Raw genomic sequence first — 115,665 nt, forward strand, 5'->3', positions numbered from 1 at the left:
TCATGTGTTTTCAAACTGTTTATGCTTTTAGGGTGGCTGTCTTTGGAGTGAAAGGACCCCTTTATCATTATGTAATGTCCATCTTTGTCCTTGGTAAATTTCATTGTTCTGAAGTCTACTTTATCTGATACTTATAGAGCCGCTCAAGACTTCTTTCATTAACATCAGAATGATATGCTTTTTTTATCCTTTTACTTTTAACCTATCTACAGCGTTATATCCAAAGTGACTTCCTTGTACACCACATAATAGTTGGGTCATTAAAAAAAAAATCCAGGGATGCCTGGGTGGCTCAGTTGGTTAAGCGGCTGCATTTGGCTCAGGTCATGATCCCAGCGTCCTGGGATCGAGTCCCACATTGGACTCCTTGCTCGGTAGGGAGCCTGCTTCTCCCTCTGCCTCTGCCTACCACTCTGTCTGCCTGTGCTCACTCACTCTCTCTCTCTCTCTCACAAATAAATAAAATCTTTAAAAAATATATTTGTTAAAAAAATAAATAAAAATAAAAATAAAAATCCATTCAGACAATCTTTGTTTAATCTCTGTTTAGGCCATTTACATGTAATTATTACATATAATGTATATTGTCAGGATTTAGGACTGCTATTTTATTATTTTTTTCTTTTTGTTCCTTCTGCTTTTTGTTCCCATTTTCCATTTCCTAGTTTCCTGTGGGTCACTTGAATGTTTTGTAATGTCCTACTTTTGCTTTATTTATAGTATTTTTCACTATATATATTTGTGTAGTTTTTATTAGTGGTTGCTGTAGGGATTACACTATGCATATTTCTCACAGTATACAAGGATCCATATTTTGTCATTTCAGGAGGAATGCAGAAACCTTATGACCATATGCCTTTGTTCTCCCCACCCTTTATAATAGAGTTGTCTTAAATATAATCTCTACAAGCTTCAAGAACCACATCAGACAATATTATATGTACTGTTTGCTTTCAACTGTCAGATAATTTTAAGAATTAAGAATGCTCTGCTGTTTTTCTAGTTACTCTATTATTTTTTCTTTGTTCCTGATGTTCCAAAGTTCCTTATCCTTTGCTTTGAAGTTCTTTGAATAACTTCTTTAAACAACTATTTTAAAGCAGGTGTTCGGTGAAAAATTCCCTTGGTTTTCCTTGACCTAAGAATATTTTGCCTTCATTCTGAAGGCTACTTTTCGTGGATATAGTGTTGTTTGACAATTCTGTCAACTTATGCCTCTTCCCTCTGGCCTCCATGTTTCTGATGAGAAATATGCAGTCGTTCAAACTGTGGTTTCCCTAACAGTGATGCATGGTCTCTCTCCATGTTCCATTTATATATTTTTGTCCTTAAGAATGGAGTGTGGGGGCGCCTGGGTGGCTCAGTGGATTAAGCCGCTGCCTTCGGCTCAGGTCATGATCTCAGGGTCCTGGGATCGAGCCCCGCATCGGGCTCTCTGCTCTGCAGGGAGACTGCTTCCTCCTCTCTCTCTGCCTGCCTCTCTGCCTACTTGTGATCTCTCTCTCTGTCAAATAAATAAATAAAATCTAAAAAAAAAAAAAAAAAGAATGGAGTGTGGAGGTGGGCAGGGGGAGCTCCCACCCTACACTCCCAGTCAGCCGTGACTATGGGACCTGTGACTGTGGGGCCAGCGACTGTGGGGCCTGTGACTGTGGGGCCAGCGACTGTGGGGCCGGCGACTGTGGGGCCTGCGACTGTGGGGCCAGCGACTGTGGGGCCAGAGACTGTGGGGCCTGCGACTGTGGGGCCTGTGACTGTGGGGCTGGCGACTGTGGGGCCTGCGACTGTGGGGCCGGCGACTGTGGGGCCAGAGACTGTGGGGCCTGCGACTGTGGGGCTGGCGACTGTGGGGCCTGTGACTGTGGGGCCTGTGACTGTGGGGCCAGCTACTGTGAGACCTGCAACTGTGGGGCCGGCGACTGTGGGGCCTGCGATTGTGGTGACTGTGGGGCTGGAGAACGTGGGGCCGGTGTCTGTCTGTCATCTTGATCCCGAGGGTCTCACTCTGCAGGGACTGCTCCTCTGGTCTGTGCCCAAGCCACATTCCCCTCTCAGACCTGTCAGGGACCAGTGTGGCCTGTCAGGGACCAGTGTCCTCACCTCCAGGGAGGCCCTAGACCTGGACCTGTGGCTCTGGGCTCTGCACTCAGACTAGGCAGATGGAGCTCAGCCTCTGCAGCTCATGAGCTATGTGACCTAATCCTGGAGTCAGTTTGTAACCTGTGAGATCAGGGCAGCAACACACAATCCCACAATTTCCACAACCTCCGCCACTCGCACGTGCTATGTTCTCGATCCTTTGCTCTTCTCCCCACACAGCCAACATGGCAGAAGGAAAGCCCCAGCGTTCCACTCCAGCCAGCCGCTTCCCCAGACCCTCCCTGACCTGGACCTGCCACACTCCCACCACATCACCTACCATGCTCTCCCTGCTCCCCTCACTCCAGCCACTCTGCGGTTACCTCGGCTACCCCGGCATGCTCCTGCCCCAGGACCTCTGCATGCACTTCCACACGAAACCATCCTGCCCCAGGAGCCACTGGCATGATGTGCTAGAAAGGGGAAAGGTACTACACTGCTTGGGTTTGAATCCTGACTCTGCCACTTGCTAGGTGTGGGACCTTACACAAATTACTTTTTTTGTGTGTTTTTGCTTCATCATGTGTAAAATTGTCATTAAACTAGTATCACTGGGGCGTCTCAGTGGTGCCGTTGCTTGGACATTGGACTCTTGGTTTAGGCTCAGGCATGATCTTGGGGTTGTGGGATTGAGCCCCACATGGGGCTCTGTGCTCAGAGCAGAGTCTGCTTGGGCTTCTCTCTCCCTCTGCCCCTGCCTCCCCCAAAATAAATAAACAAATTTTTAAGAATATCTATAGTATCACTTACATAGTGTTGTCATGAAAATTCAGACTATGAATTAGAATACTCTTAGAGAATAGTCTTAGAATGCTTGGCAAATCATTAGCACTAAATGTGATGTACAGACATAACTTAAACATAGTATAAAGTAAGTACATATTTCCCCCCCATTCCTTTGGGTCTTTGCTCAAACTTCAGAGAAGCTTTCCCGACTTCCCCATATAATACTCAAAGTCCCCTATCCCTTTTACTTGCTTTTTCTCACGGCATTCGTAACATCTCCCACATCATATACTTATTTTCTTACTCTCTGTCCTCAGGTCCTAGAACAGTGCTATCTCCATGCGAGGAGCTCACACTTAAAACGGACTAGGTGAAGGAGTAAAAATACCTCCTTGGAGCACATCTGAAGAATCACTGGGTGGCATGTTGGGTGCCTGGCATGGTGCCTGGTGTGCATAAGGCACACTGGCTATTTTTCAACAGCTTTCAATAAACATGAACTCTGTTTTCATTACCATTGTACCTTGCAAGGGCTCAAGGGGAAAGTTAAGCTGTATGATGCTTTCATATACGAAAAGGAGGAAGTGAGAGGCTCTTTCTGTGCTGCAAACTTTAGGAGGAGCCTCAGAAGGCGGGCACAGAAAGGACTTGACAGGACACACCTATGCCTTAGGAGGGAATCGTGTTGGGTGAGTTAGAGAAGAAAGAGACCAAAGACAGAACTACTGGGGTCACTGGGAAAGTCCTGACCCACACGAAGTTTACATTCTAGATAGAAAGCTTTCACGGGCTTTTTATTTTTTCAGTAGTCCTTGCAACTCTGAAGACTTGGGAGGGATACATATTATCCCCATTTTCAGAGGGAGGGAAGGCCAGAGGGGTGCAGTCACTGGTGGGGGATGGAGGGTGGCAAGAATGAGGGTTGGACCAGGAGCCCCCACCTCCCCCTTTAGCCATGGTCGTCCCACTCAGCTACATGACCTCATCACCACACTCACAGTGTTTTGTGATTTATCAGTAATAATGTGCAAGTATTTCCTACACTTATTTTATAATAAATGTCTTATGTTTTTGAAACAGGTACTTTCAAGATACAGCAGTGGGACATACACAGACAAGATTTCCTTGAATCTGCTCCTGGCTTGGGAATGTTTGTGACTGTTACAACTTACAATGATGAGGTAAAACATTCTTTTATGTTTTGTTATTAAAATTTTTCACTTGCCGAACATTCATGCCATGTACCCCAACAGACTTTAAAAAAAAAAATCTTTTTTTTTTTTTTAAAGATTTTATTTATTTATTTGACAGACAGAGATCACAAGTAGGCAGAGGGGCAGGCAGAGAGAGAGAGAGGAGGAAGCAGGCTCCCCGCAGAGCAGAGAGCCCGATGTGGGGCTCGATCCCAGGACCCCGGGATCATGACCTGAGCCGAAGGCAGAGGCTTTAACCCACTGAGCCACCCAGGCGCCCTGCATAATCACTCGCTAACCAGAATGGACAATTTTTAATGTGTCTAGTCCTGAATAAAGGGGCTCATAGAGATGTGGGAAAGTGCTAGTCTCCAGTGAGCCAGTCGTCTAGTTCAAGAAAGGAGACCTTAACATAAAGTATTTTAGAACAATGTAAATGAGAAGCCTCATCACCCTGAGATTCACTGGCCTGGCTGGGCCACAGTCTCCCCTCTCCTCCCTGGCAAGCCTCTGGGTCTGTTTGGCCTCCCAGGCCTCCTCCTCTCTAGGGGGTTAGCAGGAATGGAAGAGGCACCAGGGTCCAGTGGTGAGAATGTGAATGTTGGAGTCAGAGCCAAATTGAAGTGTAGACTGTCAAGTTCAATCTTCAGCAGGTTGTTGACGGCTCCAGTGCTCAGTTTTCTCATCCGTACAATGGATGTAGCAGTCCCCTGCCATGACAGCTCAAGATATTGGCTTGCTCAGTCCCATCACTCAAACACTGTTGCAAGAACTACATCCCTTTGGTGTTAGAGCTGCCCTGGGGACGTGCCTGTGGGACAGCAGGATGGGTGGCAAAGCCTCATAGAGCAGAACAGGCATCTCCTCTGGGGAGGAGATGATGCAAATTTCCTGTTCTTGTTAAACTGGGTGATTGCCTGGTCGGAGCTCAGGAGACATTCTGACACCTCCACTCCTGTGGAGACAGGGAATGGGGTCACAGGAGACTCCACTTCAGCTGGGTTGTTGGGACCCTTGACCCTGGCTGGGACAGCACCTTCTCTTGGTGCACTTGGCACCTGCTTGACAGTAGTTCTGCTGGGGCTGGTCCACATAGCTACCTCTCCTCCCTAGAGCCCGCCTCCTGAGTTTTTGCCCAGTTATAGCAAAACCCAGTTCTCCTCTGTTCTTTCATGAGCAATCTGGAAATGTCTCCATGATTTATTAAGCGCTGAATACAAATTTTAGTTGAGCTAAAAACCATCACAGAACATCCCAGTCATTATTTTTAAGACAGAGAAGTTTCATTCTTCAAAAATAAAATTGTCTGAAACAATACCCCCTTCTACAAGGGAGGAAAGATATTTTCATTCATTCTGCATTCAACAAATATTTATCACAAGCCTAATACATACCCAACCCTCTTCTTGACCTAAGAGACAAAATTCTCACCCCATAGGCCTGATTTTTCAGAGAGCTCTCCCCATTTTGAAGAACAAGAAACAGTCCTGGTTTCCAATTTTCTTATGAGATTCCCCCATTTAATGTCCTTATCAGCACCTCCGCAAGGCCTCTGACTGTTTTCACCTGGGTCAGTGTGTCTGGGAGCATGGGGTATTTTAAGTTGCTCACCTTGATCGTCTGTCCATTCCTATGGTGTGTGATTGACAGCCCCAGGGAATGACATGGCTGGTAGGGTAAGCAGGGCAGACAGTAACAACCTATATGTACCATACAAACACATGCAGTTTGCATTCCATTAACTCCCTAATGCTTAGTGATGTTGAGCATCTTTTCATGTGCTTTCCAGCCTTTTTTTCTTTTAGCAATTTGAGTGTATCAACCCACTGCCTTTGGTATCCAGAGTTTTTGACCAGAAGTCTGCTGTTAATCTCAGTGTTGTTTTGAGTAGGCTCCACGCCCAGGATGGAGCCCAACACAGGGTTTGAATTCATGATGGTGACATCAAGCCCTGTGCTGAGATCAAGTGTCAAATGCTTAACTGACTAAGACGCCCAGGTGCCCCAAAGTCTGTTGATATTCTTATTGAGGATCCCTTAGATGTGACAGTTATGAAGATCCTTGATATTTGGAGGACAGGGTCCGTTTCGCCCACTCTGCTTCCATGCTGTGGGCAGACTGTCCAGCAATTCATAGCCACATAGCTGGGGGTGAGGCTGGGTAGCTGCTACAGTGCTAAGAGCTGACACTGACCAAAATTAACCACAGTTTCCCACACGGGGCTTCCCCTGGAAGTTGCAAGCCTTCACTAGACTCCATAGTTCCAGAACAGGTACATCAGATGGATTCTCACAGTATGATCGTGGTCTAGATGGGAAAACAGACTCCTGGTGCTGCATACCTCACCATCTTCCCAGGATTCTCTCCTAGTTCAAAATGCTCTTAAATTTCTCTTAGGATTTCTTCCTCAACACATGGGTTCTTTAAAAATGTGCTTCATCGGGCTCCTGGGAGGCTCAGTGGGTTAAGTTTCTGCCTTCGGCTCGGGTCATGATCTCAGGGTCCCAGGATCGAGCCCTGCATCAGGCTTTCTGCTCAGTGGGGAGCCTGCTTCCCCCTCTCTCTCTGCCTGCCTCTCCCTGCTTGTGATCTCTGTCAAATAAATAAATAAAATCTTAAAAAAAAAATGTGCTTCATCTCTACATATTTTAGAATCTTTGTTATTGACAAGCTATCTTTGTTGTTGTATTGATTTCTACTTTAACTCCATCGTGTTCTAAGAGCAGACTTTGTGTGGTTTCTGTTACCATTATTCTTTATTGAAGTACAGTTGATAGTTTCTACTATTTTAAATGTGCTGAGGAGTGTTTTGGGGCCAGAACTGGTGTGGTTTGGTCAGCGCTCCAGGTGAGCTGGAGGAATGTGTGTACTCTGCTGTCACTGCATGAGGCAGGCTGCCCTCGGACGTCAAGTGCAGGTGATTGACAGCGCTGCTGAGTCCGAGATGTCCTTCCAGACTGGCTGGATCTGCCTGCTCTGGGCACAGGGTTGTCGGCATCTCCAGCTTCCAAGGCAGACTCTCCCCCTCCTGCATTCCTGTCCTCTTTTGTCGCACAGAGTTTTGTGCTGTGTCAGTCGGTGCTCACTAATTAAGGATTGTTTTATCTTCTTGGATAATTGACCTCATTGTCTTTATGTAATGCTCCATTATGTAATTATCCCCATAATCTTCCTTGATCCGAAGTCTACTGTGTCTGAAGTTAATATCAGCACTCTGGCTTCTTTGGTAAGGTTAACGGTAACATATACATCTTTCTCCATCCTTTAATTTTTAATCTACATGTGTCTTTATATTTAAAGTGGGTTTCTTGTAGACAACATATGGTTTTGGTTTCTGATCCACTCTGACGATCTCTTTTACTTGGTACATGTAGACCACTGACATTCAAAGTTGATAACTGGTCTCCCATCCAAGTTACTAACCAGGCCCGACCCTGCTTAGCTTCCGATATCAGACAAAATAGGGCATGTTCAGGGTGGTATGGCCGTAGACATTCAAAGTGATTATTGAAAGCACTTGAATATCCACCATGTTTGTTCTCATTTCCTATTCACTGCCCTTGTTCTTTGTTCCTATTTTTGTCTTCCACTTTTTCTATCTTGTGTGATTCTAATTGGCATATTTTATGTGCATTTTATCTCCTTCCTATCCTTTAACTTTTTAAGAAATGGTTGCCCTAGAGTTTGCAGTGCATATTTGCAACTAACACAAGTCCACTTTCAAGTAGCGCCACACATCTTCACAGGGAGTGCAAGCATTCCGAATTCCTCCCTCCTGTCCTTTGTCATGCTGTCACCTGTGTCACTTACACACCCACTACAACCAAATACATTGTTATTCTGTGAACAAACGATTATCTATTACATCAATTAAGAAGAGTTTTCCTTGGGGCGCCTGGGTGGCTCAGTGGGTTAAGCCGCTGCCTTCGGCTCAGGTCATGATCTCAGGGTCCTGGGATCGAGTCCCGCATCGGGCTCTCTGCTCAGCAGGGAGCCTGCTTCCTCCTCTCTCTCTGCCTGCCTCTCTGCCTGATTGTGATTTCTCTCTGTCAAATACATAAATAAAATCTTTAAAAAAAAAAAAAAGAAGAGTTTTCCTTTACCTTCACTTATTCCTTCTCTGATGCTTTTCCTTTCTCTATGCAGATCTGGCTTTCTGATCTGTATCATTTTCCTTCTCCCTGAACAACATAACAGTTCTTGCAAGGTAGGTCTATCAGGGACAGATTCCCTCCGTTTTTCTTTGTCTGAGAAAATTTTTATTTCTCCTCCACTTTTGAAGGAGAGTTTTGCAGGATACAGAATTCTAGGTCTGTGGGTTTATTCTCTCCGCTCTTCTTGCCTGCACAGTTTCTGAAGGGAAGTCAGGTATAATTTTTACCTCTGTCTCTCTATAGCTAAGGTGTTTTTCTCTGACAGATCTAGAAAGAATTGGTTTTCATTGTGTTCATCTTTTTACTTATTGGGAGAGAATGGCAACTTCCAAAGACAGAAGTCCTATACCTGTTTTTAAAATGGCAAACAATACAGAAATTAGCTAAACATAAAATCAAAGTTGCCCAACAAAGATAACCGACTAAAAGCTTGGTGTGTATTCTTCAGAATCTTCTTCTACGCTTATAGAAACACACACACACACATGTACTTTTACAAATGATATTTTAACAAAAAATAGGATCCCATATACACTGCTTTAGCACTGGATATCGTGGACATCTTTAGTACAGAATGGTTATGGGTTAATATTCTCTTTTTTTTGGTCCCATAACATTCCTTTATTTGGATTTGCCTGAATTTAATCAATGCCTTACTGAAAGGTACTAAAATAATTTCAAGACAACTTTGCCATTACAAAAAACACCACACTGAGTATTACTTTACAAATAATTTTGTCTACTTGTGCACTTCCATAGAATAAATTCCTGTAAGTAGAACCACTGAGTCTACAGTTACATACATTTTAATTTTTAATACATATCACTGAACTGCTTTCCAAATGATTATTCAACTTACGTATCCAAGTCATTGTTTAGAGATAGTATTTCTCAATACTATCCATGGACACTTTCATTTAAATCTTTGCTAATCTGATAGTAAATAAGGGATGTCTTACACTGTCTGTGTGTGTGTGGTTTTTACAAACACAAATAAATATTTTTCATTTTATTGACCATTTCTTCTTTAGGAACTACACAGTTTTTACTAAACCAACAGGACAGATTTGTTTTTAAGAAGGGAAAGTAGAAAACAATAAACTATGGAAATCTTCAATCCTAGGTATTATTGTCCAAGTTATATGGCCCACAAGGAAGGTTCTACTTTACTTCACATTCACCTGGCGAACACATCATTTGCTTGGAATCTAATTCTACAAGACTTGTGTCATTTGGTGGGAGTAAGCTGGTGAGTGTACGCCTCCCATGTCCTAGTTGATGAACACAGCACCAGCATTATTCAGGCATGACGTTGGTATGCAGAACCATTATATCGAGACTGGCTAGAAACTTATTAAAGTCCTGTGCCCAGATCTCAGTGCAGCAACCAAAGAGGGAGCTGGAGAGCTTGGAAGGGGTTCAAAGGAGAGCCATAGCATTGATTAAAGGCCTTGAAAAACAAGAACCGCGAGGGAAGGTTGAAAGAACTGTGATTACTCAGGCCTGAAAACAAGCAAAGGCTGGAGGGTAAATTAACAATGGAATTCCAATAAATAAAACTCTTATATGGCAGATGGTGATTGGTTATTTTCTAAATGAGCTGAGAGCAGAGGAACCGAATCTGTATTTTAGGATCAGAAATTTAAGAAAAGAAAAATTTCCTTAATCAAATATTTTAGTGCTTAAAGCATTTACCTCGTAGTAAATTTGATGCGCAGGGTCATGAGAATATTAATGAGTATTACAGAGGAAGACTACTGAGTATGGCCGGAGGAGACAGGCAGTGAGTGATGGAGAATGAAGCAGGGCCTGCTCTTGAAGAGGGGGCGTGGGGAGAGGCAGGAGTCGGGGGACAGAACAAGGGAAACAGAGTAGAGCTGTTTTAAGAATGCTTCTTCCTTTTTACTTTTTGTACAGCGGATCCACTTAGAGATTCGAGTTGGACAACATGACCTTGATGCAGCCATTGCTCAAGCAAAGGACAAAGTTAATGAAGTTAGCTTTAAGTTGGAACACCTAATTGAGCAAATTGAGCAAATAGTCAAAGAACAAAACTATCAAAGGGTCAGTTTGCCTGTCCAGCTTATTTTATCTCTTCCTGCCAGGAACGCAATTCTGGAGACAAAGCCCCCAAACCATGGAAAAAATAAACTCCTGTTCCTTGGTCTTTCTCTCTGAGCTAGCTCTGTAAGGACACTTGGGGTAAAGCAAAGGAACAATCTTTCATTGTCTTTTCACTCTCTGCCAGACTGCGAGCTCCTCTAGGAAAGGGGACTGTAGCTCATTTGCCTCTGGGGTGTGGGCTTCACAGAATGAATAAATAAATGTTCCCAAACACACCCAACATGTATGAAGAGGCTCAGAATGCCCATTTTCTAGATCACAGTTTTATTCTTGTGACACTGTGTGTCTCCCAGGTCCCTGTGCTCAGTGGACTCTGGTCAGAGATGGGATCAAATCCAGACTCCAGTTCCCTTACCTGGAAAATAAGAGGAGGACCGGTGTGCTTGGCAAAGTACCCAGCCTGAAGTAAAGTTAAGGACAGCAATTTTGAAAATCTATCACTATGGGCTAACATTCACTTGCTCAATGGTGAGAAATAAAATATACAAGATAATAGATCAAACAGCAGATATTTTACATCAAAATACAAATACATGTTTTATTTAAGGTTGATTCTTAATCCTTGTCTTTAGCTACCAACATACCCCAACTTAGAAAATCATATACTGCACTTTGATATATAAACAGGGAAATACTAAATATCTTCAAAGCATACAGCATGTTCCCCTCAAATTCATAGTTAAATACTTTAAGAAACTAAACCTGCCTATTTCTCTTCTGCATAGGACCGTGAAGAAAATTTTCGAATGATCAGTGAAGATACAAATGGCAATGTTTTATGGTGGGCTTTTGCACAAACATTAATCTTTATCTCAATTGGAATTTTCCAAATGAAATACCTTAAAGACTTCTTTATAGCTAAGAAACTCGTTTAAAATGTTAATAAAGGCAACTAACTGCTAATCTGCATAATATTTGAGTTAATCAATCAAAATACATCATAACCATGTACTTTTATGATTTCAAAGATGTTCAGAGATTGAAATTAATATTATACTGACAAAATATTACTTTAACTATGTGGCCTTTGAGCTTGATAGAATAAGCTCATCATCTGGTTATTTTAACTTTGTATATAGATCAGCACTGTCCCATACAAATAAAATGTAAGCTACACATGTAAGTTTTAAGTTTTCTGCTTGCCACATTAAAAAAAAAAAAAAAAACCCTTCTCTCAGAAGGGTAAAATTAACCCTAGTGATATATATATAACCCAAAACACCAAAAATGTTACGATTTTAATATGTAAACAGTACAAGATTATTGAGATAGTTCACGGTGCTTTTTTGATATGAACAAGCGTGTGCTGCACTCAAAGCACAGGTCAGTTTGGCCCAGTCACATTTCAAGGGCCCAGTGGTCATGTGACATTCACAGCTAGACACTGGACAAAGGGAGTACACCCTTTCCCACCACTGCATTCCCCTCCGTAAAAGCCATTCTGAACCTCTGCTTTCTCTACTTCCCTGCACAAGGGCACCCTTGCCCACACAAGAAAACAGCCCGGGGTTTCTCTGTATCACGTTTTCTCACTTGGCCCCAGCGGGCCACCTACATGTGGATGGAGATTCTGCTCCCCAAGCCACAGAGGGCACCATCCGTGGAGCGCCACTGTGAAACATTAGGGCCATCAGTTTTCTCTAGCCGTCCACTCTGCAATAAGAATAAGCTGACTGGAAGTGGCAAAAGCAGCACCAGGAGTCCCTTTCCTCAACACCACCTGGCCAATGTCTCCGACAGGGAACGCTGCCCCCCCCCCCCCCACACACACCCAGGGTCCAGCTTTTCATGCACAGGGCAGGTCCTCAACCTCCACCCGGCCAGTGCCCCCAGACAGGGAGCCCCCAACCCCACCCCGCGTTCAGCCCTTCTCACGTGCGGCCCTGACCCGGCTCGCCTCCACCAAAAGCTGCAAACTGCAAACCGTCCTGCCCAGTCCAGTCCCCCCGCCTACCCCGCCGGGTCTGCTCTGTCCTCCCGGCTCCCTTACCTCGGTCTGCCCAGGTCCCCTGGCTTCTGGGGTCAGCCCAGCGTCTGGGCCCTGCTCCCCACCCCCATTACGGAGTGTGCCTAGGGCACACACTGTCCCTCAGCAGTCACGTCCGTGCTCCCAAGCCCTCCGCCTCATCTGACCCCTGCGCAGCCCACCGCGGCTTCTCGAGGCAAAGAGGGCGCCACCCCGCTCTGCGCCTGTGCCTTCCCGGTGTGCCCATGTCAGCCAGGACGACAACACGCTGCCCGTGGACGAGTCCCGGAGGGTTGCAATGATGGAATGAGGGAGACCCGGCCCTGGAGTGCGTGTCGCTCCTCAGCACATGCAGCAGGAACAGCCTGAACAGCCTGAGGCGAGAAAAATCTTATTCACAGCACACAAACCCTGCCCCATCCGGTTGGTACCTTCCAACACAGGTTTTGGCGGGAGTGGCGGTGCTCTCCTGTGCGCAGGCGCGGGCGATCAGCTCCAGTCTGCGCAGGTGCAGAGGCTCCGGAGGCTGCTTCCGGGCTGCGCGTGCGCTGCGCCCGGGCGTGGGCGGCGGCTTGTGGACGCCGCGTCGGGTATGGCCAGCTGGGTGTTCTGTAATCGCTGCTTCCAGTCACCGCACCGCACGTCGTGCTTCAGCCTGACCAACTGCGGCCACGTGTACTGCGACGTCTGCCTGGGTGAAGGTGAGGGCTGGCTGGGCTGGGCAGGGGCGCCCGGCGGGGCCTGCGTCCACCCACCTCCGGTGCGGGGACGGAGCCATAGCTGGTGAGGGGCCGCGGGGGCTGGCAGAGCGCAGTGGTCATCTTAGCGCCGGGGATGCGGCACGCGCTGACCTTTCGGAAGGCAGCGTGAACCTAGACCCTGGGACGAGGATGCTCTGAAGGACCAGGGCAGGGCCCAGGGGTCGCGTCCTCACCTGGCCTCACGTGAGGGTGCAGCGGGGTGGCAGGGGCCCTAGGGTAGAAGGAAGTGTGGACGGGCCTGTGGAGCTCGGGGGGCTGCAGGAGTGTTGGGAGCCAGGTAGGCCAAAGCATGCCTGCAGGGAGCCCTGTCCAGGATGGGACCATTGTTTGAAGCAGGAGACATGATCGCAGGTGTATTTTTCTTTTTATGAGATGTTCTTCTTGAAGTATAAAAAAGAAAAAGTGCGTGAATGCAAAGCAAAGCACAGTGAGTTTTCCCAGAGTGAATTTACCTGTGAAACCAGCTCCCAGAGTACAGCAGTAGCCTCCTCAGAGGTCACCACTGTCCTGATGTCCATCAGTGCAGCTCACCTGACTGATCTGAACACTCAGCAGGAGGACCTCTGTGCTGCAGGAGCTCCTTCTGTGTCCAGGGGTGAGGCTCCCGGGCCCACCCTGGACACTGAGGGTCTTTGAGAGCGTCCAAGGGGAGAGACTGTGGAAGCAACTGAATATACAGGTCTGGGAGTCAAGACAGGAATAGGTTAGGGAATTGGCATATAGATAATAATCGAAGGTGCTGGGTGAGGAGAGGGTGAAAGTTAGGACATGGCTTCACCTGGGAAGAGCATTTCTTAAGCTAGGCCAAGGTAGGAGGAGGCTGCAGGGAAAAGAAAGCAGAGCTTGTGGACTTGGCATCCCAGGGCAGAGTCAGAATTGGAACCTCCCACAGGAGTTAGTGGCATGGGTTAGCTTGGGTGAGAACAATGTAGACAGGCCTGTGTTCACAGTTTTGGGGACTTGGTTCCTGTCCTTGGGCAGGCGATTCCCATGTACCTCTGGCTCTTGAAGCACATTCCAGTAGCCCAAGTTCGTTCCTCCAAAAAGCCACTGATGCTGGGACACACAAAAAGCAGTGGAAGGGCTTGAGGGCTCTGGGTGGAGCACTGACCACAGCTCGTTAGGTGTTTAATGATCATTACTCAGGGATAAGCCCTCCCTACGCTTTGGTATACACTCTTGCAGATTTTCTCCTACAAATATAGATCTCTACAACAAAAATGGGACTGTGTATATACCAGTTAGTTACCTGAGTTTAATAGGCATGGACCTCCTTTCACGTTAAAGTAAGTCTGTGTCATCAGTTTTAAGGCTGCATTTAGTTACCATACCATGATGTATTTAATGGATCCACTCCTAAGAGCTCTGCATGTTTTCTAGTATTTTGCTATGAAGCACCACTCATTCACTTGTGTGTTGTTTTCCTTTGGGATATCCAGAAGGGCGGAGGTGCTGCTGTGGGGCGTGTGTGATAGAACCAGCACTTAGGACCAGGCACCCCAGAAAGCTGGCTGTTGTCCCCAGCATGGATGACTGGTATTTTTGTCTCATACATTAGTGGCAGTCTGCGCTTTTGCCAACTACTCATTTGGGCCCCTTTACACCTTTTACTGGAGTGCTTATGTTTGATAGGTTTGTAAGCACTGTTTGTGTCAGTTTGCCTGCCCATCAGCTGCAGACGGATCCTCTCTTTGTCAAGTCTCTTACTTTCCCCCCCTCAGTGCAACCCGTGGATTTTTAGGAGTCATCTTTCATCTCTTACTCCATGGCTTCTGGCGGTAGCAGTGCTCCAAGGGATCTCCTGGCTCTGTAATCCCCGGAGAGACGCAGATGGCAGGAACATACTGCTGAGGGTGGGTGCTTTCAGAAGAGGGCCACTTGAACGTGTTTGTAGGGATGGAGACAAGGGGACAACTCCAGAGACTGTTGGGAGGGAACACAAGGACCCCATTGTGCATGCTATGGGGATGAGATGATGAGACAGAGGAAGAAAGCAGAGGGAGTTGAGTTGTTCTGTGGTGAGTGGAGGAGAGGCAGGGAAATTGAGGAAGTTCATGAGTCTTTGCTTGGTAAAGAGCAAAGGGGGGCCTGTTTGAACACCCACCATAGGGAACTGGCAGGGGAACACCCAAGAAAAATGGAGGGTTGCTCGGCAATGTTGCAGGTTCGTCAGTGCTGGAATCAAGTCTGTGAATCCACTTCCCAGTTAAGTGACCTTTTCCCCCTGGTTCTTAGCTGTACTGGACCAGAAGAGGGGGAGACAGAGAGACCGGGGTTCAGGCTGGGTGGCTGCTTGGAAGGACAAGGATTCAGTATTGACTGGCCAGCTCTGGGGTCCAGGCTGGCTTGTGAGAAAGGGAAGCTCAGATGTGTGGTGATGGGGCAGAGCCCAGGATGAGGGGCCCTGGTGCCCCCACTGAAGTTTTCCAGTGACACTGTGTGCTCTGGTGCCACGTGGGGGCAGGTGAGGCAATGCAGGGTTGCCCTTAGCAGCCAGCCACACGGAGGAGCAGGTTCTCCAGGGGATGACAGGAGTGTCATGGAAATGAAGGTGGTGCAGTAGGTGGGTCTGGGTCAGAGACCCTGGGGAAGAGCAGGTGGGGAGTTAGCCTGTGCTTTCAGGCCAGGCGCCGCCTTATGGGCCCAGCAGCCCAACAGATACCATAGAGTGCGCTCCTGGGAACTGACTCAGGTGCTGCCAAGGTGAGGCTGGAGGGGGCGGGCGGGGCGGGGGGGGGGGTGGCTGAACAGAGCTTTTACTTATCTCTTGGATGGCATGGAAGGAGCTATTTTCATTTTGAATAACTGAACATTTTAAGGTATCACTACAGAGTCTCACTGTAAGAAAATCTGAGATGGAGTTAAGTTTGAATATTGTTGATCTTCATAGTTACTATTTGGGGGCATATTGGCAGAATAGGAAAAATGGATTATTGAATAAATCTTTTCAACTCTGTCCACATGCAGTCTTTTCATTGTCTGAGCGTGGAAAATGTAAGTATTCTAATCCTGTATGTTTTTTAAGAAATACTGTAATTTGAAGTGTGCACTTATATTCAGAAGCACTACTCACTATAATATACTAAAGTTTGTGTTTCTCTTACAGGTGGCAAAAACAAGTGCTTGATTTGCAAAGTCCCTTGTCGCACAGTTTTCCTTTCAAAACATGTAAGTTGAAACATGTATTATCTAAATATTAATCAGTGTTTTGTTTTTAATTTGAGATTCAGTTTTCAGTCATTTGGGGGGGTCTGAAATTTTCTTTCATTTTGCTTTATTAATTAGAAGATCTTACAAGATTTCTGAGTAAAGCGCAATTAGAATTTGGTTTTGAATACCTCACACAACTTTCTTAACCATACATTTTTTCCTCTGTGAGTTTGCTGTGCTGTGTTCTGGGAAGTGAAGATGAGTTGAATAGTTTTCTTCAGCACAAGACAAGCTCTTTAAGAAGGTGATCGAGTTTCCCTGGGGATCATAGCTGATTAAGAGGGTTGGAGGAAAGTAAGTTTAGGGGTGCTTACTGTTGCAGTAGGCTTAAAACAAAGTCTGCCGTCCTCTCTATGAAATACTTCTGTTTCATCTGTTTGCTTTAAACTTAGTTACAAATAATTATTCTCTTTATACTTAGGTTCTAAGATACTTATTTGATCTGATGTTTTCATCTGTAACAATCATTTTTTGCTGATTACAAATACAATACAATGTCACACAAGACTTAAAAGATACAGAAAATCATAATGGAGAAAAATCCTGTCTCCCACAGATGTCCACAAGCAGGAGTATAGTTCCTGCACTGTGTGTTACTGTGACTTCTTTCTACAAAATGGTGTTTTCTCAGTTGACTTGGTATTTTTGGCACACCCGCACTTTGGAAAGACTGCACAGTATTTCACTGTTTTCCAGGGGAAGAGGTAGTTTTTCTCTGTTTCAATCTTACTGTGAATATTTTTTTTACCGTATTTCTGTAGCATAAATTCCTAGGAGTGGAAAAATAAGGGCACAGATTTAAGTGTTTAAACTTAATAGAAAGCACCTTATTTCCCTTAAGAAATGTACCATTTAAACCCTCAGCCACAGAGTACTGCTGGTCGGGCTTGACTCTGAGGAAGGGGCACCCTGGCCTTCCCCTGTCCTCCTGGGCCCTACGCTCTGTTCATTTATTTCTTTTCTTTTCTAGTAAGTGTATTCAGGGCAGTCTGTTTCCTTCTGTTGTACATCACCTCGTGCATCGCTTTTATCATTTCTAGATAGTCTTTTTTTTTTTTTAAGATTTTATTTATTTGACACAGAGAGAGAGATCACAAGTAGGCAGAGAGGCAGGCAAAGAGAGAGGAGGAAGCAGGCTTCCCGCTGAGCAGAGAGCCCAATGCTAGGCTTGATCCCAGGACCCTGAGATCCCGACCTGAGCCAAAGGCAGAGGATTAACCAACTGAGCCACCCAGGCACCCCTCTAGATAGTCTTTAATCTCTCTTTTAACTTCTTTTTCGACTCGAGAATTATTCAGGAGAGGGGTGCCTAAATGGCTCAGATGGTTGGGCATCTGAGGTGATGATCCTGGGGTCCTGGGATGGAGCCCCATGTCGGGCTCCCTGCCCAGTGGGGAGCCTGCTTCTCTCTCTGCCACTCCCCCCTGCTTGTTCTCTCTCTCTCTCCCTCTCAAATGAATAAAAATCTTTAAAAAAATTATTCAGGAGAATGTTCCTTAATTTCTAAGAGGTTAGATTTTATCTTCTCTATCATTTTTGTGGAAAATTTTTAATTTTATGTCTTTATGACCAGAGAACATGGCCATATAGTTAGTTTTTTTCGTTGTCAGGATTTCCATTGTGGCTTACTACATGGTAATTGTTAATGTTCTACATGTACTTGAAAAAGTATGTCTTCTTTGTTCTCTGTGCGTGTGAGAGAGAGAAGTCATTCACGATTTTGACGCTACCCCACACACCTGCTTTCTGTGGGCACTTCCAGCAGTCTCTCCAGGATGCCACTTCTCTGTTTTCCACGGGCCACGTGAGCACCTTCTGCCATGACACCTAACAGCCATTCTTCCTGCGTTCCCTCCTGCTTCCTGGAGCCAGAGGGATCTGCAAGCACGGGTCATGTGCCCCAACTTCCCAGGAGTAAAACCCTTGTTCCCTCATGCCCATGGCTCTGTGGCCTGGCTTCTGGTGGACACCTGGTCCCCTGGCCAGCGACTAACCTTCCACTGCTCCTGGGGCTGGGCCGCTTCCACCTTCTCCCTTCTCCACTGCCTTTAGGTCCCTGTGTATGGCTCTGTGTGACCATGACTTCCTTGACCTATAGCAGGAAGGACACCTGGTATCATGGCACAGTGTGTGTGCGCATATGGGAGATAAGTTCCACCAAACAACACATCCTTGATAACACATGCCGTGCCCTGATGGCTCCAGCTCTGACTGGGTTTTTTGTTTTTACAACCAAACACACTGTAACAGGCGAAGATGATTTCCTGGGGTCTGCTCCTTCTGCTCCACACATGGGGCACCATGCGTATTTGCTAGTTTGTCATGGAAAAGGACCATCACTGTCACACACACAGAATAGTACACCACCTTCTCTGTCAGCTGGATCGTCACGATGGAACAGTGCAGATGGAAGCTGGGGGGCCTGTGGGGACCTGGGAGGCAGGCAGGTTTATGGGATGGAGCCTCTGGGGAAAGCAGAGTGCAGAGCAGAAGGATGTGTGGACAAGAAGGGGGTTGCCATTCGACTGCAGTTCACTGGTTCTCCAGCAGAGATGGAGAAGGATGGCTGCCACAGGGAGGCCCGCGCCCCAGAGAAGCCAGTGGTGTCCGAGCAGCAGAGGCGGGGTGTTGCTGCAGGAAGGCCTGGGCCCTGGAGAAACCAGTGGTGTCTGGGACCTGGAAACCACGAGTGCTCAGGGCATTCATCCTCATGCCCGCTTCACTTACAGCCCTGGGGAACCAGGGGATGAGGAAGAACCCCCAGTGGGCAGAACTGGGAACTGGAGCTGGCTAGACCAGAGGTTCCCCTAGGCAGCAGAGGCCTGTCTGATGAAGATGAAGATGGCCCCAGGGCAGGAGGCCCAGGACACCCACCCACAGGATCTCCATGACTGCTATGTCCCTTGTCTTCCACTGACCTTTAAGAGGTAGATTCCGTTGTCATGCCCTAGGTCCCAGGCCCAAGGTTGCTTACGGTGGGGATGGGCCTACTCCCTAGGCTGCAGCCCAGATCAGAACCTGCAGGACAGGACCACTTGCCAGCGAGGACCTGGGTTTGTTACGCACTGAGAGATGGGGCTTTTGGGGGATGGTGACTTTTCTGTGTAAGGGAAGAGAGAAATTAGAACAGCAGACTGGCGTGGCTGGGAGCTGTCCTTGGCCCTGCTGCCCTTCTTTCTGGGCACCTAGCTATACTCTGTCTCCCCACCTGCTTCCTGTGAGCAATGCCACTCCAGGCCTGGCCCACAAGAAAATGTCCCGGAAAGCCCCCCAACTCAGCCAAGTGGATGCTGGTGACCCAACAAGGCAGAGCTGCTGGGCCCCAAGTAGAAGGCCATTCACCAAGCCCAGCCTTCTGCTAATGTACAGGTGGGAATTGTCCCCCTTAAGCCACTGAGGTTGGGAGCTGTCTGTGGTACAGTTAGCCTAAGTTAGTCTTTGCATGCCATGTAACTTTGGGAATCAATTTTTTTTTGTCAGTTTCCATATACACAAGGTCTGTTGGGTTTGCCCCTCATCAGTAATGTCAATAAAATGACGTCTCTACAATGTGGACTCCCTAGTCCACAAGGCTGACACACGTCCATTTTCTTCGATGTGCTCTCATCTCGGTGGTTTTCTGCACAGAAGCTGAGTGCCTCACTGTTAGCTTCGCCCTCCGGTATGATGAGTTGGGTTGCTGCTGTACTCATTTCTTAAAATGTTGTCTCTTTATTGCTGGTGTATACATACCAGTTGATCTTGTTTAATAGCTTTTATCTGGTGACCATGCTAAATGTAGTTACTGCTGTTGGCTGACTTGGAGCTTTTTCTGGACTCTCCCTGTGCACAACTGTGGCATCTCTAAATGTTTAATCTCCATGTCATTCCTCCCTTTCTTTCTCTCTGCCTTCTGTTCCTCATCGCACAGACTATGAGGAGACACAGTAGTGAGAGCAGGCGTCCTTTGTCTCTTCCTCGTTTCAGGATTGAGCTTCCAGCAGTTCGAGTAGTCATGTGAACCTGGGTTTATTGCTGAGCATTTTTATCATGAGCAGTGTTGGATTCTACCAAGTGGTTTTTCTATAAATGTCAAGGTTATCATTTGATTTTTCTATTTTATTTTGTGATATAAATTGTGTTTATTTTTAGAATTTTAAACCCACAGGAGAATTTGTTTAAAGATTTTATTTATCACTTTATAGAGTCAGAGCGTGTGTGCACATCTGAGTGAGGGGAAGGACAGAGGAAGAGAGAGAGGGTCTCAGGCAGACTCCGTGCAGAGCGTGGGGCCTGATGTGGAGCTCAAGCTCGTGACCTGAACAAAACCAGGACTTGGACATTCAACCAACTGAGCTGCCAGGTGCCCCTACACCCACAGTAGGATTTTGAACCTGTAACTTGGTTGTGAAGCAGTGTACGCAGAGGGATCTGGGGGCTGTGTACCTCCATTTGTGTGAGAAGCGCCCTGTAAGTCTCCTTTCTTTCAAGCCCTTTTCACGTTTTGGTGAATCAGGGTTTTGCTGACTTAATAAAAAGAGTTAGAAATTCTTTGATTTTTCTTTTCTCTGGCAAAAAAAAAAAAATTTAAGACTGGAGTCATTCAGAGCATGTATGCCAGAATTCATACCTGACACTGTCTGATCCTAGAAGGCTTTTTGTGGGGAGGTTTTTAACTAGAGTTTTAATTTTTCAATTAGGTATGGGATTCTTCAGAGTTCCTAATTCTTGGGTCAGCTTGAGTGGCTTTCTCTAGGGGTGTGTGCACTTCATGTGAATTTTCAAGTTTCTCATCAGTGTGTCTGCGGTCACCTGTATTTTCAATGTCTGTGAGATCTGTGGTGATGCTCCTTTATCATTGTGATAATAGTTGTTGTGCCCTCTCTTTATTCTTCAAAAGTCTTACCTGGTTTTATTGACTTTTTGTCAGTGTTCTCAGAGAACTAGTGTGTATCTGCACTTTACATTTGTTCTTAGCTGCGTTCTTATTAATTTCCTTTTTTTTTCCCCCTTTGGATTTAGTCTGTTCTATAAGATGGGTGCTTCTGTCCACTTCCCTTTTGGCATTTATGCTACATGGTTAAGGCGCCCCTCTGTTTGCCCTTGCCTGCATTGTATGTGTTGGCTATTTTATATTTTTATTGTCTTTCACTTCGAAATAATTTGAAATTTCTGCTTGGTTATTCCCATGATCTGTGTGTTTTCTGAAAGTATATTGACATAGAAATATTCGGGGATTTTTAGTTACTTTTCACTGACTTTTATTGAAGTCTAATACAGAAAAGCACACAGATACAAGTGGCTCCAGGAATTGTTTGTGACCTGAACATATCCACCACTCGGACCGAGACAGGGTTCATTTCTGTGACCCCAGAGACTGCGGCGTGGCTTTGACGTTCTGAAGTCTAAGGTGCAGTATATCTTCCTGCTGACACAAGGATGTCAGACACTTCTGCCCCTGGCCCACTGTTTCGTATCTTCCACAGTGTTGGTGCATGGTTTCATTGTGTCTGCATGGAGCCCAGCAGGGTGGCTAATGTGCAGTCACAATTCTGGCCTGGGGTTACCCCACATTCCCCTTCTCTCATGCTCCTTACTGGCTCCTGAACCCCCTGCTCCCACCAAGAAACCATTTCCTACCTGAAGGCAGTGCCTTCTGTTGGTGACAGATTCTCTGGTTTTTGTTTGTCTGAAAAGGACCTCCTTTTTTGTCTCCATTTTGAAGTATATTTTCACTGATCTTAGAATTCTTTAATGGACATTCACGTTTTTTCGGTGCTTTGATCCTATTTCTTCTTTGTCTGTCTTCTTTCACAGCGTAGCTATCCTGTGTGTGATGACAGGCGTCTGCAGAGTTGTCCTGCTTGGCTTCACAGAGATCCCTCACCCTGGGCAGTGGGGGCCTTTGTGAGACTGGAGAACCACTGGCTCCTCTGTCCCCACAGCCTCCTGGGCCATTTAGGGACTCTGCCACGTGCAGAGTGATTGACTCTTCTCACAGAAGGCAGTGGGCCCTAACAGATCAGTGATGGCATTCCCAGGTGCTTGCATTTCTGGTCCATGGAGCTGTTTGTTTAGTCCGGGGTCGTCTGTGTATGTGCAGTGTGTCTTTCTAGATGGGCGTGGTCCCCACTTCCTGAGCACCAGGCTTGGCCATGCTGTTTTGGGGACACTCCGCATGGCCCTTTGGGAAGGCACCCTTCCCGCTGGCCTCGCTCAGAGGGTCCAGCCACGTGCAGGGCTGTCAGGTCTAGCCACTGCAGGGCAGGGCTCCCATGAACCTAGAGGCCCTGGGTCCTGTCTGTGGGCCATGCACTCCCCATGGCTGGCCCCCACGCAGTATTGTGCGGGGCCCCCGGCTGTCCCGACGCCATACCAGACCCTCATCTCCCAAAGCCAGACCTGGTCCTGGCCCCTCCGCATTCCCACCAGAAGGCCCTGGCCCTTCAAGGTACAATCCCCAGTTTCTAACACTGACCTAATTTAGTTCCACTGTTGTTTTAGTGGAGCTTGGGGGCACAGATGGCCCCCAAACTGCCATCTGCCATCCTTACATTCATGACTTGCTTACAGTCTAGACCAAAGACCAGACAGGGAGGTCGAGCAAGGCTCTTCTGCACGTTTTCAGTCAGGCGTGTGTCCGTACTGTTCCGTGTGGTTGATAGCCATTCCTCACAGATTCCTGCGGCAGGATGGCTGCCGCCCGGGCTTTATGCCATTGTGTTCCAGGCAGGAGGCAGGTCTGCATTCGGGACCAGAAGCAGGCAGACACCGTTTCTTCAGCCCTTATGTTTTTAAGTAACTTGCAAGTACTTGTGATTGGTTGAAAGCTGTGGTCCTCTGCTTTTTTCCTTCTGAGTTCCATGTGCCTCCTCCATGAAAGCCTGGCTTTGGGGGTGTCCTTCCAAGGAGGGGTATGTCTAACGTCACAGATGATGTGACTGAGGCTACTCTGCACCCCAGGCGGGCCCCAGGGCCCTGTAGCACTGCCTTTCGGCTCTTGGACTGACAGACAGCCGCGGGTAGCCGGGACATGGGCGCCCCTGCAGGTTCCCTGGAGATGGTTTGTGTCTTCTGTGGCTAGTTCTGGGTGTAGAGGTGCAGTTTTGTCCCCGAGCTCTCTATGGCCGTGTTGGAAGCAGTAACACAGGCCCTGGCTTTCCTTCCCTTTCAGACTGATGCAGACATCCAGGCGCTCTTCATGGGCATAGACGGCCTGTGTAAGAAGTACTCAAGAGAGACCTGCCAGGTGAGCTCTGTGTGTGGTGCCACATCCTCAGCCTGATCCGGCCACAGTGGAGACTGTAGGCTGTGATGACCATGGAAGACATGGGTGTTACATGCTCTGGAGAGCAGCCCCTCCGGGGGTTTTCTGCCTTCACTGTGACGAAGCCGTCAGTCAGCTGTGTTCTGTTGTTTGTGATATGCCTTTGCTGTGTGCGGGGATATCCCTGTCCTTTTAGCCTCATGATCTGGGGCAGACCTGAGAGTTCGGGCCTGAAAGGGCCCCAGATCAAGGCTGAGGGTCCTTTCCAAGGGTCATGGTCCACACGGACATCTCCCCTGGCTCGCAGGGTGCCTGTCTTCCTCCCAGTCCTGCTCTGCTGTCCCCACCTGCCTCAGCCCCCATGTCTCCCCTGCCTCTCATCCTCCCTCTACTGTTGTGACCCCATGCTCACCCCATGTCCCACCCCAGAAGCCTGGCCTCCCACAGTCACTGGACAATGTGCGGGCCACCGTTCTGTCCAGGAAGCTGCTTAGGAGAGAAGGGAGCCCTCCAGCCCCAGCCATCCTGCTTCTCCCCGTTCTGTTAACATGAAGCCCCTATGGGCTGCCTCCTACCTACCCTCTGGGGCAGGAGGCCGAGTGGGGCACCAGCCGGGAGCCGCCTCCAGCCACGACCTTCCCTGGGGCAGCTTGCATGCTTGGTCCCGCCAAGAGGACCTGGAGCTGGTGAGACCTCCCCACCCCCTACTTCCCATGGCCGCTTTCTAGCTGCGACACGGCCAGAAGTCCCACAGTGTCACAGCCATCCCATCTACACATAGCCCCGTAGCCACACACAGATGTCCCAGAAGCCACCTGCGTTCCAGAGCTTGGGCGGTCTCCAGCCCATGGTACTCAGAACCACGGGCAGTCCTGTGCTTGGAAGAGTCTTGCCAAGGATGTGGCATCTCCAGAGCATTCACCTGTGCAGAGCTGGGCAGCGGGAGGCTGCAGAGGCAGATGCCAAGGGGCCTCCCTCACTCCTCTGGGCCACATGTCCCATGGCCACGTGCCTGTCTGTCCGGGTATAAAGTGGAGTTTCCAGAGGCTACACAACAGAATGTGGCATCATTATGCACATTGATACACTGGACTTGCTATTCTTGAAGGAATGGATATGTGTCATAAATTTCTCTTGACATTAATTTCTAGTGGGGTTAGCACTGACAGGGCAAAGCCGCATCCACAGTAACTTTAAGAGCGTGAGGCCATCCTCAAGCTGTGGCACAGGCCCCGACGATGGCAGACCCATGGCAGGTGGGTCCACAGAAGTGGCCAAGAGGTCACCCTTCCTGATCCAGCCGCAAAGAAGCAGAAACTTTTCCTTTCCCTGAGCCAGGGCTGGCCTGCGTCGGCTACTCAGAATGTGGACATGTGGCTGCCTCTCCAGGGGGACGGACCCACTGGGTAACAGGTATCTCGAGCCATCCTGCAGCCTCCCCAGCCTGTCACAGGGACCAGTACAGAGGACATGGACAAGCTCAGCTCCTGGTCTTGGCTTCCTCAGCCTCTGCACTTCATAAAAATCTCATGAGACAGGTGCCCCCCTCTGTCGAGGAGGGCACTCCTACCAGAGGAGGGCCATGGCCCTTTTACATTTTGTTTTGCTGGTTTCCATATTCTCCGCCTGGGTCAAGGCCACAGCCGCTCAGCCTGAGAGGCCGGACACCCCGGAGTCCCAGAGGCTGGCCCCTGCCTGGTACAGGTGGACAGCCTACGGCCCTGTGGATCCATGCTGCCCTTGGACTTGCTCCAGGCCCCTAGGGGCTTGGTGTCTGGTCCACAGGCCGCTCTCCCCAGCTCAGCTTAGCCCATGGTCTCGCTTGTGGCCTCACTGCCTTGTCTGTCTATGCCAGCCATGGAGGCCGGCATGCTTGCTCTCTGCCTGTACTCATTTATGAATAGCCACAGGCCCGCCTGCAGGCCCTGTGGAACCCCAGGGCTTCTGAGGTCAAGGCCCCACATACCAGTGTGGGCACAGCCCTGCTCCCAGACGCTCCAGGTAGGCCGTCCTGCGGTCACTTCCAGATGCTCCTGCTTTCTGTTTCTCAGAGTGGACCCTGCACCAGGACACGAGGTTGAGGGATCAGTGTGCGACACCCTCTTCCTGCCACGGGCACGGAACCAGTCGAGGAGTGAGACTAAGCAAACAGGCAGGGGGTGGGTCGAGCTCTGCCAGAGCTCCTACATAGCGTGCACAGTCCCCACCTCTGGTCCAGAACCTGCCAGCCCTTCCTTTCTGCCCCATACCATCTTGCCTCCTCCAGGGAGCCACAGGGCCTGAGAGGTGTGGCCGAGCATTGGGGACATTTCTGGGACATGGCCTCGTGAAGAAGATGTCCATGGGGGTGACACTGCTGGCCCCTTGTGGCACCCCCGCCACAGACTAACACTCCAGGCTGAGTCTGTGTCCATCAGCCCTTGTCCTGTGGAGCAGGAGCCCCATGCAGCATGTCCCCAGACCCCGAGGGCATGGAATCCCTGGGAAGATGAGAACAGGAAGAGGGTGTTGGTCACTCCTGACCGTGGCCCCATCTTGTGGAGGTGGCCTGGCTGGTAGAGGAGGCACTAAACACCTGCTGTGGGCTGGCCATCCTGTCCACCATGGTTTCTCCCTCGGTCTATCTAGCCCTGCAAGCCTGGGGACAGCGCCAGCTGTCCCTTCGTGTCCACCCACTAAGCACAGTCCTAGGGTGCACTGATGGGGTGTTGGCCCTAGAGGATGCTGACCTCACATCCCAGGCCCGCAGGAACACTACCTGGGACAGCGGCATCAGGCTTCAGCAGTCATGGTGTAGTGCTCCCAGAGGGGAGGCATAATTGTCTGGAAACTTCCCTTAGGGGTGCCTAGGGGGTTCCGTCAGTGAAGGCTCTGCCTCAGGTCGTGATCCCGGAGGCCTGAGCTCCACCACCCACATTGGGCTCCCTGCTCAGCAGGGATCCTTCTTCTCCCTCTCCCCCTCACCCTGCTGGTCCTCTTGCTCCCCACCCCGACAGAAAAATACAACAAATAACAAGAACTTTCCTAATGTGGGATGGCTCTTTCCGCCCTGAGTCAATCACAGATCGTGGTTTCTGACTCAGTGTTCTTGGGAGCCCCCTGCGGATGTGGAAGTTGGGCCTTCTCTAAGCGGAAGAGCAGAGGTGGCACTGGTCCCGGGTGCAGCAGGTCCTGGGGGTCTGGACAAGGTCCCTGGGCTCTGTTTCACGCTGTGCCCTCCCCGGCCAGCCTTGTCCAGAGAGTCCCCGTGGGTGCTGTTTGGTCAGGAGGCCATCCCATGATCCCGTTGCTATGCCCACTGGGTTGTGTCCTGTGCCATGGCAATACCCTGAGTGCCACACAGTGCACAGGCACCGCTACACGCACCACATGACTGCACCAAGCTCTGCCCTGGGCACAGGGTGGCAGGGGCCAGGTGGTGGGCAGGGCCGTGGGGGAACGGAGCGTGCTTGTACCTGCACCAACGGCCCCTGCTGGCTCCCGGGACAGTGTGCGTGGTCGCGGCCCCGTGCCAGTGCCGGCAGCTGACATGCGTTCTCTGCTCAGATTTCAGAATTTCAAGAAAAGCACAGAAAGAGACTCTTGGCCTTCTATCGAGAAAAGGTAACTCCCCTGACTTGCTGCCTCGTGAGCCCAGGTTGGGGGGCCCAGGGCCAGCCCCTGTCCTCCTGGCCCACGCCCCGGCACAGGTTCCCATCCGTGGTTGGCCCTTGGCCTCTTGGGGGACCCGGCTGCGGTCACAGGTTAGTTTCCCTGTGGAACACCAACACTGACCCGTGAATGTCCCTGGAATGCCTCAGGCTCTGTCCACACAGTGCTGCTAGGAGGTCGCGCTGGGGGACGCTGATAAAAGGACGTTTGAGACGCCTGTTTGCCCTATAAATGCCCTCCTCCACACAGAGGGAGAGCAAAGCCTTGGTGAAAGCGGGTCTGAAGTGTAGATGGAGGGCTCGAAGCAGCGCCGGGGCGAGACCACTTGCTGAGGCTGGGCCACCCTCCACGACTGCCCGGACCACTTCTCAGCGCTGGCTCCTGGGGGTCCTAACAGTCTGCACATGGGGCTCATGTGCCGTGTCCACCACGTTCTGACTCGTGGCTTATGACACCCAGAGGGTCAGCATGTCCTGATAACTGGAGTCTGATTGTGTTTAGATCACAAAGCTGGAGGAGTCCCTTCGGAGGTCAGCGTTGCGGATGGAACAGCTACAGGGGTGAGTCCTCCCCACCAGCGCACCCAGGGCAGCTGATGGCTGTCCACTCAGCTGAGACCAAGTAAGACCTTGTAACCGAGGAGGGAAGAAAGAGCCCTTGCGTTTGCTAGCAGCGTCTGTCAGAGTGGAGCTGCAGTGGAAAGGGAAAGGAGACATGAAAACACCTAGGGGGCTCCCGGTGTGTCCTGGGGCAGAGGGGTTCTGCAACCAGGCCCTGTTGGACCCCACAGCCCACTGGCCTCCCCCTGCCAGGAACCATGGCACCTGTGACGGTGAATGTGGCAGCCCGTGTCCCCATCAGTGTGGAGCCCACAGTCCTCCTAGGGCAGCATCCACACGGCCCCTGCATGGGCCACAGCTCCTTCTGTTCTGTGAGATGGACTAGGGTTCTGTTCGGTGTGTTAACATGGGGATTCTTCAGAAGTCCCAATTTGCGGGTCACTCGTTCAGTTAAAGTCAGTGGCTCTGGGGAGCTGCTGTCTACCCAGCTGGTCGCGTGTGCAGAGGTGACCCACGCACTGGCTGATGGATGCTGGCTGCTGGGTTGCACCGGGCAGCTGGTGGTCACACGGTCAGTGCAGGGCCTGTCTGGGCTGAGCACCAGGGTGAGGGTGTGCTCTGGGCTCTGCATACTCCGCGGAGGTCACCCCGGGCTGGCACAGCTTTCAGTGCTCGGGAAGGAGGGTGAGCATAGCCTCAGAGATCCTGCGAGCTCCGTCCAAGTCCAGGGAGCGGCAGAGAGGGCAGTGTGCCCATGCAGGGTCACTCAGATTGTTCTTCTTGGTGTATAAGCAGCTTCCTTTCTGGGGAACCCGCCCACTGCCGCAGTCTCTCCCGGGCTGCCCCTGGTGCTCCTGTCTCTGCAGCCCCTGGCCCAGCTTCTCTGCTCAGCTCTGCGCTGCACACCTCTTCTGCCTCACGTTCATTTTGGCTGCTCAGTTTTGCATTCCTAGAAGGTTCCTAGTCATTTTCCCTACTGTGGGGTCATCTTATCTTCGTCCCCGTCTTCTGTTTGGGCACATGACAGGCTGTGTGTCTCTCCCACCCCCAACCCCTGCGAGTCCAGATCCTGCCTGTTCTCCTTGGGCTCCTGCTTCAGGTAGGGCCCTTGTGGCCTGGCTGGGGTGGGGTGGGCTCGTCCTACTGGCTCACTGTGCGTGTCCTTGGCTTGGCCTGCATCCTGGAGGGAGGACACCCTCCCCCAGACCACTGCCCGCGCACGAGGAACAGAAGTCGTGCAGGATGGTGGTCACTGTGGGGGAGTTTCTGGGTTGGCTCTCACAACGCTGTGTCCTGGGGAGGCCGGCCCCAAACAGACGTGTGTTACGATGTCTGTAAGCAGTGGCCAGTGCCCTCGGAGGTGCGAGGTCCCCACAGCGCAGATGCTGACGTCCACCTGCTCCCAGCCCCTGGTCACTGAGTCACTTGGCAGGTCCTTGTCCAGTGCCTGCTCGCTCCCAGCTCTGGGTACTGGCAGGTCTGAGCCAGCCATAGGCCTTTTCTCAGGGCCTTCTCTGGGTGGAAAGTGTGACTGGCAAGGGACGGGGGGCCAGGCAGACAGGGAGCATTTGGCTGAGTTTGTCCTCTTCTGCTTCAAACTGGGATGATTTATGTGGGAATAAATGTTTAGGGTTTAATTCACACCTTCTCTCCATCTGTTCAGGATGAGATTGTCACAGCAAACAGCTTTCAGTGCAATAAAAACTCCAGTTTCAAGTAAGTATCATGGGGCTTGAGCAGGGAAGGATGTGAAGAGGCATGCAGCAGGGTTGGGGGAATGCGGCCTGATGCTCAGACCCCTCCCTCCCCCCAACAGCTCCCTCAGCAAAGCCAGATGGACACCTGTTCCTGCCCCCTGACACGTCAGCCTCTGACAGGTGTGTGCCCAGTGGGAACAGCTGAGGGTCCCTGAGAGTCACAGACCTGACCAGTCACACAGCCCTTCTGGCATGCCCCCAGTTTTCCACCCCCCATCCCTGCAAGTGCCCTGATGCTGGACAGCTCAGGGGATACTCAGCTCAGGACTCAGGAGCTTGCCCCCCTCAGGCTCCTCTGTGCCCTGCGGAGCCTCAAGGGCACAGCCCAGAATCAGGTGTGCAGCCCAGGCTGGCCCCTCACATCTCCATCCCCACAGCCATAGTGATTGGTTGGGGGCAGTCCTGCACCCACTCTGAGCTGGTGGGTGTCGTCCCTGGGACGCTGATCTGGGACCAGGATGGCCAGGCAAGGGGAGGCACTTGGAAATGAATCCAGCACAGACAGAAACAGGACAGGAGACTGCAGCCGTGCTGGTGGCACCCCTGGGGACCCTGACTCGCCCCGGCAGAGGGAGCCACACCCCTCACCGTGGCTTTTCCCTGAGACAGTCAGGCTTGAGTTTGGGCACTGCACCTGAATGCACTCCGGGCACCCGGTTCGCTCCCCCACCCTTCCTTCGTCCTTTCTTCTGCCGTTTTTTTCCTACGGGGCTGCTCGGATGATACTCCCTGTCAGACATGGGGCTGAGATGTTGGGGGCTAACACTTACCAAGCACGTCTGTGTAAAGCATGTTGGTCAGGCGGGAAGCATTCAGGAAGCTAGATGAGACCTCCCAGCTTGCGTTGCAGGAGCTTTGGCCTGAGTTAGAGGGGCGCGGACTTGGGTGGCCCACTGAAGGAGGAGTGCGTGGGACGGCAGTGGAGCAGGGGCTCCAGAGCAGGCACAGGACCTGGAGGGGAAGTGCTCCCATGTGCATGTGGCTGACAGACTGTGGCACCCAGCAAAGAGCCGGACCCACAAGAGGGTGTGGCCATGACCCCAGCCCTGGGTTCGTGTCCTAGCCGGCGCGGTCATGTCACTGACAAGCTTCAGGCCCACTAAACGCATCCCACTGTTCACTTAACAGAGTGGAGTCCATGCAGGTTGACCATACTCCTTCCCCGGTGAGAAAAGTAAGTACCCGTGTCCCTGGGCTGCTCGTCCCCCACGCAGCGTCCTTTCATGGTTTTCCTTGGTGCGCAGAACATGAGCGTTCGCCTAACGCATGAATCGCGGCAGGGTCTCTTGTCGTGTGCTGTGCCGAGGGGAGAGCCCGCTGGGGTGTAGTTGGTAGCATAGTTCCTGGATGGCCCTTCAGGGAGCAGGGCCAGGACTGGCCGAGGGACAGGGAGCAGACAGGCAGGCAAGATGGAAGGGAGGCTGCGTCAGGCTCAGCCCCATCCAGCCAAGTACAAACGTGGAGGGTTTTGAGGAGCGCAGGAGAGAGACCGGAGCAGAGGAAGCTTGGGGCCCAGGCCTGGCCCAGCTCAAGGTGGGCCAGACTGCTCCCTACCCCCCGGCCAGACACAGCTCAAAAAGGGGAAGCTGGTCCCCAGAGGGAGGCTCCTGCTGCCCAGAGAGGGAGCGAGCGCGTCAGGAGAGTGGCCCAGTCTGGTGCGCACGGGCTTCTTGGTGTTGGGGCGTCATGGGTCAGGGGCACAGTGTCTAGTGCTTGTACGTGGCCTCCTGGTCGCCCTGTGAGGCGCGCGTGGGTGTTTGGGCTGCTCAGTGAGAAGTAGCACTCATTTCCAAGGGGGCCACCCTAGACCCATATTAGGGAAGATTCCAGATTCCAGGATGAGCAGGTGGGAAGACAAAGCTATTCAGAGCTGGACCGGAGGAGACACCCAGTGCTTAGCTCACGCCAGACTGTGCTCCCCACTCCGCCGCCCCACAGCCCATCACTGCAACCTACATCATAACCTGGACGGAGACTGGAGGTGCACTGCCTCCCACCCTCTGGGTCCTAGTAACCCCAGAGTCTAGACCCTGAGCCTCCCCCACATGTGGCCTTGTTTTGGAAATTGAAACTGACAAGACTCTATGAACTCACAGGTCGCTGGCAGCTAGAGCTGAGGGACCAGAACACAGGAAACCGTCTTGAAATTGCACAGTGAGGTGCTGGACTGGTGGGAGCACCTGCTGCCATCAGGGTGGGTGGGGGTCAGAGAGGCTCTGCACAGAGGTCTCCAGGACACAGGCTTCCAGGCTGGAAATGAGCCGCTGCTAGTGCATTCAGGGACAGGCCTCAGGCTGCAGTTTGCCCGGCCTTTGCCGGAGCAGAACACAGAGCCAACTTGTCTACTGTGTGGACCCCGCCAGGCCACTCCGGCCACCCTGGGAGCGGGTGCACACTGGGTGCACACGAGGGTGCCTTGGCCAGAGCTGCTGTGCGCACCCGGTGGAGGCAGGGTGAGCGCCATCTCCTGGGAGACCCAGGGGGGTCCCCCCCCCCCCCCCCCCCGCCCAGGGGAGCAGGGGCCACACCCTTTCCTCCAGTGTTGAGAGAACAGCACTCTCTCTGGTGGGTCAGGGCTATCATCTGGTGCTTTTGACAAGGTGAGTGGCCACGGCCACGGGGGAAGCAGAGTGAGGGCACCGCAGCCAGCCAAGGAGATGTCACCCCCACCACAGACCCTGCACAAGCAGCAGGGGCTCAGCCACCAGGGCCTGGCCTCTACCAGTCCTAGAGGGGCCTCATCCTCCCTGCCCCCGCTGCCCTGCACAGAGACAGGGAGCAAGCTGGAGCCTCACCAGGGGCGGGGCCTTCCCTACTTGCAACTTCCTGCCAGGGACTCACCAGCATGGAGTGAAGCTGTCTATGGCTCACGAATTCATGAGGAAAGCCAGCGGAATGTGAAAGCCCACTTGCATGTCAGCCATTAAGAATACAGAAGCAAGCGGGCTGACGGACATGCCACCAGCAGCCCCCACAGGGCACCCCGGCCAGGATGGGGCTGCTGTCACGTGACTCCAGGACCAGCAGCGGCAGACACCTGGGTAGGGAGCTTTGGACAGCTGTAAACCCCCAACACTGGGGAGTTGCACATCTTTCTAGAGTGTTTTATCTTCTCGCAGGAAAAGCCTTCGCTGAAGCAATTGTAAATAGAGGGGGAACATGAAGCTGTATTTGCACCCTCCTTTGAGCCAGGGCTGGTTGGCAGGGTGGCAGGGAGCCCCCCTGCAACTGCCTGCCCTCCCCAAGGGGTGCTCTCCTCCTCACAGGCATTGGCCACGCCCTGTTTTCTCTGTTTTCTGGTGAGCTCCTAGCCTCCCCGTAGAGGCCTCTGCCCTTGAGCCACCCACATGCAGCCTAGTGTGGGACACCTCCCTTGGGAGCCGTGGCTTCCTTGCCGGTCCAGGGCTGCCTGCTCTGCTCAGAATGGCCTCTGGCCTGGGATCTGAGAGGCTGTTGAAGTTCTGCATGCGCCTGAACACAGCAGCCAACATCCTGAGCCCAGGCAGTAACACCCCGTCGTGCCCCAGGAAACGGGTCCTCATCGGCCCTGTCCTGGTACCTCTGACTCCCTGTGCCCACACAGCCAGGCCGTCTGTGCTGCGGCCACCACGCTGGGCACTCTGGGTCTTTGTATCATTTTGGCTTCACCTTTTACCAGCTTGTCCTTAAAACAAATGAAAGTCCTTTTTTTAGCAGAAGCTAGGGCGAGAAAAGACAAGTTACCTGCTTGAATCCAACTCAGTAGTTTTCAGTCTTGCTCCATGATGATAATTTTTCTGAAGTTGCAAATACTCTGTCCATTGTTTAGAGCTGGATGGAAATGGGTGCCCCAAAATGAGGATTTAATCAGGATTTTAAAAATTTATGATATCAGGGACTCCTGGGGGGCTCAGTTGGTTAAGTGTCTGACTTGGTATTGGCTTAGGTCATGATCTCAGGGTCATGGGATCAAGTCCGCGTCGGGCTCTGCCCCCAGCAGGGAGCCTGCTTGAGATTCTCTCCTGTCCCCGACCTGGCTTGTGTGTGTTCTCTCTCTCTCTCTCTCTCAAAATAAATAAAAATCTTAAAACTTACAATGTCAGTCAAGGACTTGATTTTTCTCTTTCAAAATCCGTCAAAGCACTTAGTGGACTCTCCACGTGCTGGCAGCGGTGGGCTCCCTGGGGCCATGGGACGCAGTAGTATAGGGCCCATGTCCAGCCCAGGAGCTTGCCCGGCAGATGGAGACTAAGCAGTGTGTCCTTAGGAAATACAGAGAATCTCCCTCAGAAATGGCAGTACTGGAAACTGACTTGTTTTTTTTTACACACTTAGCCTGAAGTGGCAGTTGGCCCAGCAAGAATCTCTCTGATCAGTCCACCTCAGCACGGACGCATGGGTAAGTGGGGATCGCAGCATGCACACCCCAGGTCAGCACGCAGACCAAGCCACAGTCCCTGGAAGGAACATTTGATCAAACCAGTCAGAACCCACCCATGTCAGTAATGTCCTTCAACAATGTCAGCATGGGAGTGACCTACTCCCCAAAATGGTGTGGCTGCTGGGTCCACTACGGGATCTGGGCATGGTGGCCAAGTCCAGAGAAGCCTCCAAGCCCACCACAGACAGACCACACTCTGGTGATGTGCATCTCCTCTGGGCCTGGGACAAAATGGTTTCCTCACCACGTTTGCCTCGGGGGTTGTTGGAGTGGCTGATGGGTTTGGGAGGTGAGTGCCTATGCCACCCACAGGCTCGGACCCCGCCCTGCAGGGGTCTGGGTGGGCCCCTGGCTTAGCCCCTCTGCCGTTGCCCCCACCTCCTCACCAGCCCCCAGTGAGCTCAGGCCCATGGGGCGGACATTTGCAACTTGGCACTGAGCTTGCTCACCCTTGACCCCAGTTCTCTGCTCTCTGTCTCCTTTGCGCTGAAGGGGACATTCTAGCAGTGGCCTCAGAGTAGGACTGAGAGACACGGTGTGTGCAGACTCATCATAGCTGAGCTGGAGTGGGGGGCCTGCAGCACCTGTTCTGGGGGATGCTGGGGTGGCACCTCCCGTGTGTGGCTCTACCATTTCCACGGGGGGCACTGTTCCCGCTGGCCGGGCGGCCCCTCAACATGGCTGTTCAGCCCACTCACAGCCTCTTGTCCCCATTCCTTGCCTGCTGCTCCCATGCTGCCCACCTCAGGCTCATTGTGCCGGCTGGGAGAGAACTGAGCTCACGGATGCAGCCTCCCCCCCGCCTCCCAGGGATGGAGGCCCCCAGTATAGCTGGTTTATTCCCATGGGTGGACCTCCCTGCCACACGCTGGTGAGAACTCGTGACACTTCCTCTGTAGTCCTGCTCAGCGTCCTGGGATGTCATTTCTGGGGTGTGTGATGTGGGGCTCCTCTTACAGGCGGCCCCCCAGCCTAGCTGCTTCCTCAGCCTGCATTGCCCCTCCACCTCCCCCAGGGGGCTCTTGCCCTCATATCCACAGTGTGTCTGAGCTGTATGCCGGAACTCTGGTCCTCACTGCATTCTCTCCCTGGACACGTTTCCACAAGGGAACACAGAGACCCCCTTGATGCTTTTCAGATGTGTTGATCAGAATGGAGAAGTGACAGGATGATGGTCCTGTGCGCATCCTGCCCTGTGCATCCCACTGTCCCCTCTGCCACTCTGGAAGGGAAGTGTCCTCATTCCTGTGAATGTGATCTTGAGTGTCTTCGTTTCAGTCATCTCTTGTCTGAATTGCTGTTTTTCATTTGTCCTTCACATATATGAAATCCTCAGGATGAAGGATAATGATTTTCTATCCAGTTTGCTATTTAATTGTATATCTGATTTTTTAAAATTTTAGATGCTTAGCATATTTTTAAAAGATTTTATTTATTTATTTGACAGAGATCACAAGTAGGCAGAGAGGCAGGCAGAGAGAGAGGGGGAAGCAGGCTCCCTGCTGAGCAGAGAGCCCGATGCGGGCCTGATCCCAGGACCCTGAGATCATAACCCGAGCCGAAGTCAGAGGCTTAACCCACTGAGCTACCCAGCCACCTTGATGCTTAACATTTTTATGTATCAAATCTGTGGTTATGGTTTTTTCTGCTTCACAGATTTCTGTGTTTGGACAGATTTTTTTTCCATATCCATACCATTTTCTTCTAGTTCTCAATATTTACCTTTTTCCAAGTTCTTTGCAGTATATTTTGAGATACGTTGTAAGATGAGGGTCCCGGCTTGATTTTTTCATAATTTATTTTGAAAATACCTCAGAAATAACACCCAGAAAAGTGGTAAGAACAATATAAAAAACACCCATATTCCTTTCACCTGGATCCCCCAACATTATGCCCGATTTGCTCCCTACCCTTTATAACCAGTGTGTCTGAGCCACTGAGAGCATGAGACTGACATGGTGCCCAGCCCCCCTCCAGGGTCGAGAGTGCCCAGCACAGCCTGCGGGCAGCTCAGCATTGGCATGGCTATGCCCCTAGACACTGAGCAGCCTTCTTTGCTCTGGGCTCCAAGTCCTGGGAGGACACCCTACATCTCGTCGTACAGCCGCTTATGTCTTGCTCACTTTCCCTCTTTCCTGTCTTCAACAGTTTTAAGGATGATAGGCCTTGAATTCTAAAAGACTGTTCCCCTCCCCCAAGCCTGGTTCAGTCAAGAATTCTGTATCTAAGAGAATTCTCCTTTAAAGGTTAAGACAAAATAAACATATCACAGAGTAACAAAAACATAATTGTTGCTAGCAGACCTGCCCTACAGGAAATCCAAATGGAAGGCATTGAGCTGCAGACACACACGGACGGTACCTAACACACTGGAGGGAACAGGGTCTCGTGCTCTCAGTTACTTTACAAAACCTAAGATTGTGGAAGCAACAAGGGTAACATTCATCGGGTCATAATAAACAGACATAACACATAGGGCAGTATGCATGGAGGAGGGGGGAGTGGGGCCATGTCAGAGCAGAGGTGACACGGCTCAACAGAATTAAGTCAGGGAATGCTGACTTGTTTAAAGTAAACATGAACATGAGTCCAAAAATAGTTTTTTTTTTAAATCAAGAGGAATTAAAATATTACATTAAAAAGCGTTTGTTTACCACAAAAGAAGCCAATAAAGGCAGACTAGAAGAAAAAAAGGCACATGAGGACTATAGACAAATAGCAAAATGGGTGTAAATCAGATCCTATCAATGCTTACCTTCAATGTGACTAGGACTAAACCTTCCCAGTCAGAAGGCAGAGGTTGTCAGACTGGAGGAAGAAAATGCAGCCACGTGCTGTCTGCAAGAGACACACTTCAATCCAGCAGCACAAATAGGCTCAAAGTACAGGGAGGAAACCACACCATGCAGAAGGGAACCAGACGAGCTGGAGCCACAGTGTGAGTATTGGACAAAACAGTTTTGGACAAAACAGTTTTGGACGAAGGTTGTTTCTGGAGAAGAGGAGGAGGAACATCTCGGTGACACAGGGTCACCCTATCAGGAAGACACAGTTATGTTGTAAACACATGCAATAACAGATCTATGAAGCAAGAGCTGACAAAATGGAAAGAAGAGATAGACGATTCCATCTTAGAGATCTTAATATACTTTTCAAAGTTTGATAGAACAGCTACACAAGGAAAAATATAAAAGGAACAAGAAGACAGCAGAGTAGCCCACACAGATCTAACCCTCCCCCTACCCTGTGATCACGTCAAATGTGAATGCTCTCAACACCCGCCAATAGAAGAGCAGAGATGGTCAGACTTGTGCAAGAGATACCGCTACAGGAGACACACTTTGGTTTCAAGGATACAAATAGGAAAATATAAAGATCTATCAAGCAAACAATAACCAGTAGAGGTAGAGAGGCTATTTTCACATCAGACAGAATCAGGGTTTTGGTTTTGTTTTGTTTTGTTTTTTAAAGATTATTTATTTGAGAGAGAGGGAGAAAGCATAAGCAGAGGGAGAAGCAGGCTTCCTGCTGAGCAGGGAACTCTATCCCAGGACCCTGGCCTCATGACCTGAGCGGAAGACAGACACTTAATGGACTGAGCCACCCTGTCCTCCAGAATCAATCTTAAGATAAATATTATTAGAGACAAAGAGGGGCATTTCATGATGATAAAAAGGACAGTACACCAGGAAAACATAATCATTATCACTGTAGACACCAAAAATGGAAGACCTCAAATTTTTGATGCCAAAACTTAACAAAAATAAAAAAGGGAAATGGTTAATTGAACAATTATGATTCAGATATTTCAATAACCCACTCCAATAACTTGAACAACACTGTTAACCCCACTGACTTACCTGACAGATGTGGACCCCATCCAGTAATAGCACCACGCACATTGCTTTCCAGTGCAAATGGAACACTGTCTAGAGTATACCACGTACCAGGATATAAAACAAGTCCTGACATATTTAAAGGGATTATAATCACACAAAGGGTATTTGCAGGTGACAATGGAATTAAATTGAAAGTCAGCAATAGAAAAAAATCAGAATAAAACAAATATTTGGAAATGAACACAACTATATGTACTAATGGGTCAAGGAAAAAATCACCAGTAACATCAAAATATCTTGAATGAAAGAAAATACAACAAACCGAAAATTTTGAGATGCAGGTATAACAATGCTTAGAGGGAAATGTTTACTTTTAAATGCTTATGTTAGAAAGAAAGGAGATCTGAAACCAGTGAGCTCCCAACCATAAGAAGCTTCAATAAAATATACTAGAAATCTATAAAATAGAAAACTCAGTGGAACCTAGTTTGTCTTATGAAAAAAATTAGCAAAATTGGTAAACTTTTACCAAGAGTGCCAAGAAAGCACAAATTGCCAGTATCAGGAATGAAAGAGGGGACATCACTACATACCCTATCGATATTAGAAGAATTATAAGAAAATATTATGAACAACTCTATGCCAACAAAGTAGATGACTAACATGAAATGGATAAATTCCTATAAAGACATTATCAAAACTACCTCAAGAAGAAATAGTAAATCTGGATAGACCTCTATCATGTGAAGAAGTTGAATTAATAATTTTAATATCTTTTTACAAAGAAAAGCCCATTTCCCAATAGCTTCATGGGTGAATTTTATGAAATATTTAATGAACTAATAATAATCCTACGTAAGTTCAGAAAATAGAGGACTGAACACTTTCCAGTTCATTTTACAAAGTCAGCAATATCTTAAAGCCAAAGACAACACAAGAAAAATAACTGAGCAGTTTTCTTATGCATATGGATGCAAAATTCTTTAAAAGTATGTGAGGCAGTCAAATCTAGTGATGGGGTAAAGGATTGCACACCATCACCAAGTGGGGTTTATCCCAGTGATTCAAGGTTATTTGACATCTGAAGATCAATTAGGTAGCTATATTAGTAGAAAAAAAGACTTAATTAGATATTTTCAAAAGATAATTTGAAAAAATTCTGTAATCATTCATGGTAGAAACTCTCAAGAAGGTAACTTGCTCACCAGGTAAAGGGCATCTATAGAAAACCCACAGCAGACAGGGTACTGTTGGGAGGGAACACACCCCTGGTGCACAGTGGGGCACCCATAGTCCAGAGCCCTGCTCCAGCCCACAACAACTGGGGGCTCCAGGCAGTGCAGGGAGACCAGAGAAGGACGTGAAAGGCACATAGATTGGGTGAGAATGAGTGTAGTGTCCTTATCATAGACGGTATGCCCTTGTGCGCAGAAAATCACAAGGGATCTTTAAGAATACTAGTATGGATCAAACAAAGTTGGCAAAGTTACAGGATGCAAGATACATATACAAAAGTCAGTTGTGATTCTACATATGATAAACAGTACAAAACTGAGGCTTATCAATTGGTCATAACTGCCAGAGTTTTCTTCTCGGCTTTGTATTCTTTTCTACTGATCAAAATACCATCTTAGGGGTACTGGTTGGCTCAGTTGGTGGAGCGTGCAACTCTTGATCTTGGGGTTGTGAGTTTCAGCCGCACATTGGGTGTAGAGACTACTTAAATGAAATTTTGAAAAATACCACCTTATTTTTGCTTCACCATAAATTTTGAAATCAGTGTTAGCCCTCTGACTTTGTTCTTAATTTATCAAAATGATTTTGATTATTCTAACCTTTGTGATTTTACATAAATCTTAAGATCCTTTGTCAAATTCTGCCTGTCAAAAAATCCTGCTGGGATTTTAATGGGAACTGTGTTGCATCTGCATATCAGTTTCGGAGAGAACTGGTATCTTAACAGCTTTCAGCATTTGAGTCCATCAGCATGGCATGCCTGTTTCTCCACTTCCTAAATCTCTAATTTATCCGGGGGATCATCTGTGGCTTTCGGTGTATACATCTTACCTTTGTTGATAAACTTATTCCTCAGTAATTGCTTTTGATGGTGGAATTCTGTTCATTTAATTTTTAAGTTGGTCACAGTCTGCAAGACATAGTTTTTCCCATTCTTTTTTATTTTCAACACATTTATGACTGAATCCAAAGCATATCTCCTGCAGACAGTATCAGATGTTGCTTTTCTTGTTGCCTGATCCATTCTTATACTGCCTGTGTTTTCACTGGAGTGTTTGGTCCATTGATGGTTAATACAGTTATCAGCATATTTGGATACATGTCTTGCCATTTTGTTACTTGTTTTATGTGTGACTTGGGAATTATTTGTATCTCCTTAACTGCCTTTTTTTGCATTAAATATTTTTAGTGTATAATTTTGCTACAAATTGAATTATATCCCCTTAAAATTGATATGTTGACACTCTAACCCCCCACATGACTATTTGGAGGCAGAGCCTTTAGGAGGTAAATGAGGTCATAGGGTGGGACCCTGATCTGATATGGTTAGTGTCCTTATAAGAGACACAAGGGTAAAAATGGCATATTGTATTTGTGTCAACAAAACTATACAGCAACAAAAAGAGGGGACACCAGAGAACTCACTCACTCTCCATGCATATGGACCAAGAGATCACATGAGCACACAGAGTGAAGATGGCCATCAACAGGCTAGGAAGAGGCCCTTCCTAAACTCCCAGCCAGCCTCCATGACTATGAACAATAAATGTCTCCTGGTTAAGCCCCAGCTTGTAGTGCTGTGTTATGACAGCTGAGCCCACTAACAAACGTTTAATTCCTCTTGATATTTTAGCAACCTATTCTGTTCTTTTCTCCATGATTGCCTGGGAATTACACTGTGCACCCTATCATAATGTACTTTAAGTGAATACTGACTCAACTGTGGTGAAATTCACTGCTCCCTTACAATTCATCCCCTGCTTCATGATAACCTATTTATGTATAACTACATATGCTATATATAACACATAATAACACATACGGCATTCATAATATTACAAACCCAGTGACACAATATTCTCCTAATTAATTCTTTTAAACAACATCACATTTCTTAAAGATCATAAGGGAAAACAAAGTCACATAACACATCCTTTACTTGTACTGCATTTTTACCATTTCCAGGGTTCCTCCTTGCTTCCCATGGATTCAAGTTACTGTTGGCTCTTACTTCATTTCAGCCTGAAGCACCATTTTGTTGTAGGGCGGGTCAGCTGGCAGTGGATTCTCAGTCTTTGTCCACCTCTGAATGTCTTCATTTTGTCTGCATCTTGAAGCGTTGCTTCGCTGGACATGGAGTTCCTTCCCCACCATTTCTATCCCTGTGGAGGCTTCCCACTGCCTCGCACTCCTTCATTTCTGGTGAGGAAACGGCATTAAGTCGTGCTGTTTTTCTGCGTGTGAGGAGTTGCTTTTCTTCTGCAGATTTTCTCTTTGTGCAAGGAGCCCTCCAGCCTTATCTCTTTTATTCAAGACTGCCTTGTCTCTTGTGCAGAGGCGTTGTGCTGGGAGCCTGCTCCACACCCTCAGCTCTCAGCTATCCCCACCTCACTCCACGGGCACTCACTCCACATGTGAGTGCTGTCCGCCCTCAGGGTCACATGGCACAGCCTCTCCCTGGCACTCACCTTGAGCCCCAGCTCAACTCTGGGCTGAGCTGCAGCATCCTGCCGACTCACCAGGGTCCCATGGGAGCACATGAACATGCTGTGTGCCAGGGTGGACTTTCTGCGCTGCTGATCCACACCTTTGTCCAGGTTCATCCTTGCTCTCGTGAGGTCCGCTGGTCTCAGCTCCTGGGCATCCTGGACCTCTTCTTGACAAGCACGTTGGAATGAGTGAGGGAGCTGTGCAGGGGTGCAGGTGTCCCCGGAGCTCAGGCCCTCCTTTCACCACGACCCAGGGCTCCTCCCCTTCCCCCACCCTAACTCCACTGCCTGCTTTTGCTGCATGTTTCCCCCTTCAGGAATGCCCCTGTCTATCTGGCATCACAGAGGGATGAGTCTTTCCATGCTCTGGGTAATGAAATATGCCCTCTCTAAATAGCAAGGTTTTTCATTTTTCAATGGAAGTCTTTCTAAAGTGCATTGCTTCCCTGAATGGGCATTACAGACCTTGACTTGCTGGCATCCCATTGGTGGTGCAGCATCAGTCAGACCACCTGTTCTTAGCTGGGCTGATGCAGGGGGACACCTCAGCACCTGAACGCCTGGTCCTGCCATGCTTCTGAGTCCCCACGTGGCCTGGAACGGTTTTCTGCTCCTTAGACCCCGCCATGTCACGTGGTCCTCCTGGGCTGTGTGTGGGGCGCCCGTCGTGCTGGGTTCAGGCCCTCATGGCCCCTGTGAGTTGACCTCTGGGGGCGCCTGCTTCCTCATCTCTGCTGACAACCATTCTCTCCACAAATTACCAAAAAGAGTAAATAAGACACCCTTTCAACCGACTGTGATGTTGGGCAGGTAACCCACCATCACTGTTGTTGCTCCAGCCCATGTTAGAATGTACTGACGTTTATTGCATCAGACCTGTGGCTGGCAGACCAGGAGGGGCTGCCAGGCAAGAGGAAGCTTCATTCCCGGTTTCCTAGGCATGGGAGGCAGGCGCGCCCCATGGAGCCCCACGTGGGATCCCTGGGTCCAGGGTGCAGGCATGGTCTTTCCAGGAAGGAGTAGCAGGCAGTGGGCCTGACCAGGTGTGGTATTGGTTAGTTGGGGTCATATGAGCAGTTTGTGGGGTAGGTGTAGCAGCTGCCCCATGTCTTATGCTGGCTTCAGGCGATTAGGGTGGAGAGTAAAAGGTGAGGGGGGATGATTCAGAGCACAGGCTCTGGGTGGTCATGTCAAAGGCAGGCTTTCAGACGCATCATTACTCTGAGAGGCAGCTAGCCCTGGGAGGGGTCATCTGTCCGGGAAAATCAAGGCCCCATAGTGTCAAGCTTTCCCAACATACAGAAAATAAAACACGTGAGACAGGTTGTCTCCCTGACCCTCAGTGATTTTGCAGAGCTTCTGAGGGTCACCTGCTGACTCAGGGCTGCTGAGAGCCACCAGGAAGCTATGTTCTCCCACAGTCCCCATAGCTCAGCGGCACAGAGATGACCCGCGTTGGCCACTTAGTTCTGTGCAGCCCTAGGAAGGACACTGCCTCTCTCTGACCCAGGTTCTCTGATCACGAAAGGACACATAGACACCCTAAATGCTGTCCTTTGTTTCCCTGCCATTCTTCTGTTAAAATTCTCCAAAATTTGGGCCCAAAGAGTTCGGGTGTTAAACAAGAGTAGTCTTCACATTTGCTCTCTGCTATGACTAACACATGCCGAGGGCTGTTTACATCTTTAAAGGAAGCTTCTTATTAGCGGGGAGGATGTCAGCAGAAATTCGGGAGTGTAAATATCTCACAGTGTGGGTGGGGACGAACTAGTCCTGGCACCGAGACGCTCCTGAGAGCTGGAATCTTCTAGAGGTGCTTTTCCTCCCAGTGGTTCTCAGAGTAACAGGAGCCAAGACAGAGTGTAGGGCAGAGCGCAGGTCTGCACACGCTGACCAAGTGCCTCCCGCACCAGGCCTGCAGCCCAGAGCTCGGTGTCAGGTGGAGGCTTTGGGGGCTGAGTGGCCCCACCCTGGCTTCTGTGGCCTCGATGTCCCCTGGGCAGCTGTGGAGCATGGGGACAAAGCCCTGGACACTCCCGTGCTGGGGACACCCTGCCCCTTCCTGAAGGGCATGGAGAGCGGGACATCGGGGATGTGGTGGGGGACAACCGGGTGCTATGTGTCTGCCTTCCTGGAGCTGCACGCCTTCACCTTTTAACCCCATCCTCTACAGGCAGCATCTCCCACCTCGGCCCTCAACTCCTCGGCCTGACACCAGGTCACAGCAGCGTGTCACAGGCTCTCAGGTAATGTCTTGCCGCTCCACAGATGCCCAGGCGGGAGGCACGGGAATGCCTGCTCCCCACAGATAATGCCACGAACCTTTAGCGGATTGCCCTTTCAACCCATTTGTCCATGTTCTGAGTAAGATTAGACCACATCACGTTTTGCTTTTTTGAAACTAAAATGTAACTTAGGCAGTTACGTTGTTACTAAAAACTCCAAAAGAGCCCTTTCAAGGCTACGAGGTATCTTATCCCAGGAATGGACTGGACTAGGATCGGCAAATATTTCTGTAAAGGGCAAGTAATGAGTGCTCTCAGCTGTACAGACAAGGTCGTATAGGTAGACAGACAGACACGGCTGTCCCACTAAAACTCTGTCTACAGCAGGCAGAGCTGGACTTGGCTGCCGTGTGCCAACCTGATGGGACCACAACTCCCTTAACTCTGTTTTTTGACCCTGTGGGTTCCCATTCTCTGCTTCCTTTTGGAACCCCCACAGGGGTCTCTATCCAGGCTCTCTGTCCCATCCTTCCAGGGCAGGTGGTCCCTGAAGACAGGGAATCCCTGCCCCCCACCTAAGCTCTTTAATGGCGGGCACACATTTTGTCCTCTGCGGTAGCCCAGCCATGGTGCTGTGCGTCTTCCCCTGCCCACACGGAGCCACATCTGTGTGCCCTCCGCCCCGATTCCGGAGGCCATCAGACCCCCACCCCCAGCTGGGGGCACCGGCACAGAGGAGGGGCTGGCTGTGGGCATAAACCTGCTCCCAACGTAGGTCTGTTGAATTGATTCCTAGGATCCCATGGCTGCCTGTCCCCTGCAGGGCGCCGTCCCAGCCAGCAGCACCCCTGGCCCCCGGCCCAGCAGCAAGAAGGGGCTCGCCCAGCCTCGGGGGCTCCCACACGCTGGCCCCCAGGCCGCCCATCAGCATCTCTGCTCTGCTGCAAAGGCAGCAAGTAGGCAAGTGCGCCCTGCGTTGACAAGGAGAAGTGTGTGTGGAGGGTGTCTGCGTACATGTGGGAGGAGTGGACCCGACGGTTGACTGTCCCTGAGAACCGCGCTTCTGCGCTTTGGGGGCTCACGTGTGTGTGCTCCTCGGCTCGGCTCCCATGCGCCGCAGGGTCTGCTGGCCTTGGGGCGGCCACACACAAAAGGGGAACGAGGTCCTGCATCGGGCCATCAGCCTGGGGCTCTTGGGCCACCAGTGGGATGCGACACAGTGGAAACAGTCATCCATGCTTGATGGAATAACGTCATACAGTTAAATAAAGTACTTTTCTGATTGTCCAGGACAGCATATATGTGACATGTTTGAAGCTTGGCTCATTATTACCTTCAAAGTTCCTGTAAACATCAGAGTTGAAGCAGAGCATGATCCCTGCTCTGGCTCACTGCAGGAAGGCTTGTGGGCTAGGCAGAGGCCGACCTTCTGCATACGGGCCCCCATGGGGAATGGCCACTTGGTCCCAGACAGCCTCTTTCACCTGGGTGTCCACGGCTCACAGGTGATGCTGTGTTCAGCAATGACTGGTTTCTGGAGATGAGTTTGGGCCTGCCTCCTGCCAGGAGGTGAGATGCTTGTCCTCCGCTGAGGAGGGCAACTAGTCAAGACCGCACGGAGCGGGAAAGAGGCTTCTAGGGCTAATCATGATCCCTTACATGTCAAGAACCTAAGACTTGTCCAAGAGCTTGGTCTGTGTTCCTTCTCGGGGGTCGGGCTCACAGGGCAGGCAGGCATAGAACGAGACAGAGAGGAGAGCACCCCTTTCTGCGCCTGGAGAGCATGAGGCATGGGCAGGTGTCTTTGTCAGGTGACACCCTGGCCAGGCCACACCACACAACGGTCTTTCAAGAGGGCTTAAGGCCCCTGGTGGCTTCCACATCTGGCTGGCAGGTGCAGTCCCTACATCGCACGGCAGGGAAGCTTCTGGAAAAGTTCCACTGTTCTAGAATCCCCAGTCTTGGCCGTATCCTTCTCTGCGAATGTTCTATAACGTGTGCATGGTGGTTTCAGCGTGAGACGATGGCCAGTCGCAAGGCGCCTGTCATCTCCCAGATCCCACTCCCTGGGGTTCTGCTCTGCACGCCGCACGGCACCAGTCTGCTGAGGTCCAAGCCTGGGCCACGGTTGGGAAGGCCAGGGAGGTCTGACCGCCCTGGTCCTGCTGGGAGCCTGGCTTGAAGACGGCCCAAAGCTCCCCACCGTGGGGCCGCTGGGGCCCCATGCCGCCTGCCCACCTGCCAGGCCCACATGCTCCTGGCACAGCTCCCTGCATGACCCAGAACCAGAGCTGCACTTTGGGTGTAGCTGCTCACGTCTTTGGGGCTGTCACTCTCCACAATGAGTTTCCTCGTGGCCGGGGAGGCGCCGTCGATGTGTCTGCTGGGGCTGATGCTGTGATGTCCCAGGCTGCTTACCAGCCTCTCAGCAATCTGCTGCTCCCGCGTGATCTGCGTGGGACGTCCGGGCAGCAGCACTCCTGACAGACGATAGCCCTGGCCCATAGCGCCAGGTGTGAGCTCAGAGCGCTCACCAAGCCGTCTGCTCACGGCCCAGGATGGGAGAGGCCCAGCGGGTCCTCCACTCTGAGGCTCGGGCCGGGGCTGCTACAAGTGGCCCTGCCGAAGAAGGTCACCAAGATGAGCGGGCTGGGCAGCTTAGACCCCAAGGCTCGCTTTGACCCCGTGAGGTCGCCAGTGGCTGCGCAGGTCCACTTGTACTTGGGGAATATCAGCCAGATTGTGCTGCAGGGCAGGGGTGGGGGGCTATCACATGGCCCCCCAGGGAGGCCTTCGGGCACCAGTGGTTGTAACATGCCCAGAAAGCAGCACATCTGAAAGTGCCAGCTGGGCCTCAGGCCCTTCTCTAGACCAAGCTCTCGAGCTCTCGAGCTCTTGTCTTTACAGGCAGGGCAAATCTCCGGCACCGCCACGGGCCACAGCTTCAGGGGCCCCAGCCCCAGGCCCCACCTTTACAACTGATTTCATTCAAACGGCCTTGGCCTCGTTCTCCCCGCCTGGCAGGCTGCTGCCCTTAGGGCCGAGTAAGTACTTGACAGCTTATCTGCTACCGTGGTTTTATTTTTTCTCCTCTGGTCTTAATTAAATGACACTTATTCAAGCTCCAACACTGGGAGGGGTGCATGTTCCCTCAGGCCAGGTAGCAGGTGCCTGGAAATGGCCCTGCCCCGTCCCCACCCCTACCCTACTCTCCCCAACCACCCAGCCCCCCACCCCTACCCTGTTCTCACCTACCACCCCAACCCCACCCCCACCCTACTCTCCCCCACCACCCAGCCCATGGGCTCCCTCTGTCTTTGCCCTGGTGGAGCACCCTCCAGACTATGTCTCATCTTTCAGACACCCTGCCTGTCGGACCATTTGTTATGGTTTTAGTAGAGCTGGGCTCACACCATCAGCTTCCGGAGACTGCCACGCACATGGGGGTTGAGCACGCCCACCCCTGTGGGAGCAGAGCCTCGGGGGAGCGCTCCGATGGGGTGCTGAGGCCACAGGGCTGGGAAAGGACAGGCAGGAGGCCCAGCAGCGCAGGGGCCTTGGCCCAGGACGCCAGCGAGTTGGGAGTTGGGAGTCACGAGAGTCCTAAGCCCCTCTCCCAGAAAAGCCTGGCGGGCAACCCGGAGGCAGAGGCAGATCAGAGGGCAGGGGCGGCGGTGGCAGGGTGAGGCCAGTGGGACTGCCTGGCAGTTTGGTGGGCTCTCAGAGGCGAGGCAGCTAGCTCCAACCGTGGGCTCAGCTCCGAGCTGGAGAGACCTGCTCACTCCAGAGAAGGGAAAAGGCTGGTGCTCTGGGGCCTCCGGGAGATGCCCCCTCCCCCCCGTGGGCACACCTCTAGAAGAGGCAGTTTCCCCAAACCCCTGGTGTGTCGGGACCGCTTTCAGTCAAATTCTTTTTAAAATCACAGTGCAGATTTCTGTGCTTGTGAAGTCAAATCTGCCCAGAAAGATACCAGCCTCTCTGGCCCCACCAACTCCCCACTCCCTGGGACCGAGCGAGTCTTTCGGTTCCATTCTTGATATAAGCCTGGCTGGATTGCAGTCCCTCTTTTCCTTAGATAAAAACATTTCCCCCTGTGGGTTCTCAGGTCCTGCATCAGGGACCAGTCCCCACAAGCTCGCAGATGTCGCAGCCCCTCACACCCAGGATGACTCGGTACCAGTGCCCACCCCCCCTCCCCCACCAGGCTCAGCAGTGCCCGGGACCCTTCTCGGAAGGGGCCCGCAGCCCACCTAAGCCTCTGGGCTTCCAAGGATACCTAGGTCTTTCTCCTCTGGGCGTCTGCTGTCTCCAAGACAAAGCAGAGACCATCTGTCAAAATTTTGTTTTTAGCCATAAAATTTCCATGGATGAAGGATCGAATTGGATATGAACTTACAGTTGCTGGATGTGTTTTTCTGAAGTGAAAGAAAGGGTGTCCAAGCAGCACTATTTCCCAACTCTAACCACTGGGAACCGGGAACTGGGGCCCCCATGCCCTCCCACCCACCAGCAGCCAGACTTTTACCAGAAGAAGAAGCAGAAAGCCCCTGGGACCAACAGGAAGACAGAGGAGGCCCCGAGCTCAAGAAGGGCTTAGCACAGAGGAAGCAGGTCTGGGTTCTGCCACCTCCCAGCCCCACACCCTGTCCCACACCCCGCAGAGTGGGAGTCGGCCATGCAGGTCAGCAAAGTGGACCCTCGGGAGCGCAGAAGTCTTTAACACTCCCACAGTCGTGACATGGAGGGAAATTTGGAAGGCGTTTTCTTTTCAGAGGGGAGGAAATTCCTAAAATTCTTAGGTGGTAAATCCGAGTCTGCACCAATTTTGTGTTCCACTTAAGGGAACCATGGACTGGGGACTTGCATGGTGGTAGGGGGCAGGTGTCCCTGACTCCCTATGTGCACCCCGTCTCCAGACCCGCAGATCCTGGAGGTCTTCCACCTGGAACGTGGAGGCCCCAAGAGGGATGGCTGCCCCTACAGACATCAGCACAGCCAGGGACGCTGCATCCCAGGAATCACAGGTCACCCTGGGAGAGGGATGGGACTGTCACACAAGACAGGCGCTCGGAGGCCAGGGTGCCGGGCTGTTCCCCCTGGGGATGTCCCCAGGCTCTCCAGGCCGAGCCGAGCCCTTCTCCTCAACTCTCACACATACAGCAGAGTCACATGGCGCCCTTCCTTGCCGTTACTGCATGAGCTGCACATGGAAACACCATATGCTCTCACTCCACGTTCTTGAGCCACAACTGTGGGCGTGTTTCTCAAGGGGAGTGATTCTCCTCCACCCTCATCGGATGCTTCCTTGTGGCCAAAGCAGGTGTTTTCCAGAAGGTGACCTGCACCCATGTCCTCCCAGGGCGCTGCAGGCCACACACACAAGCCACGAGCCCAGCAGCCCTCACTGGCAACATGTGCTTGCAAACGTGTGTGCGGGTGTGTGAGGACGGCTACATGGGTGTCCCCTTTTCTCAGTGGGTTTCCAGGTATGTAGCTGAGATAGAGGAAGGTTCTCTCCGGGGGACATCCTGGCCCCTTGTGCAGACCCTGGATTTAGGAGAGCCAGAGTGAGCAGCTCCTGTCCAGACAACACCCCCACAAGGGTTGCGGGAGCCCGTTGTCCTCCTGGACCCCTGGGATCCCCAATTGAGGATACTCTGATCTCCATGGCACAGGTCTTTTGCTTCTGTTTTTGTTTTTCTTTTAAGATTTATTTATTTATTTAAGAGAGCAAGCGAGTGTGTGCAAGCGGGGGGCGGGGGAGCAGAGGCAGAGAGAGAATATCAAGCAGATTCCCCACAGAGCACAGAGCCTGACATGGGGCTTGATCTCAGATCCCAGGATCATGACCTGAGGTGAAACCAAGAGTCAGGTGTTTCACTGACTAAGCCCCCCAGGTGCCCTAAGACTTTTCCAGCGTGTCCCAGAGTGATCAGAAATCTGGGTGAAGCTGCCTCCGTCTTTCAAAGAGAGCCTTGGGGAGAGGGCTGCAGGGCCCACATGCCGCTGGGGGCCCCTGCTCTGCCCACTGGGCTCGTGGACACGTGGCTGGCCGCACTCACAGCCTGGGAGTCGGATGGGCACGGAGGCAGGGTCTGGATTCACTCTGCTGCCTTCCAGAGCCCAGGAGTGGGACTGCAGGTCCAGCAAACTCAGGGTGGAACAGAGTGGGTGGAGGCTGCTGGACAGGGATGGCGGATCCCAGGTGCCTCGGTGGTTTCCTGCAGGGGTGGGAGCAGGGCTGCAGGGGTGTTCCTCATTTTCCCAACAAGGAAATGACTGTATGCAGTCAACACCAACACTACTTGGAAAATTGCTTTCGAAGAGCCTGCCCGGCCTTAGGAATACAGAGCGTGCTCAGGGATGCTGTCCCCTGCCTCGCAGACATGCTGAGCGGCCACAGCAGGTACATACACAGTATGTAGCTCAGGGTAAATCAGACAGCTGTGGCCACATCCTGAGGGTGCTGGTCTCAGGTTCCCCTCCTCAGACCTCCTGGGGCTGCAGGGGGAGCTCTGCAGGTTCAGCTCTACACCCTACAGACATGCACCCCTCCCCGGCGCCCAACAGAGTCAGCAGCAGGCACTGCCTGGGAGTGGGCGGAGGGGTTGGTGTCTACAGACCCCACAGCAGCCCTGGGCCCCTCTCCGGAGTCTCTGGCTCTTGCTGACATGTGGATGGCGCGAGGTCCCCAGAAGTCGCAGGCACAGGCCAGCCAGAGTCGGTGTTGGGGAGGGCGGGTAGGGCTGCATCCAGCATAGTGGGGAGCGCTCTGCATCTGACCTCGGGCCCCTCACGTGTCACTATGGCCCCTGCAGGCTGGCTGTGTCCTCTGAGGACAGGTGCAGGGCCGCACAGAGAGGGGTGGAAGCAGCTCAGAGAAGACGGGAAATCACCAGCTGCGGAAGCACAGGAGGGGCAGAAAGAATTTGGTAACGACAGTTACAACCTTCAGGGAACCTCATAAACTCATTTTCAGGAAATGTTATTTTGCCACGTGGAGACACGGAGGTGCAGCCTGGACTCTGGGGAGAGCAGCTCAGCCTGGGGTCTGGGGACTAGGGGCACTCAGCACAGAACACAGGGTGGGGGTCAGTCAGTGGGAGCACAGGGGACAGACAGTGCAGAGCTGCGCTGGGTGTAAGTGGGCACAAGGCCACCAGATCCAGGAGCAAAGGCAGGGGGTCCCCCTCCCCAGCTCTCTGCAGGGGGCGGGTATGGAGGGGTGGCGGGCAACCAGGCTTTGCCTCACTGGGGTGGCTCCAGCCCTGGCAGAAGGGACGACTGACCCAGCATCCTCCGAGGATCCAGACATGATGGAGGGCATTGGACTCAGCAGGACATGGGGATTGCAAGGGCAGCCTCGTGGCAGCAGAATTGGGGAAACTGAAGCACAGCACCACTCCGAACCCCACTGAGTGCAGAATGAGGACAGAGCCCTGGCCCTTGGCTGGCCCTCTGGGGTGAAGCTCTCCATTGCTCTTGGCATCTAGACATGGCACGGGCCTACAGGACCCTCTCAGCAAACCCCGTCCCACCCGTGGACCCCCAAGGACACTGTCCTCCCCAACCTCACAGGCTGCAAAGACCCCGTGAGCAGGGCAGCGCCATACCTGGGTGGATGGAGGGATCCATGTAGGTATGTGTGTGCGCACGTGTGTGCACGGGTGGAGGGAGGGAGAGAGGGAGGGGAATAGTACTGGGAGTGGGAAGGGAGGGCCATGGTCATTGTGGGCAGCTGGTCCTGTTCCTGGCCCTGGGTGACAGGTCCTGACTTGGGTCTCAGGTGTGGTGGAGTGAGCAGGATGTCCCAGGCAAGGGCCCTTCTGAGTGCCCGAGGATCCCCTGCTTTGTGTCCCCCAGGCAGGCGGCCGGTTCCCGCACCCCCTTTGAGACCTTCTCTGAGGAAAGCCTCCTTTCTGTTTTCACTTTTCCTGCTTTTGGTGTCTGCCTTTCTACATCTTAGACTGAAATTTGGCAGAAAAACAATTTGCCTCAGGACTTTTCAGAGCCAAGCCCCAGGGCGGGTAGTTTTGGGAGCCAGGACAGAGTGCTGGGGTGGGGGGGGCTCCTCGCCTCTGAGCCTTGTTTTCTTCCTGCTGTGCACACTTACTGGGCATAAACTGACAAGGGTCGTGTCCCCCACGAGGGGAAGCACCGATGTTTCTTGGCAAACGACCTTGGGGCCAGGGTCACTGTGAGCTCCACGAGTGGCCTCCCACCTTTGGGGAGGAACTGAGGTCACCGATGCTTCTAGAATCCTCTGTAGAGTCACCCCCTTCACAGGAGACATGGGCCAAGACCGGGTTTGAAAGGAAGGAACATCAGCTCCCCAGGGCTAAGTGACAGGCCTCTGGCCCCGTCTGTGAAATGGGCCAGCACCTTCCTAAACCATGTCCACCTCCTGCCTCAGAAGCACCTCCCCCAGGAGCCAAGATGCCCCATCTCCTCACATAGGCGGCACGGGCAGCAGGGGTGGCCCCAGCCTCCAGGCTGCCTGCGTCCCCACCCTCCTCTGGGCTGCCTGGCTTCCAAGTGCAAAAAGCTTGAATCCGGTCCTTGGAAGAGTTTCCAGATGTTTCTGGCCTCAGAAAGAGCCTTCTGTGATGCTGGGAACACAGCTGGGGTAGGGGTCTGGGTTTACCCAGTGGGCACTTCTGTCCTCCTGCATGTCAGCCACACTGCACCAAGAATGTTCCGTGCCTTCCAAGGAAAACAGGCCAGCTGGAGGGAGCCTTGGGGCCTTCACTCCCAGCCTGGGGCCGCCTGGTGTGGGGATACTTGGGGACGGGGTAGCAGACTCATGCCCCCCATGCTGCCACCCCTGGAGACGCTGAGGCCAGCTAAGAGCCTGCCCTCCAGGGCCCAGCATGGCCACCCCACCCTGGGGGCCAAGAGGTCAAGGGAGCCTGGACCCCTGAATCCTCCCTGGAGACCTGGTCTCCGTGTTCTGGAGGTGCCAGGCACCCGAGCCCTGCCATGATTCCTGAGTGTGATGGAGGAAAGGCACCCCTATACGTATACACTCAGATGCATACGTGTGTGTGGTACACACTCACACCCATGCACACCCAGTCCCCTCCACACATGCAGCTGTGACTCCAGGTGACACAGCCCCAGAGCCAGCCACCACCTTGGGACCTTGCAGCCCAGAAGCCTGGGTTTGCACCTTCCAGTTGCCTTCCAGCTGCAGGGCCCTGTCTGGGCCGTGCGTCCAGCGGCAGCCAAGCGTGCTGCACACACAGGACATAGAGTCGCGTGCAGGAGTCAGCAGCTCCGGGGTGCAGTTGGCCATGGCCCAACATGACAGAGAGATGGCCACCTGCCTCAGCCTCCTGTTCCCTGACTCTGGGCTGGGGCCCTGTGTCCTTCCAGGCCCCTCGGCCAGGCTCCCCCATAGCAGCAGGCCAGCACTGTCTGCCTGGCCCTCTGCCGGCCCCCCTCGGCCCCAGCCTGTCGCTGCAGCTGGGCCAGGCGCCCGTCCTCGGCAAGCCCGGCAGGAACAACCCAGTTCACTTGGGGAGCGCTCGTCTGGAAACTGGATATATGTGCAGTTTTTTAAAACCTCGGAGCCAATGTTGAGAATGGGGCTGTTTTTCCAGTGGAAAGTGTAACGTGAGCCCAGAACCGTTCCTGCTTGCTCGCCGCACGGAGACAACCCGACGCCCCTGCACATGAGGCTGGCGCCCTGGCTCAGGGACCACATCGGCCATGCCCTGCGCCCCTCCAGGGTGGTCCCGCCTGCAGCCCCTGCCTGTAGCCCTCCACCAACACGCCAGGCCAGCCAGGGCTCTGAGACGCCCACCAAGGTCTGCGGGCCTGCCCCACGCAGCACCCTCATGCTCACCCAGCAGCCGAAGCCAGGGCTCAAACCCCAAGTGGCCCGGGGCCCAGGGCCCCTGGCCCTCAGCCAGACACAGCCCCCAAGCACAGGAAGCCTGACCCCAGGCAGCCAGGCCAGCTGCCCTGCAGCTTCTGACAGATGCCATTGCCTCCAAGGGCACCCCCAAGGCTGTGACCCTGGACCCCTGGGCTGTGGCTGTCAGAGCCTCACGACTGGGCCAGGGAGCTGCTTTCTGCTCCCCTCCCCCAGGTGCTGAAGGCCAGCACTGGAATCCTCCTGCTAGGAGGATAGCCCCAAGGCCAAGGGGCTAGGCCCCTGCAGCTCCTTCCCATGGGGAGAACTGCCGATCCGTGGTGTTTGCTCAGCACAACTGTTGCCTGCTTGGTAGCTCTGAGAGCCTCTGGGGGACAGGGGTCCTATGGTGCTCTGAGCGTGTTTGTGGATCTAGCAGATGATGGTGGCCCTTGGAAAGTCGGTGGCCAGCACTGCCCGGGCTCTGGGAGAAGCTTCCCTGGGGCACACGGTGGGCTCTGCCTTGACCCTGGCCACTCCCAGTCCCCCACCGGGCCATCCACACCAATGCTCACTTATGGAAGTCTGGTCCCAAAGAAGGAGTTGGGTGGGGGGGCGGGTTGCCCAGCCTGCTGTCCCTGACACCCTGCTAGGGTACTCGGCTCCCGTCTGATTGGACGGGAGCCCCAACCCCAGCCACAGACTCACATGCTGGTCCCTGTGGTACCTGGTGCAAGGTGCTGGGGTACAGAGGCAGGTCCCTGCCACAGGGACCACACCTCCAGCCATTTCCCTGCCTCCCACGAGGACATGAACAAACCACAATCTGGCCCTCAAAGCAGGACGAGCCACCTGGAGGTGAGCTGGGGAGGCCAGTGACCATGAGACACCCATCTGAGATGAGGATTCCCTGCCGGACCCAGTGACCCCCCTCCAGGCCCAGATTCCGAGCTGGCCGGTTCCTCTCTCCCCACTGACTCAGGGGCCAAGGGCTGCATGCCAGCACACGTGACCACAGGTGACCCCTGGTCTCCCACTGGGTCAGCCTGTGGCTGTCACCACTCACCATCCCGGCCTGGTACACATCCTTTTGGCAATATGTTTTTTTAAAAGACTATTTTTTTTTACAGTAATCTCTACACCCAACATGGGACTTGCACTCGCAGCCTGAGATCCAGAGTCCCACGCCCCGCAGCCTGGGCCTGCCAGGTGCCCCTTGGCGAGGTTTGGTTTGGTTTTTTTTTAAAGATTTTATTTATTCATTTCACAGAGAGAGAAATCACAAGTAGGCAAAGAGGCAGGCAGAGAGAGAAGGGAAGCAGGCTCCCCGCTGAGCAGAGAGCCCGATTCGGGGCTCGATCCCAGGACTCTGAGATCATGACCCGAGCCGAAGGCAGAGGCTTAACCCACTGAGCCACCCAGGTGCCCTGAATTGGTGAGGTTTTTTATCCTGTTGCATGCAAGTGTATTGCTGTATACCATCTGTCCCCACCAGAGGGATGTCTGCCACTCCCCACCTCGAGAAGTAACTGGGGACATGCTGTGGGACCGTCCGCAGTGGGGGGCAGTTCCACCGAAATGGAGGACATGCTCCTTTTCCCTGAGTGTGCAGTATCCCCGCCCTCCTGTCCCAGCTGTGGACAGGGCATCGCTGGGGAGGGGGTCATCGCTGGGGGGGCCCCATCAGACTGGGACGGAGGGGTAGGCAAGGAACATAGCTGAGCTCTGACAGCCTCCTGGACAAGCCCTGGGTGCCTGAGCAAAAGGCAGAGGAGCTGAAGGCCACAGGAGGTCAGCTCAGCCGTGGGGACACAGCTGCAGCTGCCATGAACATGGTTTGGGCGTGTGTCCCCTCTGCTGCAGGAGGCCAGGGGAGGGGCAGTGGGCCAGGACCCCAGCCCTGGGACCCCCATCCATCTGGGCAAGCTCCTGAGGCCCAGCAGGAGACCGGGGGGACTTTGAGTGACCCCACAGTTGGGAGAGCCAGGGCAAGACTGGGCTGAGCCGGGCACCTTCTTGAGCATGCGGGAGGCAAACCACGTAGTCTGAGCTCCAGGCTTGCCAGCAGCGGTCAGCACCTCAGCCCAGGCCCTCCAACACACATCCACAGGGACCCAGGCCTCAGAGCCCCTCCTCCTTGCCCTGAAGATTCTCCCTCTGGTGCACAGGGAACCCCGAGCCTTGGTACTGCTGTTTCGGGAGAAGCAGCCACAGGTGTGGGTTCAAGTCTGATGTCGGATGGAGGGAACTGCAGCCGGGGTGGGGGATGTTGCCGCTCCCTGCGCTCCCCGAACAGGGCATCCTGTACCACCCCCTGCCCTGCCCTGGGACAGGCCCTCCAGCCCCCCAGGGCCTCCACACTTCTGGGCAGACTTCAGACACCCCAGGCCATCCTGGAGGGCCCAGCAGCCACCCCTGAGGCCTGAGAGTGGGTGCTGGGGTTGTGAGGCTGCCCCAGGGTGGGGCCACTGGCCAGGGCTCCAGTTCTTGGCCAGCCCCTGCTGAGGCCCCCAGCCTGCCGGGCTGTCCAGCATGGTGGGGATTTCGGCCTGTGAGGATCAAAGCTGGGCCCTGCTGGGCAGAGTCGGCCCTTCCCAGGACAGATAAGAAAGATCACAGTGCCACAGGTGGGCTCTGGGTCACCTTTCAGCCTCTGCACAGATGCAGGCAAAGGCTAAAACACATCTCAGGACAGACACCAGACGTCCTCAGACGTTCTGCTGAGACCCCTAGGGAGAAGCCGCCAGCAGAGGTGGTGTGAAGGGGGTCGCTGAGCGAGGGGACACCCAGGGCTGAAGCCCCACGCACACCAGTACACATGCATACATATGCAAAGCTCATGGACCCACGTGTGCCCACGTGCCCATCATTGGCCCCAGACTGCCCCTGAGGGGGCCAGTATCTGCCAGAGGGTCGGCCCCTCGGGGCTGGGGTCACCCTACTCCATGGGCAAGGGAACAAGCCTGGCTGAGCCGAGATGGACAGCAGACCCCTCTGCTCACCCTTGAAGGGACCCTTGCCTTCTCCACCCTCAGCCACACCAGCCCCCCATGACTGGGGGGGGGCGCGGGAGGGGAGAGGAGGAGGAGAGTGCACTCAGAGCCGGTTGTCGGGGCGGGGCATGGGTGGCCGAGACCTGGGGCCGGCGAGGGTGGAGAGACCAGGCTCCCAGGCCCCCCACAGACACCCCGCTGGACCAGGCCCGAGGATGGTGGGGTGGGCGGCCCCTCCAGCTCCTTGTGGAGCCCAGCCCTGGCGTCCACCGGGCCCTGGCAGCCGGGCCTGTGGGGCGGGTGAGGGCTGCTGGCTGGCTCACCCTCATTTCCTCTTGGCCTCCGGGCTCCAGGCGGCCGCAGGAACAAAGGGAGGATTGTGCCTCCTTCTGGGCCTGCTCCCGGCCGGCCGCTGCCCTCACTGGGCCCCATGGGCGAGCCTCCGGCCGCCGGCTTACAAGGGCTCAGGGAGCACGGGCACCCAGGAGCCTGCCCCAGGCTAAACAGCCCGCCATCCCCTTCAGTGGCCACTGTCCATGCAGGGACATCAGCCACGACATCTCTGTGGGCCTCTCCGTGCCTTCACCTGTGCAGACACTTCCTGTCACCAGGCCATGGCTCATGGTTGTCCAGCTTCAGCCCCTCTGCTCCTGGGTCCCCTGTGGCCTGTGATGCCTCCCACCACCCGTTCAGCCTGCTGGACCGGAAGGAAGGGGCCCTGTCGTCTGTCCAGGGCAGGCCTCCTGGGTCACCAGAGGGTAGGCAGGAGGTGGACACCCTCTGTCTGCCAGCACACACCCCAACGTTCTGGGCCCAAAGCTACTTCTCCCGCCACGCATTTAGTGAGTACCACTGTGTGCAGTGGTGGGCGCCAGAACAGGGACATTTGGCAGAGGGCACAGGCAACCAAGGACACCCACCATCCCATCTCCCAGGTGGGCCCACGGTCTTATGGTGGCAGAAGGCCTCGACAAGGCCGTGCTGACTGGACACCCACATTCGGGACATGGACAGAGATGGGAATGCACCCCGAGGCCACCCCCACCTGAGCGGGGCTGCATCCGTGCTCCAGCCAGAGACACCGGGCTCCCGATGGGGAAAGGGGGCAGGAGCAGCAGCAGGCTCCGCCTGCACAGCCCGGGCCGGGGGTCTAGCACGACCACCCACACCCCCCCACCGGCGGCACACAGCCTGCAGAGGCCTCAGGCACCATCCCCCGCCCTGTGCCACTGGGTTTAGCTCCACCACCACCGTCAAAGGAGCTCTGTAGCCGCCCCGAGGAGCCGGGTGCCGATTGTCTTGGAGGGGCTCCAGGAAGGAACAGTGGAGAACAGCTTTTAGAAGAAAGTGGAAAAAAATAGAGGAAAAAGCTATGAAGGAAGAAGGAATTTGCCTCTGCAGAGCCCTGCCCGTCCCGCCCACCAGCCGAACCGGGCCCCTCATGCCCAGGGCTGAGTCAGAGCCCTGGGGTAGCGGCCAGGCACACGATGCGGTGGGCGGCGCTGCCCAGGGCACACAGGTGGGGGGAGGCAGGGGTCATGGCTCCCTACAGCCCGGGGCCAGGAGTGGGTAGGGTTGGGACCCCAGGAACCCCACCATCCTGCCCACCCGTCAGAGGGTCAGAGCCAGACGGAGGCCAGATGCTGGCTCCCAGAGGAGGCTCAGAGAGGGCAGGGGGTCATGACTACCCTGCGCTCATGGCCCCTTGTTCACAAGGTGCTGCCTAAAGCGAGGTGGCCCGCCAACCAGGTGCCCAGGGCATGGCCCAGAGGTGTTCCCGGCCAGGCAGGGGGCAGCTCTGGTTCTGTCCCCAGCTCAGGGGGTGGTTCCTGGGGGGCTGCTGGGATGATGCTGGGAGGGCCTGGAACCATGAGGACCATGGTCCCAGGGGAGAGTCTCACATATCTCCAGGCACCCACTGAGGCTCGTGGTTTTCCGGGAAGTCTGGGTACAACCCACTTCCACCATCCCTTACCCGGAGACCCGAGAGGAGCCCAGCGCCACAAGCAGGCTCCCACTCTTAGTCGCCACTGGAACCCACCTGCTCCTTCTCCCTTCATGGTGGACACTGCTGGGTGGGGGGAGGGACATACTGCTCTCCAGCAGAGACCCCTGCCCAAAGCCCAGCCTCCTCCATTCCTCTCACCTCCCTGGTTCTGTGGCCCTTGCCCCTCCTTTCAGGGAGCCCCTGGACCCCTGGCTCCTCAAGAGGCAGATGGAGCCTCAGCCCTGGCAGCAGAGCCAAGACACCCCTGCCGGCTCCCCACTGTCCTCTTAGTGAGGCCCCTTCCAGGACCAGGGGAGGGCTCTTTAGGAACACAGGAGCTTGGCCTGCCCTGGGGCTCCCTGGGGAAAACCCACCACCCACTGCTCCACTCCCTCCCTCCGCTCAGGATAAGGCCTGCCTGACCCTCCCTCCAGCCAGCTGTTGGCAGCTGTCACCACCTGCCGGCCACAGGCCAGAGGCCCAGCAGCTGCTGGCTGTCGCAGGGAGTGGGGGTGGGGTGTACAGCTGTGGTGGGGGGCAGGACAGCCTCAGGCCCCACCACTCCCTCGCCTGAGGCTACTGCAGACCCTCTGTGTGTCTCCCCCCAACCCCTGGAGGGGGTGCATGAGGAGAGACATCTGGCCCCAATCGGGACCCCTCCCTGAGGCATCACCCACCCCCCCCCCCACAGGGCATGGCTCACCCTTGAGGTGCTCAGGAGGCCACTTGTTCCTCCCCCCAAGACTTGGCTATGGGGCAGATGGTGGCGTCCTCACCCACTTGCTCCCTTGGCCTCCCTGGCCTGTGAAGGTGGTGTAGGCAGGGGTCAGCGCAGCCTCTGGGGACGAGCACATGCCCCTCCAGCTTGGGACTGAGGCCTTGGCGCGGCTGGAGGAGGGAGTGAAACTCCAGGCCGCAGGCCCAGACGGACGGGGCCTGAGGTCAGGAAGTAAGGGGCAGCGTGTGACCCTGGCTGGGGGGCTGCCACTCCTAGGAAGCCCCCCGGCGGCCATGCTAGCCATTGGACCCGACCCAGGCGCGCTGCCTTGTCATCCCAGACAAACTCCAGACCCAAGGGCCCCTGAACAGAAACAGCCGGGACCTCGAGAGGCAGACGTGTGCACAGCCCCCCCCCCCACCCCGCCCCCACACACCCACTCCTTGCCCTGCCGCAGGCCAAGGCTGAGTCTGTGCTGAGTCTCCACCCCTCCCCCCACCTCCACCACACCCCTGGCTGAGCGGAATTCCCAGGGTGGGGGCACAGGAGGCCTGGGTCAGTGGCTCCCACCCACCGAGCCGCACAGCTAGGGCACTAGCAGCTGACTGGGCCTCAGCAGCCGCAGGGTCTGCACCCGGCTGCTGCCCATAGAAGTGTATGCGAGGAGCCCCAGGCCCCCTCAGAAGACGAGTGGGTTCCGGAGGCCAGACAGCACAGCTGAGGGTTGCTGCCCCAAGGGTCATCCCCACAGGAGAAGCCCCAGGGGGCAGGGGAGGTGGGCTCCGTATCTCAGGATCCCTCAGGCCCAAGGAGGTGTTCCAGCTCCCACCCGGTATCACCGAAGTCCATGGGCCTGTGGGGCGATGGGGGACTGATGGTCCCTGCACAGGCAGCTGCAGTCCAGCGACCAGAGTGCTGGGGCGGGGCGCCAGCCTGGAGGGACCCCTGAGCCAAAGCAGGGGCTGTGGAGAGCTGCGCAGGGCGGGGTAGGGTGGGAGGCCCTGGGGTTGCTGACAGGACAGGGCTGAATCTCCAAAGGGACAGCGCACACCTTCACAGGGTTAAGCGGGCAGGGCTGGGCTGTCAGTGCTGGAAGCCAGAGCTGCCCCTGGGCCCGTCCCAGGCTGGGGAGTGGACGCCTGAGGGACGGTGCCAGGGGTCATGGTGAGGGGCTGGCCCAGAAGCCCCCACTGGGCTGCTTACTCACGCCACAGTGACCAGGGCTATCTGTAAGGGGGGACGGACAGTGTGAGGGCTCTGTGCAGGGCTTGTGGCCATCCTGCTAGGGCCCAGAGCCGCCAGGGCTAGATGGACATTTCCCCTGGGGCTCCTGTCCTGTCTTGTCATCTTCACCAGGTAGAGGGAGTGTAGACCCTCTCTGCTCCCTCCTTCACCCCACCTTCAACCCCTGACCCTGCCCTCTGCTCCCATAGGCCAAGTCCCGTCAGAGCTCAGTGTGGGGGCTGGAGGCATGGCCATGGGGAGGGGGTCCTGTCACAGATCCCACCAGCTCCGGGGGCCACTGCAGGCTAGCCCTGCCTTTGGGTCACCAAGGGTTTCCGAGTTCAGCGGGTCTTCCACATGGTCCTGGTCAAATACTTCCCCAGAGACACTGTCATGAGGCCTAAAAGTAAACCCCAAACCCAAGGACTCTACATCACCCAAGCCCTCCAGGAGAGCACCTGAGCCCCAGCTTTCCCCAGGCCAGGGTGGCCAAGTGGGGCTAGGTACACGGTGGGGTCAGCACAGGGCACAGAGGGAGCCCCCGCCAACAGGTCCCACCCTTGCCCCCTCCACCCAGCCAAGCCCTTCCATGGGTCCCCTGGATGTGGCAGGGGCTCTACTGAGCCCTGTGGACACCTGGGACACCAAGCCCAGCCAGGAGGCCTAGCTCCCCAAGCAGGGGTGGCCCTATGGGGGTCCCAGCATTACACCCTGCCTCCCACAGCCCCTGCCACAGGGCCAGGACCCTCCAAGTCCCACAAAACCCAGCATCAGCAGCTGGGGCAGCCTGGCCATCCCCTGCGGGCTCTTAGCCCTGAATTCTGAGTCCAGGCCAAGGCTGTCCCCATCCTGTGTCCTGACTGCATGTCCCATGTTCCTGACACCTCTCCTGTGTCCCATATCCTGCATTCCTGTCCCTGTCCCCTGGCCTGACCCCAGGACAAGACTCTGATCTCCTGCCAGGCTGTCCCAACCCAAGTCCTGTGTGGGCGGGTTTGTCCCACATCCCCCTCATTCTCATCAGCCTTGGTCGCCCCCCCCCCCCCCCATGGACAGCTGTGGGATGAGACTCCCCTTTGAAGCCAGGATGGCCGGGAAGGATGCGTGTTGGGGGGGCTCACGCCCAAAGTGTCAGAGCGGTAGCCGCCCTTTCAAGTACTCTGGGCTTCGAGGGACCGGCTTATCACCACCCGGGAACAGATCGGGGGGAAGCTTGTAGCCCGGCTCAGTACTGGAGCTCCACCTGCCGTGTGCCATGCCCACACCCCACCAAGGACGCCAGTAGCGGCCTCCTGAAGTGGCCTGTCAGAAGTCCCTGTCCAGCCTGGCATGGCTGGGGGTCACTCTGAGGACACAGCTGGGTCCCTCTCCTCTGCCTCCAAACTGGGAGCTTCCAGGGCAGGTCCCGGCCCTGCCCCACAGAGAACCCCACAGAGCTGGGGACACCAGCTGTTGTGTCCTTGCTTGTGGTCCCCAGAGCCTTGATGGCTGCCTGCTGACCTTTCTGCCCAAGCAGTAGGGGCCATGGGGGGGGCAGGGGAAGCCCACCACCCCACCCCCTCTCTCTGTCCCTAGGGCCCCATCCTGGGTGGGGGACCCTGCCCTTAACACTGGCTGAGTCTTGTCCCTCTGCATCAGACCTGGGAGTCCCCACGGGGGGACCGGGCACCCACAGGGCAGAGGCATGGGCTCAGGAGCAGGGTGGGATGAGCAGAAAGGCCAGGCTCCAAGAGAAGCTCTACTGCTAGTTAGCCACCAGAGGTCTGCTCGAGGAGGCCCAGCCCTGGGACCCCTGGGACCCCCATCTTTCACAGCTCCTGCACCCAGCCTAGCGTCTACTCTCCCCAGTCTCACCCCTTTCCCATGCCCTGGACCCCCCAGTCTGTCCACACTGCCGTCCCCTCCGCTGCCCCCACATGTGGTGTGCAGGAAATGAGATTCTATCCTGGGAGTGTGGGGCACAGGGTGGTCCCTACAATATGGGGGGTGGGACTCAAAATGGGGCCCTGCAACAGAGAGGACAGAAGTCAGGGTCAAGGATTACCCAGGTAGACCTTGAAATCTCCCAGGGGTCATGCAGCACAGAGTGGGAGACATCCCAGGAGAGCAGAAGTACAGGGTGGGGCCAAGGGAGAAGGGTCTGGAAGCCACAGGTGGCCCCTGAAAAGGGCATGAGAGGGGTCTGGACCCATGTGGTCACCCCTAGAGCAGGAAGCTGAGGTCTTTGTGGGACAGGCTGCAGCTGAGGACCCTGAGTCCCAGGGTGTGGTAATGAACACATAGGGCTTCAGGGAGACCAGGCAGGGTCCCCATGTGTTCACAGAGTCACCAGTCCCTCAGTGCCTGCCTCCCTTCAGAAGCCTTGAAAGGGTGCAAGGGGTGTGGAGCCCAGGGCTGCCGGTCTCAGTGAGAGCCAGGACCCAGGGCCCTGCTGGGCCTGTCTTGCCCCTGAGAGATGGACTATCAGAACTCCTTGGGGACAGAAGACAGGGGCAGTTCCCATGTGAGGCTCAGGCAGAGACAATGGACCTCAGCTGGGAAGGGCACGGGCACCTTTGGAGGTCCAGGTGAGGGGCAGGATCTGTACCCTCCCAGGTGCAGAGGGGCGGGGGAAACAGCTCACTCCCATGGCCTATGGATGTCCCATAGCCTGAGTTCTCCTCGCCACCCAAGGCTGACTCTTTCCATCCCACCCCCACCTGGGAGAGAAACGCATCCGGGCTCCGGCCCCCACAGCCTGTCCTGTCTGGAGAGCATCGGCTGGTCACCAGCTGTGGCTGCCTGAAGCCCCCACAGCTCCCCCTGCTTGCCCAGCAGAGCTCCCACAGCTGGCTTTCCATGGTGTCCCCTGAAGTTGGCCACCACCAGCCCTGCCCAGGCTCAGTCGCTGCCTATGGAATCAGGATCACCCCAGTGTGCCTTCCCTCACGGCTAGCCCCTTCCTCCTTGGGGCAGAAAGAGTGAGGTCCATCCTGGGGAGGCCAGGGGGCCCAGTGGAAGAGGGCCAGAGGATGGCGCCTAGCCCCAGACACCAGAGGACAGGGTTCCCAGACCTGCCCTCGGCTGAGGAGAAGGGAGCCAGGGGAGGCTTGGCCCTGACCTTGGGGAGCTCCAGCTGCAGGGAACCAGCAGAACTATGTAGGGTGGTGAGTGCCCTGGCCTGTAGGGCTGGGCAGAACCTATTCGTGTTCCCTCCAGTGCCCCAGACACCAGCAAGGCCCCATTCCTTCAGCCAGACCTTCCGAGGCTCTGGGAACCCAAAGCACCTCACACGAGTGGCTTTGCTAAAATCCATTATCTTAGTGCCTTTTCTTAAGACACAGTGAGTCCCAGCCTTAGGGTCTGCAGCTGGAGTGAGACCATGGTTCATGGCCCAGTAGTGGCTGGCAGACTCGGGACTGCATCCTCCTGGCAGCAGGCACCAGGACAGGGATGACGAGGCCCCAGCCCTCCCAGGCTACTAGCTGAAGCCCCCGAGTGTGGGGCAGGGAAACCACAGGCCCTACACTGAGGGCCCTCAGGGCAGTACGAGTAAGAGAGGGGACTCTAGCTAGCTAAGGAGCTGCTTGCAGGGGTGTGAGTCAGTCAGTGCTCCAAACACGTTCACCTGAGTCCAGTTCAGGGCAGCTGATGGGGCCCCGGGACCCCAAGGTGTCATCCCAGAACTTTAGGTCAACTACAGGACTCCTGGAGCCTGGGCCTGGCACACAGGCCCACAGGCATGGCCATGCACACAGCTGTACACAGACGTAAGCACACATGGGCACACACGCCTGTACACAGATCTAGGCCCGCACACACATGCACACGCGCACAAGCCAAAGGCAGAAACATCAGCTTAATGGAAGAGGATGCACATTTTCTTGTTTAACAAAATAAATTAAATATACGAAGCTTCAGCTCAAACTCTATATAAAATTACAGAGGTCTGGGGCTGCCACAGGCCGTGGGGCGATGGTGCCCAGCCCTGAGGCAGCCGTCCAGTTGGCCAGCAGGCCAGGTGCGTCCTGGGCCTGAGGTCAGGCAGGCTCTGTGGTACACCTTCCTTCCAGCATTATTAATATTATTATTTTCTTTTTTTAAATATAAATATCAAGGGCCCTTCGCTCTGGCAGGGGCAGGGTCACCCCCAGGGGGCTCCAGCCTCTCAGGGCAGAGGCCAAGACTGCTCTGCCTGACCTCCTGGCCCGGTAGCCTGGGGAATGCCCGGACAGGTACTGGCAAACACGGCCAGTTGCTCGTGGAGGCCTGGGTAGGGACACAGCAGCCGGCACGGGGCAGGGCTCGGGGGTTTGGCCAGGGTCCTCTCAGACCCCCTGCCAGGTGCGGGGAGGGGTGGCTTGACCGTGGCCCCTGTGGAACCCTCCTCAAGGGGCTAGGGGTTCCTTCATCAACTAGCCCATTGCTACATGCACACTGCAAAGTTGCGGGCACAGACCTTCCCAGGCATCTTAGTCTGAGGGGGTGTGTGTGTGTGTGTGTGTGTGTGTGTGTGTGTGTGTGTGTGTCCAGAGGTATGTGTGTGTGTCACCCAGGGCGCCCCAGGGTGCTGACTGTGCCTCCTGCCTAGGCCCCAGCTCTCTGCGCAGCCGCCCGCCCCCCATGGGCCCGCCACCCCCACCCAGGCCCCACAGGGCAAGTGGGTGGGGCCCCACCCTGTGGCACTGGCTAGCACTGGTAGTGGATGTGCTGGTGGACCTTGCCCTCCACGTGCGAGTGCGTGTGCGAGTGCGTGTGTGTGTGCGTGTGTGTGTGCACGTCCGTGTAGAGTTTCGGATAAAGTCTGGGCCCAGCAGATGGGCCCGGGCCCAGCAGATGCTGGGGTGCCGCCGGAGGCCCGAGCTCCTCACACAGCCCCACACCAGGGGCAGGGCCGAGGCTGGGGGGCATGGGACGGTCCTTGTCCCCGGCCCGGTCGCGGGCGGCCACAGGCGGGCGGTGTGCAGGCAGAGGTGGGGTGGGCCCGGGTGCGCACGGCTTCTTCTTGGCCTGGCAGAGCCACAGGAGCACGGTGCCAAGGATGAAGACGGCGCCAGCCGGGATGCCGATGACCACGGGCCACGGCAAGCTGGTGGTTGAGGACGAGGGGGCCACAGGGGGCCCTGGAGGCTTGGGGTCTGCAAGAGAGGCCAAGGACAGGGGTGGGGAGAGCAATGTCGCCACGGGTCCCGGGACAGCCGGCGACCAGCCAGCCCATGGCCGTGCGTGGCGCCTCGCGCGGCCGAGGTGGGAACAGGGAGGGGGCGCACCTGGCAGCACAGTGAGGAAGGCGCTGCGGAAGCTGTAGCCCATGGTGTTGGCCCCCAGGCAGATGTACATGCCGGCATCATCCTGGCGTGCGCGCGCAATGAGCAGCTTGTTGAGGTAGGAGCCGTCGGGCCGCGACCACACATCCCCTGTGGGCAACACCACAAACTTCTGGCCGCCCACATCGATGGTGGAGTTGTAGCGGCCCTCGGCGCCATACTCCACACGCTTCAGCCACTGGATCACAGGCTTCACGTCGCTGCGCACTTTGCACTGGAAGGATGTGGTGCCCCCGAAGTCCACGGTCGTGTTCACGGGGTGCGTGCCCGTGAGGACGGGCTTGGAGCGCGTCCGCTCTGTACGGAGATACAGCGGGTCGTCAGCACCACCCCGGGCCGCCCCCACCCCACCCCGCCCCGGCCCCAGCCCCTGGCACTCACGGATCACATCCACCTTGTAGGTTGCATTGATGGCGCCTGCGCGGTTGGACACACGGCACGTGTACCTGCCACTGTCCTCGGGACGCAGGTTCTTCAGGCTCAGTGTCCACTTCTTCTTCCTGTGCTCCCCGGCCTCCAGGCCCGTAAGGGCCTGGTCGTCCTTCATCCACATGATGTCAGGCCGTGGGTGCCCACTGGCCACGCACTTGAGCCGCACAGAGCTGCCCACGGGCCGAGCAATCACGCGACGCCTCATCTTGGAGGGCTGCGTGAAGCGGGGCCGCGCTGCGAAATGGCCAGCACCTGGTCAGCAGGACACTGGGAGGCCAACCCCACCCATGCCCAGGGAGGACGGCGACGCCCACCCCCTCTCACCCCACTGCTTGCTGGCTGCATCCTCCTGGCCCCCGGAGGCACCGTCATGCCCCAGACGCTCCCTTCCTGCGCCAGTATCATCTGCAAAGAGGAGGGCAAATGAGGGGGGCCCCAACAGTGCCCTCCCCGACCCCAGGCTGGTTCCCAGGCCCTGGCCTCGGGCCCAGCTGGGAGAGCTCTGCAAACACACATGCGCACCCCCCAGGGCACACCCACCTCTCAGAATCTCAGAGACAGCTGGGCAAGAGCTGCCTGCCCAGCCCACTGCCTGGGTGCAGGTGACCCCAACACAGCCCCCCCCGGCTCCGGGGGGTCTGCAGGCCCAGTGGGAGGAGGGGGCCGGGCCCGCCTGGCAGCTGCGGTAACCCTAGCCCACATCAAGGGGGCCGAGGCCTTGGAGAGCTGACATGGCTCACATACCGCCTCGTCACCCTCCCCTCTCAGAGGACAGTGGGGGGGACACCAGCCGTGTTCCCATTCCACGATCCAGAGCAGGGGGCCCAGCGGGGGTGGGGCAGGCCAAGGAATGCCCTTCCTGTCACAGCCTCCTCCACCCAGCCAGGGACCCAGGGAGGGGGCCGCACAGGTCAAGCTCACCCCCTTTGCGAGACGGGACGCCATGGCTGCCAGGGAGCCCCACCTCCAGGGACCCAGCCCAGGAGCCCTCCCAGTACCAGTGAGCCACGGGTGTGTCTCTGGGGGGACCCCGCCAGCCCCCACACCAGAGCCCCAGAGACAGAAGAGAACACAAGGCCCTTGGCGGCCCCTCTGAACTCTGAAATCTGAGCCTCAAAGTCAAAGCCGACGCCAAGGCCCGGCCTCCCAGCTGGCCCTTCACAAGACCCCCACCCTGGGGCTCTCCCGTGCCCATCCTGCCACCCCCTAGCCAGCCTGGGTCTCCCCATCAGCAGAGGCTCTGGGGACCCCGCAGCACAGGCCTGAGGAGGAGGAAGGCCCGGGCTGGGGGTGGTGGCCCCAGAGGTCAGGCCCCTGTCCTGGGCTTGGAGGAGGCGGGCAGGTGGGTCTCCTCCTGGTAGCAGCACTGGGGTGGGGTGGGGCCGCACAGGGAAGGTCTGCTTCCCGGGCTCATGTGGACTCGGGCTCAATGGCATGGCCCCAGCGTGGGCATCACTGACCCATCACGATGAGGGTGTAGTTGACGCTGAGGCTGCCGAAGCCGTTGGTGGCCTTGCACACATAGGCGCCGGCGTCCTCCCGCTCCACCTCCTTCACCTTCAGGCCCTGGGGCAGCACCCGGAAGCGGCTCCAGCCGCCATGAATGGTGCGGCCGTCCTTGGTCCACATGGTCAGTGGCGGCGGGTCTCCCTCCACGGGACACTGCAGCCGCACAGTGCGGCCCAGCCGGGCCACCTGCCTTGGAACCACCTTGTCTGCCATCCTCGGGGGGCCTGTGGGTGGGTCAGAGAGCTCAGTCAGGGAGGGGCGGGTGGCCAGCGGTCAGGAGTGCAGGCAGGCCTGCGTGTGGGAGCCCCAGCGGCTGCCTGCCTGCCCAGCCCAGGCAGCGGGGGTCTGAAGCCCTGGGCCCTGGCCCCAGCCCACAGGGGTCAGCAGTCTCCCGGATCCCGCCACTGCTGGGATCTGAGCTCCCCAGATGTGCTGTCACATCCTGTCACGGAGGACCAGGATACAGAGGGGCCAGAGTGGCTCACCCAGGCTGTGCGTCCACAGGTGGGCCAGGACAGAGCCCCATGTACTCCCCACAGGCAAGGCACATGGCACCAAGTCCATGTAGCACAAACGGACATGTCTTGTGGTCCAGTTGGTGCCCAGCTATGTGTGCCTGGCGATGGGCCTCCCTGACGCCAGCGGCACCTCGGCAGGAGGCTGGGCAAAGTGGCACGATAGGGCAGCATGACCCCAAGTCCCTGGGGTCCAAGGGCAAGCAGCAGGGTTCCTGTCTGGCTGGCAGCCCCCTGCCCACTGTCCCCCAATAGGAGAAGCCCAAGTCGCCGGCGGGAAAAAACCCACTCCTGGTCCTGTCCCAGCTCACCGCCAGCCTTGGTGCCTCCTGGGTGCAGGGCCAGCAGGCACGGCGAGCCGGCTGCAGAGGACACTGCAGGCGTCCCAGAGAGGTGGCGTTGCCTCCTGGCCAAGCCCCAAGGCTGCTGCACCTTGGGGCAACCTCAGGGGCCACTGAGCCATTACACTCGCCCCGCTGACCATACCCCCAGACCAGGACAGACGGCTCAGGCAACCCGCTGCCCTTCCGGGGCCTAGCTCCCAGGATCCCACCCTCTGGCTGTTGGCCAGGGGTGCTCACTCCACACCGTGGCCACTCAGCCTGGATGGCCTGAATCCTGCGTCCTGACCTCCCAGAGGAACCAGCCGGCGGCCACCCTGAGATTCACAGCTACGGGGCCTGCGGGCAGCACGTGTTCTCAAGAACCAGCTGGTGTTTCTATGGTGTGTAGGCACCAGCTGGCTGTGTTGCCAGCCTTCCCCCTCCAGCCCAGAGCGCATCCCTGGGCTTTCCAGAGGCTCGTGGCAGCTTCCTGTGCACCACCTCCCAGCCCCAGGGGACCCGTGCAGAGTGCAGCCCCATACCAATGGTCTGCAGGCGGTGAGGGCAGGGGGTGCTGGCCCCCATTTGGATGGAGAGAGCTGACAGCCCAGGGTCTAGGCAGGGAGGGGCCCGGCTTTGCTAGGGGGACGGAGGGTTGCGGGGCACAGCAGGGGCACGGCAACACCAGGCCCTTCCCTCTATGCCTTCTATGCCCCCTGGTGAAAAGGGAGCTTGAGGTGGGAGAGGGCCCTACCCAGCCCCACCTACCATCCCACCCACCCCACCAAGCACACCCCCAGGAACGCTTCTGCCTCTGCTGGGTTCCCCTCACTCCTGCCATGGGGCTCCTAACATGGGCCCCAGGCCATCCCTGCACTCTCGGCCAGCTCCCTCCTCACCAGGCCCCCCAGGGCCCCAGCAAGCAGCTGCTGAGATCTACCTCTCCCTAATTTCTCAATTGCATATGGGGCCCCCCAGACACCCACCAAGTCACAGTGAGACGGTTGCAGGGGTCTCCTGAGGCCCCCCGGCATGCCCAGGGTCCCAGCCTCACTCCCAGGCAGGCCCTGTCCAACACCTGTCACTGCTTGCAATCCCACTATTCAAAGGGGCACCCCAGACTGCAGGACAGAAAGGGCACCCCCTCAGCCTGCCCCCAGGCTGACACCTGGCTGTCCACACAGACCCAAACACTGCCTGGCAAGCATCGGGGGCTAAGACGGTGTCCCTCTCTCCCAGGGCTTTCCTGTCCCGGCCCCATCCTGGAAGAAGTCTGCATCAGTGGCAGAGAGAGGACCCAGCAGACAGCGCTTCCGGGGCCAGGAGGGGCACCTGCAGCCCTGCCCCCTCCCTGTACCAGGCAGGGGGGTGTGAGGAGTGGGGGTCAGGGGCATCTCCTGGGCTGCAGAGGCCACAGGCCCCCTCAGCCACTGTGGAGAGGAGGACAGAGCCCAGTGACTGCCAGACGGACCGGAGGTGTGGCCTCGGGGGCTGGCCTGCATGCAGGACAGGGGGACAGGCAGGCAGGCAGCCAGAGGCCCCAGACGGAGCCAGCCTTATCCTAAAGCAAACAGCCCCCTTCCCCTCCCCCTGAGCTGGGCCTTCCCTGCCCCCTCCATCCCTTGCCTCTGCAGAGACCCCAGCAGGCTCACCGGAGGGAGCCCCCCCAGATTCCTGGGGATTTTGGCCGCCAGTGCGACTGCCACGGCTCTATATTTAGCTCAGGAAACACAAGCCCCCATTGTTCCACCTGGTCAGGTGCCCGACCCACCCAGCCAGAGGCAAACTGAGGCAAGACCTGAGGCAGATGGGCAGCTGGAGGGTGTGCAGGGGCTGGAATGGGGGCAGTTTCCCACCAGCTCCAGGGCAGCCTCTGGATCCTTCAGCACAGGCACCTTCCCCATGAGCACGACCTCCAGGAAGCCCTTGACCTTCCATGCACCCCAAGCCACAGCCTTGGGGAATTTCGGGGGGCATGGGCAGCATGTGGAGGGGGTAAATGGAGGCTGGGGCTGGGGCTGGGTCTCACCCCTCAAGGGGGCTGAACATCAATGCGGTAGGGAGAGAGAAGACCACCACACCCCCCTTTCCTCCTTCTCGCCCTACCCCAGCCCCACAGCTGTGACAACATACTAGAATGGGGGTGTGGAGAGGGGTCAGGGGGCAGCAACCAGGAAGACCCCATATATCCAGCCTACACTTCCAGGCTTCCCAGCCGCCACCCAGAACTCAGGTGCCACACATCCACCTGATCACGCCATCTCCAGACGCTGTCCCCAGACACATGGGCTGTCCCCCAGCAGACACTGTCCCCAGACACACAGGTTGTCCCCCACACTGTCCCCAGACACACAGGCTATCCCCCAGACACTGTCCCCCCGACACACGGACTGTTCCCCAGACACTGTCCCGCAGACACTATCTTCAGACACAGGCTATCCCTCAGACACTGTTCTCAGACACATGGGCTGCCCCCCAGATGCACACACCCTACCCAGAGACAGGCTCCCAGGCACATGCACATACACAGTCATATGCCAACAGTAGAGGCAAACTCCCCACACCAGAGACCCCCTTGCCCCACCTGCCGTGAGGACAGGGTTAACAAAACAAGGTCCCACTGTAACCTTGGCTGATGCCCCTCCTATCCCAGCAGAGCCCAGGAGGGCTGAAGGAGCAAGGGAGCAGGGATGGATGGAGGGGTGACACATGCTGGAGGGCTAGGGACAGGACCCCAGTGGCAGTCTAACCCATGCAGTTTCCACACACCTTCGGGGCCACCTGAAGCGCAGTCCCCCGACACCTCCTTAACCCTCACGGCCTCTATGCTGCCCATCCCCTCCTGGTATCTCTCCCCAACATCCCCCCAGCGCCCCTAGGGGGCTGCAGTGCCTCTCTTGGGGTGGCCTGCTCTAGTTGCTCCATCTGAACCACACCCGAGCCCCTGTCCTGTTCAGGTTTGTCTTTGGCCTGGCTGTGGGGGCATTGCCTGTGCCAGCCTCTCCCTCTCTCCGCCGCCCAAGGCACTCGTGACCTGCTGACCCCGAGCGGCCTTCATAAGGAGCTGGGCCAGACATCAGCCCTCCCAGGGGCCCCAAGTGCCAGTCCACGCTGCCCACACGGGGGCCACGGACACGGGTGGAAGCGAGGGGCTGCAGGAATCAGCCGGTCAGTACATCAGAGCTCACTCCATTCCTGATCAGCCCTGAGAAGCTCTGGAAATGGCCAGCCTGGAAGGAACCCTCTGGCTGGGGTTGGGGAGCCATCAGGTTGACCTTGTTGGGACTGGCTGGGCAGGGACTTTGGATGGCCAGCCGGAGCCACTGGAGCCCTCTCCTTCTGGAGAAGTCAAGTGGTCTGGAAAAGAGGACACAAAGGGCACTGTGACAGGGCCTGACGCGGGGGCGGGGAAGCGAGGCAGGTCCCATCTAGCCTGGCTGTACGCCCTGAACCAGCAGAGGCAGGGGGACACTCTCCGGGAGAGTGGGGGTCCCTGCGCTGGTCCCTGTGGTGGGTGAACACCACGCAGAGGCGGACCTGGGGCCAGTGCCCTCCCCAAGAAGACAAGGGCTGGGAGGCCGAAAAGAGGTGAAGACCACGTCAGGGCAGCCGTGAGAGGCAGGGATCAGCCTCCGCCCTGGTTCTGAGCCACTCAGGTACACGTGTGCACACACACGGGCTCCCAGTCACCAGCAGGCCCAGGGCGGCCCCTGGGGGCTGGACCCATGGGATCTGTGGTGGAACTGGTAGGACCCACAGGGCGCACAGTTGCCCCAGAAACCAGGCTGCTGCCCTGGGGAGGGGGTCCCCACAGGAACTGCCCACAGCTAACGGCACCCACACGCAGGGCCCCAGGACCAGTCTAGAGGGCTCAGTGGCACACCCCGGTGGCTGCGTCCAGAGCCTGCCAAGTCCACAGTCTCCAAGCTGACCCCTGCCCCCCTCCCCCACCTCACAAAAACATCATGCACCTAGAACTGGTCTAGGATCACCACCTCCCTAGAGGGGCCCAGCCCCAGCCCCAGCCCAGGAGCCAAGAAGGACCTGGTCCTCTGGGTCTCCCTCACAAGCTGGCACTGGACCCAGGGGACAGGGTAACAGGACAAGAGGCCCAGCGCACCCGCGGGCCCTGCCCGTCATGGGCTTGAACCCATGTGACATGGTGCTTCCTGAGTCTGGAACCCCGGGCCAGAGGTCGGCACCGGTGCTGCCCCTCACCGTGAGGGCTCAAGCGCCAGACGGCCCAAGCCCCAGGCCACAGAGCCCCGCACTCCCACCCACACCAGCTTCACCCATCCCAGGGTCCCAGCCAACAGCCCACAGCCAGCTTCTTGCTGACAGACTATGGGTCCGAGGCTGTGGCACACTGGGACCCCTGAGATCTCTGAAGGCTGCAGGGCACACAACACCCACTGCCAGGCTCCACAGTGAAGCCCACAGTCCCCACCGGACCGGGTAAGCCGCTACAGAGTGCCAGGGCCAGCCAGTGGCCTGGCTGTCCTGGGGCTCAGCATGGTGGGGTCAGAGGGGATCGCCACCCAGGGCAGTCCCAGGCAGAGCTGGGCACAGCTCCCTCTCCACCACCTGCTGCCCCAGGCCCAGTTATCTCTTCTTAGTGCAGGACTTGTGTAAATCTCCAACTGGGGAAGAAAGCCATTGTTTCCTGCCACAAAGGGAAGCCCTGGGCATCAGCAAGCCCCAGGCTGGAGCACCTCCCTGCTACACTGTCCCCTACATTCCAGGGACAGACCTGGGAGTCCCTGACTCATGCTGGTTCTCCCCAAGGGGGCCGGTCCCTGTGGGATGAAGGGACCCAGGCCAACCAGCCTCGAGGCCCTAGCCCAGCAACTCACTGGGGACAGGAAGCTAGCCCCCAGGACATCCCCAACTCCTTTTCCCTGCACCCCAGCCAACCAGCCTCTCAGCCCAGTCCTGGCCTATTCCCACTCCTGGCACCCATCCAGCTACACCAGGGCGTCTGCGGCCCCAAGGTGTCCACCCTGGTCAATGCGACCTGCCCTCCTCTGCCCACACTCTTCCCCCACCCAGAGGTCATTCTTCCCTCACCTGACCAGTACCCATATCTCTTTCCGGGCTGTGCTGCCCACATCTATCCTCATGCCCCCAACCCCCTCCCCCAGCCTTCCTGGGCTGTGGACTGTCCGGCTACAGACCCAGCCTAAACTAGCCCAGGACAGTGGCCCCCACTGCCCTCGGGCCCCAAGAGTAGCCACACTGAACACCCACAGGCTTGACCAGGAGCACACAGTGACCACCACTAGAAAGACAGATGGTGGCAGCATGGGCCAGAGGCTGTGTCCCGGACATGCCAGGACTACGGTCACTGGGAAGGCACAGAAGGCCCATCACCAGCAGCGACACAGCCAGCAGCGAGACTCCCAGCCCACAGGACCACCGCCTGCCTCCGCCAGCACTCTTAGCAGTGTCCAAACCCCAGGCTGGAGGCTGAGGCCACTGCTGGGAAAAACCAACATTTCCCCATGGCACTGGGCGGGGGTTGAAGGCCCATTGATTCCCGCACAATGAAGAAGGAGCCTGCGGTAGGAGTTTCCAGGCCCAGCCAAAGGCGACTTTGTTCATGGCTCCCTCCTCCCCCCAGAGGGGACAGTGATTTATTTTCTCTTCCAGGAGTGGGGCCTGAGACATAAATGGGGCGGCTGGCCTGCATCCCCACCTCACAGCGCCTGGGCCCAGCTCCCGCACATCCACCTCAGCTGAGGCTGCCTGGCGGGGTAGGGGGAGGCCCCTGTAGCCTGGCCAGAGGCCAAGCAAGGTCAGCCAGCACACACGCACACGACGACAGCCCTCCTGACGGCCGTGCGTCCTCCGTACGCCCTCACACACACTGGTGGGCCCTTCCCAACACAGCCCAGATGGCAAGAAGTCACTATGCCCGTGGCGTGGGGCATCCAGCAGCCAGCGCCTGGCCCCTGGGGCAGCGCTCGGCCCTCCCAGGGCACACCAGCACAGTCTAGGGGACAGGAAGGTGACTTCGAAGGCTGGCTGTCCAGAGACCTGTCCACTGCTTCCCCTGTGGAAAAGCTCAAACTGGACAAGCCCTTCTACAAGTTCTTCTAGAGCTCTCTGGGAAGGGCAAGGTCATCCGAGCTGCTCGAGTTCCCACTGTGAGAAACCCAAATCCTATCTTCCCTCCAATTTGGAAAAAGCTGTTGAAGACAAACCCACCCTGATTGTGAAACTTTCAGAAAGGGGAACTTTGAAAACATGATCTGGTGTAGAGACGGGCTGACTGTGGAGAGTGTGACGCACAGGGAAGATGGCTCTCGGCAAACAGCCTGGCCCTCTGGGGGCGCGCCCAGAGTGACCGTGCCCCTCAAGGCCAGGCTGGAGGGGAAGCCAGCACTGTTCAGGAACAGGGGCCTCATACCCCACCCCCAAAGCCACACAGGACCTTGCCCTTGGAGAGTGGGTGCTAGGATAGTGCACACCCGGCATGAGGGCCAAGGCTAGAGACCAGGCGCAGTCCCAAGGCCAAGGCTGAGGGAAACAGAGCAGGGTGTGGCCCCTCCAGGGCCCCCTGGCACTGAGGCAGGCCCTGCTGCCCGCCGCCATTGCTGCCATCCGCCACTCTTCGTCGGGATCCGGCCAATGACCAGGCCAGGCCAGGGGCCTCCAGAGCTCCCTGGCTGAGCAGCCAGAGGACAGGCAGGTGTGGGATCGAGGGGAGTCCAAGCAGATGAAAGAGGGATCAGAATCCAGGCTGCTGGCCACCGGCGGGCGGGGGGGCCTTGCTGCATATGACCTGAGTGCCTGCCGTGCCCAGGACACTGCCAGGCCCAGCCACGCCTGGACAGCCCCCACCAGGCCATCAGGCCAGTCCCTAGCCGGGCAGGCGGGGGGGGGGGTACTGTGGCATTAGGCCCACCTGGGCTGCCGCCTGCCACCCAACTCCTGAATGTGCCCATATAAGGCCAGGCTGGGCTCGGTGTACCCGCTGGGTGGCGGGGGGAGGGGTGCGAAGCCTCAGAGGACTGGTGGACAGGGCAGGGACGTTCCTGAGTGGTCAACACACCCAAAGGGCTGGCCCGGCCAAAGGGCCCGCCTAGCCGAGAAGAGGCCAGTGCAGAAGATGGCGGGCGGGAGTCCGTGAACGCGTATGTCCCATCACCCGTCAGCCAAGGCTGTACCTTGCTGGGGCTGGGTACATGGGCGAGCGTCCCTCAGGAGACGTTGCAGGCCTGCCCACTGGGACATCAGGTGTGTGAGCGTGCATCTGAGTCCTGGAATGGAACACGCCCACACACAGTATGCAGCCCGAAGCAGGTGGTCCTCTGGGTCTGCCTGGAGACAAGCCCCCACCCCCTACACCATGCAGCAACTCCATGTTCCAGACACTCAATCCCCCAGCCCCTCACCCTGTATCTTCCCAGGGATGGGCCAGCTCACGGCACAGGGCTGGGTCATGAGTCCCAGACACTAAAAATGTCCCCACTGTCCCCAAACCGTACCCTGGCCGCTATGGGGTCTCTGGGTCTAATTGGGTCCTCATAGGGGCCTAACTGGGTCCATTGTGCCAAACAGCCTACCCCACAAAAATCCTCATGGTAACCAACTGCCCTCAACCTCAGGTACACATACAGACATATATGTGTCCTGAGAGGCACTGGGGCCAGAGTCCACTAGCCAGCAAGTGTGGGGTCCCACAGGTGAGGCGGGGTGATCTTTGGCTGAGAGGGGCCCTGTGGGTGAGGTGTGCCCCCTCAGTGAGCATAGAGTCCCAAGCGCGAGCTTGGGGGTGAGCTGGGGTACCCCACGGGCAAAGGGGGGTGTAACTTCTGGCTGAGGCTGGGGGCCCAGAGGGTGAGAAGACCCACCAAGCTCCCGGCCAGTAGGGGCGGGGCACAGGCACACGCGCCAGCCGGGCACTGTGGCAGGGTTCAGGGCCGGGAGGGAAAGGGGCGGCGCTGGCGCAGGCCGGGGCGCCGGGCTGGGCGCCAGGACTCACCTCGGGCGGCGGCGGCCGGCGGGAGGGCCCCCAGCAGCAGCGGCGGCAGCAGCAGCAACAACGTGGGGCTGGGCGTCATCTTGGCCCGTCCGGACCTGGAGGTATTGAGGGTCGGTCACTGGCGTACAGGGTAGGAGTCGCCACCCTCTAGCCTAGGGCCCCGGGGCGGCCAGCACCCCAGTCCCGGGCTGCGAGGGTCGGGGTGCAGGCCTCCCCGCCCTCCCTGCTAGCGCTCCGGGCGGAGGAAGCGGCGGCGGGGAGCACCGCGGGTATCAAAGGCAGACAAAGGGTTTACACTAATTACCGGCCTCCCCCGCCGCCCCCCGTCTCTAAACACCGTCTGGATTCCTGGCGCTTGTAACTCGGGCCCTGCCCGCGGGACACACAACACCGGCGGCCGCGCACATAATCGCCTGCGCCATTAGCGGACAAATTTGCGCTTGGGGGGGGCCCACGTGGGGTAGAGGGGCGGGGGCGGGGCGCGGACAGGACCACTGGCCGGGCAGGGTCGGCGGCGGCGCGTGCGGTGCCCGGCGGCCTCGCACCCTGCATTCCGGGACCCGGACCCTCCCAGCCCCCGGCCAGATCCCGGACCCCGGACCCCGATCCTCCCCGGCAGGCCCTCCCAGTCGGCCCCCCGGGTGTCGCGGGCGCGCTGAGGGTCTCACCTCGGCGGGGCAGGCAGGCAGCGGGGCTCAGGGCCGGGCCCGCGGGACGCGCTGCGCGGTCATCGCCGCCCCGGGCGCCGCACCCCGGCGCCCCGCGCCCCCGGGCCCGGCCTCGGGACGGGGCGGCGCTACCTGGGCGCGGGCGGCTCGGGCCAGGACCGGCGCCGAGGTGGGTGTCCGGATGCAGCGCGGGCGGAGGGGTTGAGTCCAGGGGCTGGAGGCCGGGGCCGGGGTCCCGGGGCGGCGGGGCGAGGGGCCCGGGGCGCCGCGCCGCGAGGCGTCCTTCCCTGCGGGGCTTTGTCAACTCTCCCGGAGCGAGCGCCGAGCCCGCCGCGCGCCCCGCCCCGACACAACTTCCCTCCAATCGGCTCGCCCCGGCTCGCCCCGCGCCCGCCCCGCGCCCGCCCCGGGCCCAAACTTTCCCCCAATCCGCGCGCGCTCGCCCCGCCCGCCGGGCTCTGCGCCTTAACCCTCGCGGTGCGGGCAGCCTGCGGGCGGGGCGGCTCCCTGGGGCGCGGCCCCGCCCCAGCCCCCGCCCTCTGCCCGCCCCCGGCCGGGCCCGGCTCCCCCCCCCAGTCCGCCCTACCCGGCCCAGCCGCCCCCTCCCCGCCCTCGTCCCGCCCCCACCCCCGCCACACCACGCCCCCCCCGCCCCTGGGCGTTCTTCTCCGCCACCCCGGCCCCCACCCCCACCCCGCCCCGCAGCTCCCCACCCTGTCCCGCGCGCCCCCGGGTGCCGCGGCGCCCTCCCCATACCTGCGCCCACCGTGCCTGAGCACTCCTGGTACCCCCAGCGCTGGTCCTGGTCGAGCCCACGGTCGCCTGACCTCTGGCCAGCCCTGACCGCAGCTAGGCCATCCCTGGTTGCCCAGGAGGAGCGGACGGGATGGCCGCAGGGCTCCCTCGAGGCCCAGGTCCCCGGGGAGCCCCTGGGAGCAGTGAAAAGATCCAGGACCCAGCTCTGGTCCCAAGTGGTCTGGCAGAGGGGAACAGGTCTCTGGCGAAGTGGGGCACAGAGGTTCTGCCCCGTGCCCAGGCTCATGGTGGCATCCCTGACTGAAGGCAGGTATGCCCACCTGGGGCTTCAGGCCTGCCACTATGATGGTAACCCCAAGGACATTAATAAGAGTAATAGAGACCAACACACATCACTATTTCTTTAATCCTCAGAGGCAGGCAGGTGCCTCGCTGTCACCTGACACAGGTGAGGGAGCAGAGGCACAGAGAAGGCAGGTAATTCGCCCAAGATTTCCCCACGGGCAGTCACCAGGGACTGAACATGCAGGACTGAAACTGTGTGCTTTGGAGGCCTGCTTTCCTGTGTCCTTTCTGCACACTGCCACCCCCCCTACCCCCCCGCCCCAAGCCCTGGCCTGCTCAGCATCTGCCCACTCAGATGTCTCCCCCCCTTCACTCTCCAGGGCCTCCTCTCCATCCTTTCTGATCTGAGGAGGGGCCAGGCTCTCCTTGGCTTCCCCTCCACTGTCACTTCACTGGAACGGACAATCATCATTTTAAAATACAACTGTGATCTTACTGTGGTTCCATAATGCCTTCATCATAAACCCCACAACCCTTGAGGCCCTGGATGCCTGGGTCCTAATCACATCCCCTTCTTCCACAAACTCTGGCCAAGTAATACCCCCTCTACACATGCACACGCCCGCCTTTCAGGAGCCTTTCAGTCCCCTCTCACCATGCTGCTCCATCCGGAACCCTGACTGGAACAGCTTCTCTCTGCTCAGAAGTCCCCTCTTCCAGGAAGCCTTCCAGGGAAGACTGAAACTGCAGAGGCCTTGCAGACTAACATTCCCAAGGCAGAGGAGAGCTGGGTGAGGGAGTGTCAACAGTCAGGGTTTGGGGCCTATCAAGGCCCAGACTGCCCACCCTTCCCAAGCAAGTGAGAAGGCAGGGTCCCAAATCCTATCTCCAGACCTGTGTAGGCACTTTGTGGATGGGTAGAGGCGAGCCAAGCCCAGCCTTGTCCTGTCTGTACCCTGAGTGAGGGCCCAAAGGGCAGACCTGAGTAGCCCTCCTGTACGTGATTCAGGCCTTGCCAATGGGGAGGAAGCAAGGAGAGCTGATTCAGGGCCCTCCTGGGAAGGGAGGGTCGGGGGGAGCTGGCCCTGGGGGTCATGGACAGGGCCTCTGGGACAAAATGGGCAAGTGGGTGGAGTGGGTCTTGGCTAGCTCGAAGGCTGTCCCAGACTTCAGGAACAGGTTTGTGAGGAGATACAACTGGAGCGTGAAACCCTCCAACAGGTGTGTAGGCCGCCAAAGGCAGCTGTGTGAAAGACGGTTCTGAAGTGGGGGTGGTGGTGGTCAGAAATAAGGATGTGGGCAGCATGCGAGGCCGTCCAGTGCAGCATGGGGCTAGGTGGGCAGTGGGGGGGGTCATGGGCCTATAAGCAGCCCCAGGTGGGGGTGGAGGGGGGCGAGGAGGCGTGGCCCTCCTGGTGAGTACTGGGTAGGGTCCCAAGGAGCAGCTCTGGGGCACCCAGTGCTGCTGCTCCCCTTCCCTGTTCCAGGACAAGCTGCCCCCTGGCGGAAGCACCTAAGGAAGTGAGCCCCCATCAAAGGGCACCCAGCTTCCCTCCCCTGCCTCACCACTTCCTGGCCCCTAGGCGCACCTTTTGGGGCTCCCCAGGTGGGAGGCAGTTCTGCCTGAATGCCCAGCCCAGGCCACTTCCTCCAGGAAGCCCTCCCACTGGCAAGCTCCCACTGTCCCTTCATGACAACTGACCTGAAATACCAAACCGGTTCTAATCTTGCCCCTTTATCACTAAGACTTAGCACACTTGGCTCACCTCTCTGTCTCAGTCCCCCCATCCTCTGTCTGACCCACAGAACTGTCATGGAGGTTGCAAGAGTTTCTGTCTCTCACATGCCTGGCACAGGTGAGCCCCCCAAAATATGTTGCTCTTAATATTCTCCTTCCACCACGACAAGCTGCCCCCGGCCCTGTGCCAGGTTCTGTCAGTGGGGCAGAGATGTGGGGTTCTGCCAGCAGGACAAGGCCCACATCCCCACTAAGAGATGGCATCTTAGTAGAAGATGTCCTGACTGAGAAATGTGCCAGGTGGCGGAAAGTGCGGCAGGAATAGAAACCAGCTGATGTGCAGGCTTCTGCTCCAGCTGAAGGAACAGGGACCAGGTTCACATGCTCTCACCTGAAGAAGGAAAAAGAAAAAGGGAGGGGGGCAACAATAAATATATGTGAAAAACAACACTCAAAACACAGAAAATTACACAGCAAAGGACAGTGATCCTTGAAAGAAGGGAAACAAATGGCCATCCTACTCCCTGCCTGGAGAGAGTCTCCAGGGCTGGTGGAGGCAGTGGGGATCCAGGCGACCCCAGGGTTCTCCCTCGGGTTAGGGGTAGAGCAGGGAGTCCCACGAGGGCAAGGTGGCCAGAGTTCATGGAGCAGAATCCTGGAGAGGAGGTAGCTATGCAGACAGGGGACCCCAGGGACCTACAGGGGTGTCAGCTGGTTACAAGCTGCTACCCCCAATTTAGGGGAAGAGCCATCCAGAAGGGTTAACCCACAGAGGATGGGAACAGTGCCTGCATTGGACAGCCAGGGTTGAGAACCCCTAAGTTAAGGGGCATTTGTTAGAGTAGAAAGAAGAGTTTTGCCTCAGTAGCAGGGAAAAATCAACCAGTCCAGGCCAACACAGCTTAAGAACAAGAGCCAAGAAGGGAGGGAAAAATGAAACAAAACGAAACCAGAGAGGGAGACAAACCGTAAGAGATTCTTAATCCCAGGAAACAAACTGAGGGCTGTTGAAGAGGAGGGGGCTGGAGGGATGGGGTGGCTGGGGGATGGATTTTGGGGAGGGTATGTGCTATGGTGAGCACTGTGAATTGTGTAAGACTGATGAATCACACACCTGTAGCCCTGAAACAAATAATACATTATATGTTAATTTTTTAAAAAGAACAAGACCCAGAAGCGTCACACAAGTTCCAAGTAACTTAACTACATCCCAGAAAGAAATATAAGGGTATTTACAGAAATGGAAAGCCATCCAGCACCCCCCCAAATGTACAATACAAATGTTTTACAACCAAAAATCATAGCAATGAAGAAAGGCAGTGAATTATAACCCATATGGGGGGGAATAAATCAAAATTAACTCAGATGTGACAAAGGTGAGAGTTAGTAGGCACACCTACTGTGACTACACTCCATGTGTTCAAGATGCTAGAGGAAAGACTGAATATGTTCAGTAGAGACATGGAAGATTTTTTAAAGCCTCAAATTGAGCTTCTAGAAATGAAATTTAAAACATCTGAGATAAAGAATTACATTGAATGTGATTGATAGAATATTGCACAAGAAAAAATTGTGAACTTGAAGTCATAGCAATAAAGACTATCCAAATGAAACACAGAGACAAAAATGACAGAAAAGAAAAATGAACAGTGTTAGTGAGCCATTGGGCAATCCCACACGGTGAATTATAGGTGTTCTGGAGTCAACAGAGGATACAGAGGATAGGACATGGAGGTGAGAAAGAAAAGTATCTTAAGAAAATGGCCAAAATTTTTATAAATGTGATGAAAGCCATAAACCCACAATTGCCAAAAATTCAACAAAACTTAAACACAAGAAGCATGGAGAAAACTACACTAAAGCATGCACATTATTCTCAAAATGCTGAAGAACAGTGATAAAGAGAATAGCTTAAAAGTATCTAAGAGATGGGGCGTCTGGGTGGCTCAGTCGTTCAACCGTCCAATTCTTGGTTTCGCTTGGGTCATGACGTCAGTGTTGTGGGATCGAGCCCCATGTCGGGCTCTGTGCTCGATGGGGAGTCTGCTTGGGATTCTCTCTCCATCTTTCTCTGCCCCTCTTCCTATACTCTCTCTCAAATCCATAAATCTTCAAAAAAAAAAAAAAGTATCCCAGGGAAAAATTTGTATACAGGAGCAAAGGAAAGGATGATCCGTTGATGTCCTGTTGGATGAAAACAATGCATGCCGGACAGTGGAGCAATCTCTTTACAATACTGCGAAAAGAAAACCTGCCAACCTGCGTTCTTTATGAGTAAAAATGTCATTTGGAAACAAAGATAAAATTAGGACCTTTCAGACATAAGGAGATTGAACAATTAATCATGAGCAAATCTATACTACAAGAAATGTTAAAGGGCATCCTCTGGGCACCCGATGGAAACCTGAAACCACACTCACACATACACACACACACTCATACATACATAGAAATAAGAAGGGGGGGAGAATAAAGGGCACAGAGACAGTAGCTGCATGAGTAACAATAAGAGGTGTTTTTCTTATTACTTAAATCCCTTTAAAAGCCAATCAGTCATTTATTTTAAAAAATTTTTTAGGGTCCACACCCAATGTGGGGCTTGAACTCACAACCCTGAGAGCCTGCCAACCAGGAGCCCTGACAATCAGCTATTTTTAAAAAATTTTTTAAAGATTTTATTTATTTATTCATTCGTCAGAGAGAGAGGCACAGCGAGAGAGAGGGAACACAAGCAGGGGGAGGGAGAGAGGGAGAAGCAGGCTTCCCGCTGAGCAAGCAGCCCTATGTCGGGCTCTATCCCAGGATCTCAAGACCTGAGCTGAAGGGAGATGCTTAACAACTGAGCCACCCAGGTGCCCCGACAATCAGCTATTTAAAACAAAAAATAACAACAGTGTATTGTGGGGGCTCATATCATATGAAAAAGTAAGATATATGACCACAAGAGCACAAAGACTGGGAGGGGAAAGTGACAATGCAGTGTGGCAGGGCTCTTTTACTACATAAAGATGGCATCATATTACTGGACAGGAGACATTGCCTATATAAATCTGAAAGAAATGCCTAAAATTGCCTAAGAGTAGGGCACCTGGGTGGCTCAGTGGATTGAGCTTCTGCCTACATTGGTTTTCTGCTCAGCGGGGAACCTGCTTCCCCCCTTCTCTCTGCCTGCCTCTCTGCCTACTTGTGATCTTTCTCTCTGTGTCAAATAAAAAAATAAAATAAAAAATCTTCAAAATCGCCTAAGAAAGCATTACACCTAGTAAGGCAACAAAGCAGACAGATGGGATAATTATTGTAAAAAAAAAGAAAGAAACCAGAAAAAGAGGGAAATAACACACCAGGCAAATAAAAAATAAATAGCTTGATGGTAGAGTAAGTCCAACCACATCCATAATCACACTAAACATAAAGAGTGTAAATATCCCAGTTAAAAGGCAGAGGTTGTTGGGACTCCTGGGAGGCTCAGTCCGTGAAGCGTCAGCTTTCAGCTCAGGTCACGGTCCCAGGATCCTGGAATCGAGCCCCGCATTGGGCTCCCTGCTCAGTGGGGAGCCTACTTCTCCCTCTCCCTCTCCCTGCTGCTCTGCTTATTTGTGCCCTCTCTCTATCTCTCTGTCAAATAAATAAATAAATAAATATAAAAGATATATATATATAACACATATAATATAAAAATATATAATATATAATATAAATATTATTAAATATACACACAATATAAATATATAATATAAAAATATAGATATTAAAATTAGATTAATTAATTAAAATTAATTTAATTTATAATTTAATAAAAATTAAATTAATTAAAAGATTAAAAAAATTTTTTAAAGAACAGGAAAAAAAAGAAAGAAGACTGCCAACTAACTTGGCCTAAACAAATAACATATTTATAGAAGAGTCTTTCATCTTCTGGGCCCAAGTCTCAACATATGCAAAATAATTCAAGTCATCAAAACAATGTTCTCTGACCATATTACAATTATATTAGAGATTGTTAACAGAAAACTATCTGGAAAATTCTCAAATACTTGCAAACCAAATAATCCACTTCTTAATGTTCCATGATTGAAGAAAAAAAAACAAAAAGAAAATTAAAAATTATTTTGAAATAAATGGAAATGAAAAGACAACATATAAAAAAATGATAACAATCTTTATTTGGAATACAGTTAAAGCAGTCCTTAGAGAAACTGGCAGCACTAAACACCTATTTAAGAAAAGACAGGTCTCAAACCAATGATCTTAGCTTCCAGGTAAAGAAGCTAGAAAGGATGAGAACCAATGAAACCCAGAGTAGATAGAGAAGAGAAATAATAATGGGTACATTAGAAATCACTGAAATTAGGGGCGCCTGGGTGGCTCAGTGGGTTAAAGCCTTTGCCTTCTTCTCAGATCATGATCTCAGGGTCCTGGGATTGAGCCCCGTATCAGGCTCTCTGATCAGCAGGAAGCCTGCTTCCCTCTCTCTCTCTGCCTGCCTCTCTGCCTACTTGTAATCTCTGTCTGTCAAATAAATAAACAAAATTAAAAAAAAAAAGAAAGAAATCACTGAAATTTAAAAAAAAGAAACATAAAAGAAAATAATGACCCCAAACCTGTTTATTTAAGAAGATCGATCTGGAATCAAAGAGGGATTGATTAGTGGAGGAGCAAGGCCACACCACTACAAATTTTACACGTGAAAATATTAATAGGAAATGTTATGAATAATTCTATGCCAACAAATCTGACACATTAGATGAAATGTACAAATTCACTGGAAATGACAAACTGCCAGAGTACATTCAGGGAGAGATAGAGAGCCTGAATATGCCTATTAAATGATGTGAACTTTTCAATAAAAACCTTTCCACAAAGAGAACATCATCCCCAGAGGACTTCACTGAGAATTCTACAAAACATTTAGTTGGGGGCACCTGGCTGGCTCAGTCGGTGGAGCGTATGACTCTTAATCTCAGGGTGGTGAGTTCGAGCCCCACACTGTGTGTAGAGATGACTAAGAAAACATTTAGGGAGGAAATAAATCCCATACTCCACAAATACTACCAGAAAAGGGAAGAGAAGGGAATGCCTCCCAACTCATTCCATGAAGCCAGCCACAATACAAACAATATAAAAAGAATATAAATATATATCATGATCAACTAGGATCAACAGAAATGCAAGGGATGCAACGGTTGGTTTAACATTTGAAAATCAATTAATGTAACTTACCATATGTTTTTAATATTATATTTACTTATTTATTTGAGAGAGAGAGAGCTCGGGGGAAGGGAAAAAGGAAGAGAGAGAGAGAACCCGAAACACAGAGCCTGATGTGGGGGCTCAATCTCATAACCCTGAGATCACAACCTGAGTTGAAACCAAGAGTTGGATTCTTAAACCAACGGAGCCAGCCAGGTGTCCCTGTAACTTAATGTATTAACAAAAAGAAAAATCGTAGAGATTATCTCTACAGAGGCAGAAAAAGCATTGGACAGAACCCAACACCTATTCCTGGTTTTTAAAAACTCTCAGCAAACTAGGCATAGAAAAGTCTTCTCCAAGCTGACAAGCCTTATGGGTGACATCATACTTAATGGCTAAAGACTAAGACTAAAGCTTCCGCTAAAACCGGGACTGAGCATTGGGTTTGCTCTTTTCACTGCGAATCAACATTATGCTGGAGTGAAGACCGGAAAGAAAGAAGTAAAATGGTCTTGATTTGTAAATGACATGATCATCTATGTAGAAAATCTATGTGATCTGTAAAAGCAAAGCCACTAGAACTAATCGTCTTAGCTCAGTGAGATGCGAGGTCAATGTGGAGAAGAGGGTCACGTGAGTGTGTACAGCAAACAGGGCTCTTGTACACTGCCGGTGTGTACAACTGCCTTGGAAAATAGTTTAGCAAGTTTTTTCAGAGTGAAGCGCACATTGAATCTGGTCCTATGATATGGTCTTCCGCCGCTAGGTATTTACCCACCAGAAAAGAAGCACGTGTCCACACAGATCTTTGTGCACAAATGTTTACGGCAGCTTTATTTGTAAGAGCCCCAAACTGGAAACTACCCAAATGTCTGACAAGCGAGTGAGTCACCAGACAGATCCTTATCCATACAATGCATTAGCGACAGACACTTGCAAGAACACAGATGAATCTCCAAATAGTTAGACTAAGTGATAGAAACACAAAAAGTCGTAAGATTGCACATTGTGTGATGGCGTCTGTGTAACATTCTAGAAAAGCTAGGGGAGCTGTAGTGACAGAAAGCAGATCTGGGGCTGCTGGGGGCAGGGCGGGGTCCCGGGACAGGTGAGCTGTGGTGACTTCTGGGGGTCATTGAGGTGCGTGATCTAGATTGTGCTCACGGATGTAAACATGTCAAAACTCGTCAAGTTGTATCCTTTAAATAGTGCAGGCTATTGCACTCAATAAAGGTATTTTTTTTTAAGATTTTATTTATTTATTTGACAGAGAGATCACAAGTAGGCAGAGAGGCAGGCAGAGAGAGAGGAGGAAGCAGGCTCCCCACTGAGCGGAGAGCCCGATGCGGGGCTCGATCCCGGAACCCCGGGATCATGACCTGAGCCGAAGGCAGAGGCTTTAACCCACTGAGCCACCCAGGTGCCCCAATAAAGGTATTATTTTTAAAAAGACAAACGGGGTTGATGTGTCAGAAAGACAGAAGGGGCCTTAATGGAGGGTCCGGGGAGCTGCTGAGTTGACAGGTGTCCAGACACACAGACTCTCGGTGTCTGTTGAGTGAGTGCATGAACACCTGAGTTGGGGTGTCCAAATCGATTTGGATTTTTCATGCACAAACTTTTTGGTTGCACCTTCCCTCCTGTGACCTGTCATTTCAGCTTGAGATCCTCATGGGAACTTTCCCTTAAAAGAACACGGGGCTGGCCTCATCCCTGGATCTGCTCTAGAACCACGGTCTGGAGGGATCTGGACCCACTTCTTCCTGCCTTTGAGGGACACTTGGGGTGCTCCCTGTAACTCTTGGCCACAGACACAGTAGGGTGGGCAGCCCCACGTGCAGCCCTCTGAGAGGTGAGCTCAGAAGAGCAGCCCCCAGGGTAAGACTTGGCCCCTTCCTAGGGTCAGCTGTCCCCACAGGCACTGGCCTGCGGTCTGGCTCTGTGGCCGGCTCTCACCAGTAGGGCAAACTCTGCGGGGGCTGACCAGCACTCTGGGACTGAGCCTCGATCCCTTAATCCCTGAGGGGATCCCTGCCTGGGGCCCAGCCATCCTGACCAGGGCTGATCGTGGACAACTGTCCCTGATGGAGAAGCCCACTCACCACCATCACTGGCCCAGGGTGGTCCCGGTCAGGGTTCTCTGTAGCTCTCCCCAAAGGCAGCAGCCTGGAGCAGGGGGCAGGCACTGGGCACGGGGCTGGCATCCACAGCCTCCTCCCACGTAGTGTCTGCTACACAAGCCCTCACCCAGAGGAACGGCCACTCCACAGGCTGGCCCCAGGGCCCCAGGAGAAGGGGCTCGGCCACGTGTGGAGGGCAGTGGGGCTTCAGGCCCTCCTGCTGCTGAGCTGGGGCATCTGCAGCTCACCCTGGCTTAAGCAGGGAGGGGCCACTTACAGCATCCTACGGGCAGCCCATCTCCGCTGCCACCCCAGTGGAGACCCTTGACCAGGAGGGTGCAGGAAGATTTTTGGTCTGATATCGGGGCGCTTGGGCTGCATCCAGGGGGCTGGGCAGGTGGTGTTGCCCTGCATGGTGATTCGAAGTGTTGGCAGGGAGCGGGGCTTGCACGATCCCTGGCAGCGCAACCCGGGGCCTCTCTCAGTCTGGGAAGGGTCTGCGTTCATGGCGTTCCATCATGCCAAGGGCTGAACTCCATCCACATTCCCCCCTGCCCCAGCGGACCCGGTGCCCATTTCAGGCTGTGGGCCAGGGCACCAGGCCCAGGATGGCCTTCTTCGGCAGCACACACCCCCCCCAACCCTGCTGGGGCCCCGAAAAGGGCCCGACTCCTTCCCTCCCTTCTCTACCTCCCCACTCTCCCTCCCTAACCAGGCCCACAGCCATTCCCTCCCCATTCTGGAGGCCAGGTCATGCCCAGGTGTTTGGTGGCACCTGGCTTCTCTGTCTTTGCCTTCCACTTGGGTTTGGTCTATGCATGATCTGGAAGGAGTCCAAGGCAAGGCCAGAGATCTATAGGGCATCCCTCTCTTCCTCCCTCACACCTGCGAAGGGTACCAACCGTGCCTGCTGGCCTGGTCCCAGCAGGCACCTCCCTTGTGCTCTCTGGTCCCTGACCCCCTGGGTGACTATCCTGCATCAAAGCTGAGCTGGAGCATGTGTGTCCTCCCTGCAAGGGCCCTGACTGGCGGGGCCATCAGCGCCCATGGTGGCCCCAGGACACAGACCTTCCACAAGGGCTCCTGGCATCAGGTGACTCAGATCTGACCCTGTGGATGGAAGTGGTGTCACTGGGACTCAAATTCCCCAGGGGGTGGTGCAGCAGTGGGTGGAATGCAGGTGGAGTGCAGGTGGCTGCACGGGCTGGTTGCTATGGCAACAGCGGAGCCTGTATAGACTGGAGACCTCGACCTCTCCCTCTTCGGAGAAAGGGAAAAAAGGAAGTGAGTTGAGGGCCTCTGGGGCTGTGGTCTCTCTAGCCACAGGGCGGGGACACAGTCCCACACAAAGCGGGAGCAGCTCAAGTGTTCATTTGCTAAAAAATGGCCACTTTCAAGGATGAGGGACACCCTGACACCTGAGAAGGCCTCGGGCAGGATGGGCAGGAGACCAGGGCCACCGGGTCCTCAAGCTGGGGACTTCACACCCCCCGTGTGACTACGTCTGTGCCTGGATCACCCCTCTGGCCTCCAGAACCCAATAGAGGTTGGACCCTGATATAGCTTCCAAGAAGAGGGAGCACGCCTCAGTCCCTGCGTGGTGTGGGCCACGCAACTGCTGGGCTGGGCAGCCTGAGCCCCCAGAGGGGCCTGACTCTGAGCTGCAGCTACTTCTCAACACACCGAGGGGGCCTGCACGCTCCCGGGACCCGCAGCGGCCTGAGGCTCCTGGAAATGCCCTCCTGGCCTGGACTGGCTCATGAGTCAGAGTGAAGTTTCAAGAACACGCAGGTGATGCACACATGGGCGTTTCCGAAGTGGGGGGCCATCAGGGCTCTTCTGCAAACAAGAGGGCATGGTGGCCTGTTCTCGACACAACCCATCACCGCAAGGCTTCGGGGCCTCATGTCCAGGCCCAGAGCCTTTGATAGAGGAGAGAGGTTGAGTCCCCTGAAAAAAGAACTCAGAATCCAGTTCCTGTTAGTGTCCCCAAGTATGTAAGGGAGCCCTGTGGCCATTTTCAGGAGATTGCCCTCCAACCTCTGGGATTACTGGACGGCCCTGAACCGATACTAATGCTTGGAAGCCATCAGTCACCTCCAGGGGCTTGGAGAGGTCTGACAGAGCCTGTGAGCCAAGGGCTTTGCAGACCCCTCCTGCTGGAGTTTCTGTAGTCCCCCAAAAGCAGGGAGCGGAGTGACGCGTCCCACATCGGTTCCCTGTGCAGGGAGGGCCAGCACAGAAGTCCCTGGGCCCAAACCACCGTGTTTCCAGGGAAGCTGCAGAGACCCTTCCCGTATCAGACTATGGGAAGCTGCCGGGGGCAGACTCAGGGTCCTTCTGTGCTATCAGCAGGAGAGGTGGTCACCTTGCCCCCCTCTGGCCACGCCTGTCACAGCTGACAGTGTTTCCTGCATAAAACCACACGGTGTGTCTCCTGACATGCAGCTGACCTGGCAAATGCCTCCTTCTCTACCCTCACCGAAGAGCAGAATCTGGAGCAGTGGCCTTCACGCGACGGGGACGTCAGCATACTCCCACGGTTTGCCCTGATGGCACCCCCTTCTCCCAGGCTTAATAGGGTCCCGGGGCTCTTGTTTCCTTGAGGACATTACGCTGACTGGACTGGGTGAGTGCCAGCTGATGAGTGCCCGGGGTGCCTTAGTCCAGCCCGTGTAGACCACAGGCTGGAAGATAAGCTATCAAAGGCCAGGAGCTTCCAGGGAAGTTCTTGGGATCTGATGGAAATGTTGGGATGTCCTGTAAAATAACATCATGCCACCTGGGAGGACGGCCGGTCGGGCCCACGGTGCCTGACGCAGCTGTAGCTGAGATGCCTCTGGGACGTGCCAACAGGAAAAACATCTCCGGCCCAGACTCCTAGCCTCCCAGAGTACGGCTATTTCCTCCTCCATCCGAATCCCTCATCCACTCAACGTTGGCTCTGGGCTGGCTGCTGATCTCTTGATAAGCTCTAAGCTGACTGACCCAAGCGCCCAGCGAGAAGCATGTACGTGCAGTGTTCTGCCCTCAAGAGTGAATACTGGGGACGGGGTCCAGCTGCTGTGGGAAGTGAGCCATACGAACACGGGGGTCCAGCTCCCCTCTCCCCCAACCAACCCTGGCTTCACAAGTACACTGGCTGCTGGGAAACAAGAAGCGTGCAGACACGGCTTGGGGCAAATGTGTACATAGACCAGTGTCTCTCAGTGGCCCAAGCTGAGGGGACACCAAGCCCAAGCGTGGTTCTACCAAAGGTAGTATCCAGGAAGGTGATCAGCTGGCCCAACTCCCAAAGTCCGGGACGGGAAGCTTGAGGCCAAGATGTGCAGAGAAGCATGGAATGAGGGTGCTATCCCACAGAAACACCTCCATGGATGTGTGGGGCATCCCCTACATCTGAGACCAGTAAACAGGCCTCCCTGCCACCCTGGTGACAACTCCCGGAGACCAGGTACAGAAAGGCCGGCAGCAGGGGCAGAGGCTGTGTGGGCCGATCACAAGGACACCCCAACTCCCAGAAAGCCCAGCCACAAATCAGCAAAGACCAAAGCTAAGCTGTCCACATGGTCAGAGAACGGGAACACACCAGCAATCTGGTGACAAGCTGGTGACGTGGATGTCACAAGCATGGCGGAGACGATGGCTTAGCCCCTGAGGGCCTAGGGGTACAGCACAGATGCGTCTCTGTTGTCCTGACTCCCTGCTGACCATCCCAGAGCCACACTCACCTCCAGAGGGGGACCCGTCCTCCCACCAGGACAACAGCTGTGCACCTGTGCCAGGAACTCATGGTCGAAAGCTGCAGCTTTGCCAAATGCCAGAACACAATGGGCAGAGAGGGGAGCAGCCTCATGGCCTGAGGGACCTCTGCTCAGCGGGTTGGAAGGTCTTGGCATCCACGGAAAGACCCTAGTCCACCATGGAACCCAGGCTCCCTCCCGAAAGCTGAAACCGCCCCTTCCACCATCAGAGGCCCAACGACCACAGAACCAGGAGGTAGGGAAGAGGCTGCTTTACTGCTGGAATGATGGATCCCCACTACCATGGAGAAATGGAGTCCGTACTTATTAGGAGCTGAACTGTAACCACCCCCAGCCCCTGCAAATTCTTGTGTTGAAGTTCTAACTCCTAGTGCTTCTGCACAGGATTGTATTTGGAGAAGGAGCCTTTAAGTTGAGGAAAATGAGGTCCTGAGAGTGGGCAGTACTCCCGTGGAACTGGCATCCTCAGGAGAGGGCAGCAGGACACAGAGGGTGGGAAGAAGGCCGCTGTGGGTGAGCCCGAGCCCAGGAGAGAGGCCTTGGAAGGATCCAACTGAGCCCACACCTTGATCGCAGACTTCCGGCCTCTGGGCCTGGGAGAGAACACACTTCTGTAGCTGTAGCTTTGGGGTCAGTGGTTTGCTCTACTTTGTCATGACAGCCTGAGCTGGCTGAGACAGGACTGCATGACAGGGCAGGAGGAACACACCTGGAAGCCAGGGACTCACCTAGCACCCCCTCTGCCCCCTGTAAACTAATGGTCAGCAGGGAACATAAGGGCTGAGCCCTATGGTACCCACACAGGCAAAGAGGAAAAGGAACGGGGGCTGACTATGGGGTTCAGATGAAGAGTAATCAAGGTGGCTTCTCCCACCTGCAATAAGGTACTTGGTGAGACCTGGCAGTCCTTGAGTTTTTCACGTGGATGGGCAATTGGCAGGTTGGGGGAAGCCAGGGAGGGTGAGCGGGCCTGGTCTTCAATATGCCCTTTCAGACCCAATTGCCTCCCCCCGACCAAAGCCCAGGTAGCCCCAGAGGGCAGTAGAGGAGGAGAGTAGGATCAGGGCCTTCACACCTCAACTCTGGCTCACAGGGCACCCCAGACTTGCTGCACCCCTAGGCTGAAGGTCTCTGCTCCTCACCAGGTGGCCTCTCCATACTTCTCTGTGTGGACTGATGAGTGCTCCCTCACCTGCTCTGTGGCCCTGGGGTGCGAGGCAGGAGGCGGGGGGATCCTGGGTCCCAAACTTCCCCAGGCAGCATCCCTGCCCACTGTCAACATCTCTGTGAACAGCCCCCAGTGTTCTTCATCTCAGCATGCCATCTGTCTCCTTCTGGGCTCAGATATGGAACCAGGATGGCCCCAGGAGCAGGCACAGCTTGCAGCTGACATTGTGGGCCTTTTTTCCTGCTGGCCATGGTTGGGGCCAGACAAGCTGGAAGCCCCATCCCACCTCCCACCAGGTGGAGTGCAGGGGTCAGCCTGCCTGGGCCTCAAGGAGTGGGTTCTCATCTGGGCTCCAAGCTGACCGCGGCAGGCCCCCTCTCACTCAGCAGAATGGGCATGGGACAGCAATGGAGCCCACTGCACCCAGCAATGAGGCCGAAGGGCCCAGGGAAACAGGACAGCCATCCTAATGGAAGCCGAACCTCAGTCTCCGCGTGCCCGGCCAGAGCCCTATCCTAGCTCCCTCGGTAGAACACTCTGAAGAGGAGGGATGTGGGGAAGGCCCTGCTCTAGCCAGATTCTGAGTCCACCCTGGGCCCAGCCACAAAGGGTAACCCCAAGACTGACCAGTGGAAAGGCACTTTAAGGGGATGAGCAAGAGGACAGGAGAGGACAGATAGAGCGGATGGATGGGCCACTGGTGGTCCAACCCATCTCAGTTCCTGGCCCCCTAGGCTGCCGGGTCAGCACAGGTTCACAGTCACCGGGTGGGGAGGGCTTCATAGGGCAGGGACCTCCACGTAGCGCACAGGGTTTGAGAAAGGGCCTGGTCGGGCCCAGTAGTCCACGGCTTGAACCCGGTAGAAGCCAGAGGTGATGGCGGTGTCTGAGGACGCAAACACATCCGTGTGCCCCTGAGTGATAGCCCCCACGACCCGCCCCAAACTCCCAGAGCTCCCTGGAGCCCACCCCACGGGACACTGTGTCAACGCCCAGAAGTGGGGCAGCTGAAGCCAGGGCACAGGGCGGCAGGCACACCTGGGCTGAACACGAAGAGGTTGAAGGTCGATGGCTTGCTGCTGACAGGGGTGTACACCTCACCATCCATGGAGAACTGGATCTCATAGGTCCATAAACACCTGAGGGAACCAGTCAGGACCAGGGCTGGTGTCCCGGTGCAGTGGAGAATAGGGCAGACTCACAGCCCCTTCTCTGACCCCTCCCCGGGTCCCTGGCCCTCCTCCTGCAATGAGGACAGGCCACACTTGATGAAGAGAGGGGACTGGAGCCCAGATGCCACCTGCCAATGTTCCCTGCAGGGCCCCCACCCCAATCAAGCAGTGTGGGATGTCTCGGCCATTTCTGTGGCTGTGAGAACAGCGGGAGCAGTGGTATGACAGGCAGAGGTGGGGACGAGTTGGAGAACCAGAGTGGAATGACCACGTGGGCACTGCAGCCTCAAGAGACTGGGCATAGACAGGGATAAGCAGCCCCTACAGGGTGGGGATTAGGGGAGTGGGAGTGAGTGCACTCACGCACTTGGAGCCCACACGCTCATCCGACCAGACCAAAAGCACCTGCCCACTGGTCAAGGGCAGAGCACGGAGCCGGGTCACCTGTAGGGAGAGAGGCTCCGTGACTGGGGGGTTGGAGGGGCCTGCGCGGCGGGGTAGGAAGCGGCTACTTGCCTGGCCTGGTGGCTTCTCGGGGCGCGCGCACACGTGCACCAGCAGGAGCGAGGGCATCTGGAGCTCCGGGCGAAGGGTCAGGCGGCCGCTGGCAGGGAACAGTTGTGGCGCCACAGCCACCGGGTCCTGGGGACAGGTACTGGTGGTACTCTGGGCCTTGGGATCTCAACAGCCTCCCTGCCCCATCCTGCGCCCTGCCCGTGGACCTCAGCTGCGCGCATGCACCGGAACTCCTCTGTGGAGGGGAAGACCGGCTGGCCGAGACGCTGCCACTCCCCATGTGGGCTGCAGAGCTCGTTGTCCAGGTACAGCGTGACGTAGACAAGCCCTGCGGAGCCAGATGCTGGAGCCACGCCCCACTGGGCCCGCCCACCAGAGTCCCCTCCCCCAGGACCTCAGCTCACCCGGGCCCGGAGGTACCCCGCGCAGGCGCAGAGTCAAGGCGATGCTGTGGTTGGCGTGGGTGCGCGTGTCATCGCTCGCGTAGACCAGCACCGTGGCGCGCCAGGCGTCAAGGGGGCCAGCAGGGCTGTGGGCGCTGGCTAGCACGCCCACCGTGTGGTTGCTGTCCAGCACGGTCCCGGCTTGTGACACCTCAGCCCAGAGCTGCTCGCCATCTACAGGGCCAGGGTGGGGTGGTCGCTAGGCAGAAGTCGTGGCCTCCCAGGGCTGCCCTCCAGGGCCTGGCTTCCCACCATTCATTGCCCGCCAGTAGGGGTCCAGCACCAGGAGGGCCACAGGGACCCACTGAGCTGGGGAAGCGGGGTGGTGAGGGGCAGGAAACTCCCCCATCCTCCCCCATCCCCAGCAGGGCACATACATCCGTGCTTCCCCTGCCTGAGGGCCTTTGCACAAGCCACCAGAGCCCTACGGAGGCCTGGGTCCTGGCCCCACCCAGGGTGCCCCCGGTGGCCTCCTCTGTCCCCAGTCTGGGCTGGCACCGGGTAAGGGAAGGGGCGATACCCAGCAGGGCCAGCAGCGCCATGGCGGTGAGCACCGGCTTGCGCAGGAACTGCACGTGCGGCGGCCGCGTGTTGTTGACCTGGAAGCGCGCGGTGAGCGTGCGCTGCGTGAAGTAGTGCGGGTGATAACTCAAGAAGGCATTGTCGTTGCTCAGGAGCACATAGCGCATGGCCGAGCTGGTGTTGGCCAGCAGCAGGTTCTGGTGCTGCGCGATGACCTGCGGGCGTCCAGTGGCAACGCTCTTCCAGGTGCCCAAATCCCCGTTCCCCCGAAGGAACGAAGGAACGCGGCCCGGGGGGTAGGTCCTGGAGTCGGGCCTACCTTCACCACCATGGCCGCGTAGGTCACGTCCGCCCTCCAAGGCTGCGGCAGGGACCAGCCCACCAGCGGGTCCGCCTCATCGTTGTAAATGGGGGTGTCGGCAAATTTGGGGAAGAGCAGTTTTATCTGTTCCACGGTGGCCTTCTCCTGCTCCAGGATGTTGATGGAGCTGCCCGCGCCCTGCGGGAGTGGGCCTCAGGACCATGGGGCTGAAGAGCGGGTGGGGCTGCAGCTGGCCGGGGACCCCTGGCTAGCAGAGGGGCGGGGGTGGTACTGTACCTTTTTGTGGAGGGAGATGTAGTCCAGCCGCACACCCGACTCCCCCGTGAAGAAGTTGGTGCCGTTGTGACAGTGCCCTAGGAGGCCCCAGCAGAACGGGGATCGCGGCCAGGGGTGGAAGGAGTCCCCGGGGCCGCCCAGGCGCAGAGCCGGGCTGGCAGCCCGCAGACCCTCGGAGCAGGCATCGTAGTAGTTCAGGAAGCCTGGGCCGGAGGGAACTCGAGTCCATCCCCTGGTGCCTGAGAGGCTGCTCCCACCCCTTCTCCATTCACAGGACCTCAGAGCCGCCACCCACCTTGCATGGTCATGGACAGGTTGTCAAAGTCATGGTGGTCTGGCTCATTCCATGTCTCGAAATTCCACTTGGAAACGTGTGAGAGTCCATACCGACCTGCAGAGTGTCCCCACTGTCACACATGCTCCCCCCTGCCCTGCGTGGGGGAATGCCAAGCCTATCCCAACTCACAGGGAAGTCTGCCTACGGCTGGACACTTGGCTGTGACAAGGCTATCCAAACCCATATGAGCCCACTCCACCCTGCCTGGCCTCCTTCCCCATCAGGAGACCCTGGCTCAGGGCTCATGAGAGAGAAGACCAAGGAGGTGGCCCGGGTGGTATGGGAGAGCCTGCCCAGGAACGCCCGCCCTGTCCCTCCAGGGCCTGTGCCCTGCCCACCAATGTATCTCCTGGCCATGAGAGAGACCAGCTCCTTCCACTCAAACACCTGCTTCTTGTCTTCAAAGTTGGTGAAGTGTTTGGAGGGGCTGCCCATCAGCTCAAAGCCTGCAACACAGAAGGTGGCTGTCCGGCTCGGGGCCCCAGCTGCCCGCACAGAGGCCAGTCCTCTGCATATAACCAGCGAGGACCCAGAGGGGTCAGGTCATGGGGAGGGGACAGGACTAAAGTGCCGAGGGTGGGGCTGCTGCTTACCTGGGAGGAGCTGGTTCTCCTTGAGAAGATCCAGGTACCGATCCAGATGGGTGAAGTTGTAGCTCAGACCTTGCCCAGCTGATCCCCTGTGGAAGGACAGTGAATGTCAGGCCAGAGGACAGTGGGCCCCGGGCTGAAACTGTAGCCACATTCAAGCATGTAGAGAGCCTGCAAGGTGCCACACAGGTCTCAGATCCAGACTCCTCAGTCGGTCCTGCCCCTTGGAAAACACCAATGATGGCAGCCTAGCAGCCATTCACTGCCTAGTATGAACCAGTCTGCCTGTACTGGAAGCCTACCCCCAAGCCTTCAGGAGCTCAGAACAGCTTTGGGCTCAGGGGTGGCATGGGGCAGGCAGGCCTTTTGGGAAGGGTATGATAGAATGGAGTAGGGGAGAACAAGTCACCCTACAGACAGCTGACTATGGATTGGGGAGCCGTGGAACAGGGCAGGACCTGGGGGATGCCACACCCTGCTTCGTGGCACCTCCTGGAGGCCAGGGCTCCAGATTTGTCTCAAGAGTATTCCTCTTCCCTCCCACACTCAGAAAAGAAAGGACAGCCTCCCCACCCTACTTCATTCATCCCAGACTGTGGCCCAAATTCTTCCAGGTTCACATTCTAGGAGGAGACAGAAATCATCAGGCAACTATTTGAATCTTTAAGAGCATCATCAGATGTACCACGAAGGGGAAGGTCCAGGGAGCAAAGGATCAGGCAGGGAGGTCCTCTCTGAGGTCATGTCTAAGACCTATCAAGTAGTGAGACAAAGTAAGCAACGAGAATGCTGAGGGAACAGCTAGGGCAGCATGTGCAATGGCCCTGAGGTCAGAGCAAACGCATAGTGATCGAACAGCAGAAAACATGGCGTGGACCTGGGACACAATAGGGTGCAGGCTGTGACAGGGTCACAGAAGGCCTTGTTCCCAAGGTGAGGATGGGCCCCTGACTCAGAGTGAAATGGGGAGCCCTGTCAGAGATCCAGGGAGAAAAGTGCCATAACTTTGTTTTGAAAACTTTTTTTAAAAAAGATTTTATTTGGGCACCTGGGTGGCTCAGTGGGTTAAGCCGCTGCCTTCGGCTCGGGTCATGATCTCGGGGTCTGGGATCGAGTCCCGCCTCGGGCTCTCTGCTCAGCAGGGAGACTGCTTCCCTCTCTCTCTCTCTCTCTCTCTCTGCCTGCCTCTCTATCTACTTGTGATCTCTCTGTCAAATAAATAAATAAAATCTTTAAAAAAATATATTTTATTTATTTATTTATTTGACAAAGATCACAAGTAGGCAGAGAAGCAGGCGGGGCGGGGGGGGGGGGGGAAGCAGGCTCCCTGCTGAGCAGAGAGCCCAATGTGGGGCTCGATCCCAGGACTCTGAGATCATGACCTGAGCTGAAGGCAGAGGCTTTAACCCACTGAGCCACACAGGCGCCCCTGAAAACTTTTTTTTCCAACAGTTTTAGGTTTATAGCAAAACTGAGAGGGAGGCAGAGAGACTTCCCATTTTCCCTCTGTTTGCATGTGGGCTCAGCCTTCCCCGTGAGCCATGTCCGCACTGGAGTGGGATATCCCAGCCTCCACGAACACACCACCATCACCCAGAGTCTACAGATGACATCGGGGTGCCCCTGGGGGGGGCACGTTCTGTGGGTCTGAATGAGGGCATCAGGACAGGTGCCCACCACCACAGTATCACCTAGAGTTGCTTCCCGGCCCCCACATGACCCGTACTACCCCTGTTCGCACTCCTCCTCTCAGCCCCCGACAACTGTAGATCTAACAACTAGCCCCATAGTTTTCCCTTTTGCCATGATGTTTGGAAAGGTCCCCGAGAGCGATGCAGCACCAGTACTGGGTGGTGGCCACAAGGCAGCAGAAAGGAGCTAGAGTAGATGGGCTTACAAGGTAGAAGGGACAACCTGTGGGTGGGTGGAGCGGGTCTCACACAGCCCCTCACACTTCGCCTGAGCAGCTCAGCCAGTAGGGGTATGTATGGGCGGTCTCTGAGGGTGGACCCGGCATTGGGGGCTGAGGGAGGAAACTGGTGGCCTTGCAGTCAGGCACAGGCAAGGCGCCAGGGCGAAGGAGTCATGCAGGGGTACGTGGCCCAGGCTGAGGGGCACTGCCTCGGGAGGGACATAGGCAGGTGGTCTGGCAGGCCTCTCCGTGCTCCCCCTGAGAACATGCCTGGTCCCTTCACTGTCTGTCCCAGGAAAGAAGGTGGCTGGGGGCGGAAGGGCCTGCAGTGTGCCCTCTTGTGGCCACTGGGGAGGAGCAGGGTGAGGTCACCTCGGAAAATCAGGCCTCTCCATCCCACACCACAGTCTGGCCCACAGTCATCTCCCTGGGCATAGTAAGGACACGGATAAGTCAACACCTCTCCTCTACATCCTTCTCTCCCCCATGCCTCACTTTGTACAGGGTCAAGGCTGAGCCTGGGCCGGGCCTTCAAAGCCCACACCAGGACCAGGGCGAGCCACCACACACGTGGGCCTCCTGCTCCTCCCAGGCCGGGTACTCTGCTTTCCCTGGCTGGCCCTTCTGTGCAGGGCTGTGTCCTCCCACTCCTGAGGCCCAGCAGGACAAGCCTGTGGGCAGTGGGGCTCACCTCCCTCACCTGTTCCCCTCCCATCCAAAGGTCACGACTGGCAGCAAAGAAAACTAACAAGCACTTGGGTAAAAATTAAATGTGCACAGCAGACGGTTCCAAAGTCCCACTGCTGTGGGGGGTGGGTGGGCAGAGGTGATGGGGTGACCAAAGGGAAAGTGAGGACATGTGCAGGGGCTCCAGGCTCTCCCTCTAGCCTCTGGAGGCAATGACCCCAGCCTGCACACACTGGGCACCCAGCATGTCTCAGACATGTACTGCCATGCATGGTGTCCTGGGCCAATGAGGTACCACGGGGGAGTCCCAACACAGAGGCACCCCCAGCCTGTCACCCTGGGTGGGTAGGAGTGTCCCCTGGCCCGGCCAGCCCTCATAGCTAAGGATACCCTGCGGGCCAATACACCCGTCCCCAGGGCCAAAAAACCCACCTCAGAGTGACTCCCAGTCAAGGAACCCCAGGGAGCAGTCCTCAGGCTCCACCGTGGGTGTCTGGGTCCCCCCTCTGTCTGGCCCCTTCAGCGTGAGGGGCTGAGACCTCAATCAGGGAGGGGGCTGAGCGGTGAGGTGAAGTGCACACAGGCCTGGGTCTCCACTGACCAGCCTGCATTCTGCGGCCGGGGTCCGCACCTTGAACGGGAGGCCTCGGGCTCCTGGCACGTGGGCCACGGCTGCCGCGGCAGCACAAAGGGCTCATTCACGAGCGCCGGCGGAGGTCGGGCTGCACCGAGCACCCCCGGAACCACTGCGGGGGGCCTGAGCGCCTGCGCCAGAGGACAACGCGGCGACCCGCCTGGTGAGTGCTCGGGTGAGAGCGGACCGGCAGCGGCCACGCGTGCTATGCGGTGGGGGTCGCGCACGGAGGGGACGTGGGCGAAGATGTGGGGCGCGCGCTTCCGGAGCAGAAGGGCGGGGCCGCGCGCGCTCAGAGCGGGAGCGGTGTAGGGGCGCGGGGCGGGCTGACGGACCCGCCCCCTGAGGGAGCCCGCAGCCTCAGTCTGAGTGTGGGGCTAGGAGGGTGTCGGGCTCAGGGCCGGCTGGCAGGAGAGGCCGGCGCCCTCCATCTTCCCACCCAGCACCCAGGGAAACGCACCTCGGGGCCCTGGAAGCAAAACGCGCCGCAGACCCGGCCCCTTTACACTCAGGGTCGGGATGCAATGTCTCCTTTCGAAATAAGCGTACTTGACAATTTTAAAACCGAGATTTAAAGACAAATACTAAGGAAATAACCATGTGGCTTAGGGCTGGGCAGACACCCCCAGAGGGGGGGTCCAGGAGGGCGAACCCCAAGGCCCCTGTCCGGGGGAAGTCTGCAGCTCCGTGGGCCGGCGGAGTGAGGGGGTGTGGGCCTCAGGAGCCCCTCTGACAAGCAAGCGCCCAGGACTAGGTACCTGTGTGTGGGGCCAGACCACAGGTGCCCATCACCAGCCTCAATACAGAGAAGCTGGGGAAGGGCACGTCGGGGGCAGGGGCAGGGGGAGGGGGTCCTGCAAACCTCTCAAAAGTCAGATGTGACCTCAACTGCTACTCCTTCACCTGATTTAGACACCCAGCCCCAGTAGAAATGTGAGCCCAATCCCTGCCAGCGGGGGTGGGGGGCAAGGCTGGCTCCCTGCTGCAGCTGAGAGGGTGGAGGCTCTGGGTGGGCCCACTACCCACTAAGCCTCTCCCAGAAGCAGCTTCACCTGCCCTGCATCTCACCCCTGGTGCTTTCCCACCCAGAGCCTCCAGAAACCCCTGCCCCTCCTCTTCCTAACTCAGGAAGGGCCCCTTCCCACGCTAGGTCCCCATCCCGAGGAACCCCTCTCCTCCAGCAGCATCCAGGCCCCGTCACCCAGCGTGCACACGCTAACCCTGGCTGCCACTGCTGTGGGCACCAAGGAGTCGTTTGGGTCACACAACCCCAGGGAGTTCTCTCACTGCCCCCCTGCCAGTACTGGGGCAGGAGATAAGGTAGATGCCCCCCTTAGAGCTACCCTCCCCTCTGCACCCCAAGGTGTGCCTGATGACCCCAGGGAGGGGCCGAGGTTCTCCTGCTCTGGGCAAACAGCTCCCCATCAGAGGTCACGTGGGTCCTGGGCTGGGGGGTGGGGGTGGGGGGAGGAGACCCTAGGTGTGTCCTGGGGGGACGGGAGAGCACTAGGGGCTACGGGGCCAGGGCAGCCCCGTGGGATGGGCCCCTTTGCACACATAATCCTTCAATATCCCAGCGATGGAATTTCACCTCAGTTACTTGGTATAAAGTTGGGGGACCTGAGATCGCAACAGCCCTCATATGGTTTCTGGGGCATGAGGGTAACCATCTAAAGCCATCATGTGCCTTCCCCCCAGCCCCGGCCCATGCTGGGCACCTGTCAGTCATGCAGGTGCTCAGACCACCCCACCCCCTCCCAGCAAGAGGGCACCCCTGGTGGGTAGCGTATCTTGGTGCCTGCTGGCCTTCTAGCAATCCACACACGCATGCATGCACAAAAACCTCACTCCCGCCTTCCACACAAGGACATGGAACAGAGGCTGAGGATACAGCTGCCCAGGGCCACCCTGGCCAGTGCTCCGGCTCAGACTAGATCTGTCCCTCTGCACAACAGGAAGGGTGACCAGGGAAGGATGAAGGGCCTGCCCCTCCCCCAGGGCCCCTCCCCCTCCTCGCCTACCCCTGGGTAGTTGTGGGGAGGACAGTAAAAGGCCCCAGAGCTGAAGGGTCCCTTGCTGTCTGTGTCCCGGGGGACTTCCGCCTCCCCCCCAGGACCCCAGCATCCAAGCACCCACCCCAGCCACTAGGCGCCCTCGCCCACCCTCTCCCACACCTGGGGCGGTGCGGGGAGGCTGGGAGCTTATCAGGAGGCCCCGCACAATTGTTTGTGAACCTCTGATTACAGTGCAAGTCCCTGGATTAGCCGACAGGTAACACCGGTCTGGAGGAAACCCATGACTCAGCAATTTTGGGGGTAAATAATTTAACTGCAAGCCCAGCTGGCCAGGCAGTCAGATGGTCACCACGGAGCACTGCCCCCGACGGGCACCACATCTGCCACGGCTGCGCTTCTGGCTCCAGCTCCGCGCCCGAACCCTGCTGGCCACACCCAGCACCCCACTGGCCAACAGAAGCCAGAGGGCTCTGGAGGCCCAGCTGGCTGGCTCACTCCAGCCCCAGAGGACCCACAGGCCAGCTGCTTCGCTACCTTCCAGTTCCCCAAGCCCGTGAGGGGCTCCTCAGGTAAGACCATCCAGGGCCCTGCTGTGGGACTGTGAAATCCCTGGTGACCAAAGCAGCCAGCTCCCTGGGGGAAGGGAGGGGCAGGGCCAGTTGTGGGTCTCCTTTGTGGACCCGCAGGCACAAGGCAGATACCACTGAAGCAGTCCCCTCCTATACACCCGGACTCTGGGGGCCGTGTGCTGAGGTCTTCCCAGAAAGGAAACCCACTCAGCATCCCTCTGGAATTCAGGGGGCTCTGGCGGCCCGCACCTCCCCGCCATACCGTCCTCCACACCCTGGGGAGATGCCAGGCCCTGTGTTGTGGGCCAGGGATGGGAAGGCAAGAGCACACTGGGCCCTGGAAGGCCCACTGCCCTTGGGACACAAGGGACAGTCCCACACTTGTGTTCACGGTGCACCTGTATGGTCTGAGACCCCGGCCCACCTGAAGAGTATTATCACACCCTGGGCAAGGAGACCCCACAGTCCCGGGGGATGAGGCAGAGGACAGAGACCAGTCATCCCAACCTCCCTACCCCCTGGCCCCCCCAGAGATCACCCTCCCAAAGCCATCCCAGGAATTCTGGAACAGAGACTGGGGTGGCCAGCGCTGCTGGCCTAGCGCAGATTTGGGGTCCCAGGATCTCCAAGGTTCAACAGGGCCTCGGGAGGTCTCCCTCCTCCGAGCCCATGGTACAGAGGTGACAGAAGGGCTGCCAGAGGGGACCATGGTGGTTTGGGTGGGTGACAGAGGGGCCACTGCCTGCCCGGAGAAGTGGATGGGGAGCAGGGGAGCTGGGTTTGGCCACGCATAGGTCTGGGGCTCTGCACTGCCCTCTGACCCTAGCAGTGACACCCGCGTCCGTTGCAGGTTCCCCTGAGGAGTGTGGCAGGCCAGGATGGAAGTGTTCGCTGAGGGTGCACTGCAGGGCACGGGGCCAGTGCTGGTGCGCCGGCGGCCCCCGGGGTCCCTGGGCCTGCGTGAGATGCTCAAAGCCAGGCTGTGGCGCAGCTGCACGTGCAGCACGCAGAGGGCCTCGACGCTGGTGCAGGACCTGCTCCCCGCCACCCGCTGGCTGCGCCAGTACCGCCCGCGGGAGGCCCTGGTGGGTGATGTTATGTCTGGGCTGGTCATTGGCATCATCCTGGTGCCCCAGGCCATCGCCTACTCGCTGTTGGCAGGGCTGCAGCCCATCTACAGCTTGTACACGTCCTTCTTTGCGAACCTCATCTATTTCCTCATGGGCACCTCACACCACGTCTCCGTGGGCATCTTCAGCTTGCTCTGCCTCATGGTGGGCCAGGTGGTGGACCGCGAGCTCCTGCTGGCTGGCTTCGGGCCTGCCCAGGAGGGGCCTGGGCCTGGGGACAACAGCAGCACCATCAACGCCTCGGCTGCCGTGGCGGGGCTCAGGCCGCAGGACTGTGACCAGGACTGCTACGCCATCCGCGTCGCCACTGCCCTTACGCTGGTGGCCGGCATCTACCAGGTGAGGGGCCACCCAGGTGGGGGTTCTGCAGAGCGAGGTGTGAGCCCCTCGGGTGCTTACCACCCACTCGGAGGGCCAAGCCCAGGGCAGTGTAGGGTCGGGGCCTCGGAGGACGGTGGGTTTAACCAGCAAGGACAGGACAGAGCCAGCAGAGGTGGGCACGGGATGGCACCCCAGGATGGGGGTACCCAAGGCTCTGAGGATGCCCAGGAACAGGGACCCTGTCCGGCGAGCTGCGACCTAGACAGGAAGGGTCGGCTCGAGCTGCGGACTGGCCTGACTGGCTCACACAGCCCCCTGGGTTTCCTGTCCCCAGTGGGACCCCGAAGGACTGCCTCTCTTCCCGCAGCTTCCCCACGCCCTCGGCTCTCCTGGACCAGGCCTGTCCTGTCCACCCCCAATGTCACACCCTGCCAGGGGCCCCAGGTCTCCCGGGACAGGGGCAGTGCCCCGCATGAGACAGGGGAAAGGAGCTGCTTGCCGCTGCCCGGAGCCCGCACACGGGAGAGGACCGGCAATGAGCCGCACACGAGGTTCTGTGTGCTCCTCCAGCGTCTGCTGTGCTCGTGTGCACACACATGCGGAGAACTCCATACACAGTCCGCTCGGGAGACAGGCAGCAGCGGTGAAGGGGTGAGGGGCTCTAGGCTTCCACTGCACTCACCCCACCCTGTCCGCAGGTGCTCCTGGGCATGCTCCGGCTAGGCTTCGTGTCCGCCTACCTGTCTCAGCCGCTGCTTGATGGCTTTGCCATGGGGGCCTCAGTGACGATCCTGACTTCCCAGCTGAGGCACCTGCTAGGCGTGCGGATCCCACGGCACCAAGGGCCGGGCATGGTGGTCAGCACGTGGCTGAGCCTGGTACGTGACGCTGGGCAGGCCAACCTGTGCGACGTGGTCACCAGTGCCACGTGCCTGGCCATGCTGCTGGCCGGCAAGGAGCTCTCTGAGCGCTGCCAGCGTCGCCTGAAGGTGCCCCTGCCCACGGAGCTAGTGGTCATCGTGGCGGCCACAATGGTGTCCCATTTTGGGCAGCTCCACGAACGCTTTGGCTCCAGCGTGGCCGGTGACATCCCCACGGGCTTCGTGGCCCCCCGGGTGCCAGACCCGGGGCTGATGTGGCGTGTGGTGCTGGACGCAGTGCCACTGGCCCTCGTGGGCTCCGCCTTCTCCATCTCTCTGGCCGAGATGTTCGCCCGGAGCCACGGCTACTCCGTGAGGGCCAACCAGGAGCTGCTGGCCGTGGGCTGCTGCAACGTGCTGCCAGCCTTCTTCCACTGCTACGTCACCAGCGCCGCGCTGTCCAAGACCCTGGTGAAGACGGCCACTGGCTGCCGCACACAGCTGTCTAGCGTGGTCAGTGCCGCCGTGGTGCTGTTGGTGCTGCTGGCGCTGGCGCCGCTCTTCCGGGACCTGCAGAGGTGCGTGCTGGCCTGCGTCATTGTCGTCAGCCTGCGTGGCGCCTTGCGCAAGGTCAGGGACGTCCCGCAGCTGTGGCGGCTCAGCCCCGCCGACGCGCTGGTCTGGGTGGCCACCGCAGCCACCTGTGCGCTGGTCAGCGTCGAGGTGGGGCTGCTGGCCGGCATCCTCCTGTCCCTGCTCAGCCTGGCTGGACGCACCCAGCGCCCACGCGCTGCCCTGCTCGCTCAGATTGGGGACTCTGGCTTCTACGAGGATGCGGCGGAGTTTGAGGGCCTGGTCCCCGAGCCTGGGGTGCGGATATTCCGCTTTGCGGGGCCGCTCTACTATGCTAACAAGGACTTCTTTCTGCGGTCCCTCTCCAGCCTCACGGGGCTGGATGCGGGGCATGCGGCCACCAGGAAGAAGGAGCGGGGCCTGGAGGCCAGGGTCAGTGAGGGACACCCTGTTGAGGGCGTGGACCTGGGCCCAGGGACCAGCACGGCGGCCCTGGTATCCACGGCAGCCAGCTTCCACGCCGTGGTCATCGACTGTGCACCCCTGCTCTTCCTGGATGCAGCCGGTGTGGCCACACTACGGGACCTGCGCCGAGACTATGCAGCCCTGGGCATTACGCTGTTCCTGGCCTGCTGCAGCCCCTTGGTGCGGGACACCCTGAGGAGAGGCGGCTTCCTTGGGGAGGACCAGGGTGACCTGACTGAGGACGGGCAGCTCTTCCACAGCGTGCATAGTGCCGTGCAGAGGGCCCGAGCCTGCCACAGGGTGCTGGCAGCCACGGACTCCGCCCTCTAGCAGAGCCTCCCTTCTGCCCCAGTAGCTCTCAGCAGATATGCGCACACCGTTGGTCACCGACACCAGTTGCCACAACTCCTCCAAGACTGATGCTGTGCCCCTCTGCCCTGGAGGGAACACACAGAGGCCCCTGACACTTAAACATCCAAGAGCGACTCCCTTGAAACAAACCGCCCCAGTGCCACCCCGGGCCACAGGCTGAGCATCCGTGGTCCTGCAGGGTCGATTTGACGCTGGGTGTCACGGTCTTATTTGAACAAGGTCCCCGAGGCAATCATGACGCCTCCAAGGTGCCAACAGGATACTGGTCCCTTGCTGCGCCTAGTCCCAGTCCCACTGGGTGAGAGGTGGCAGCTCTGGCCAGGGGCAAGAGGGTCTCTATGTCTTTCAAAGTCTTCCAAACACACACCCAAGTGTTCCTTACGTCCCATGCCTTGGCTGGGCGGAGCCTTGCAGGGCCAAAGGGGAGGGGGTGTGACCAACACAACTTCAGCCCAGCCCCTGGGCAGTCTTCCTGCAAAGCCTGACCCACCAGTGCACCCCACGAGGTCTGTGGGTACATGGCTGCTGGGCCAGCCACAAAGCTGGTGCACTGGGACACCCACCTACCCCCGAAGCCTCTAAGTGATGTCCAGCGGGCTGCCAGCTGTGCCCAACCCAGGGGCCGCCCAGTGCCCACCACAGCCCCACACTGCATGGCCCGCACACCCGGACAGAGTCCTCCTCTTGGCTTCGGTCTTCACCTCCATAAAGCGGGCTCTGCCAGCTGCCCCCGTCACTCACCTGGCTGTGATGAGCTCCAGCAGCCAGTGGGTCCGGACCTGCTCAATGCCACCATGAGGGACAGCACCCACATAGGCCAGGTTAAGCTGCTGGTCCCAGCTGAGGTCATACTGGTCAGCCTGGCTGTGAGGCAGTGGGGGGCTGGGGACAGAAAAAGGGGGATGGGGCATGAGTCCCATGGACAGGCCCAGGCTTGCCCAGGACACCCATCTCCAGCAGCTGGACAGAAAGTGCCTGCCAGGGAATGTTACTGTCCCTGATGTAATAAAATGACCCCTCACACCAGGAATGTCAGGAAGTCTCCTGTTTATGGAAAGCAGGAGCTCCCTGAGGGGAGAGGACCACATCCCAGTACCCTGCTCCTTCCCCTTCAGCCAGGTGCTCTTAGCCAGAAGCAGGCCACAGAGGGGGTGGGAGCCACAGGGGGGTGGGAGCCACAGGGAGGTGGGAGACAGGGGCAGGTCTGAGACACAGCAGGGTGGGAGACAGGCCCATGGTAGGGATGTGTGAGTCACTGTGGCTGCCCCCTCAGGAGGGTCCTGGTCTGCTGCCTCTCCTGCACCCGGCCTGCCCCAGGTGGCTGGCAGGCAAACTCAGGGCCTGTCCAGAGGCCTCTGGCACCCACTCAGAAAACCCTTCTTGGCACCCAAAACACTGCCTGGAGCCCGCAGACAGAGAAAACTCCGGGTCTGACTGACGAGGGACCCTGAGGGTAAGGAGTAAACTAGCCAGCGACGGGTTTGGGCTCGTGTAGCGGTCCTCGGAGCGCCTAAGGTGGGTCCTGGGCGTGAGAGGGGAAGGGTCTCTCCAGTGCAACCAGGCGGGCCCAGAGCGTGTTCCGGGTTCAGGAGGAGCACGCGGCGGGATGGAAGCGAGATGGGCCTCTCGGGCCTCAGTTTCCTCGCACGGAGCGCTCACCAGAAGCCGGTGCTCCTCCAGAAGGGCCGCAGGGGCCGCAGCGCGCGGGCCGCGTCCACCAGCACGAGGTACGGGGTCTCTGCCAGGGCCCGGGGCGTGGCCAGCAGCGCGGCCAGCAGCGTGAGCAGCGGGGTGCGGGAGCGCGGTGCCCGCATGACTGGGCGGGCGCGGGGGCGCACAGTCACCGCAGGCCCGGAGGGTCGTCTGTGCTCCGGGAGCCGAGGGCTGCGCGGCGCCGACCCGTTCTACCTCCGGGTTGCACGCCACGTGACCTCCGCGGCGGGTTCTCAGAACCCGGGCCGGGCGGGCCTTGCGAGGGGCGGGGCCTGCGAGGGGGCGGAGATTGGGGGGGCGGTCCCCGCTGGGCTCTAGCCTGCGGATCGTGGGTCGCGGCGCCTTCCCAGCTCGCGGGCCTCCTCTGCTGAAGTGGGGCTGTGCGCGGACGCGTCCTGCAGGAGCGCTGCGCCGTCCCGGGCCTGAGCGAGCTCTTTTCTGGTTCGCGCTTCGGAGGGTCGCCCCGGAGACCGGCCGGGAAGTAGCCGAATGCGCGGGTCAGGCGGCCACTCGATGGCTCTGACCTGCGATGGCTGGATGGTGCGCACAAGTGGTCAGACGGGGGCACGTTCGGAAGATGAGCGCTAGGACCTCCATTGGATGGGATGCAGGGAGTGGGAGAATCAAAGCAGAGCCCGTGCAAGGTGGGCTTGGCTCGGGGAAGTGACAAGAAGCAGGTGCGGTCAGGGCGCAGGCCGGCTGGGAGAAACCGAGTGGACCTTGCAGACAGCTGGGTGGCCCGGCCTGGCTGTGCTCATCCTTACACTCCACGTGCAGGCGCACGCGTGGTGAGCACCGTGGCTTCCACAGTTGGACGTGTCCCCACCCTGTGAGCTGGCTCCCGCCGCCATCCTTTGGGAAGCCCCAGAACCCCTCCCTGAAGGCCGCCTAGCGACCAGCCCCTCAGGCTGGCGACAGAGCAGTGTCTGCAGAGGTAAGAGCGCAGGGCTGGCTAGCACTACTGGAAGCTCCCCAGCCACGGATCTGGGGGGCCTGGAAGCCGCGGGGGAGGCACAGAGACCGCTGCCCAGGCACATGGCTGTGAAGGGCTGAAGCCAAAGGCCAAGGAAGCATTTTCAGAGCTCACTGACTTTTCAACAGAAGCAACAGAAACCAGTACACAGTGAGAGGAATGCTTCAAAGTCCTGGAAACACACAACTGGGGAGCTAGAATTCTGAACCTAGCAAGAAGTTTACTTCAAAAGAAAAGGTCAGATAAAGACTTTGCGGAGAAATGGACTCTAGAGACCCCCGTTGCCACTGGCCCTCACCTGAGGAGACAGTAACTGGGGCCCTCAAAGCAGAATGACCCCCACAGCCCAGAGCTTCAGGAACAGTGTGTTGTATATAAACCTAATGAAAAGTGCTTTTTAAAACCAGAACAGAATATCTTCTGGGACTTAAATACCCCAGGGAATTGAAACGTATGACAATAGCACAGAAGTTGTGAGCAGAATAATTGCAGTGTGACTGGCTGGCCCACAGCCAGACCCTGGGCCTCATCCCAGGACCTCTGAGTGTGACCTTTCATGGTGAAGGGACTTGCAGGTGAGATTAAGTGAAGGATCTTGACATGGGGAGATAATCCCGGATGATCCCAACTGGGACCTGTATGTCATCACTGGCTCCTTGTAGGGGGAGGCGGAGGGAGACTTGACACGGGAGTGGCTGCGTAAAGACCTCGGAAGAGAGGTGTACTGTGTACTCAGGCTTTGTTCAGACCGGGTACGGTAAGACACACACACAGGGAGATGATTGCAATGAAGGGAGAAGTTCATATTCACGGATACGAGGAGACAGCAGGCTGGGCACTTGGGCCATGGCCACACAGGAACACCAGGAGTGGGGAGAGATCAGCAGAGAGCCTCATGGCAAGTTTGCATTACAGAGAGGCTGAACACATCTCCCCTTCAGGACAGGGAAGGACAGAGAAAGCTTTTCAGGTTGGTGTAGGTGAGAGTTGGGCAAAGGGCCCTTAATTAAGGGAGCTTAAGGCCTGGGGCAAGATAAACACTCATCTTGGGGTCCATTCCTTGAAATGGGATATGATGAGGAGTTGTTTAACAGGATCATTATGTCCCTCAGTGAAACCGGTTCTGTGGAACCTCTCAGAAACATGGCGGTTTCATGTGACGTGTGTCTTGGTTATGGTATTGGTCATGTTTCTAACTCCAAAAGGTAAGTATGTCTTGGTCACGACTCATATTGTGGCCTTCGTGTATCTGGACGCATGTGTGATTTCAAGTTACATTTTTGGCCTCTGTGAGTCAAGAGAGTCCCAGTGTTCTCTACTCTGAAGGGGACAGTTCTTACGCAGTGGTCTGACAGTGTGTCATCAGTGTGAAGATGGGCCAGTGTTGCCCAGAGCACCCACTGCTCAGGTACCTGTGTGAAGTTTGGCTAAAGTGCTGGCCTTGGGTCCTGTCCATGTTCAGGGATGTCCTGGCAGTAGGACTCCAGTGGGGTTGGTCACACATGGTCGCTGGTGGTGCTGTTCACATGGCCTGCCTGCTCCTGAGCCTCCAAGTCCCAAGGGGCTCCCAGGCAGCCAGCAGCCTGGGGAGGAATGTGTTGCCAGTGGAACCCAACAGGACTCAAAGCTGTTGGACCTCTATGTCCTAATGAGTGTGTCCCAGGAACCCCTTGGAGGAGGGCACCATGTTAGAGAGAGGTGGCTGTGTCAGGATCTCATATGGGGGTTGGTGCTATGGTGCAGCTCTGGGCAGCCAGGAGAGCTGCACTGTGTCCCCTCAGGTGTGGAAGTAGCCGCTGCAGATAGGCCATCGAAACAAGCCAGAATCGGACATTTTCAGCCCATCAGTACTAGCAAATGTTCACTGGTTGGGTGGGTACAATCTGAATGGTGTTGGGTACTAGGTGTGCAACCCCTGATGGGCGGGACCACATCATGGACGGGGCAGGGGAGGGGTTCTGGTAATCCACCACTAGTTGCTCCGAATTTTTCCAGGTGAAAGAACACACAAGATCAGGCCTGTATCTTCTCCCCCTCTTTTTCTTTTTTTTTCTTTCTGGTTTTAGGGTTTTCACCCCTGCCTCTGGCTGATAGGAGGAAACTAGGAGGGAAGGGCCTGCAGGAGCCTCCCTGGGATGGCTCCAACCCAGCGGCATCCCTTCCCCTTGTTTCTTCTCTTAGGGCAGGATCTTCTTTTTTCCCTCTTAAACAAAATCAGGCCTGTATCTTCTCCCCTCTTTTTTTTTTCCCCCCTCCCCTGCCTGTATTTGCTTATTTTCTTCCTTCCCGATGCTCTGGCATCTGGGGCCTTGGTCCCGGAGAAGTGCTCCTCCAAGGGCTACACGGTTCCTGGAGGGAGCCCACACCCCCAAGCCACCCTTTATTTCTCTCGCATGCCAAGCCAACACCCTCCTTGCCACAGATCATGCCAAGGCCAGATACTGGACAACTAGGGACGGCCACTTAATAGCCCAGGCCTGCCAAAATTATTCAAACTGCCTGATCCTAAACTTACTCCCTGTGCCTGCTGCTCACGGTTTCCTTCCTATGAAAACCCCAATAAAGGCTCTGGGCTACATTCCCTTTGCTCCTCCTTCTGCTTTCTGATTCCAACTGGAGCTTCCTCCTGTGGCTTTGCGTGGTGTAGGGTACCTGATTCTCTTAGGAAATATAAGTAATAAATTATTCTTCCAAAGGCAGGTGTTTGCATTTCTGTCACCTTAGTCTATCTGATTAAAACAAATCCCTGGGATGGGGGGCCTAGGTGGCTCAGTCAGTGAAGCATCTACCTTGGGTTCAGGTCATGAACTCCGGGTCCTGGAATTGAACCCCGTGTCGGGGGTCCCTGCTCGGTGGGGAGTCTGCTTCTCCCTCTGCCCCAGCTCGTGCTCACTCCCTCAAATAAACAAAATCTTTTTTTTTTTTTAAGATTTTATTTGTTTATTTGACACAGAGAGAGAGATCACAAGCAGGCAGAGAGGCAGGCAGAGAGAGAGGAAGAAGCAGGCTCCCTGCTGAGCAGAGAGCCTGACATGGGGTTCGATTCCAGGACCCTGAGACCATGACCTGAGCCGAAGGCAGAGGCTTAACCCACTGAGCCACCCAGGAACCCCCAAATAAGCAAAATCTTTAAAAAAAAATCCTGGGTACACAGTTTAGAGTAAAGATGCTGTGCATTGATGGTGGAAGAAGGGGTCATGAGCACCGGACTGCAAAGAAAACAGCTCCAGAAGGTAGAGAAAGCCAGCAGGAGGCCTCTAAAGGGAGCGTGTTCTGCCCGCACCTTGAGCACATGGAAGGCCTTCTGCTCTTGGTTCAGGGCTGTCGAGCCCAGTGGAGAAGAGACCCTGTGGCCCTGGCCAAAGACGGACATGGATTCCCATGGGGCCTTAGTCATATGATCAGATGGCTTTGTCAACTTCGCTAAAGGAAGATGCTAGGACCACAGCAGTTCCCACACTGCCTCGGGCTCCCTCTGTCACACTTCCCCTCTTCTGGGTGGTTCTGGGGAGGTGGGGAAGCCTTTTCTGGATCTGCCCAAGGGGAAGCTGAGTGGTGGAAGCATCGGCTGGGGTTTACTGGACTGTATGCACATTGTTCTTGGTCACTTCTTTGCGAACTTAATGCCAGACACCCTGGCACAGAGGACAGCTTCCAGAAACAGCCGTGGCAACTAATCAAAAGGAGTGAATCACATGAACTTTTGGAACAGGATTAAACATTCTGCTGATTTAACAGGAAATGCTGACATCAGCAAGATAATGGAGAACCCTGAGAGCCAATGTGACAAGGACATGACGTAAGAAGGTTCATGAGATCCGTAAGGGCATTTGAGATTAGTCACAGCATGAGAAAATGAAGTGCCCCAGACTTTCCAGCTTATAAACGAAATGAATTTGTCAAAGTTCTCTCCAAATCTGACGGCAGTGTTAGCTAGATAAGAGTTATGAGTAATGAGTGCTCACGCGAGGACTTTGGTGAAGTAGCAGCCATGATGTTGTTAAATTCAATCAACCTTGTTAGAGAAGCTCAGTTCTTTTTCTCTTTTCTCCCTGGAAAATAATATTGAAAAATTGTTATAAGAAGAGACAATAAGGGACATTGGGTGGCTCAGTGAGTTAAAGCCTCTGCCTTCAGCTCGGGTCACGGTCTCAGGATTCTGGTATCGAGCCCCGCATCAGGCTCTCTGCACATTAGGGAACCTGCTTCCCTTCCTCTCTCTCTGCCTGCTTCTCTGCCTACTTGTGATCTCTGTCTGTCAAATAAATAAATAAAATCTTAAAAAAAAAAAAAAAAGAAAAGACAATAAAAAATGTAGATGAACAAACCATAAATGACTCTTAATCTCACAAAACAAACTGGGGGTTGCTGGGGGGAGGTGGGATTGGGAGAGGGGGAGGGGGCTATGGACATTGGGGAGGGTATGTGCTATCGTGAGTGCTGTGAAGTGTGTAAACCTGGCGATTCACAGACCTGTACCCCTGGGGATAAAAATACATTATATGTTTATTAAAAAAAAAAAAAAATTTGGAAGGGGAGGCGAACCATAAGAGACTATGGACTCTGAAAAACAACCTGAGGGTTTTGAAGGGTCAGGGGTGGGAGGTTGAGGGAACAGGTGGTGGGTAATGGGGAGGGCACGTTTTGCATGGAGCACTGGGTGTTGTGCAAAAAGAATGAATACTGTTACGCTGAAAAAATAAATAAAATGGAAAAAAAATATTACTTACCTTGATTACTGAGTTTTTTGGCACCTCTCAAAAAAAAAAAAATGTAGATGAAAAATTTATCCCAGTGGCGTACCATGCAGCTATGAATAAAAATTGTGGTATTTTCTGGATTTTGTGGTGTTTCTGCTATTGGTCAGTTTTTAAGAATATTATGATTTCCTTTCTCCTTTTGAATACATTTGTATCTAATTCTATGATGACTTGCATTCTTTCTTAAAGAGAGAGGCTGTGGGTTGCCGAGATGGGATGCTGCCTCACCCACACTGCCAAGATATGTCTGGCGGCCTCGGGAGATAGAACTGTGAACCCAGCGGCATCTCTGTGGCCTCAAGGCCTACAGGCTCTTGAACAGGACGCAAAGGCCCTCCCCAGCAAGGAAAGGCTGATCAGTTGGATGAGATGAAGGCTTAAGAAGGCCTGTTCATCCAGAGCCACACGAGAGTGACAGGACCATCCTGGTGTGGAGGAGGCGGTGCTGACCCAGGAAACTTCAGTATTCATGGATCCTGGAATCGTGATTTCACCTGCTCGCTAAACTCTTTGTAAGCCCAGTGTCCACGGTCATTCGGGGACATGGCCAGAGCAGCGAGGACGGAGCGGGACCCGACGTCCCCGGCAGAGACAGGAGGAGGCAGCGCCCTACCTTCTCGGTTCGGTTCGTCCTGGAAACCAGTGTGCTGTCTGTTGTCTGTCTAGTGCCCCATGTCCCACATTTTCGTATTTTTGGCTGTGACTCCATGGCTGAAAATGTGACCCCCACCCCCCGCGTGGTGCTGGAGTCCCACCCAGGGCTCCACACACCAGAGGCTGCGATGGGCCCACGGAGGAAACCATGGGTGGGACAGGTTTTGTTCAGGCTTGAGGCGCGGCGATGCTGGCCACTGGTTCCTTGATGAGTCAGCAGCAGAGTCGATAAGGTGACTTCAGACAGAAGCCGCATGACACACAGTTCTGTTGTGACCAGTGGCTCCCAGGAAGCCGACACTGCCTTCCCCCAGGAGCCCCGGCTGTGTGTTCATGGCTCCAGAGTGCAGCAGCCGTGGATGGCGAGAATGGACTGTTGTTGACAAGACAATCATCTCTAGAGCTTAAAAACTACAAATCAATAAAGACAAGATGCTCAGTAGAAAAATGATGGAGTCACTGAACAAACGGGGCCTTACGAGCTGAGCTGTGGAGGCAGGTGGATCTGCAATAAGGGTCTGGTGACTGCCTTGCCCCCAAGGGACAGAAGTGGAAACCACACCACAACCTCCCAGAAAGGCTGCAACTCTGAGACTATTAGTTGTCACACAAGTGCACGGAGAGAAATCTCCTACGTTACCAGTGGGCATACACATTTTTATTTTTGTGTGTGGATCTATTTTTATTTGGGATTATCTTCTAGAGGTGGTCACAGCATGTCCTATGGCCTGGCAAGATTTCTCCAGTGGATGTGTGCACACACGGACCAGAGCTCCTGGAAGCGTGTTTCCTAACAACCGAAGTCTGGTTCCAGCACACAAGCATGTCCACAGCAGAGAGAAGCCATGGTGCGGCTGCTAACGTGCACTGAGCGTGCTCCAGGAGCAAAGGGACCCACCCACTGCACTCAGAGCAGAGCGCGGGCATCAGAGGCCTCCAGTGAACAATGCCCAGCTGGCCAGCTTCCGGGTGAGTCTGCCAGGCTCCCGTAACCGAGTACCACGAGCTGAGGGGCTTGGACAACAGGCGAGGATTCTGTCACTGATTCATGTATTGAAACTCTACCCCTGTGGATGGCGTTTGGAGGTGGGACCTTTGGGGGTCAAGAGCATGGGATGGGGGGTGCCTGGGTGGCTCAGTGGGTTAAAGCCTCTGCCTTCGGCTCAGGTCATGATCCCAGGGTCCTGGGATCGAGCCCCGCATCAGGCTCTCTGCTCTGCGGGGAGCCTGTTTCCTCCTCTCTCTCTGCCTGCCTCTCTGCCTACTTGTGATCTCTGTCTGTCAAATAAATAAATAAAATCTTTAAAAAAAAAAAAAGAGCATGGGATGGGGTTAGTGCCCTTGTGAAAAGGGACACCAGATAGCTTGTTCTCCCTGCCTCTCTGCTGCCGTGTGAGGCGCCAAGTGAGAAGGCCCATCTGCAAATGAGGATGAGTCCCCCACCAGAACGTGACTGAGCGCCACCCCGACCTCAGACTGCGGCCTCCAGAACTTTGAGAAGTACACGTTGTTCAAGGCCCCCAGACTGTGGCTGGCTTGTGTTGTGTTGGGCGCCTGAGCTTACTGAGACTGTGAAGGGAGAGAAGGGGAGGGGCACGGCCTGTAGACCCA

At 55.9% G+C, this 115,665-nt stretch overlaps 5 protein-coding genes across 11 annotated transcripts in view; 3 read left to right on the plus strand and 2 right to left on the minus strand.

Moving 5' to 3' along the window:
• Positions 1–11,250, plus strand: part of LOC123937113 (transmembrane emp24 domain-containing protein 11) — a 19,982-nt gene extending 8,732 nt beyond the window's left edge. The window contains exons 2-5 of the mRNA XM_045997696.1: positions 3,946–4,046; positions 9,336–9,461; positions 10,130–10,276; positions 11,062–11,250. Of these exons, the coding sequence (XP_045853652.1) occupies positions 3,946–4,046; positions 9,336–9,461; positions 10,130–10,276; positions 11,062–11,211 (524 nt within the window). The 3' untranslated portion in view covers positions 11,212–11,250. The remainder of the gene's footprint in view (positions 1–3,945; positions 4,047–9,335; positions 9,462–10,129; positions 10,277–11,061) is intronic.
• Positions 11,251–12,894: 1,644 nt separating this feature from the next.
• Positions 12,895–44,943, plus strand: RNF212 (ring finger protein 212). The gene is made up of 11 exons (XM_045985402.1): positions 12,895–13,003; positions 16,170–16,231; positions 23,427–23,501; positions 27,066–27,122; positions 27,672–27,730; positions 29,394–29,446; positions 29,547–29,607; positions 30,616–30,661; positions 33,802–33,865; positions 43,645–43,717; positions 44,493–44,943. The coding sequence occupies exons 1-11, from the start codon at positions 12,895–12,897 to the stop codon at positions 44,674–44,676; spliced, it is 843 nt and encodes a 280-aa protein (XP_045841358.1). The 3' UTR covers positions 44,677–44,943.
• A 19,369-nt stretch (positions 44,944–64,312) lies between these two features.
• On the minus strand, positions 64,313–77,551 carry FGFRL1 (fibroblast growth factor receptor like 1). 3 transcript variants are annotated; one of them, XM_045998501.1, is made up of 8 exons: positions 77,347–77,551; positions 76,547–76,641; positions 75,729–75,821; positions 67,673–67,945; positions 66,537–66,617; positions 66,162–66,446; positions 65,724–66,077; positions 64,313–65,591 (listed from the first exon to the last, which is right to left on the minus strand). In XM_045998501.1, exons 2-8 carry the CDS (start codon positions 76,623–76,625, stop codon positions 65,143–65,145), a joined length of 1,614 nt encoding a protein of 537 aa, XP_045854457.1. In that variant the 5' UTR covers positions 76,626–76,641; positions 77,347–77,551; the 3' UTR covers positions 64,313–65,142. The 3 variants fall into 3 exon arrangements, with proteins under 3 accessions (XP_045854457.1, XP_045854456.1, XP_045854458.1); XM_045998500.1 differs by having other exon boundaries at positions 77,215–77,551; XM_045998502.1 differs by lacking the exon at positions 75,729–75,821 and having other exon boundaries at positions 77,215–77,549.
• Positions 77,552–88,032: 10,481 nt separating this feature from the next.
• Positions 88,033–107,905, minus strand: IDUA (alpha-L-iduronidase). Of its 5 annotated transcripts, none has more exons than XM_045995206.1 (14): positions 107,614–107,905; positions 106,696–106,836; positions 96,420–96,505; positions 96,165–96,272; positions 95,785–95,880; positions 95,490–95,566; positions 95,211–95,390; positions 94,890–95,106; positions 94,331–94,543; positions 94,133–94,254; positions 93,927–94,052; positions 93,778–93,854; positions 93,277–93,377; positions 92,862–93,124 (listed from the first exon to the last, which is right to left on the minus strand). In XM_045995206.1, exons 1-14 carry the CDS (start codon positions 107,766–107,768, stop codon positions 93,018–93,020), a joined length of 1,806 nt encoding a protein of 601 aa, XP_045851162.1. In that variant the 5' UTR covers positions 107,769–107,905; the 3' UTR covers positions 92,862–93,017. The 5 variants fall into 5 exon arrangements, 4 of the variants coding, with proteins under 4 accessions (XP_045851141.1, XP_045851162.1, XP_045851131.1 ...); XM_045995175.1 differs by having other exon boundaries at positions 95,490–95,692; XR_006816854.1 differs by having other exon boundaries at positions 92,984–93,124; positions 93,774–93,854; positions 95,490–95,692.
• SLC26A1 (solute carrier family 26 member 1) lies at positions 102,004–106,702 on the plus strand. The gene is made up of 3 exons (XM_045995163.1): positions 102,004–102,233; positions 103,084–103,702; positions 104,383–106,702. Exons 2-3 carry the CDS (start codon positions 103,112–103,114, stop codon positions 105,910–105,912), a joined length of 2,121 nt encoding a protein of 706 aa, XP_045851119.1. The 5' UTR covers positions 102,004–102,233; positions 103,084–103,111; the 3' UTR covers positions 105,913–106,702.
• Positions 107,906–115,665: the final 7,760 nt, after the last annotated feature.

Source organism: Meles meles, chromosome 2 (genome assembly GCF_922984935.1).
Source record: "Meles meles chromosome 2, mMelMel3.1 paternal haplotype, whole genome shotgun sequence".
In the NCBI taxonomy this organism is placed as follows: domain Eukaryota; kingdom Metazoa; phylum Chordata; class Mammalia; order Carnivora; family Mustelidae; genus Meles; species Meles meles.

Bases quoted from the DNA above. Each gene is read 5' to 3' on its own strand.
- RNF212 (XM_045985402.1), top strand. From the start codon at position 12,895: ATGGCCAGCTGGGTGTTCTGTAATCGCTGCTTCCAGTCACCGCACCGC. The intron at 13,004-16,169 runs GTGAGGGCTGGC...TTTCTCTTACAG, and splicing joins CGACGTCTGCCTGGGTGAAG to GTGGCAAAAACAAGTGCTTG. The intron at 23,502-27,065 runs GTGAGCTCTGTG...TTCTCTGCTCAG, and splicing joins ACTCAAGAGAGACCTGCCAG to ATTTCAGAATTTCAAGAAAA.
- FGFRL1 (XM_045998501.1), bottom strand. From the start codon at position 76,625: ATGACGCCCAGCCCCACGTTGTTGCTGCTGCTGCCGCCGCTGCTGCTG. The intron at 67,946-75,728 runs GTACAGCCTTGG...ACCCACCCACAG, and splicing joins ATGTACCCAGCCCCAGCAAG to GCCCCCCGAGGATGGCAGAC. The intron at 66,618-67,672 runs GTCAGTGATGCC...TCCTCTTTGCAG, and splicing joins CTACACCCTCATCGTGATGG to ATGATACTGGCGCAGGAAGG.
- SLC26A1 (XM_045995163.1), top strand. From the start codon at position 103,112: ATGGAAGTGTTCGCTGAGGGTGCACTGCAGGGCACGGGGCCAGTGCTG. The intron at 103,703-104,382 runs GTGAGGGGCCAC...CCCTGTCCGCAG, and splicing joins TGGTGGCCGGCATCTACCAG to GTGCTCCTGGGCATGCTCCG.
- IDUA (XM_045995175.1), bottom strand. From the start codon at position 107,768: ATGCGGGCACCGCGCTCCCGCACCCCGCTGCTCACGCTGCTGGCCGCG. The intron at 95,881-96,164 runs GTGGGCAGGGCA...GACACTCTGCAG, and splicing joins CATGGCCAGGAGATACATTG to GTCGGTATGGACTCTCACAC. The intron at 95,391-95,489 runs GTACAGTACCAC...CCACTCCCGCAG, and splicing joins ACATCTCCCTCCACAAAAAG to GGCGCGGGCAGCTCCATCAA.